The sequence below is a fragment of the Hemiscyllium ocellatum genome, chromosome 11, assembly GCF_020745735.1.
Source record: "Hemiscyllium ocellatum isolate sHemOce1 chromosome 11, sHemOce1.pat.X.cur, whole genome shotgun sequence".
Lineage (NCBI taxonomy): Eukaryota > Metazoa > Chordata > Chondrichthyes > Orectolobiformes > Hemiscylliidae > Hemiscyllium > Hemiscyllium ocellatum.
Window position 1 is genome coordinate 87,625,948 of NC_083411.1, and position 144,179 is coordinate 87,770,126.

Here is a 144,179-nt window from a genome sequence, read left to right on the forward strand (position 1 = left end):
AACTTGTGTCTTGTTTGCCGGCCTTTCATTGAACTTTTACAGATTTACCTTCCAGTCATTAATTACAAACCATTTGGGCCAGAACCCATTTCTCCTGAGTGAAATTAACTCTTCTCCATGTGAGTCTCTCTTTTTTCCACATTCAATTGTTCCCTGTGATTTCCTTACTCAAACTGGAAACTCAACTTTTGTCCACTATGTTTCTGTCATTCATTACATCCTTTATGTTCATGCCCGGACATACAGTGAAAAAAGTTTCATATGCAACGACAACTTGGGTTTTCATTACATCATGGAGAATGTACTATGACAACACAATACAAAGGAACCTCGATTATCCGAAGGAGATGTGTGAGCAATATTTCGTTCAGATAATTGATTATTCGGTCAATTGATTCAACGCCTCTCCACTGGGGCTCGGAATTTTCTGAAGTTTCCTTTTTCCTCGCTTTGCCTGCCTTGCTCCCTCTCTCTGTCTCAGGGTTTGTTTCTGAGCAGACACACACTTATGTGTAAGGCACCTGCAGCATTGCTGAAGTCACCTGCGTGCCTCCCTCCTGCACCCCCATCATTTCAATGGGATTGACACAGTAAGCATTTGCTAAGTCCACTCCCCATTCAGGAGACTAGGCAGCAGCACACCGCACGTGAGCCCCTGCCCCCCCCCGCCCATTTGCCTCCCGTCTGCCCCCACCTTGCCTCCGTCTGCCTCTCAAGCCAGTCCAACTCTGCCCCCATATGCCCCCACTCCTGCCTCGTCTGCTCCCAACCGTGCCACCTTCTGACTAACACAGTGAGCAAATATCCAGTACAGGACTGGTGGGACAGAAACTCTGGGAGGCAGTGCAAAAAGCTGAAGTGAAGCTATACCAGAATGATGGGGAGGCTTTGGAGAGGTTACAGAAAAGGGTTTACCAGGATGTTGCCTGGTTTGGAAGGTATTAGTCATGAAAAGAGATTGGACAATCTTGGTTTGTTTTCACTTAAACATCAAAGGTTGAGGGGTGACTTGATAGAAGTTTACAAAATTGTGAGAAGCATGGACAAAGTGGATAATTGGAGCCTTTTTCTCAGAGTAGAAATGTCAATTACAGTGGTACATAAATTTAAGATAAAAGAGGAAAAGTTTAAGGGAGATGTGCAAGAAGCACCTTGACAGATCATAGAATTCATGCAGTGTGGAAGCAGGCTATTTGATGCATCAAGTGCACACAACCCTCTGAAGAGCATCTATCCAGACCCACCCGATCCCTGTAACCCTGCTTTTCCCATAGCTAATCCAGCTAGCCTGCACATCCTTGGACACTATGGGCAATTTAGAATCTACCTAACCTACCCATCTTTCGACTGTGGGAGGAAACTTACGCAGAATTGGCAAGAATCTACAGACTCCACACAGATAGTTGTTTGAGGATGGAATCAAACGCAGGGCCAAGGCAATGTGAGATAGCAGTGCTGACCACTTGAGCCACTGTGTCACCTTAAACACAGTAGGTGGAGAATAGAGGGATATTGGACTCCATAGAGGCAAGGATTTTCTTTTAGAAAAGCATCATATGTTACCACATCCCTTGCTGGGCCAAAAGGCCTATTCCTGTGCTGTTCTATTCTTTGTTCTTATTGAATCTTTTGAATGCTTGAGCAGAACTTTCAGTGTGTCAATTTAGAGTCATAGATAGAGTCATAGAGATGCACAGCATGGAAACAGATCCTTTGGTTCAACCCATCCATGCCGACCAGATATCCCAACCCAATCTAGTCCCACCTGCCAGCACCCAGCCCATATCCCTCCAAACCCTTCCTATTCATATACCCATCCAAAGGCCTCTTAAATGTTGCAATTGTACCAACCTCCACCATAAACTCTGGCAGCTCATTCCATACACGTACCATCCTCTGCATGAAAAAGCTGCCCCTTATGTCTCTTTTATATATTTTCCCTCTCATCCTAAATCTATGCCCTCTAGTTTTGGACTCCCCGACCCCAGGGAACAGACTTTGTCTATTTATCCTATCCATGTCCCTCATAATTTTGTAAATCTCTATAAGGTCACCCCTCAGCCTCTGACGCACCAGGGAAACAGCCCCAGCCTGTTCAGCCTTTCCCTATAACTCAGATCTCCAACTCTGGCAACATCCTTGTAAATCTTTTCTGAATCTCACAGCGCCAGGGTCCCAGGTTCGATTACAGCATCGGATGACTGTCTGTGTGGAGTTTGCACATTCTCCCCGTGTCTGCGTGGGTTTCCTCCAGTTTCCTCCCACAGTCCCAAAGATGTGTAGGTCAGGTGAGTTGGCCATGCGTAATTGCCCATAGTGTTAGGTGCATTAGTCAGAGGAAAATGGGTCTGGGTGGGTTGCTGTTTGGAGGGTTGGTGTGGACTGGTTGGGCCGAAGGGTCTGTTTCCACACTGTAGGGAATCTAATGTAATCTAATTTGGTAGGTCATGTGTGATTCAGGAACAGCTAGCCAAAATTCCAAAGATGTGCATGTTAGGTGAATTGGCCGTGCTAAATTGCCTGTAGTGTTAGGTGAAAGGGTAAATGTAGGGGAATGGGTTTGGGTGGGTTGCGCTTCAGCAGGTCAGTGTGGACTTGTTGGGCCAAAGGGCCTGTTTCCACACTGTAAGTAATCTACATAGCATGACTCCATTAATAAGTAGCTGCCATCCCCCTAGCAATGCCAGGAAGAATGGGACAAGGTGCATTGGAAGTGCATTTTTTTCAAAAAGTAACCACTGCACATTAATCCATCAACTAGAACAGATTAGGGTATTTACTTAATGAATGAAATAGTTCAACACATTGTTAGGTCACATCTGACCAGATGAACTGAAGGAGCATCATCTGTCTATGCATTTGTATATTTATGATACTAAATTATGCTCTGTGCCCATAGATGGAAATGAATTCACATGTATGTTGGGATAAATGCACTTCATTTGGACAGGTAAACACAAAAGACTTGATATAAATTATGACAGAAGGTCAATCTTGCAAGCCAGATAGTTTTAATGGCTTATATACAACTTGAAATAGTCAAACAGTAGCTTTTGTTTGCTTCTGACTTAACTCAGTGGAATGTATCCATTACTATATCCATTCACCCATGATGTCCTGAGTTTATTAAGCTAATTAAAATTCAGATACCATAATCCTCCAAATAAAAAGACAGCAAATAATGTTTTGGTAAAGGAGTACAGGGCTTTACTGGAGCTTTCCAAAGGGGAGTGTAATATATCAAACTGATTGCCATGAGGTTGTACGTTTTATCAGTGAATTTTTACGACCAATATTCCCTGATTAAAAAGAATTTACTTTCTGTCAGTTCCTTAGCACTTCATTAAATATTACCAACTTGGAACAGTGCAATGTGCAGGAATGGTTTCGGTGGCAAAAATCAAAGAATTTTGAAATTATCAAAATGCAGAAAGCTGGGGAGCGAGTATTATTTACTTTTCCCAAATAAGCGGACTTTCCAATCAACATTTGAAGAACAGGGAGCAAACTTGAAGTCTTCTTTAGATGGCAACAGAGGAAGATGAAAAAGGTAGAGGAATATCAATGACAACAAGGGATTGTACAGCACTGTTGCTGCTGCAAGAACCTGATCTTCCTGTCACACATGTGGATCATGAGATATTGTTTAACTGACCTGTACTTCACTGTGGCTGCATGAGAGCAGCCTTCAGTGCAGCATCACTATATACCGATCCTGGTAAACGGTGATTCCACGAAGAAATCCCTGACACCCATCTGATCAACAGTGCTAATAGCTCTCATTCCAATGTAAAAATCAGCAATACAATTTTGCTTAAATTAATCAAAATAGATGAGTGTGACAAATAGATGTGGAAAGAAGTTTCAAAACGATATCATTTACCAATGAAGATAATCAGACTTTGTTTCTTAAGAATTACACAGGTCCTTAAAGAACACAGAAGACACATATATATGGAAACTTGCAGGATTATCTGGTAATATTGATATTTGTAACTCGTACTTTAATGATTAGTATTCCAGTTGCTGTCATTCTGGCTGGAGACAACAAGTAAATATGTAATAACCTTGTAGGTAGATGAGTAAGTGATCATTTTGATAATCTTGGATAAATGTGAGGTATTGCATTTTGGGAAAGCAAGCAAGGGCAGGACTTACACAATTAATGGTAGGGCCCTGGGTAGTATTGATGAACAGAGAGACCTAGGGGTTCAGATCCATAATTCTTTGAAAATCATGTAGACAGAGTGGTGAAGAAGGCACTTAGCATGCTTGCCTTCATTGCTCAGGTCATTGCTCAGCAGTTGGGATGTCATGTTGAGGTTGTATAGGGCATTGGTGAGACCACTTTTGGAGATCTGTGTCCAGAACTGGTCACCCTGTTATGGGAAGGATATTATTAAAGTAAAAAGGGTTCGGAAAGATTTACCAGGATGTTGCTGGGAATAGAGGGTTTGACTTATAAGGAGAGGCTGGAAAGGCTGGGACTTCTTTCACTGCAGTGTAGGAGGTTGAGGGGTGACCTTATAGAGGTTTATAAAATCATGAGGGACATAGATAAAGTGAATAGCAAAGATTGTTTTCCCTAAGGTGAGGGAGTTCAAAACTAAAGGGCTTATTTTTAAGGTGAGAGTGGTTCGTGTGTGCAATGAACTGCCAGAGGAAGTGGTGGATGCAGGTGTAGTTATAACATGCAGAAGACATTTGGATAAGTACATACATAGGAATGGTTTAGAGGGATATGGGCTAAATGCAGGCAGGTGGGTTTAGTTTAGTTAAAGGACATGGTCAGTGTGGACAGGTTGGACCGAAGGGTCTGTTTCCATGCTGTATGACTGTATGACTCTATCACAGACTCAAGGTAAAAGTGCTACATCTACATATATACATTGACGTGATACACTGGAAGAGAAGCAGAATGTAAAAGTCTGGCTATGTAATTACATTTTCTTTCAAAAATATTTAATATATTTAGTTTTATTCATTTTAATACATTATTTTGTCTTTAAAGTCTCTGTTCAGTCTCACATCCCAATACCTCAACACGTAGGGCAATATTTTGTTGCCAGGTTTTTGGAAAAATTCTCAAGTACTGAGCAAATATAGGAGGATCAAAGGTGTTCTGAACTTGGCCTTTACTGTCCACGTTCCCTTTGAATATCTGTGGGGAAAAAAAGTTCAAGGTAAGCACGAGCATTTGATTGAGGAACATGAACCTTGCAGGGGAACTGGGAAGAATAGTGTATTATATCCAGTTGTGGAAAAAAAACATGTATATACTGCATTCACAATATCAAGACATCCCAAAATACTTTACAGCCAACTAAGTATTTTCAAGTGTAGTCGGTTATGTAATGTGGAAATATGGCATCAAATTTACACACGATCTGCTCCCTAAAACAAGAATTTGAAAATAATGAGATTTTCTCTTTTTCTGATTAAGGTTGAAGGATACATTTAGTCAGGTCCTTGGAAATAATTCCCTTGCTCTTACTTTGTGGTATTTGAAGCAACAATCATCTTCCTTATTTAAAAGTATTTTCATTTTAGTATTATTTCGGTGCCTCAATGTCCCACCATTGTGTTCACAATATGAGAGACATGAATAAAGCAAAGAACTGTGAATGCTGAAGAACTGTAGAAGGGCCAGTGGACTCAAAGCATTAACTCTGTCTTTTCCCTTCACAAGGTATTGCTAGAGCTGCTGAGCTTTTCCAGCAATTTCAGTTTTTATTTGTTTTATAAGGGATATGAGTCATAGAGATATAAAGCATGGAAACGGACGCTTCGGTCCAACGGGTCCATGCCGATCAGATATCCCAACCCAATCTAGTCCTACTTCCCAGCATCCAACCGATATCCCTCCAAACTTTCTTATTGATATACCCATCCAAATGCCTCTTAAATGTTGCAATTGTAACAGCCTCCACCACTTCCTCTGGCAACTCATTCCATACACGTACCACCCTCTGCGTGAAAAAAGTTGCCCCTTAGGTCTCACCATAAACCTATGTACTCTAGTTTTGGACTTCCAGGGAAAAGACTGTCTATTTATCCTATCCATGCCCCTCACAATTTTGTAAACCTCTATAAGGTCACCCCTCAGCCTCCGACGCTCCAGGGGAAACAACTATAGCTTATTCAACGTTTCCCTTTAGCTCAAGTCCCCCAAACCCTGGTAACTTCCTTATAAATCTTTTCTGAACCCTTTCAAGTTTCACCTGATAGGAATGGGGATGGGAACACCTTGTTACTATCACAATAAGTTATAGTACATTCCTGAGGCTACACTTGGCAAACATTTTGGCATAATTTAATCAAAAGGACCTTGATTAATTAGGCAATGCTTTATGAAAGTTTAATGAGTATGAATCCAAGGCCTGGGTAATAACAAAGTCTCAGCAATAATCTTGTTTTTGCTAAGAATGGTTTATGAGGCAATATCATCCTAGGTTTGTTTTTAAAATGATGAGAATTGATAATGTGATTGAAAATACCTTTATTAGCTGAACGTAAAACCTGTTTTAATTAATTATTTCAGCACAATTTGAATTTGAAACCAGTGTTTTCCATCCAATCACTCGCAAAGAATGATTCCTCAGATTATTGTGGGGGTAATTGTGTTATTAAAAATTGTGTTATTGATGCATGAGTGTCTGGCTAGGAAAAGGATTAAAGATAGAACAAATGCAGAAGACATAAGAAAATTACTGTATGAAATATGGAAGTTCTGAAATGCTGTGACCTCCTTCAGAAAGGGGTAGGGTTCCTGATGAGCACTGAAGGCATGAGAATGGATACAGTGAATATGTTTTTGCTTCAATTACTTTTGGATGTGGGAAAACATTTCTTGTCAGCTGTTCATGATAGAATCGTCTGTCCATAATCTGCAAAAGAGTGCGCTTGGCAAGGAGTATAATATTGTCTTGTACAGTGATCAATTAAAAGTTATCTCCATTATATTTATCTGACATTTTCAGGAAAGTTGGAATATTTATCCAAACTATTCAATCTATCCAAATATCTATCTTCTAACCAAACAAATACAGACAAAGTGGAACAGTTTTCACTCCAGTCAAGACGTCTTTGAATGGGTTTTCTAAGTTAGTTTCAGTTTTGTTAATGTATGGAAAGCCTTGTATTCTGCCCAGAGGTATCAAGATTATAATACTTGGGAATAAAAAAAAACATTGTCTAAAAATGGACTCAGTATGGTGTGCAAACAGTTTACACCCATTGCTTACAGTCAAGTTGATAGGCAAACGTCATGCAGCCTCCTCATATAAATGTTTGCATTTTGCTGACTGCACACTGCTGACAGGCTGCACACCTGAGCAAAGGGCACAGTGTCAGTAGTGCCTAGCTTCAGGCTAGATTGTGCCAGTGAAAATTCAGCCTGCAGCTCCTAAAAGGGAAGTACATTCAAGCTGGAACATGTGCTAGGAGTCATTCCAAAAGTTAGTTTGATCTGGGAAGTATACAGGGTGGCAGCAAGTGAACTCCAATACATCACAGGTGCCTTGGTGCAAAAGATGGACAGGAAGGGAAATATCCTGTATCCATGGGACCAGAATGTCACTGTGCCTTTCTTCATTCAGAAATTCAGGAACTATATTTGGCCAAATATAGGTACAGGAGCATGAAGTGGAAAAGGAAGAAGTGATGGTACATTGTTAGGCCCAGCAACAAGTCTCTTCTGACTGTCAAGGAACCTGAAGAGTTCTAGCTCCTACTTTGCATGTGGTTTTGAATAAAGCTCGGAGGCATCTCTTCCAGTGTGGGAAGACATTGACAATGATGCATACTCTGGAAGTGAGTATCAATACTTCCATTGCAGCTCAAGTAGATTGTATGATGAGTGCTGCAGTGAATACTTAGACTAATATCAGGCAAATTCAGCTTGCTGGCCCACAACCTCAGTCTGCTGCGTGCAGGGCTGTGGATGTCAACATATGAAAGAGGTTTGCAGGGTGTGGCAGCAGTCTGACGAATGATCCAGGGGTAAGGCAATGGTCCAAGCAGCACATATCTGCTACTTCTTTCGAGAATACAACATTCATCCTTCCACCACTGCCACTCTGCTTTGCTGTTTCCTGTCTGCATCGACTTAGTAAATATATTTTTAGTATTATTAATTCTCAAGAAGGAACCAATTTAGTTTGAGATAGTCAGGCAATCATTATCTCTTCAGTCTGGGATGGTATTTGGCATAAAGAGAACTCCATATGACAACAAATAGGGTGCATTGGCAGTGATTCAGCGATAAACAATTTCAAGTTAAAAATAATTGAAGAATGATTTTGTCTGATTTAAAGGAACTAGTTTTGTAGGACAATATCATGTATAGCCCAGCTAATTTGTATTAATCAGGTCCCAAAATGTCTCAATTCCAGTATTATTATCACACAGCTCAATTAAACATATAGCTGGTACAGTACTACTGGTATATAGTTAATAGTAGAACCTATATTCACATTTTCAATTAAATTAACAATGATTAAGGTCCCCTGAATGTTCACCATTGCTCATTGCAGGGAGATTCAAGATGATGGCAACCCAGTAAATCTGAGTCTGCAGTTCTCTGCTTAAGACTGGGGCAAAGTGGGGCACCCACCTTCACCTCACCCTTTAGATCATTTAGGATAGCTTTTGTCCAGCGTACTCAGTCATTTTACATCAACTTGGATAGTTTGGTGTTTTTTTAAAAATGACTGACTAAGGGCAAACACTCCCGCAGTTTGCAACAGGCAGCGACCCCTCCCCCGCCCCCTTCCACAGCAGCAGAGAAGTCCGCGGCCGCTTCAGGGGATTACCTTCAGCGGTGAGCCTGCTCTGTGGGATCACCAAACTTCAGGAGAAGATCAACGCTTTCATCAAGAAGACGCGACCCTGGTGGGAGTCAATCTCGGTCATGCTGCAGAAGTATGACCGAGAGATCGAAAAACTTGAGCAGCACATCGGAGGGGCCAAACAACGGACCGCGGCCTCGGAGATGGCTGCCGAAGCATCCGTAGGTCAGGTCCGGGCTCTTGAGTAGCGAATCCGGATCCTGGAGAGCGCATCGACGACCTCGATAATTGGGGCCGTCGGAAAAATATCGGTTGTTGGGCCTTCCTGAACGGGAAGAGGAAGGCCACTTGGTGGACTTTTTGGAGCAATGGCTCCCACAATGATTGCAGTTGGAGTCGGGGCCGGGCCGCGTGTGGGTGGAGAGGGCCCACTGGGTTGCTGTACACAGTGCCCCTGCCCAGTTCTAATCCGACTCCGACAAAGATAAACAAATGCTCCTGGAAGCCCCAGAATCCTGGGGAAGGATCCCCAGGCCATGACGCAAAAGGGTTCCAGGATAATGTTATTTCAGGACTTCTCCCCAGCCGAGGTCCGCAAGAAGAGTGCATTTAATGAGGCGAAGAAGCGTCTAAGAGACCTAAACATTCAATATTCCATGCATTATCCAGCAATGCTGCACCTCACCCATGGACGATTGTTTATAACTTTGGGTCACCAAAGAAAGCAAAAGAATTCTTGGACTCTCTTAAATAGACTGTGGGACTCTAACCAAATGGATAATGCCCCCCCTCCACCTTTGTTTACCCTGTTTTTTCTTCTTCATCTCTCTTCCACTCATCTTTCCCTGGGGGTGGGGTGGTGGGCTTGTTCTTTACTCTTCCTTTGGTCTCCTTTTTATATAGTTCGTGCGGCTTACTCGATTTGTGGGGGAGAGGGGTTTGTTCTGTCTTGCTTTTTTTTTCTTTCTAGAGCGGGGCTTTCCTCTTTCTTCATCTTACTTAGTTGCCTAATACTTGCTGGGATTGCAATTTTGTAACTTTATTTATTTCTATTTTGTATTGTGTTTGTTAAAAACACCCAGGTGTGGGGGATGGGGGTTACTCACTTTTGACTCTGGTTTTATAAAACACTTGAATTTGTTTACTCCATTTTATAAGGCCTGGGCTGAGGGCAGGGCCCTAGCTCAGAGAAGTTATAGTGGGGTTAGTGATAGGTAGTTATGCCCCCTGGGAGCAAGGGGGAAAGTCTCCTTTCAATTATGTTTTTTTTATTTAGGAGTAGTTTTTAATTGTTTTGTTTTAAATGTTTTAAAGAATTTTTGTATTCGTGAATTTTCTATGGTCTTTATTCAAGGTCTTTTGGATGGGGTTCTTTCTCCTGGGGGGGGGTCTCGTGCCTGCCTGGACGATCATAGCTAGCCATTCATTTAGGTGGTGCACCTGGAATGTCAAGGGGAACAATTCACCAATCAAAAGGAAAAAGATATTATCAAGTCTTAGAAAAGAAAGGGTCGATGTAACTCTCTTAAAGGAGATGCATCTACTTGATAAAGAACACTTAAAAGTAGAACAGGGTGGATTTGATCAGGCTTTCTTTTCATCTTTCAGTTCAAAAAGTAGGGGAGTAGCCATTCTTAATTGGGAGAATCTTCCTTTCCAAATGTTAAGCCAGATAAAAGATGAATCTGGACGGTATATATTCATCAAAGCCCAAAAATAAGGAGAGGAATATGGAATTTTGAATCTTTGTTGACCCCCACTCCCGGCACGCCCTTTTAAATTTGTAACAGAAGCATTCTCAAAGTTGATGGCTTTTGGGGTCTGCCATACAATTATAGGAGGAAATTTTGACTGTATTATGGACCCAGAGATGGATAGGATACCTAGGAGCACTACAGGTTTATCTCTGAGATCTATACAACTGGCGGATCTGAATAAGGAGCTAAGGCTAATCGATGTGTGGCGGTGCCTTCACCCCCAGGGTAGAGACTTTACTTTCTACTCTAACTCACACAAGTGCCATATCAGAATTGATATGTTTTTTGCCCCCTCAATCCTTCTGAATTCAATACTTTCTTATAAAATAGTTAATATAGCTATTTTTGATCATGTCACAGTATATGTGGAAGTCAAGATTAGAGATGATGGGCTAGGCGTATGGATACCTTTCTTATTGAAGGATAGCAAATTTATAAAGTATTTTTCACAGGAATTCAAAACCTTCTGGGAAATTAATTCAGGCCCGGCCAGTAACACGTCGATGATGTGGGAGACCACTAAGGCATATGCGCGAGGCCTGGTGATCTCATATTCTGCGACTCGGAAAAGACAAAAGGGAGAACAACAGCGCCTGCTCGAGGCTTATTTGAAGACAGCTGAGACAGCGTACATTGACAGGCCTTCCAGTACTAAGCTACAAAGGATCACAGCCCTTAGGGCAACCTTGAATACTGCACTTACTCAAACAGCAAAGAGGGAAATATTATTTGCAAAGCAGAGATTGTTTGAATATGGCGACAAGCCTGGCAGATATCTAGTGTATCTTGCTAGAAAGCAAAAGGCTCCCCAAGCCATTATGTCCATTAGAGAAAGTGCTGGTACCTTGACTTGTGATTGTGAAAAGATCAATACAGCCTTTAGAAAGTTATGTTTTGAACTGTATAAATCACAGGACTGTGAGGATAGACCTGGGAAGATGGAATCCTTCTTTAAAAATTTGGCCCTTCCAGCTTAACCTTGGAAAAGGTGTCAGTCATGAGTGCCTCCCTGACAACCCAGGAAGGACTGGACGGGGTTAGGCAGCTTCAGAGTGGCAAAGCACCTGGGCCAGACGGATTCCAGGTTGAGTTCTATAAAGAATTTATAGGGGAACTGGCCGGGCCACTCATATATTTGTACAATTACTCACATAGTCAGGGCCGTCCCCCGCCTTCACTGAGAGAAGCAAATATCTCTCTCATTCTTAAAAAGCGAAAGGCTCCAGAAGATTGCTCATCATATCGACCCATATCCTTGCTAAAGGTGGATTTTAAAATTCTTTCCAAAATGTTAGCATTAAGACTGGAGAGGGTCTAACCATACATCATAAAAGAGGACCAGATAGGGTTCATAAAGGATCGCAGGTCAACTAATAATATTGGAACAGTTTTAAATATGATACTAGCCTGTCAACAAAGAACATACCGGGTTTAGTTGTCTCCTTGGACGCAGAGAAGGCATTTGATCGGGTAGAATGGCCATTTTTTTTATACACTGGCAAGGTTCGGTGTCGGAGAGGTATTTACTAAATGGGTTTCAGTATCATATAATCATCGCAAAGCAGCGGTGATCACCAATGGTTTAGGTTCAGATTGCTTTAGTATTGGCAGGGGCTGTTGTGAGGGATGTCCTCTCTCACCATTATTATTCACGCTAGTGATTGAACCACTCGCGGATGCTAGATGAGCTGAACCTAACATAATGGCTCCGAGGATTAGATCAGGCAAACATAAAATCACTCTATATGCGGATGATGTCCTCCTCTTCTTATGTGATCCTTTGATATCTGTGCCCTGCCGAATTCAAGTGATCAATCTATTTGGTATGATCTCAGGTTATAAAATCAGTTTTATGAAATTGGAGGTCATGCCATTGGGTGGTCTCGCCAGTATATCCAACTTACTGGACGGATCTTACTTTCCCTTTTGGTGGTCACTGAAAGATTTTCTATACTTTAGGTATTTTTATCACCTCAGTATTTGGTCAGCTGTATATAGCCAATTTGTGCACTTAGAGAAAATAAGGCAGGACCTTCAGTTTTGGGGAGATCTCCCAATACCTTGGTTAGGCAAAGTAGCTTTAGTTAAAATGAATATTCTACATTGTCTTCTATATCCTATGAGAATGCTCCCCCTGATGCTGCCGAGACAGGCGTTGCGTAAGTTCTACGGCTGGTTCGGCTCCTTTATTTGGAATCCTAGACGGCCCCTTATCAAATTAGACAAGCTGCAGCTTCCACAAGCAAGGGGAGGACTGGACTTTACAGATTTTAGGAGGTATCAATTGAGCTCCTTATTATCCTATGTAGCTGATTGGGTCTCTTGTGACCCCCAATCAATCTGGTTAGGTATTGAGAAATGTCCCCTCATCAAACTTTCACTTATGGACAAGATGAGAGCTATTATGAACTATTGTAAAAATCCTATTGTATTAAATACAATTAAAACCTGGAGGATAATGCGACAAGATGAGGGTAACCTGTAAAAAACCTCTCCTTATACCCCTATAGTGGGAGCACCGGGATTTCAGCTAGGGATGACAGATGCTCTATTTAAAACTTGGAAGTCCAGAGATATCTCCTGTTTGGGACACCTGGTAGATGGGGAGGTTATGATGTCCTTTGAGCAGTTGCATCAGAAGTTTGGACTACCTGACAGGGACCTCTTTCGGTATTTCCAAATATGAGACTTCTGCAAACAAAGACTGCACTGATAGTTAACCCGTACAACTCGGATAGGGAAAAAAAGAGTGCTATGGCCAATGGGGCCGCCCTCGGTCAATACTCTTTATCACTCATTATATAATAAAGTATCCAAGGACATGGAATGATAATTTAAAACCTGGAATCAAGAATTAGGGTTGGAAATCTCTTTAGAAATGTAGGAGAACCTCTGGGAAAATGCGAGAAAGATCTCTATTTGTAACAGAACACGGGCTATTCAATTAAAGATACTTCACAGGGCTCATATGGCATCTGAACAACTTGCAAAATTCAAGGCAGGAGCATCCCCAATGTGTCCTAAATGTAAAACAGAAGTTGGCACTCTCATGCACTGTCTACGGACTTGCCATAAGATCCGAAGATATTGGGATAGAGTAGTGAACGTCTTGACAGAGATCTTGGGTACGGAGATTAGATTGGATCCAGTATCCCTACTCCTGGGCTCTTCAGATTTTCCCTCCCTGAATGTGTACGGGAGGAAATTATTTGCCATTCTCTCCTTTTGTGCAAGGAAAAATATTTTAATGAATTAGGTAGCTGAAGGCCCAATTGGCACAGGATAGTCATGGAATATATCCCCCTTGACTTCGTCACAAATATGGTGCACCAAAAAACGGAATTATTTTATCAAACATAGCAGCCCTTTTTGAACTATATCAACACAAATATTTCAGCCATATTGTCCAGGGCTTTTGTCTAGCTGTGGTAGTGGTTCCGACTGGTTTGGGTACTCCTGGGAGGAGGAATCCCATGTAAATACGGGCTTTATTGTGTCTTGATGTAAATCTATTTTGAGCAAGTATCTAGTTATTTAATTATTTTGTTGTTTACTGCTAGGAATGTATGATATCCTATTTTATGTTTTGGTTGTTTGTAGGATAGATTAGTAGTTAGTTAGGATTTTTCTCTTTTTTGTTTTTTTTCTTATTTATTTAATTTTATGTTGGTGCTTATACTTGCTTGTATTACTTTTGTAATTTTGTAAAATATCTTAAAAATTTTCTTCTTTCAATAAAAATACCTATTAAAAAAATGTTGTGCACTGTGGTAATTTTCGGAAGGTGGGTTTGCTTCCTTGCATTGAAATCGCTCCCTTCTGCTGCATTCAGTGGGAGTGGTGGGAGGTGAAAATGACAATAAAGAGAGAAGATATTCTTTTGAATTTAAGAGTGTAATGAATATATGGCGAAAGCTTCAGACTTAGAATACTGTAGGAATTTATCAGAACTTTTTAATCATTAACGAAAAAACATGATCAACAATTAGATTCACCTTACAGAAATAGTTAATAGTTAGATTAGAATTCTTTTTTGTCAGAACCTACCTTTTCCTTTAAGGTTTGACTATCTTTGATTACTGTCCAGTTGTTACGATTATCACTGTAGTAGACAATAAACTCCTTCACAAACATAGCCCGCCCCAGGTGACTGGCACCCTGGGTTATGATTCCTGTAATTTTTTTCCTATGTTGGAAGTTGATCTGGAACCATTCATGTGGGTTGTTCCTCTGTGAATAGAAAACAGCTTATCATAATTGGACTTTGCAAAATTGTCCTTTTTCGATTGTAAGTAGCAGCATAAATAATATATTAGCAACATAAAATTGAATGAAAATTGTAGGACTCTATCATTATAAACCACTGGAATAATTTCATAAAATAGCAGCATCTAACTCACTCCTGAGAATCTAAATTCTTTATTTGTTACCTTTGGTACCCATGCATTTGTGAATCCTTCGTTGTTGAGGCGAGCCAATGATGGAGTCCAAGCACTAACGCTAACCCAGAATGAAGAAGCACTGAGTTGGTGGTCTGCAATGACTCTATTCTCCATCCCTAATGGCAAAGAACAACCTGGGAAACATAACAGAAGACAGTCTGAAACACAATTTTGTGGTGCTACTGAGAATGGCCCAGTGGAATCTTCAATTTTCTAGCCAATTCCTTTGGAATCTGCTACAATTGGGATTCCGCAGGGTCCCCATGTTTAACTACTATGTATATTGGAATAACAACTGAAAATTCAGGCCTAGGTTCTTAAGTCTGACCAAAACAAACTACATAGTAGTGTTAAGCATTTTGGTTAAGGTAGTCAAGAGTGTGGTGCTGGAAAAGCACAGCAGGTCAGGCAGCATCTGTGGAGCAGGCAAATCGACTTTTCGGGCATAAGTCCTTCATGAGTCATTCCTGATTAAGGGCTTATGCCAGAAACGTCGACTCCTGTTGCTTGGATGCTACCTGACCTGCTGTGCTTTTCCAGCACCACAATCTCGACTCTGATCCGCAGTCCTCATTTTCTCCATGTTGGTTCAGGTAGATTGAGCTGAAAATGTGTTGCTCAGCAGAGGCCTCACCTTCATTCCCTACGCTCTCAGGGAAAAAAAAAGCCTGAAGAAGGGCTCATGCCCGAAATGTTGATTCTCCTGCTCCTTGGATGCTGCCTGACCTGCTGCGCTTTTCCAGCAACACATTTTCAGCTCTGATCTCCAGCATCTGCAGTCCTCACTTTCTCCCTGGTTCAGGTAGATTGGCAAATTTGATTAAAATATATGACTATACATAAACATTGGCAAGCATTTAAAGTAAAAATATCAATAATTGTCAATATGCATGCCCTAAAAAGATAAAAACTTTGTGGTTAAAGTGGTCCAATGCTGGTTATTGCAAAGATGTTGATGTAATTTAAAGTAAGAGGCTCACAGTGTTGTCGAAAAAATGAGTACTGGGACTGATGATTGGGATGATTTTACAGCTCAGTAAAAGATTCCAATGAAATTGTTCAAAGGAGAAATAACGTTCATGATCCTTCCATTCACGCCTTTTCTGGGCTCATCTTTTCCTTCTTGTCCCACTTGCACAACATTTGGCTCTGCACCACCAATCCCTTTACAATTTGCCTCATTTGCCTCCCACCTTGTCTATTTCTGCTTTAGCTGTTTCAGCATTACAGACGAACATCTGCATTCTGCTACTGTTTATATGGTGGGCGGGAGGGGTATAGGTAGCTAAATCATTCATGAGGTGAAATGGTAAACCTAATAATGAAAACTTATTATGTCCTTGGATCACCACAGACTTTACTTTTGTTCTTGTCCTCCCCCACTATAGAAGGGTCTGTTACTGTGTAGTACATCTTTTTGACTCTATGAGTCTTAAGTTCTTGCAATTAATTTTTGTGTCACTTGTTGGTTTGTTCCCACTATATTTTATCCTTTGAACATTTCATTGTAATCTTTTACTTAAAACCCTAACTTCTCCCAGGTGCAAATGAAATATTAGCTCTCTCCAGAAATGCTGTTTGACATAGTGTGTATTTTCATTATTTTTTGCTTTTGATTCAGATTTTGCACATCTACAATATTTCACTTTATAAACCTGTTTTTCTTTACTCTTAATTCTGACCATTCAGGGATGAATTTTCAAAATTACTGGGAATATGTCCCTGAACTTACTCTGTAGATCACAACCCAGCAGCTCCATTCGAAGTGCTGATTGTCCTGTGCTTGGCCTTGGGTACACTCTGATATACTGAGCAATGATTGGTGGATTGAAATAGTTTTTCACCGTTCCTGTTGCATCAGTGTTTCCTGTAAAGATCTGGAATTAAAATGTGGAAATATGAAGTCCTGCCAATATAGTTATATACTTCGTAGCAATGATTAAAGAAAACTCTTTATTAAAACTAAGAATATTGTAAAATCAATCCACCAAGAATTTGCACTATATTTCAAATCACTTTGTTTCAAAATAATTTACAATTCATATATTGCTTACCCACTCAAAGAAAGTCCATTGTAAAATATCATAAGAATTAATTTCCTTTTCCCCTCGTTTCATTGTCTATCAGGCTGTAATATGACTGCAAGCATTTTAGTTATAGCTATGTTGGAACTGAGTCTTGTTTGTGTGATCACTGAACGTCACCAGACTTTTAAACTATTTACTGTACTCATTTCTAAAGGTATTGTAGGAAAGTTTAATTATTCACCCTTAGTCTAGTTACTCTTTTATCCTGAAGACAACTTGGGCTTCAGGGCCTTCTCATGGGGTTTAGATGGTTACAGGTAGCTCTGCCACTCTCAATGTCTCTGGAGACCTGGTGACACACTGGAAAATTCTATTTGGCCACCTTTATCAAGCCTTAACACTCCATTAATCAGCTGAATTGGTTATCTGCCATTTGTTGCTGGATAGCCCTGCTAACTGCACCCCAACCTGCCTCAGACAGACTTGAAAAGTGGGATATTAAGGTAATGAATGGATTTTACCTTCAGTGAGTCTACTTTCCAATAATAAGGTGATAGAAGAATTGTAATACTACAAATAATTGAGAAAGATGAAATTCTGATTCTACCTGAGGATACTACTTGTTTTATTTTCATTGTAAGCAAAGAATGTGACTTACTTTAATGTCCAAGGTTGAGTTGCCTTTGTAGTTTTTCCAGGCGTAAGCGTCCAGGCTATAAGCAATGTAGAAGTGGTCAACATAGAGATGTTTAAAATAGTGGCGGGCTCCTTGTGTAATTATTCCATGAATGAGCATTGACGACTTTAAATCAACCTGGAATTAATCATCAATTTAACATTTAAAATTCAATCAATAAATCAAAAAGCTATATTTTATTAAAATGTTTGAAAATATGAGGTACTAATTTATGTGTAATGTAGCAGTAAATGCTTATCTGCAATACAAATGGAAGGAAAGCAAAATTGGATACGGCAGAGAGGTGTTCATGCATACCTAAATATTGCCATTTTTTTAAAAATCCCACAAATGTAGGGGAATGGGTCTGGGTGGGTTGCGCTTCGGTGGTTTGGTGTGGACTTGTTGGGCCGAAGGGCCTGTTTCCACACTGTAAGTAATCTAATCTAATCTAACCTTCTTTTCAAAGAATCTATACTTAGGTCTCATGATAAGGCACAAACAGCAAATATTCTTCTATGGTTAGTGAGTGGAATATAATGTGGAAAATGTGAGGTTATGCACTTTGGCAGGAAGAATAAAGGAGCTGAATATTATTTAACTGGAGGAAAACTACAGAAAGCTGCAGTAAAGAGGGACTTGGGTGTCCTTGTACATGAATCACAAAAATCTAGAAGTTTAGTTTAACAGGTAATAGGAAAAGAAAATGGATTTTTGTTTCAAAGGGAATGGAGTGTAAAAATAGCAAGGTCTTGCTAAACCTGTACAAGGCAGTAGTTAGACACCCTAGAATACTTTGTACAGTGTTGATCCCTTACTTAAGGAAAGATATACTGGCATTAGAGACAGTCCACAAAAGGTTCACTCGGTTGATCCTGGGTATGGAGGCATTTTCTTTTGAAGAGAGTTTGAGTAGTTGGCCCTGTATTCATTGTAGTTTAGAAAAATGAGAGGAGACCTTATAGAAACATGTAAGGTTCTTGGGGGCATTACTGATAGATGCTGAGAACTTGTTTTCTAATATGGGAGAGTCTGTGAACAGAGGGCACAATCTGAGAATAAGGGGTCACCATTTATGATAGAAGTGAGGAATGTCTTCTCTCAGATCATAGTAATCTGTGGAATTCTTTGCTGCACAAGACCGTCTGGTTTGGGTCATTTAGTATGTTCAAGACTAAGTAGACATTTGTAATCAGTAAGGGAATCAACAGTTAAGGTCAAAAGGCAAGAAAGTGGAGTTGAGGGTTGAGAGTTGTCAGATCATTCATGATCTCATTGAATGGTTGAGGAGACTTGATGGGCTGAATGGCCTACTCTTGTTCCTACAACTTATGGTATTATCGTATTCCAGTGTGAGCTAGGCTTTCGTATCTAAACGTTCACTTGATACATCAGGAGTACTCACAAAGTTACTAACATTAGCAGCACAGAATTGAAGCTTGGACATCGTGCTTGTGTTTTTATCTAATAAGACTTGTTTCTTTTCACTTGATTTATTTGGATTAACAAATTATTGGACGTAATAAATTTTCTATTAAAACTTACTGTTTCTATAATTCAGAAGTTGCTGCAACTTGTATGAGCAATCTGGAATATTGAGGCCATCTGCCCTCAATAACGCAATACTGGATGCATGCTCATATTCTGTGTCTAAGTGCAGCTTTGCATGAAATAAATTCAATAACATTTCCTGATGGCAATTGTACCTGAATCCATGGTCGACTTCCTTTGCCCCGCCATGCATTGGTGAATCCAGAGTTTTGTAATCTTGCCAACTGGGGTCTCCATTTCCCTACAAAATCCAGTAAGAGTGAACCTCAGTAATCTGTGACTATCTTACTATCTTACCCAACTTGTGTTATTTGGCTAAAGATGATAAAATGGAGTTAGGTAACAAGCTTCCTCTTAAACCACGTACAATTCACACAAAGATTATGTTTGTAATTTTAAAGGTAAACAATAAGGAAATGGAGTTAAAGGAACAGGGACCTGATTTTGAGTTCACTCCAATTTTCTAAATGAGTATCCTCTAGTGATTGTTCAACAGTATTATAATTGTAATTGCATTTTTGGTAAAATCAAAGTATTTCTCAGCATTCTTGTTACAAGTTGAGTATACTTGACCCTCATATTTGTTTATTTCAGTCTGATATATTGACAAACCTATTCTCTTTGGCATACGTGCCACTGTTTAAGAAAGGTGGTTAGGACAAGCCAGGGAACTATAGACCAGTGAGCCTGACGTTGGTGGTGGGCAGGTTGTTGGAGGGAATCCTGAGGGACAGGATGTACATGTATTTGGAAAGGCAAGGACTGATTAGGGATAGTCAGCATGGCTTTGTGCATGGGAAATCATGTCTCACAAACTTGACTGAATTTTTTGAAGAAGTAACAAAGAGGATTGATGAGAGCAGAGTGGTAGAAGTGATCTATATGGACTTCAATAAAGCGTTAAACAAGGTTCCCCATGGAAGTCTGATTAGCAAGGTTAGATCTCATGGAATACAGGGAGAACTAGCCATTTGGATACAGAACTGGCTCAAAGGTAGAAGACAGAGGGTGGTGGATGGTTGTTTTTCAGACTGGAGGCCTTTGACCAGTGGAGTGCCACAAAGATCGGTGCTGGGCCCTCTACTTTTTGTCATTTACATAAATGATTTGGATGTGAGCATAAGAGGTACAATTAGTAAGTTTGCAGACAACACCAAAATTGGAGGTGTGGTGGACAGCGAAGAGGGTTATCTCAGATTACAACTGGATCTTGACCAGATGGGCCAATGGGCTGAGAAGTGACAGATGGAGTTTAATTCAGATAAATGCGAGGTGCTGCATTTTGGGAAAGCAAATCTTAGCAGGACTTATCCACTTCATGGTAAGGTCCTAGGGAATGTTGCTGAACAAAGAGACCTTGGAGTGCAGGTTCATAGCTCCTTGAAAGTGGAGTCGCAGGGTAGATAGGATAGTGAAGACGACGTTTGGTATACTTTCCTTTATTGGTCAGAGTATTGAGTACAGGAGTTGGGAGGTCATGTTGCGGCTGAACATGACATTGGTTCGGCCACTGTTGGAATATTGTGTGCAATTCTGATCTCCTTCCTATCGGAAAGATGTTGTGAAACCTGAAAGAGTTCTGAAAAGATTCACAAGGATGTTGCCAGGGTTAGAGGATTTAAGCTATAAGGAGAGGCTGAACAGGCTGGGGCTGTTTTCCCTGGAGCATCAGAGGCTGAGGGGTGACCTTATAGAGGTTTACAAAATTATGAGGGGCATGGATAGGATAAATAGTCAAAGTCTTTTCCCTGGGGTCGGAGAGTCGAGAACAAGCTGGTATAGATTTACGGTGAGAGGGGAAAGATATAAAACAGACCTAAGGGGCACAGAGGGTGGTACGTGTATGGAATGAGCTGCCAGAAGAAGTGGTGGAGGCTGGTACAATTGCAACATTTAAGAGGCAATTGGATGGGTATATGAATAGAAAGGGTTTTGAGGGATATGGGCCGGGTGCTGGTAGGTGGGACTTGATTGCGTTGGGATATCTGGTCAGCATGGATGGGTTGGACCAAAGGGTATGTTTCCATGCTGTACATCTCTGTGACTCTATGACATAGATACTTTGTCTAAAATTGGCTTCTCTTCACATTCAACTTCACAAGTGATGAATGCTAGTAGAATGTGAAACTTCTAAGAGTAGTAAGCAATAAGGAAGATAGTAATAGGTCTCACACAAATGAAAAGCATGGGAGATACACTTTGGTGGGAAGAATGAGGAGAGACAATAAATGTTAAATGATATAATTTGAAAAGGGATACATGAAGAGCATCCTGGAGATGCTTGTGGGTACATTTTTGAAAGTTACAATACAGATTAGCAAACTAGTTACTAAAGTTTATGGCATCCTGGATTTATAAAAAGAGGCATTGGAAATAAAAATAAGGAAATTATGCTAATCTATGGCACCAAATTGAAGTATTTTGGCTAATTCTGTGCATTGCACTTTAGGAAGGATGTCAGAAGTTTGGAGAGGAGTGGACAGAATAGATTTCACAAGAATGGTTCAAAGCTGATGGATTACATTTGTGTGATGTGGAGGAGCCAGTGTTGGACTGGAGTGGACAAAGTTAAAAATCACATAATACCAGATTATTGTCCAACAGGGTTTTTTGGAAGCACTACCCTTCAAAGCACTGCTCCTTCACCAGCTAGTGTTGTGTGATTTTTAACTTTATATTTGTGTGGTTAGACTGGTTGTTCCTGTTGGAGCAGTAAAACAAAAATGAAATTGGATAGCAGTGTTCAAGTCACGTAAGGTTTCAACGAAGTAAATGATTAGGGAAGATTTGAACTGGTGAGTTCAAATGGCTGTGTTTATTGCAAAAGAATGCTAACAGTGTGGATTCATTTCCTGTCCCAACTGAGGTAGTTCTCGGGGCCTGTTCTTTCTCATATTGCCTGTGGTTATGTTATGACATGAGTCATAATTATGAACCTGTGGACAGTGAGGGCAGTGCATGGAGAAAACAGAGGGAAACTGTTTACAATAGTCAATAGCCAAAGAGTTATAAGGAGAGGCTGGATAGCCTGGGATTTTTTTCCCTGGAGTTTAGGAGGTTGAGGAGTGACCTTAGAGGTTTATAAAATCATGAAGAGCATTCATAAAGTGAATCGCGAAGGTCTTTTCCCTAGGGTAGGAGAGTTCAAAACTAGATAGATTTTTTAAAGGTGGGAGGAGAAAGATTTAAAAGGGACCTAAAGGACAACGTTTTCACACAGAGGATGGTTTGTACATAGAATGGACTGCCAGAGGAAGTATTAGATACAAGTTCCAGTTACTACATTTAAAAGACATTTGGACATGTACATGAATAGGAAAGGTTTAGAGGGATATGAGTCAAATGCAGGCAAATGCAAATAGTTCAGTTTGGGAAACTGGGTTGGTATGGACAAGTTGGACTGAACGGTCTGTTCCTGTGCTGGTTGACTCAGTCAGGGCAGGCAGGAACAAAGCAAAGAACAAGGCAGGACTGATAAATTAAATTGCATTTATTTCAATGCAAGATGCCTAGAAGAGAAGGCAGATGAATTCAGAGCATGATTAGGAACATGGGACTGGGATATGATAGTAATTACAAAAACGTGGCTCAGGGATGGACAGGACTGGCAGCTTAATTTTCCAGGATACAGATGCGGTTGGCAGAATAGAAAAGGGGGCAAGAGAGGAGTGACAGTGCCATTTTTGATAAGATATAGCAATACTGCTGTACTTAGGGAGGATATTCCTGGGACGGCATCCAGGAAAGTTATTTGAATGGAACTGAGAAATAAGAAAGGGATGATCACCTTATTGGGTTTGCATTAGAGACCCCCTAATAGTCAGCAGGAAATTAAGAAACAAATTTGAAAGGAGATTTCAGTTATCTATAAGAATAATAGGGTGGTTAGGTTAGATTCCCTACAGTGTGGAAACAGGCCCTTCAGCCTAACAAGTCCACACCAGCCCTCTGAAGAGTAACCCACCCCGACACATTTTCCTCTGACTAATGTACCTAACACTATGGGCAATTTAGCATGGCCAATTCACCTGACCTGCACATCTTTAGACTGTGGGAGGAAACCAAAGCACGCAGAGGAAGCCCACATAGACACTGGGAGAATGCACAAACTCCACACAGACAGTTGCCCAAGGCCAGAATTGAACCTGGGACCCTGGTGCTGTGAGGCAGCAGTGCTAACCACTGAGCCAGAGCAGGTGACTGAGGTGTCAGTGGAGGAGCACTTTAGGGCCAGTGACCATAATTCTATTAGTTTTAAAATAGTGATGGAAAAGAATAGACCAGATCTAAATGTCGCTGTTTTCAATTGGAGGAAGGCTAATTTTGATGGTATTAAATAAGAACTTTCAAAAGCTGACTGGGTTTTGAAAGCCAGAGTGTGAGCATCTTGCTGATTGCGAATCAGTCTCTGGCTGGGAGAGGAGGCCACTGGCTGGAGGTTGATGGCCTCTCAGCAGCAGGTGGGGAGAGGAAGTGAAACTTTTTTTTAACATAAGAGGAAACATTGGACAGGGAAGGCGGCTTCAGTGCTTTCCTTGGAGGACTGTCCACCCCATCAGTGCTAGCTTTTTATAATTATCTTTAGCCTCTCTTCTGGAGGGTGCAAGGAGCACTCCTGTCCTCAGCAGTTGGTGGCACCTGAGCTACAAGCCAACCTTTGTGAGACGAGTATCCTCCTGTGTGAAGGGGAAGGGTGAAGTCTCGTCTTTGACCAATTGACACTAGCTGTGTTTGTCAGCAGCCCTGCAGCCATCAGGTAGGATGCATTTCCTGCCAACTTTTCCAGTTTGGGGGGGGGGGGGGGAGGTGTAACAGCAAACTAAGCCAACTGAAAACTGCTTCCCACTGAACGGTTGGGATGTGGGCCGCACTGCCTGATGGGCTGGTGCATTTAGATTCAATAGGTGTTTTAAAAAGGGTATTGGCCAAATACTTAAAGGATAAAAAAAATCGTAATGTTGTGGGAAAAGAAAGTACTGAGGCTAACTGGTTTGTTCTTTAAAAGCTCTTCACTGATGTTGTGGACTGAGTTGCCTTTCTGTGTGTTTGATTCTATGATTCAATTTTATGTTTTTAAGAGAAACCCTGAACAATGCTGTTTTTTAAGAGTGATACAATGAAGTACTGGCTGGTTTTGAGCTCCCTGGTAGAACCAGAATTAGGTTTATTGTCACATGTATCCAGGTTACAAAGAACAGGAGTACAGTAAAAAGTGTAGACTGCTGCAAACACACAGTGCTATCATAGGTACAATGTACCTAGGTACAAAGAAAGACAAAATAATGAAAAATGTTACATCACAATACAGATTTACATGGTGTATATATAAGATACTGCTACCAATTTAGGAATTGAATGTTTCTCGACCTTAATGTGGCTCAGTTCTATGACATATTTACTACACTTAAGAAAAGCATCCCAAGAAAATCTTGAGTGGGTGGCTTCTTACATTTGTTCAGCCAGTGTTGTGATTGAGTTTACAAATGCAGTTATCCAACAAACAGAAATCACGACACTCATGCAATATTATATTTATTTTTTTGCCTTCAAGGGACTACTAAAATAATAGCTCAAGATAAATGAGTTGTGTCAGTGCAAAGTTTGAGTGGGTTTTCTGCACAAAAATGTGGTTATTACTTTTTCTGTCTGGCTACAGCAGCAAGATGCCAAAGGGGTTTTAACTATTGGGCCTGATTATTGTGATGCTAGTGCATCTGGAATGAATTGCCTGCTATGGGCCAATGGAAACACAACGAGAATTTGATTGATTTCGTAAGATGCTGATGAGCATGTAGATATTTTCCCTGGCTGACCTGTTCAGAGATGTTGCTATACTCTAGTGGATTTGAACCCAGGCCTCCTGGTTCAGAGGTGGAGATGCTATCACTGTGCCACAAGGATCATTTTGCTAATTAGCATATTTATAAGGAAAATCTACAGGCTTCATGTGAGTGTCTTTTACACCTATCCAAAAAGGCAGGTTAAAAAGCCCAGATTCAAGTTCCACCTGCACCATAGGTGTGTCATAACATGTGTGGACTGGTTGATTATAAAAGAATAAGTTAAATCAGACAGGTGGCAACCAGTTGGTTGTCTAGTAGATAGGTAACCCAGGCCATTTTAATGGTCCACTGTAGGGCTGGGAAAGTAAGACCGAACTCTCTCCTCCACCAATTCCCACCTACGTACATCAGTGCTGAAGGTTCAAACTGGTCAAGTTAGAAGACTGCAATAAAGTTTTACTAACCTATATGTCCAGAAGCTGTGAGCTGTGAATCTGCTATTCTTCCAGTGGCCAGACCCAGGGGTACTCTGCAATCTGAAAGATGCAGAACACTATTACAGTCTAACCACCGATGCATTATGATATTTCAATCCAAGTCATGTTTTACTTGTCGATGAGAAACCCATATATATTCACAATATGATTAAAATTAATTTTTCTGGCATAATTCTGGAAACTGATTCCCACAATTAGGAAGCTTAATGGCAGCATCAACTCCAGTCAGGGAGTTAACAAATCTGTGCACAGTTACCCTGAAGGTGAATATGAACTTGTCATTCTTTTCGATGTCCTGAATCTGTTAACGCATGAAAACATTCCATTAAAACAATTGTCTTTGTTTAGAGTCTAGGTGACAGCAATTCAGAAAGTGTTCAAACCAGACTTTCAACAGTCCTGAATGCTAAAGGCAAAAACTGTCTTGTAATCTGCCTTGACATCTAGTGGAATACTCTCAATTGAGGTAACAACATATGGGTTGTAAACACACATCAGACTTTCTGGTTTTGTATGACGAACAAACTACTGGCTGAATATCAATGCTTACCACCAGGGAAGGTGTGCTTATATCGCAGCATGTCAGTCTGTTAATTAATCTGTACATTTTCCTAACTTTATCCTGTTCTCTCTGAAGAATCACTGTTGTCCTTTTATCCCAGTCCAATGAGAGTTTATGGTGTTAGCATTTACCAAAAATAAATAAATATTACTGCACAATTTCAATGTTTATTGTTGTCTTAAGTGCTTTAACATGTGTGCACTCTACCAATGGTGAATTGAATAAACTTGTTTCTAAACAATTAAGTGTTTGATTGAAAATTCTGAAGGTGAATGTTCTTGTTATTTCTATAATTCCTTTATTTAATTAACTGCAAGTACAGATATTTCAACAATGCTGATGTCTTCTGGAATCTTGGGCTCTTTCATGTATCACTGAGCCGGACAAGTAGCAGGAAGATGGTCAGCGTTCTGTGCCTTTAATTGATTTAAACTACTTGCACTCCATGATACTTCTGTGTCATTTGGAATTCTTATTGCTATCCCTACCCCTATTGTCCCTAATCTATTGGCCTAACAGCTGAGAAGGAGGCCGATTGGCTGTTTTGAATGAGGTAGGTCCTTGCTCTCAAACTCACCTCAATGCCCTAGCTCTTGGCATTTCATTGGATTCTCCTCTGTTTCAAACATCTATCTACCTTTCCTTAAAAGATACAAGTCTGTCTTTTCTCTGCACTCTTTGTGATGAATGATCATTCCTTAGTCAAAGCAAGTTGTATTTCCCTCTTTACTGTGGTAAAATAATCTATAACTTGCCAACAATTTAAATTTTCTTTTAGCCAGGAAAAAAATTCCATTGCTGGAATTCTGATGGTCTTTATAAAAACGGTGGGTGCGTCTTGGATGCAGTTGTCCCACAGTGGGTCTTGTATCCAGATTTCCTGCAGATCCCATTTTTGCTTGCAAGGGAAGAGACTGAAGTTTGAATCACAGGCAGGAAACCAAATCTCAGAAAGGTCATTTGAAACTGATAGTTAGTTCACACATTACTATATTACATACCTTTAATTAGAAACTTATGAAAATGTCAAAGATGTTGTGAAACTTGAACGGGTTCAAAAAAGACTTACGGGAATGTTGCCAGGGTTGAAGGATTTGAGCTACAGAGAGAGGCTGAACAGGCTGGGGCTGAGGGGTGACCTTATAGAGGTTTACAAAATTATGAGGGGCATGGATAGGGTAAATAGGCAAAGTCTTTTCACTGGGGTTGGGGAGTCCAGAACTAGAGAGCATAGGTTTAGGGTGAGAGGGGAAAGATATAAAAGCGACCTAAGGGGCAACTTTTCCATACAGAGGGTGGTACGTGTATGGAATGAGCTGCTAGAGGAAGTGGTGGAGGCTGGTACAATTGCAACATTTAAGAGGCATTTGGATGCATATATGAATAGGAAGGGTTCGGAAGGATATGGGCCAGGGGCTGGCAGGTGGGATTAGATTGGGTTGGGATAACTGGTTGATATGGACAGGTTGGACCGAAGGTCTGTTTCCATGCTGTACATCTCTCTGACTCTATGACTCTATGTGGACATTTGCTAGCAAGTCCAGCATTTATTGTAGATCCTTAATTATCTTTGAGAGGAAGTGAAACACTGCCTTTGTGAAGCTCTGTTGTCCAAACAATGTACTTTCCCTACAGTGCTGTTTGCAGGGGAGTTCCAGCAACAGTGAAGGAACAGCACTATAGTTCCAAGTCAGGATGGTAAGTGGCTTGGAGGGGAACTTACTGCTGGTAGTGTTTCTATGCATTTGCTGCCTTTGCCCTTCTGTGCATTAGAGGTCAGGGATTTGAAACATGGTACCTCAACCTTGGAGAGCTGTTGCAATGCATCTTGTGGTATACTGATGCCACTGTCATTTGATGATGGAGGGAGGGAATGATGAAGGTGTTAGATTGGATGCCAATCAAACGGCCTCTTTGACTTGGAGGATGTCGAACTTAATGAGTGTTCTTGAAGCTGCACTAATCCCAGCAAGTGGAGAGTATTCCGACATAACCTTGATTTGAACCTTGTGGATGGTGGCTATGCTTTGGGGAATTAGGAGGTGAGCTACTAATCACAGAACTCTGAGCCTCTGACTTGCTATTCCACAGACTAGTTGAGCAAACAGTCCAGCATAGTCATTATCATTGCATTGTATCTACAGTGTCCCAGATATGAATCATCATTCTTGCTATGACCTGACCCAACAGCAGGACAGACACACCAGACTTAGGAGTGGACTACAGTCAGAACAGTGATGTCATTAGTGATTTACCTTTCAAAGGAGACTTCTGTCCACACACATACATTTTTATTAAGGAATTGAATAGTGATCAGCTACAAGATCCTTGATTAAATTATCTCCTCCTTTAAAACTTAGTCTCTGGACAGTGGAAAGTCAATCATCTATCATCCTGGTTGTGATCAGAAAACTAAGCATGACTCAGGATCAACTGTATGATCTCTAGTCATTATTACTAAGGTAAAACTCTGAAGAATGATTGCTGATTCATTGTTCTTTGAATTAAAAATCACATAACACCAGGTTGTAGTCCAACGAGTTTATGTGGAAGCACTAGCTTTTGGAGCACTCCTCCTTCTTCAGGTGGTTGTGAAGGAAGAAAGGCGTAAGACACAGAATTTACAGCAAAAGGTTATAGTTTCACGCAAGTAAAATGATATACTTAACAAACCTAGATTATTATTAACTCTTTCATCATTTAGAATGGGTTACAGGTTTTGATTCATTAATATGTAAATTCCAGAACTTCTTTTAAGTCACATTCTCAAGATAAGTTAAGGTTTTATAAAACAAAGTGACATCTCAGCTCAGGTAATACATTAAAGGTGTGAGGTCAGAGTCTGTCTATATCCCAATCTTGACTCAGACTGGTTCTATTTACAAAATATTATATGGATTGACTGTCTGCATTGACTGTCTACTGGTTGTATTTTTTGAGCAAAGTACGATGTATCTGTAAATATAATTCTGCAAATACAAATTCTTGGTGTGTGTGTGTGTGTGTGTGTGTGTGTGTGTGTGTGTGTGTGTGTGTGTGTGTGTGTGTGTGTGTGTGTGTGTGTGTATATGGATCACCTGTAGTGTGACATGAATCCGAGATTCCAGTTGTGGCCATCCTCACAGCATCTGCTTGATCTCGCCAATGTACCCTGGCTTGTGGCAAGGTTACCCTGAGGCATGGTACCCTGAGACCAAGCAGACACTGTGAGGATGGCCTAAACTGGGACTTTGGATTCATGTCACACCACAGGTGAACCCACTACACTATGCATTCTCACAAGCACACATACACGCACATTCTTACATACTAACACACTCACATAGACCCTCTCTGATACACTTGCACTCTCTCTCATACACGCACATATACATCCCTCCACACAACCACCCACGCACCCTTTCTCAGGCATGTACCCCATCACACACACACTTAACCAAGCTCGCATTCACACAAACACACACTCTTTCACATGCACTCACACACATGTACACACTCTCTCTCCTGCCTGCGCACACACATATAAATCTATGGGGTGAATTTGTATTTGCAGAATTATATTTATAGATACATTCTATTTTGCTCAAAAAATACACAGCAGCAGGCAGTCACTGCAGACAGTCAATCCATATAATATTTTATAAATTCCACTTTGGAAATATAACCAGTCTGAGTGAAGATTGGGATACAGACAGACTCTAACCTCACACCTTTAATGCATTGCCTGAGCTAAGATATTACCTTTTTTTTAAAATAAAACCTGAACTTATCTTGGGAATGTGACTGAAAAGAAGTTCTGGGATTTACATATTAGATTACCTACAGTGTGGAAACAGGCCCTTCGGCCCAACAAGTCCACACCAACCCTGCGAAGAGTAACCCACCCAGACCCATTTCCCTCTGACGAATGCACCTCACAGTATGGGCAATTTAGCATGGCAAATTCACCTAATCTGCACATGTTTGGACTGTGGGAGGAAACCCATGCAGACACAGGGAGAATGTGAAATTCCACACAGGCAGTTGCCCAAGGTGGGAATTGAACCCAGGTCCCTGGCACTGTGCGGTAGCAGTGCTAACGACTGAGCCACCGTGCCGCCCAAATGAACCAAAACCTGTAACCCATTATAAAAGATGAAAGTCTTAACAACAATCGAGGTTTGTTAAATATGTCATTTTACTTGCATGACACTGTAATCTTTTGCTATAAATTCTGTGCCTTATGCTTTTCCTGCTTCACTAACAATCTGAAAAAGGAGTGACAATAGACAATAAATGCAGGAGTAGGCCATTCTGGCCTTCGAGCCTGCACCACCATTCAATATGATCATGGCTGATCATCCTTAATCAGTATCCTGTTCCTCCAAAAGTGGTACTCCGAAAGCTAGTGCTTCCAAGAAAACCTGTTAAACTATAACCCGATGTTGTGTGATTTTTAACTTTGCCCATCCCAGTCCAACACCGGCTCTCCCACATCATTGTTCTTTTAAGATTCACAAAGCAACTGCAATGTTTATTGTAACCATTTAAGAAACCTAGATGGAATGTGTAAATAATAAGCAGTGTTTCATCAAAATGTATTTACTGCTCTATCAAAGCACTGCATTTCTCTTCCAGTGAATCTTGCAGTGAACCCTGTGTTATGAAGAAGTTGGTCATGCTCCATTAAAAATGCTGTGATTTTCAGATTCCTACACCCACAATGGGCTGGCCAGGTCAGAGTGCAGGATGTGGGCTTGCTACTGCTCCTTTACCCTGCTTCAGTGAAAGTTGCTGGCACGGGGAATGGAGGTGGAACCTTTGGAATCAAATCCTTTCTACCATTTTTAAACAGCTGTAGAGTCATCCCAAATCCACAAAAATCCAACCTAAAACCTCCCTCAGCTTATTCTTGTCTGATAACTTCCAATCTTTTAAAACTGAATTTTAACATCACCACTAACTTAATGGTACTGCAAACTTTATTTTAACTGGCATGTTATGAACTGGCACTCTCAATAAACCAGCAAAAATGATATGCCTTAAATACCACTAAGTTTACTGTCCAATTATTATAGTTTTTTAAAATGTATTTGCTTTAAAGTAAATATACTTGTTCAATCGAATTGCCACAGAATATATTAACAGTTGATTCAATTTCGAGTCAATTTCTCCTTAGATACTGCGATCTACCATAATGATGAGTAGTCAATTGAGGGTATGAGTGAGATAGTTTTATTTAAGGCAAATTTGTGAGGGTATGAGAGAGTAAGTTATGTTTAAGGCAAATTTGAGTTATTATTTATGTGATTTATGATGTAAATAATGTACACCAATGATATATATACTCCCTGGTTGATGTTTCAATTAATAAATGTGTTTTTACATTGATTATGTTGACTTTTTGATTATCTGGAATATCTGATCAGCCAGCACACTCGTGATCCCATAGACACTGGTTAATAAAAAGACTGCTGTACTTGGAGTCTGGAACTTTCTTCTTGATTCCTCAGTCAAATTCCTGAATCTATTCAGATAATTATTTGTGTCTTTTGCAATCTGTTAAATGATGTAGTGCTATCTAATTATTCTTTATGTATCTCCCACATCCATGATTCACAAAGGACAATAATACTTACACGTATTGTATACCAGGAATATGGCTCGCATCCCTGCGCGTTGATGTTCAGCAGTCTCACAGTCCACAAGCCAATAGCCCACTTTAGTTGGAAGCATTTCAATTGTACCAAACGAACCTAAGACAATGAGCATATTAAAGAAAGTTAAAATAGAAGCAGAAAACTACAAAAAAAAAGCTATTGGCCAGTTACTTCAAGAAAATAAGTGTTGTTTTCCTACTCTGATTTCCTCCTCTGTCCTGTTCTTCTAAGCCCAGGGCATAGTTTTCCTCTCATTTTTGTCCAAATTGTCATTATTTTTGTGTGAGTGTCTGAGCATTATTCAATCAGAAGGTGTAATGTAACAATGATTGATCTTGTCCACCATTTATTTTAAATGTGGGCCTCTCTGACTTGGGCAGTATTTATTGTCCATCCCTAATTGTCTAGAGGACAATTAACAGTCAATTGCATTTATGTGGCACTGAAGTCACATGTAAGCCAGACCAGGTAAGGACAAAAGATTTCTTTCCCTAGCTTTTGGAATGCCCTAAATAACAAAATATTTAACACTGCCAATCTAGGGAAGCAAATGAAATGTGTAGAAGATCAGCAATGTGCTATTAAGTATCATCACTGCTTTACTAAAATGCTGTGTTGCATGATGCCATATCATTGTGATCTGATGTATTGGGACCATTTTCCTGCATATGTTAAGACAGGGATAAATAAACTACTTGTTATCTAGCACAGATGCTTGAGGAATAGATAACCTCATGTAAAAATTGACACTCAAATCTAGTTTAAATTCTTAATGAGAGACGAAAAAAAAACTGTAGGTGCTGGAATCCAAAGTAGATAAGCATGAAGCTGGAAGAACTCAGCAAGCCAGGTAGCATCAGGAGGTGGAGAAGTCAACGTTTTGGGTATAACTCTTCTTCAGGACTAGGGGTGGGGATGAGGGTAGCTGCAGATAAAGGATGGGTAGGGGAGGGGTTGGGTGGAGAGAGGGTGGCGTGAACCAAAAAGAGTGATGATGGGACCGGTCCTTGCATAAGGCAGAGAGTGGGTGGGAGGGGAAGATCTTCTTGGTGGCGAGGTCTAATTACAGTTGGCAGAAGTGTTGAAGGATGATTAATTGAATACAGTGTTTTCCCTGCCTCTGCCATCCAGGTAGCCCTCCACTGCACCTCCTCCATTCCCTGCTCCACTGCTCTAAACCACTCCCCCAAATGTAATAAAGATAGGACCACCTCTTGTTCTCACCTTACACCCCACTAGGCTCCCCATCCAACATATCCACCCGCAAGGACCACTCCCTTCACCACTCTTTGGTCCACGGCTCACTCCCCACCAACCCCCCCAAAACTGCTGGTACCCTCCCTTGCAACTGTTAAAGATGCAAAACCTGCCAGCACGCCATCCACCTCATCTCCATCCAGGTGAGGCAGAGGTTCATCTGCCTCTCCTCCAACCTAGTTTCCAGTGCTCCTGATGTAGTCTTCTCTACATCAATGAGATCAAACATCAGCTAAAGGCACACATTGCCAACCATCTCAGCCAGGCCCACAGGGGCTGACCTGACCTCCTAATCATCACCCATTTCAGTTTCCCTTCCCATTGTGACATGACCATCCTTGGCATCCTCAATTGCCACAGCGAATCAGACCATAAATTGGGGGACCAATACCTCATCTTCTGCCTGAGCAGCCTACAGCCCGAAGGACTCAAGATTGAGTTCTCCAATTTCAAATAACCTACCTTCCCATCTCATGATTCCCTTTCCAGTCCCTCCTACTCCCTTCCATTTCACTTACTGACCCCTCCTTCCAGCCACCAACCAAATTCATACCGCCCATCAACCAACCAGGCCATACCCTCTACTTGTGTTCACCTATCCCTACATCAACACTCTGGCCCTCTCCTCACCCAAAATCGTTGTCCACCCATCTTTTATCTGCAAATCCCCTCAACCCTACCCCCAGTCCTGAAGAAGGGTTACACCCGAAATGTCGACTTCTCCACTTCCTGATTGTGCCTGGCTTGCTGTGTTCTTCCAGTCTCCTACCCATCTACTTCTCTCACTTAAGCAATCAAAAAAGATAGCCTGGGACAGCATTTCCCCAGATGAAAGCAATTGATTTCATCTGCTTCAAGTTCTGCTTGTCTGTGTCATCCCCTTCCTTTTGATTAGTAATTTGGTTTTAAAACCTCAAAGTTTACACCAGAATTTGTGGTAATGCTACGTCGTTTAGCAAGCACAGAGAGGGGCAGACATTGCAGGTTACAGGAAATAACCATTTAGTGTATCACAAGTGGATGATGACAGAAATATATCTGTGGTTTAGACTCTTAGGAAATAGTAATTAATGTATAGTATATCCATCTGTACCAAGTGAGGAGCGTAGAATACATCAGGTTGTCTTATATTAATTAGTGTTGTGTGTATTGGAGATTGCTACATGAAGAGTTGAAATCTGGAAGTTATATTTTGAAGTACTTACCAGGGAATAGTGTGTAAACACCCATCCTGTGCTCCTTAGATCTTCGCACTATAAAAGGTTGGCCATGAAAATGCACTGTGTAAATATCAGCTGATCCACCCATGTTTATTAGATACCAGCGCACCAAGCGGTTCTGTGCCATTACCAGCCCAGGCAGACTTTCTGCCACATGCCCATTGATTGCTGCAAGAAAAATAAAAGACTAAGGAAATGTTGGTGGATCACTCTAAAATGCTTAATGGTTAAGCATCTTGGACATTCAACAACTTATACCATCTCTACTGTCTTTGATCCATAGAAAGCTGGCTAATCCCGGATGAATCGGATTATCCGACTGTCTTCTCTCCAGGGGGAAGGTATGCACCCAGTTGAAAATTAGTCTTTTGGGAAAAAAAACAGAAACATCTTCCAACATTCGTAAAAGATGGCTTGATTTGTATCCCATCAACAAAGGACTACAGGAAAATGTTTAGCAACACTTATCTGGCTTCTTCGTGAAAGGCTTAAATCCTTTGTAGTAATTGAAAAAAATCCTTGGCGAGTCCAGAACACAATCCTCAGATTGAGGTTTCAGGCCCTGCTGATGTCAAGAATGGAGGTGGTCAAGGCCTGAAGATTCCTGCTTCCAAACCTTGTTCCTACTGTCAGCCATTTTGGCCAAGGTGAGTTTGGGGAGTTGCTCTTTTGCATCATCCCCACCCAGTATGAGACAGAGAAGTAATTCTGATCATTAAGGCCCTTTCTAAAGTTAAATTTAGGAGGCCGACTGTGATATTTCAGTTGGATTCCCATTTCCTGTCTAGATTGTGGAGGGGTTGAGGAAGGGAATAAGGACTGCTGGTACATATTGATTGTTGAGGTGGGTACAGAGCATCATTCCAAGTCTTCCTGCTTGACTGGAGATGTAGCCAAATGTCACTGTCTAAGATGTGCTTCCCTGCTTGTTCTAATACCCCTCTTGGGAAATCATGTCAGAATTACTATGTGTATTTGATCCCAAAGATTTTCAACAATAATTTTAGCTTTGCATGCACTGATTTTGTTTCTTTAGGCAAATCTGAGAGTAACTCTTCATTATTGATTAGCTTTAAACCTTGAATTGCAATTGGTTGTGAAAGCTCTGTGAGTTAGAAGTATGCACAATACATATCAGAGACCTTCTTTAATTTCGTCCATTGCAAAAAAAGATGTATTAAGCATGGAAATCAAGAAAAATTTGTATTTAAATCAATGGAACCTTTGGAGAACTCCTGATTTGTGGTGAGTAGTTCAACATTGAGACCAAATCAAGGATAGGCATTTCTACAGTCTCAGTTTGTCAATGGTAAGAATATTAGAAAATATAGTCAATGTTTTGTTGCACTGTCTGAATCTGACAGTTTGGAGATTCTTTTCCCTACTAGCACGTAATGTAAGATGCAATCTCTGACTTTCAGAGCTGACTTGTACAATCTGTTCATTAAAGGAATGAGAAAAAAACAGGTTAGAATAGAAATGGATAGAATAAAATATGAGAACAAAATGATCTATTAGAGATTTTTTCTAGAGTCACAGAGATGTACACCACGGAAACAGACCTTCGATCCAACCTGTCCATGCTGACCAGATATCCCAACCCAAGCTAGTCCCACCTGCCAGCACCCGGCCCATATCCCTCTAAACCCTTCCTATTCAAATACCCATCCAGATGCCTTTTAAAATGTTGCAAGTGTACTAGCCTCTACCACTTCCTCTGGCAGCTCATTCCATACACATACGACCCTCTGCATACATGGTCTCTTTTATATTCTGAATTGTCTGTAGTACATCCAATTGCTTTTGGCAGGCATATTGACATTTATGGGATTTGCTCACGATACGCTTTGGTGGGTTAACCTCTCCACCTTTTTGGTGGGTTAGGAATAGAAGTGAAAAAGAAGTAAAAACATGCAACCCCTTAAACCTGTTTGGAGAGTCAATTACATTATGGTTGATATGTATCCTAACTCTGACTGCCTTATCCACCAATTCCCTTGGCCTCCAAAAAAATTATCAATCTGAGTTTTGAAATTATCAATTGAGGAAATAGTTACCGCCTTTTACGACAGCAAATCCATTTGGGAGTTTCCGAGCATGAATCACAAAATGCTAGTATCCAAGTTCTGCAGGTAAAAGTGTTGGCAAATGGAATGTTGACCTTTATATTATAAGCAAATGCAGTATAATAGTAGGAAGGTTTTGCTAAAACCATACATGGCACTAGTCAGACCACAGCTGGAATACACATACTGTGAACAGGTTTGAACGCTTACCTAAGGAAAAGATATACTGGCATTGGAGGCTGTCCTGAGAAGGTTCACTCAGCTGATACAAGATATGGAGTTTAGAGGAATGAGAGGCAAACCTATTGAAACTTAAGGGAACTTGACAGAGTAGTTTGTTTCCTCTTGTTGGAGAGTTTGGACATAATCTCAGAAAGGACATAATCTCAGAATAAGGGAGTTGTCCATTTAAAATAGTGATGAAGCGGAACTTATTTCTTAGATTACTTAGAGTGTGGAAACTCGCCCTTCAGCCCAACAAGTCCACACTGACCCAGACCCATTCCCCCTTCACCTAACACTACAAGCAATTTAGCATGGCCAATTCACCTAACCTGCAAATTTTTGGACTGTGGGAGGAAACCCACAGGGAGAATGTGCAAACTTCACACAGTCAGTCGCCTGAGGCAGGAATTGAACCTGGGTCTCTGGCACTGTGAGGTAGCAGTACTAACCACTGTGCCACCATGCCACCCGTTCTCTGAGACTGTAGTGAATCTATGGCATTCTTTGCCCCAGAGGGCGATCCAGGCAGGACTATTAAGTACATATAAGGCTGAGATAGACATGTTTTTAATCAGTGAGAGAATCATAGGTTATGGAGAATGGAGAGTAAAGCGGAGTTGAGGAATATCGGATAAGCCATGATCTCATTAAATGGTGAAGCAGACTCAATGGGCTGAATGGCCTACTTCTTATGGTCTTTGCATGAGGAAGTGTTTCCACCTTCTTTCTTGAATGCTGTGGCTCTGATTTTAAGGATACATCTTCTCATCCCAGATTCCCTCACCAGCAGAAGAAATATTTTCTCTTTCTGCAAGTATCAGTATCTTTCAACATCTGTAAAGGTCAATTAAATTATACCATAACTTTCTATATTCATGAGATTACAAGTGTATTCTGTGTGTTCTGTAAATTTCAGATCAATCTGTACTGCATGCCTTCCAAAAGACCATGCACAGACCTCAAATCCAATCAGTGTTGCAGCAAAACTCACCCATGCCTCATTTTCTAACCCTCAAGTTATAAACGATAACTTGAGCGAGCATGATGGCACAGTGGTTAGCATTGCTGCCTCACAGCACCAGAGACTCGGGTTCAATTCCCACCTCAGGTAACTGTGTGGAGTTTGCACGTTCTCCCTGTGTCTGCGTGGGTTTCCTCCCACAGTCCAAAGATGTGTGGGGTCAGGTGAATTGGCCATGCTAAATTGTCCGTAGTGTTAGGTAGGGGTATGGGTGAGTGGTGGGTCGGTGTGGACTTGTTGGGCCAAAGGGCCTGTTTCCACACTGTAAGTAATCAAATCTAATAACATTTCATTTGTTTCTTTGACCTTTTACTTTCCCTATTACATTTTAGTGATATGTATTCGTGCCCCTTAATCTTCCCAGATTTTCTGTGTTCCTACTTTTTTCTATTTAAATGAAATGCAGATTGAATTACTTTTGGTCTAAGTGTTTGACATCATACATACCATTGGTAAAATTAATAAGTCGTAGTTTTGCCCACTCACTTCTTATTTCAGTATCTCTCCAATTTTATACCATCATCGACTTACTTTCCTTCCAATCTCTATATCATCAGAAAACTTGAAATGTTTCCCTATGTCATTGTGAATCATTTATAAATGTAAAGAAAACCAAAATTTCTTTGCAACACTACAAAGCACTTCTTTCTGATTTGAGTGCACACCCAGTAACCAGGTTCATGGCCGTCCATAAGTTGCTTTCAATATGAGCCTTAATTTTAGTCAACAAGAGTTGCACTTTAATGAGGTGCAAACTCCTAAGTGAATAGCTGTTCCACTCTGAGCACTGAAATAGATGGGATGTTTTGGCCAAATTAAACAATGGCCAGATTGAAAAAAGGAGACGGTAGCATTTTATAATCAAAGCTAGTTGATAGCTTGAGCCTTGTCTTCAGTGTCTGTTGAGGGGAAGTACAGGCAAGATCCTGTGCTGGAATGCTCAATGGCAATCCCCTGCCCAAGCCAAACATTTTATATGCTGTCAAAAGCTGAAATCAGTTTATGGACTCTTACCGTGAAATTTATTGCTGTTTTGGAATACAGGGTCCTCAGCTCTGACACTACAAGGGTACTTGCAGAATGTTTTGATGTTGTCTTCCAAGTACCAGCTTTTGTTTTCATCAAAAGTCATGAAAAGCAAAGAGAATTCCTGAATCTTGAGCTTCCCACTAGAGATCTGGTGCAGCATCCCTCTTTTACAGATGATTAAAGGACCAATCAAACCTGTATGGATGTCTCGTTCCTGATTAGAAAAACAGCACAATGTAACTCTATCACAATGCAACCAGCTTCATATAACACTTTAGATTTACAGCATCATACCTCCTATATTCAGCAGTATGAGGCAAGAGGTTATTTAAATGTGGTGCTGAAAAGTAGTAGAGTCAAATTTGGCTTAAAAGAGTTAAGCAAAAAATTTTTTTTAAAAAATTTCCTAAAAATCTAAAGGTTGGAATAAGCCCAAAATTCAGTACATACCACAGAGAGCTCAACTCAACAAGAAATGTTTGCAAACTTGGATTTTGCCTTACCGGGTTGACATCAGAATAATAGGTCCAGGCTCTGCAATCAAAGTCCTTAGCGGTTGGTGCTGATCCCTTTGTTACATGCCAAATGTAAACCTTTGTTTTATTTGGGTAAACAATATCATCAGCCTTCCGAGGCCAGTCTATCACCTTCTCCTCTTCATATTTGTATTCAAATGGTAACTCACGGGGCACTCCATGAGTGTGAATGGAAAAAGGTCTGGAGGCCATATTCTTGAACTTCACCTGGATGTATGGAATAATTGTACATCAGGGAAAGGTGTAGCTTTCAAACTATATCTTCCTAATCTGGTAATTCTGTTGTCAGATTAAATCTTTTTAAGTTTGAATCTTGTTTCCCCTGAATAATCTGCAAGCATCTATTTTCCCGAATTAGCACATAAATCACAAAATCGTGTAAAGCAAAGCAATAATGGCAGCATGATTATCCTAAGTTGTGGTTTCCAAAAATAATTAGGCGTCACCAGACTGTAAAAATGGCAAGTGTTTGAATTGGGAAACAATGATTGATAACCAGAGAACACAGGCATAAGCTGATTGGTAAAGGAGCCAGAGATGACACAAGGAAATATTTTTCGACATGAACTTTTGAATGCATGGTTTGATAGTGTGTCGACAGATTAAATAGGAGTCTTGAAAGCAAATTTGGATAAATACTTTGAAGGAGAAAAATATTGCAGGGACATAGACAAAGAGCTGAGGAGCGGAATAACTGGATTTTTCTTTGAAAAACTCAGCAGAGATGAGATGCCTCCTTCTATGCAGCAGTATGTTATGATTCTTTTTGGTGGGCCATCTTGGTGCCTTTGCAAACAAACGTTGTTTTAACTGGCACCCAAGAACTGGTGCTCTCGATAAACTGGCAATATCTTAAATACTGAAAGTTTGTTGTAGTATCGCGATTTGCTGAGGGCGCGTGTAAGAAGGCTCTCTGCTACTAAGTTTTATTTAAGGCAAAGTCGCATTATTATTTCAGTGATTTATGCTATCAATGAAGTATAACTGTGGTGCATAGACTTCCTGCATTAAGTTTCTATTACGTTGTCTGTGTTTTTACATGATTATGTTGACCTCTTGATCAACCGGCACATTCTGAGCTCCATGGCACATACATAAGTATCTGGACTGGAACTAATTGGATTGGTGACTCCCTGACGTCCATTTAATGCGAAACTAAATTATGAGCCTAAATGTAGCCGTGCAATCAATTTACAAAACTTCGATTTAAATTCATATATTGTTTTATTGAAAAATTGGTGACTCACCACAATGATATCATTGACCTCAGCACTGATAACAGGCCCAAGAATACCCAAATGTTCCTCAGCTTCTCCACGGACTTTGCGATGTTTAAATGTATTGTCCTTGTATTGCAAAAATATTGCCTTCTTGAATTTGCTGCCAAGACCCTTCCCCTGTCTCTGCCTATGTGAAATTGACATTAGTTTAATATCATAATGAGCTGATGATATTTATCTCAGAAACTGCAAAATATCAGTTTCTTGCAAATAGTTCTGCACCCAGAAAGTAATACAAGTATTCAGTACATACTCAAAATGCCCGAAAAAACAGATAATTGCAGTGCTTAACTCCTTAACTCAACGGCTGCTGCAATACTTACTGTCTGACCAGACATGCATTAAATAACAGTAAAATAACACACCCCAAAACAAGCTCAGTAACTGAGGTGATGCCTCATAATCTCTTAAATAAAATGTTGATTTTTTTTGTTTTAACTTCATGAATTATTGTTTTTGCTGCTTTACACCTTTAATCCCTTTGCATTCTCCAGTCAATAATCTGAGCATGTTGCATCTGTATTTATATTTGTACATATTAGTATTTGTTCATTTGATCAAAATAGCCCTTGACAGCTACAATGAAATCATACTGCAACTCCTCTAGAATATCTGCTTCTTTCAGAGGGAAAATCAATTTAAGGAAACTCAGCAATACTTGGAAATGACTGGATTGGGTGTACTGGAGCCCCATTTTGTAGCATACATGTTGAATCATGCCAATATATGTCACACGCAATAAAAATCGAAAGAGTAATCAGAGAAAACTCCAGAAAGTGCTGGAAAAAGTTAACAGGTCTGGCAGCTTTTGTGAAGAGAAATCAGAGCTAATGTTTCAGGTCAACCCCAGGTTAGTTCTGAGGAAGGATCACTCAACCCAAAACGTTATCTCTGATTTCTCTCCACAGACCTGCTGAGCTTTTCTAGCAATTTCTGTTTTTGTATGTCATATTCAAGTTTTACAGGAATTTTCCATACGGCCTTGCAACAACCTTCAAAACCTTCATGGAATTTCAGTATTGCTGTCAAGGTCAATATTGATTGCCCATTCCAAATTGCCCCTCAAAAGGTAATTGTGAATCACCTATTTGAACTGATGCAGTTCTGGTTGTGTAAGTATATCAACAGCGCTACTACAGAGTGAATACCAGACTGTTGACCCAGCAACTGTGAAGGAACACTGTATGTTATTAGGTCAGGATGGTACCTTGGTAGAAGTAGATTTGGAAGGAGCTTTCAAAGGACCCTTTGGTGAGTAGCAGCTTATGTATGGTACACTTTGTGCTAAAGGTGAAGTGAGTGGATTGGGTGCTGATCAAGCAAGCTGCTTTGATTTGACCTGGATTGTGTCATGTCTTCTAAGTGTTTATGGAGCTTCTCTCCTCCCATGCAAGTGCAGAATATTCTCCTGATTTGTGCCTTGTAGATGATGAGCAAGCTTAGGAATGTCAGGAGTTGTGTTGCTTGCTGCAGAATTCCCATTCTTCGACTTGTTTTACGTAGAATTTTATGCTTGTCCAAAGTTAAAAATCACACAACACCAGGTTATAGTCCAACAGGTTTATGTGGAAGCTTGTCCTGTTACATTTCTAGTCCCTGGTGATTCCTAGGTTGCTGATGGTGATGGATTTAGTGATGGTAATGTAATTGAGCGCCAAAGGGAGATGGCCATTGCCTGGTTGAGGTAGAGCATGAATGGTATTTCTCACTTATGAGCCCAATCAGGTCTTGATGCATGCAAACTCAGACTAGTTCAGTATCTGAGGAGCTGTGAATGGTGTTGATCAGTGAACATCCCTCATTAATAAATTTATGATGGAGGGAAAGTCATTAATGAAGGAGCTGAAGATAATTGGGCCTAGACACTATACTGAGGAACTGCTGCAGTGAAGCATTAATACCAAGATGATTAGCATCCAACAACCACAACCACCTTCTTTTGTGCTAGCTATGATTCAAACTAATGGAGATTTTTTCCTTGAGTTCCATTGACTTCAGTTTTACTATGTCTCCTTGATGCCACACTCAGTCAAATACTCTCTTGATATCAAAGGCAATCACTCTCAGCTCAACATTGAAATTTAGCTCTTTTGTTCATAATTGTCAAGACTGTTATGGTGTCTGGAGCTGAATGGTCTTCACAAAACAGAAAACTGGGCATCAGTGATCGGGTTATAGAGTCATAGATATGTACAGCACAGAAATAGACCCTATGGTCCAACTCGTCCATCCCAACTAGATATCCCAACCCAATCTAGTCCGACCTGCCAGCACCTGGCCTATATCCTTCCACACCCTTCCTATTTATATACCCATCCAGATGCCTTTAAAATGGTGCAAATTTAGTAGCCTCCACCACTTCCTCTGGCAGCTCATTCCATGCATGTACCACCCTCTGCTTGAAAAAGTTCCCCGTTAGGTCTCTTTTATATCTTTCCCCTCTCACCCTAAACCTATGTTCTCTAGTTCTGGACTCACCCACCCCAGGGAAAAGACCTTGTCTATTTATCCTATCCATGCCCCTCATGATTTTATAAGCCTCTATAAGGTAATCTCTCAGCCTCCCACTCTCCAGGGAAAACAGCCATAGCCTATTCAACATCTTCCTATAGCTCAATCCTCCAACCCTGGCAACATTCCTGTAAATCTTTTCCGAATCCTTTCACGTTTCACAACATCCTTCCGATAGGAAGGAGACCAGAATTCTACGCAATATTTCAGCAGTGGCCTAACTAACATCCTGGGTATAGCCTCAACAGGATCTCCTAACCCCGTACTCAATACTCTGACCAATAAAGGAAAGCATACCAAACACTTTCTTCACTATCTTATCTACCTATGACTCTACTTTCAAGGAGCTATGAACCTGCACTCCAAGGTCTCTTTGTTCAGCAACATTCCCTTACCATTAGGTGTATAAATCTTGCTAAGATTTGCTTTCCCAAAATGCAGCACCTCGCATTTACCTAAATTAAACTCTGTCTGCCACCCCTCAGCCCATTGGCTCATCTGATCACAATCCCATCGTAATCTGAGGTAACCTCCTTCGCTGTCCACTACACCTCCAATTTTGGTGTCATCTGCAAACTTACTAACTGTACCTCATGCTCACATCCAAATCATTTATATGAGTGGCAAAAAGTAGTGGACTCAGCACCGATCTTTGTGGCACTCCACTGGTCACAAGCCTCCAATCTGAAAAGCAACTCTCCACCACCACCCTCTGTCTTCTACCTTTGAGTCAGTTCTGTATCCAGATGGCTAGTTCTCCCTGTATTCCATGAGATCTAAACTTGCTAACCAGTCTCCAATGGGGAACCTTGTCGAATGCCTTACTGAAATCCAAATAGATCACGTCTACCACTCTGCCCTCATGAATCCTCTTTGTTACTTCTTCAGAAAACTCAATCAAGTTTGTGAGACATGATTTCCCATGGACAAAGCCATGTTGACTATTCCTAATCAGTCCTTGCCTTTCCAAATACACATACATCCTGTCCCTCAGAATTCCCTCCAACAACTTGCCCACCACCGACACCAGGCTCACATGGTCTGTAGTTCCCTGGCTTGTCCTTACCACCTTTCTTAAATAATATTTCTCAGGAAGTGCTGCTTGATATCACTGTCACCCACAACCTTCCAACACTTTGATGATAGAACAGTAATTTTGTCCTACACTTTGTGAACATGATATGGGCAATTTGCTACATGTCTTTATTTAATATACATGTGCAACTGCTAACAATACTTTAGCCAATATTTTCAATGGTTGTTATATTAAATTTGGCTTATTGGATAAATACCAGAGTTGTGGATGTACTATCAAACCTTTCTAGGGATATGGATAATTCTTGAGCGTAATTCTTTAGTATTAAATCTGTGAAGATATTGAGATCTGGAATCTCTGCTGTGTCAGTGGGGTGAATTGCATTTGCTGAAGACTAGCAACTGCAATGTTAAGGAAGCCAAGATAAATGGCCCATTCCGTGTTTGCCATTCAGAATGTGCTTTTGACCCTTCAGCCATGTCTTTGGCTATGTTTTGGCCTATCTTGTCATTCGATGTGGTGATGTTCATTCGACCTGAACCTCTGGTTCATTGTTAGGTTTTGAAGAAGGGTCACTGGATCCAAAATGTTAACTCTGCTTTCTCTCCAAGGATGCTGCCAGACCTGCCTGAATTTTTCCAGTAATTTCTGTTTTTGTTTCTGTTTTCCAGCACCTCAGTTCTTTGGAGTCATTCTGTTCATTGTTTTGTTATCTGGGCCATTTACGATTGGATGTCACAGGGCAACAGAGCCTTATTTAACCTGTTCTCCGTAACTCTGTCTGTAGTGTATTGTGTTTGGTGTTTAACAAGTTTGTTGACTTGTGCTTTACCTGCAACAAGTTGGTGCCTTATTAATATAAATTTCAAAAGTAGTTGGCTTGAATAGAAATGGCTACATGTACAATCTGTAGTTAATTGCCTAGATATTGTTATCTTTTTTGTTATATTGACCTTCTGAAGCAAAATTGATATTCACTTACCTGTGCTTAAAAGCTTCATTTGTTTGCTTGGCCGCATAGTCCCATATCAGTTCCTCAGCTGCAATGTAATAGTATTTAGACTGCGAATTAGCTGTTCGAGGGGTCAGCCTTGCCTCTTCCTCTGGGCACCACTCTCTGTTAGAGAAGTCTTCAAAGTTAACATTATGCAGATCTTTGTAGCTGGACCCATCGTCATCCCCACTGTTAATGTCACCTGCATAGTCATCATAATCAATTGACTCTTCATTGGATTGTTGAGAATCAATTATAGCTGGCATGGTTGAAGTTCCATTAAATGATGTGTGATTAGATGTCATACTGTCAGATTCCCTAAAGGTTGCAGCTGTATCATTGTCCCAGAGTTTAGCCCCAGTTGTTCCGTTGCTAAATACCTGCTCCAATGTCAATGTTTTGTGAAGCTGACTTTTTGCATTAGTCCCATGGTCCAGTATTTGGCTTTGATTCAATTTCGATTTGTTGGTTGATCTTACCTCTTTTTTAAGAATTTGATTTGCATATAGGAAGTCTAGTTTTCTATCAGTTCCTGCAAAGGTTAGGTTATGTTCTGGATGATCATGCAATGGCATCTCTCCTCTTCTGCCTTTCCAAACAAGATTATCTGAACTGTGATCTGTTTTAATTAACTCATCGATTTCTCTTTTATTGTGTTTCTTAACTCTGCTGTTTTTAGTGATGGAAGAATTATCAGGTTCTTTTGTAATTTGCTTGTTGCTGGTTTCAGTTGTATGAGAGAAATCCTTCCTAATACTTTGATTCAGTTTCTTGGAGTCTTTAGATAAATGATTGATATGATTTGTATCATCATTTTCTTTTTTTTCCTCAGTGTATTGCTTACGTAATGTGTGATTTGGCCTTGGTCTACAATGTGACCAGATTTGATCTTTCTCAGTCATATTTTCCACTTCATTAGTGATATTCATTAATTCTTCCAGTTCAATTGCTTCATATAGTTTTGTTATGTTGTTGTTGTGCCTTTTGAAACTGCGGGGTGTGAAAATAAATTGCTCTGTTTCTTCTTGAAGTATATTGCCATATGCCTCGTCAGGATCAATTTCCTGAAGGAATTCTTCAACGGTTTCTGGGTCATTGTCACAGTAACGAACTCTGAACTTTGCCCTCATGCCCTGAACTTGATAATGGTAATTGAGGGGTTCAAGGAACCACAAACCTGAAGGATGAGAGATTGACGTGAAAATTAGTAACTAAATAAAATAATAAAGCCAGAAAGAATCAATCTTTACCTAAATTTAACTGTAATCATACATAATCAGTTTAATTTAGTAATTGAAGTGAAAACAAGCGTTGGAAAAACTCAGCAGGTCTGGCACCATCTGTGGAAATTGAGACAGAGTTAGCATTCTGAGTCCAGTGATTCTCCTTCAGATCTAGGAGTTCTCCCATTTTGAATGTGATTTAGCTGGGCTGTCAGTCGTAGACTATAAGGAAGAGCAATTCAGATAGTTTTTTTAATGCTTTCTGGATGTGGGCATTGCTGGCTAGTATTTATTGGCACATCCATAATAGCCCTTGAGAAACTGGTACAAAAATATTAGTTGCTGAAAAATCTCAGCAGGTCTGCCAGCATCTGTGGAGAAAAAAACAGCTAACATTTCAGAGATCCAAGTTAAAAATCACACAAAACCAGGTTATAGTCCAACAGGTACTTTCCAAGTGCTTCTCCTTCATCAGGTGGCACCATCTGATAAAGGAGCAGCACTCCGAAAGTTAGTCCTTCCAAATAAACCTGTTGGACTATAATCTGGTGTTTTGTGATTTTTAACTTTGTACACCCCAATCCAACGCTGCCATCTCCAAATCATTTCAGATCCAATAACCCTTCTTCAGAACACTAAATGTTTTCTCTGCACAGATACTGCTAGACCTGATTAGTTTTTCCAACAATTTATATTTTTTATAGATTACTTACAGTGTGGAAACAGGCCCTTCAGCCCAACAAGTCCAAAGCGCAACCCACCCCCTACATTTACCCCTTCACCTAACACTGTGGGCAATTTAGCATGGCCAATTCACCTAACCTTTACATTTTTTTGGGTTGTGGGAGGAAACCCACACGGACATGGGGAGAATGTACAAACTCCACACAGAGAATCACTTAAGGTTGGAATTGAACCCGGGTCTCTGGTGCTGTAAGGTAGCAGTGCTAACCACTGTGCCACCGCAGTTCTTTTGGTTTTTTTTCTTGAAAAGATGATGGGCTGCTTTCTTGATCTGCTGCATTCCATATTATTAGCAAAGGAACATGCAAGTGGTGGTGTTCCCATACATCTGCTGCACTTGTCCTAGGTGGTACAGGTCACCGATTTGGAAGGTGATGTTAAAGGAGTCTTGATGAGTTGTTGCAATGCATCTTGCAGATGAAACACAACTGCTGCCACTGTGCATCAACAGTGGAGGGAGTGGGTGTTGAAGAAATTGAATGTGAGCTGCTTTGTCCTGGGTGGTACCAAGTTTCTTGAGCGTTGTTGGATTTGCAATTATCCAAGCAAGTGGACAATATTACATGACACCCCAATGTATATTATAGATGGTGGATAGGTTTTAGGGAGCTAAGAGGTGAGCTACTTGTCATAGAATTCCCAAACTCTGACCTGCTTTTGTAGCCGTTATATTTATATGGCTGGTCTAGTTCAATTTTTGGTCGATGGTGTTCCTCAGGATCTTGTTAGTGGGGTATTCGACAATGATACAATCATTGAATGACCTGACAAGATGATTAGATTCTCTCTTGTTAGAGGTCATCATTGCCTAGCATTTGTCCAGCATGATTGTTACTTGCTACTCAATTGCACAAGCCCGATGCTGTCCAAGTTGCGCTGAATTTGAACATGGACTATATTAGTATCTGAGGAGTTGTGAATGGTGTTGATCAGTGAACATTTCCCACTTCTGGCCTTATACCGAGTGGAGGTCACTGATGAGTAAGCAGAAGATGGTTGGCCAAGGACATTAAACTGAGGAACTCTTGCAGTAATGTCTTGGAGCTGAGATTATTGCATTTGATTTGAACTAACATTTACTATATTTTTGTGACATACCTTGTAAAGGGCAAAACTGATAACTCTCATTATGAGCTAATATCTTTAAGGTTCATGGAGTGGAACCAAAAACAGACCAGAGCCTTTCTAATCTAGAAGCTCCGATTTACCAGGCTTAGTAAGTTCCAACATGTTGGCTTCGAGATAGTTCCAGTGGATAAAATGGTCTGGACTCTGCCCAAAGTTAGGGGGTAGGAATGTCTAGATTTACTTCCTTTGTTGCCTTTAAGAATTATAATTGGTTCATATTTTCTGACTGCATGAAACAGATGATGCTGGACTTTACAACTCTCAGTATCTGCTTGCAAATTAGACATCACCCCACTGACATCATACGCTCAGGGGGAATATGAGTGAACCGAATCGGAGGCCATGATCCCAGCATACCTGCTAGGATCATGGATAGAGGTTTTGTGGCGGTCCATATGTTTCATTTCCCTGCAAACTAAGTATAAGATTCTGTATTACTGACCAATGTTATCCATGTTCATGTGGATTGTTTCACTGGAAAGTGGGAAGAGAGTTAACACATCTTCATACACCCCGTCATGTTTAAATGTTTGTCCATGGAAATAAATTGAAAGAAAGTTGTCTTCAGCACCAACGATTATATGCCAAAAAATCACGTCATCCTCACAGAATTTCAACCCGGGGACATTTTCATAGACAAACCCATTAATACCTACAAAATAACAAGCAATCATACAGATCAGTACCTGAAATATAACGTTGGTATATGTTAATAATACAGACAAATGACAAATGTGAAAAAAAAACTGGGATAGGATTTCACTTCCTGGGTCGAGGCTTCAGCATCATATTCATTTCTGGGTTCCACACATTGCCTTTTAATTGATAGTCAACTTAATTGACCCAAAGTCACATTCATTGCTCGTAGTCCAATTAGCAACAGCAAGCACAGGAAGGAGGCAATTCAGAAGAAGCAGCAGGCTTGATTTAAAGGGCAAGCAACAGTTACTGCTGTGATTGCCATTTATCTCAATAGTTGAAAGATGCTTTGAACAGAGGGCAGTGAATAGGAGAATTCAGTAACTCCACGCCATTTCTCTAACTCCTCACTCGATATATGTTAATCGTGGTGACAGCATGGAGAAGCGTCAACATAATTGTGAGTGACATGAGAGGGCCTGCATGGCAGATACAAAATAAGGCTTGAAATGGCACAGGAGTCAAATGGCAGAGAAGAGTGGAAGAGGATTTGAGTCCAGTGCAGGAAACATTTCAATGACTTTTGCATTTCTGGATGAGTCAGTCCAAACATAGGCCCACTAGGCAAGCATCCTGGTGAGCAATCACCAAATGCAAAATATTTGGGGATCCTGAAGTTATGTTCAGTTCTGATCATAGGTGAGCAGAACTGAGAACCTGTAAGCAGTGCTAATGGACAGTAGGCAGAGGGGAAGTCAGAAATACCGTTCATGAATAAAAATCTGCAATTGGGTGAAGGAGAGAGCTATTGTTTTATGGAATTGTTCTTCAGCTTGTGGGCCAAACAGAGGTCAAACAACAATGCTAAGGTGAAAGAGAACACGTTCATGTGGTAGGACATACAAGTGCACACAACAGGTCCATTTTGAAGATGGCTGTTGATCTGGCCATAGTGTCTGGAGCATTGGCGATGGCAAAACAAGAACCCAGCATGGACAGGACTGAAAAAATCTGAACGCCGCTAGGTCCTCTCCGAACAGTGAACTGTCATTTCATTATCTTAAGCAGCTGAAACTTGCATTAATTGTGTTGAGATCTCATGACTACCTTTTCTTCTATGTTTCATTGGGCCAACTGCGGAGGAGGAGGAGTTGATACGAGTTGTCCCGTGGAGGAAGACACATTAGGATCTATCTCCACCATGACATCTTCCTTGTATACACATCGAACCTCTGAGTCCTCACACCTTTATAGAGATGTGAAATATATTTTCCCTTTTAACCCACCTTTCAAAAAACTGCAGCTGCATTTTTTTGAGGAATATTTTTACGTCTTTTGATGTGACTTTAAAGTCAGACAGGCTTCCTTATAAGTTTAAATCAGAAAGGCAAAAGTTTACTTTCAAGAATACTTGAAATATGCTCACAACACTCCAGATTCAGAGAAGACATGTATATACACACAAAAGAAGAACGAATGCTAAAATGTCACAATCACTTAGATTTCTTAAAGTGCAGAAAATCATTAATACTCTAATTCTTCAAGAAGTTGTCAGAAGATTTGCAAGCCCAAACACTCTCCCTTGGTTCACTGAAAGAAAAATTTACATTAACGCCTCGGGTATGAACTCATGGTTTAAGCAGCAGCAGGTTTTGGCTTTTTCAAAGTTGTGGTCATATCTGATCAGAGCATTTCTAACCCTGTGGCGAAAATAAATTAGCTCCACTTAATTGCCTCCATTTTTGTGGCACAGTTTTTCCCTTTTACTGGGTGAGATATTTTCACTTTGTATCTCAGACTGACTGCTGTGGGGTGTCTTTGTGAATTCTTAAGGTATTTCCTATCCTGAGCCTGTTTCAGTCATATGACTACAGTATCAAAGATTCCATTCTCAACCCAAATAAGTTGATGCTGAAGCAATGGAGGATGTTTGTTATCCCATCAATAGTCCAGTTATGAATAGTCTTTGAATGTCTATATTTATACTTCCTTCTTCATAGTCCACTAAGTCTATCAGATTTATTACATAGTCTCTTCAATTTAAATGGAGAAGGGTGTTTATCAACACCTGGGCAGATTATTTATATTTAACTTTTCTGATATATGCTGAGAAATGACTGCCCCATGTCTGTACAAAGCATACAAGAAGTCACCTGACCCCATGGACACCATTTTATGTCAAGGTAAAGTATTCTTTTAAAACATTAGCATGTTAGTCTTTTTAAACATCTCTGGCCATTTTGCACAGTGTGAAGTAGACATCAGATCAGAGCTGGAGGATAAAGCAAAGTTCAAGTTCTGGACAATGAGAACAGGCTTAGGCCAGCACAAAAGGCAGAAATGCAGATCTTTGGGGGTCAAGTGGCTCTGTTTGGAGAACCAACATGAGATGCGTGCCTATGATTAGGACTACCTGAGGACCTGCAGGGTCATGAGGTAAGAATGGAGGCATTAACTTACCTCATCTACTTCATTGTGTCTCACCTTAACTGGGTGAGGTCCTCCATCTAAAAAAGTGGTCAACCCCATGAAGAACCATATGCAGCACCACTCAAAGTGAATGTAGGAACAATACACTGACATTCACAAAATGTATGCTGCAATCAGTGACTTTGACCAGTCAAGCAAAGCATCAGGGTGGAGGGGCACCTGTTACCCACTCCCCAACCAGGGGTTCCTTCCAGCGTTCAAGTGTGTCATGAAAGAGCTGAGGAAATGGTAAATGGTGACGAGGGGACCACCTCATGAACTTCCATTAGAATCATCCGTATCATGGATTCTCTTATTGACAGACATATCTGTAGAGTCATGGCATCTTGTGTCCTTTAACTTTTGATAAATATCTAGATGTTAACAACAGTATTTGCATATGCTTCAAAGATTATGAAAGGTTGATTGTTTGTAATGATCACCAAAAGATGTTGGATGTGGTGCTGAAATATAACATTGATGCTACAGATGTGAGATTCATCCAGAGCCTATATCAAGACCAAGTAATGAGTATTGGGTTAGGTGATGGATGGTTAAAATGTGGGTAGAATATGACAAGGCTGTGTATTGTCAAAACTATTCAATCCATGCATGAAGCACCTTTTACCTCAATCATACAATGATGTCCTCCACTGGTGTGAGATGCCACCAGTGCCAGTTGCCAATTCTTGGATGGAGCTGGTTGAAGAGAAGTGCAAGTTCTTTGAATGTCGCAGTCATGGGAAGTCTTTGGCAAGGCCTTCTGTGGGTCTTTAGATGACCCTTATGAGGGCGCTTAGATGTTGTCTTCTGTGGCACTAATGCTGTAGCATGTTCCCCACCACTGCTCAGGGATCTGCCTGTATCGATCTGATCTTCTGGGTAGCATTTCACTATTTTTTACAATGTTCTTTCTTCCTTTTCATCTGGAACCTGGAGTCAACCTGAACTTCAGTGATGAATCTCTATGGTCCATATGTAGAAAGACATATCCACCATCAGGACCATTCCCTTATAGAACCTTATGAATTATGTTGCAAATAATTCTCTTAATACTTGATGGCCAACTGCCTTCTATGTGCTTTTCCCTTATCAGTGATGCCTGTGGCTACTGTTCCAACATACTGACTTATTTTTCATTGTTTCATTGCTTTGTCCTCCTAGTTATGGACCCTGAATGCATCTTGTGTTTCATAAAGAAATTGGCTTTGGCCATCCGACAGGTTTATGAAGAGCCTCAACTGGCCAATTATCCATTTCAGGCAAGCTGCCTCATCCCTCTCTTCTTGGAGTATTTTAAGCTTTGAACACATCATTACATGAAGAAATGAGCATGCCAGTCTGAAGAGTAAGTTTATGCAACTGCCCACCTCCCATGCCATTCTGACATTTAATCCAAAAGCTTATCCTTATTGTCCAGAAATGTGTACATCTTAATTAATTATGTGTATGTGATGAATGCGCAGACACACACTCAAAGATATAAAATTAAAGGTCTTCCCTTATCAAATGTAATAATAAAGATTATGGAGATTGTCTATTACCAAGTGGAATACTTTATTGCTCATTCTTTCTGTATCGTACCAAGGTGCAGTTTCCCTGATGTAAGTTACAAGCACTTGTCCCACCATTTCCATACTGAAATCTATAAAACTAGGTCTAGGACTGCCTTGAGGTTAATCAAAAGCAATCTAAGCCGGAAGCTAGAAAAAGTCAATTGTATTATCCTCCAAACATCCAGATGCTGCTAATATTAAACTCAGATGCAAACTTCAGTTACATATCCCTTGAAAGATATGTCAAAGATTATTTAGGGCTAAGTTGGATGTCTTGTGTTATTGAAACATCAACAATCACTTACTGTGCATGAGGTTGGAATCATAAAATTTGGGATCATTTGGGTTCACCTGTGATGGATCCTCACAATATTTTTCAATATTATCCTTTATGTACCAGCTTTTATTCTCATCAAAGATGGAGAACAAAAGGTATTTGGCTCTGTCAATTTTTACCTGTGAAGAAAATAGAAAAAAAATGTAATATTTGGCTCAATATTGTCACAGTGGAGATATGTCATTTGCCTTATCTTGTGAGTTCAAGATTTACAATTCTACTTGCAGCTCCTATGCACCCTGCAACCGAAATGTGGCTCTCTGAAGAGAATTTTGTGTCTACTCCAGTGATTGCCAAGTCATTGCAGTCATTCTAAATATGTAAAAACATTTTTGTTGCATTGTCATCTTACTCACACTTCAGTTTTCTAAAGGGTTTTGAAATCTTTTTGGAAATTATGAATGATGGGCTAAAAATATGACCGATTATTCCTTTACTTTTCTTAACTTTCTCTTCAAAGTTAAGTTGACTACAAAAGAAATTAATAGAGCACTTAGATTTTTTAAAAATGTTGTAGAAAATGGAAGGTGGGAAGATCTCAGGTGACTAAAATGATCCAAGGAAGGAGTGAATTTAGATTAGATTTCAGATTAGATTTTATTGTCACATGTACCTAAGTACAAGTGTACAGGCATATAGTGCAAAGCGCACAGAGTAGCCACTCTCTGACACCAGCTTAGAATAAATTGGTTAGAATTAAAAAACAAGAGCTGAAATTAAAGAAACAGAAACATAAGGGAAAGAAAATGTCCAGATCACCCTCGCTGCCATCACCACCATGAAGTTTGAGCCAGGCTCACCAATGCTGCCTACTCTGGACCTACCAACACCAATTTGAATAGGTTTGTTGCAATCAGTCTTAATTTCAGAGCTCTACAGTCAAAGAACAGTAATGTTACTCAATTTATTTGGATGTTAGAAAGCACAGAACAAAAGAAAAGGCTGCATTCTAAGTTGGATGTATTGAAAAATAAAATTAGCATCAGAGGCACAGTGGTTAGCATTAATGCCTCTCAGCGCCAGAGACCCAGGTTCAATTCCCGCCTCAGGCAACTGTGTGGAGTTTGCACATTCTCCCCGTGTCTGCGTGGGTTTCCTCCAGGTGCTCCGGTTTCCTCCTACTGTCCAAAAATGTGTGCAGGTTAGGTGAATTGGCCATGCTAAATTGCCCGTAGTGTTAGCTAAAGGGGTTAATGTAGGGGACTGGGTCTGGGTGGGTTGTGCTTCGGCGGGTTGGTGTGGACTTGTTGGGCCGAAGGGCCTGTTTTCACACTGTAAGAATCTAATGTAGAAGTAGCAGAAAAACAAGCATCATGGATTGCTTTCCCTTCAAAATATTAAAATGTCTCAATTTCAACAAGGAATTGTCTCAAGCTGAAATCGAACAAAATGATAAAATCACTGAGTCCAATCATCAAGTCTGTACCTTCTAGAGTGCAGTTTTAATGTATTTCATCTTTCTTTTATATATAACTAGTTTAACCTTTGGCAAATTCCTCCTGCTATGTTTCTTCCCCTTGCTCAAGATAACCAAAATAAAATTCCAGAAGGACATCAATCCAACCTAATATTCAATGTTAGCCATCTAATTTTTCTTGGCATGTATTTTATCACTCCATGAGGTAGCCTGTCAATTCATTGTTAGACCTGGCAGAAATCTATTAGTTTAAAAGAGAGGCATACTATTTTGCATTTCTCTATAGTTTTCAATTTGTTTTTTTTTCTGTAGGATGGAAATCTTTAATTATAACTGGTTCTTCATTCAACATTTTCATTTCTCCAAAATTAGGAAATGTTGCAGGCAGCTGGTAGATTTTTAAACTTTAAATAAAACATTCAGTTAGTTTCTCTATTTCCAACAAAGTGGAAGTGAGTAGCTGGTGAGTCTTTATTTTGAGTAGCAAAGTTTATTAATAGTAGCAATATTTATCATTTAATAGTTGGAGGAATGACAAGGCAGTTCTGACCCCCTCAATTGAACATTTGGTCATATGTGGCAATTCTAGGGAGCCTCTTGTGTTCTGGGTGACCATTTGCACAGGAAGCGTTGTCAGTTGCAGCAGCTCTAACATGGTGTTTCAGAGCTTTAGCAACAGTGGGCATCCAGGAGGTTGAGTGCTTTCTATCTAACATGTTTATAATGTAGTCACCCTGCAGCTACATACTGCAGAACTATCAGGAAACAATGAATTGCTGCCCACTGGGCAGTCAAGTATAAACTGATGAAAGTGATGGTTCATCTGGGGAGTGCAGCCAAAACTATGACTTGCTCAGCTGTACAGAGAGCACAGAGAAGGCCCAAAGGCAAATAGTTCTGGGAAATTGGATACTTGTGAGAACAGACAGGTGCTTGTAGATGCAGATTTGAATCCAGGGTAAAGTCCTTCCTGATTTGGGTGTCAAGGATGTCACTGAATGACTGCGGAATACGTTCAGGGGGATTGGTGAAAAGCCAGACATCATGTTCCAACATGTGAAGTTAGGTAGGAAATTAGCAAAGAGGATCTCAAAGGTAGTAACCTCTGGACTACTCCCAGTGTCACACACAATAAAACAGGAATAAAACAGATGAATGCATATCTGGAAAGAGGGAGGGATTTAAATTTGTGTGAAATTCAGGCTGGAAGTGGGTAGAGGGATATACACAGGCTGAGTTAGATTTCAACCGAAGCAGAGCTAGGACCGACTTCCTTGCAGTGTGATTTTTTTAGTGTTGTTGGGGAGGTTTAAACTAACTTGAAAACATATGGGAACTTGGAGATGATACTAGAGAGGAATATCAAGATACAAAGCATATTGGAAAACAGAGGTGGCACTGGAATCAGAAAATAGTAAAGTTTTCAGTGGCAAAAACAGAAATTGCTGGAAAAGCTCAGAAGGTCTGGCAGCATCTGTGAAGAGAAGTCAGAGTTAATGTTTCAGTCCAGTGACTCTTCGAGTCCTAGAGATGTACAGCACAGAAACAGACCCTTCGGTCCAACTCGACCAGATATCCCAACCTAATCTAGTCTCACATGCCAGCACACATCCCTCCAAATACTTCCTATTCATGTACCAACCCAGATGCCTTTGAAAAGTTGCAATTGTACCAGCCTCCACCACTTCCTCTGGCAGCTCATTCCATACATGCGCCATTCTGCATGAAAAAGTTGCCCCTTAGGTCTCTTTTATATCTTTACCCTCTCACCCTAAATCTATACCCTCTAGTTCTGGACTCCCCCACACCAGGGAAAATACTTTGTCTATTTACCCTATCCATGCCCTTCAAGATTTTATAAACCTCGATAAGGTCACCCCTCAGCCTCAGACGCTCCGGGGAAAATAGCCCCAGCCTATTCAGCATCTCCCTGTAGCTCAAACCCTCCAACCCTGGTAACATGCTTGGTAATCTTTTCTGAACGCTTTCAAATTTCACAATATTCTTCTGATAGGAAGGAGACCAGAACTGCACACAATATTCCAAAAGTGGCCTAACCAATGCACTGTACACCCTGCAACATGACCTCCCAACTCCTATACTCAATACTCTGACCAATAGAGGAAAGCATACCAAACGCCGCCTTCACTATCCTGTTCACCTGCGACTCTACTTTCAAGGAGCTTCTCAGATCAAAGTCTTCAATGGGTTCATCATAAAAGAGAGAGTAACAAAGTCTAAATTGGGAGTGAAGTATATTTATGTGAACGCATGGCATGCAGTAAATTATATTGATGAGATTCATATGCAGATAATTATGTTGAGAAATGATGTTGTGATAACAGTGAAAGGCAGCATTGACAACTAAATGTCCTGGATGCAAGGTGTTCAGGAAAGGAAGGAAGGGGAAGTGTGGTACTCCCTAATACTTATGGAGAATAATCTCAAATAATTAACACAGAGCTTCTCCTCACCATTCGTGCATTGATATCCAGCATGTCTTTTGCACAGATTAACAGAGGGCCAATAAGTCCTGAGGCGATATCACGATCCATATCCAGATTACTGAAGTAAAATCGAGTCAGGCAGCCCAGATCAGAGTCGGTTGGTCCGTCATTTTCAGTCACATTCCAAAAGTAAGTGACTGTACTATTGGGCTTAACAATATGGTTTCTTACATTGTGACCTGCAGACAGAATCCAACTAGAATTTATACAGCATGCAGAATCAGTTCCAGAAATTGAAGAATCTTAATAAAAACACTATTAATACCATTAATCTAACAGCCATAATGCTTACAAATTTGTTATTCAATAATCTGTTCAGAAGTACATTCAAGTGAGAACATTGTCCAGCGGAGCACATAAAGGAGACATTTTGATAAAGATGAAATATGGGTGCTGTGCAAGGTGGAACAGTTCTGGTTACCATTATATAATAATTCAGTTGAAATTTGTGTATTCTGCTTGGGAGTAACATCTTTGTTCTTAATGTTGTTCCAATCCAGATTATAACATGTTTTCAGACAGAAAGGTTTTAAAATGAATGAAGTGCCCTGGGATCTGAGTTTACTAATGCATGAATTAGAATATACGTACAGCAAGTAATTAGAAAAGCTAATGGAATGTTATCATTTATTGTGGGGGGATCTTGAAGATAAAAATCTGGACGTTATGCTTCTGTTTTACAGGGCACTGGTGAGACAATGTCTGGAATGCTGTGGAAAGTAGTCACTTTATTTAAAGAAGGATATGAATGTATTGGAATTGGATTAGAGATGGCTTAATGGAATAATATCTGCAATGAGTGGGCGGCACGGTGGCACAGAGGTTAGCACTGCTGCCACACAGCGCCTGAGACCCGGGTTCAATTCCCGACTCAGGCGACTGACTGTATGGAGTTTGCATGTTCTCCCCATGTCTGCGTGGGTTTCCTCCGGGTGCTCCGGTTTCCTCCCACAGTCCAAAGATGTGCGGGTCAGGTGAATTGGCCATGCTAATTTGCCTGTAGTGTTAGGTAAGAGGTACATGTAGGGGTATGGGTGGGTTGCGCTTTGGCGGGTCGGTGTGGACTTGTTGGGCCAAAGGGCCTGTTTCCACACTGTAAGTAATCTAATCTAATCTTATGAGGAAAGGTTGAACAGGCTAGGCTTGTATCTACTAGAGTTTTAAAAAGTTAGTGGTGATTCAATTGATACATGTAAGATGCTGAGAGGATAAATGTTGAGAGGATGTTGCCTCTTCTGGGAGAATCAAGAACGAGGAGTCATTGTTTAAAAATCTGAGGTTGACCATTTAAAACAGAGATGGGTCAAAAAGTGTGGTGCTGAAAAAGCACAATAGGTGAGGAAGCATCCAAAGAGCAGGAGAATCGATGTTTCGGGCATAAGCCCTTCATTAGAATGGTCGATTCTCCTGTTCCTCAGATGCTGCGTGACCTGTAGCGCTTTTCCAGCGCCACCCTTTTCGACTCTGATATCCAACACCTGCAGTCCTCACTTTCTCCTAAAATAGAGATGAGGCAACTTTTTTTTTTCTCTCAGGGTGTACTCAGCCTTTGGAATTCTTCTCCTGAAAAGGTGATGGAAGCAGGGTCCTAGAAGATTTGTGAGGCAGACATAAATAGGTTCTTGTTGAGCAAGGGGATGAAAGATTATTAAGGATAGCCAAGAATGTGGATTTGAGGTTTTTCCAAAAACAAAAACTCTTGCTCAGCTGAATATCTTTAACATTGCTCATATTTGGAAAGTCTTTGACCTTTGTAAGACAAAGCTCATGTGAAAAGATCATGTTATCACTCAGTGGACAGGTTTTGTCATGCCATTTACAAATATGTAAGCAATGTCTTTTTCATAGTTATAAATTGTCTCCATTAAAGTTAAAAGAGAAAAAGTACAACATAGCAAAGATAAGTGGGAAACGGAGGACTGGGAAGCTTTTAAAGAACAACAGAGGATTACTAAGAAGGAAATACGCAGAGAAAAAATGAGGTACAAAGGTAAACTGGCCAAAAATATAAAGGAGGATAGTAAAAGCTTTTTTAGGTATGTGAAAGGCAAAAAAAATGGTTAAGACTAAAATTGGGCCCTTGAAGACAGAAACAGGGGAATATATTACGGGGAATTAAGAAACGGCAGAAGAATTGAATTGGTACTTCAGATCTGTGTTCACTGGGGAAGACACAAGCAATCTCTCTGAGGTAACAGTGGCTGAAGGACCTGAACCTAGGGGAATTTATATTTCCCAGGAATTGGTGTTGGAGAGACTGTTAGGTCTGAAGGTTGATAAGTCCCCGGGGCTTGATGGTCTACATCCCAGGGTACTGAAGGAGGTGGCTCGAGAAATCGTGGATGCGTTGGTGATTATTTTCCAGAGTTCAATAGATTCAGGATCAGTTCCTGCAGATTGGAGGGTGGCTAATGTTGTACCACTTTTTAAGAAAGGTGAGAGAGAGAAAGCAGGAAATTATAGACTAGTTAGTCTGACCTCAGTAGTGAGAAAGATGCTGGAGTCTATTATAAAGGATGAAATTACGACACATCTGAATAGTAGTAACAGGATAGATCAGAGTCAGCATGGATTTATGAAGGGGAAATCATGCTTGACTAATCTTCTGGAATTTTTTGAGGCTATAACTCTGAAAATGGATGAGGGAGATCCAGTAGATGTAGTGTACCTGGATTTTCAGAAAGCTTTTGATAAAGTCCCACATAGGAGGTTAGTGAGCAAAATTAGTGTGCATGGTATTGGGGGCAAAGTACTAACTTGGATTGAGAGTTGGTTGGCTGACAGGAAACAAAGAGTAGTGATAAACCGCTCCATTTCGGAATGGCAGGCAGTGACCAGTGGGGTACCGCAAGGATCAGTGCTGGGACCGCAGCTTTTTACAATATATATTAATGATATAGAAGATAGTATAAGTAATAACATTAGCAAATTTGCTGATGATACAAAGCTGGGTGGCAGGGTGAAATGTGATGAGGATGTTAGGAGATTACAGGGTGACCTGGACAGGTTAGTTGAGTGGTCAGATGCAAGTTTAATGTGGATAAATGTATGGTTATCCACCTTGGTGGCAAGAACAGGAAGGCAGATTACTACTTCAGTGGAATCAATTTAGGTAAAGGGACAGTACAAAAGATCTGGGTGTTTTTGAACACCAGTCAATGAAGGTAAGCATGCAGGTACAGCAAGTAATGAAGAAGGCTAATAGCATGCTGGCCTTCATAACAAGAGGGATTGAGTATAGAAGCAAAGAGGTGCTTCTGCAGCTGTACAGGGCCTTGGTGAGACCACACCTGGAATATTGTGTGCAGTTCTGGTCTCCAAATCTGAGGAAAGACATTCTGGCTTTTGAGGGAGTGCAGAGTAGGTTCACAAGGTCAATTCCTGGAATGGCAGGACTACTTTACGCTGAAAGACTGGAGCGACTGGGCTTGTATACCCTTGAGTTTAGAAGACTGAGAGGGAATCTGATTGAGACATATAATATTATGAAAGGATTGGACACTCTGGCAGCAGGAAACATGTTTCCGCTGATGGGTGAGTCCGAACCAGAGGACCCAGCTTAAAAATACTGGGTAGACCATTTAGGACAGAGATGAGGAGAAACTTCTTCACTCAGAGAGTGGTGGCTGTGTGGAATGCTCTGCCCCAGAGGACAGTGGAGGCCCAGTCTCTGGATTCATTTAAGAAAGAGTTGGATAGAGCTCTCAAGGATTGTGGAATCAAGGGTTATGGAGATAAGGCAGGAACAGGATATTGATTAAGGATGATCAGCCATGATCATATTGAATGGTGGTGCAGGCTCGAAGGGTAGAATGGCCTACTCCTGCACCTATTGTCTATTGTCTATCCGTGTTGTGAGAGGGAAGAGAAGGGTGAGCGCAGAAGTGCGGGAGATGGGTCAGACATGGCTGAGGGCTCTGTCAACCATGACAGTGGGGATTCCTCAGTTGAGGAAGAAGGTAGACATTTCACTGTTCTCCTTGTCAAAGTTGGCATCCTCAGAACAGATGTGATACAGATGGAGAAACTCAGCAGTTGTGCAGCAGCTGTGGGGAGAAAGCAGAGTTGACATTTCGAGTCCAGCGCAGTCCTGATCATTACAAAGTACACTGATTTTTGATCACAGAGGAGTCTTGCAAGTTCTTATTGGGGACAATGGGAGCTCTTGTGGTGTAGTGGTAATGTCCCTCCCTCTGGCCAAGAAACACAGGTTCAAGTCCCACCTCCTCTATAAGTGTGTAATAACAATCCTGAACAGGTTAATTAGAAAATATCTAAAATTAGGGAAATGCTTCCCCATTGGGGCTGTGTCGACTTTGTCATTCTAACAGAATATCTTCCTACCTTCAGTGTTGTCCACCCTTATTTCTGTCAGTCCATGTGGATTAATATTGTATGGTCTGCTCGCAAGATTCTTAAAGATGATCTGTATCATGTGGAAAAGAACAACATTTATAGATGCAGAGTACAATTGCCGTCAATAATGTTTTCCATAAAGTGGTTTTCAGTGGGACCTCCCATTAAAAACGAAGACAATGGGAAATGTGTGATAGGACTCTGAGAATAATTGACCACAGCATGAAGTTAGAGATTGGAGGCTGATGACATTTAGGTAACATGACAGCACCGTGGATTTATATCTCAACTAGTTGAGGTTAGGGTGTGTTCATCTTTTCCTTGCCAATTTTCTGTGGCTGTGAAATGGATTCAATGCCACCTCCAGGTGGTGCAAAGAGTATGCATGTGCAAAGAGGAAGCAGGCGTCATTCAAAAGTGGTGACTGATACATAGAAGTTTATCAAATGAAATGGGAAACTGGCTGTTTCTATTGTCCCCAGAATTATCTTGCCAAGTTATTTGGCTACCAACTTGGAAATTAATTCCTGAAGTCATTAGGAAAATTAACAACCTCCAAGTTTAGCAGAAAATCATCAGAGCAGACAGTATTTAGTAAAGCTTTGCAGTGAGTTCGACAATTAATTTTTTAAAATTGACAAAATGGAGAAACCATCTTTAAAAGGGAACAAAACAGATGGCCTGAGGTAGCAACTGGCACGACTGCCTGTCCCATGCATCACCCTTGAATGAATCAGCATGTGGGAGGAAGTGCATAAGGAAATGTCCAAGTCAGCAAGAGGAACTGATTGTCACTCTTTAAAAATTAATTAATGCAAAATAAATGTGGCGCAGTCTGTGTATGCATCAGCACTGACATCACTGCACACAGATGATCTCAGCAGCAGTGTGTGCACTGATGCATTCTGATGTTTCTCACATGACAGCTAATGACACTGGCCCCACCTGCACATTCGCCATCTTATTCACCAGTTTGGAGTAATTGCTTTGACTTTCAGGTTGTGGGAAGTAATGCAGATATCAGGAAGTACAGACATTTCCAGTACTGATGGACTCAGCGGGTTGGAGTTGACATGACTAGGATATCTTGTTAGCCTACGGCTCTCTGCCTCTATTCCTGATGAAGGGCTTTTGCCCGGAATGTCAGTTGTACTGCTCTTTGGATGCTGCCTGAACTGCTGTGCTTTTCCAGCAACACTAATCCAGACCCCACGGCAAACACAAGTTGCATCGGAAAGTGATTGAGCAAAGCAGGCAATACATCAGCGAATGTGACAGGCATGGACATAAAGATATTCCACAGCTTTGTGGTGAAGATTATGTGGGGTGTGATCATTGTTGGTGTGTGTTACAGAGTGGTACTTTATATTTGCTTTTTGGGCAATCTATAGACAGACATTTGTTTAACTAATACTAACTGTGCTCCTTATAGACAGCTTGCCAATGGGAGGGTGGAAAATTTGACTTGCTACTTAGATTCAGCCTGCAGCACACAAGGCACATAATTCAAGAAAGAATTAGAGGGGCCTGGTGTTATTGGCACAGTGTAACAGTATTCACAGCCCTCACATTCTCTGGAGCACATATTGAGATGTTTGTGCTGTGTGAGATAGCAGTGGCCCATTAAATCTACCATCGCAAGTGGAAAGGAGTAGCTGGTAAGATCAATACCAGCTAAATTGCTCCAAGAACCAGTGCAAGAAGGAATAGATTGGCATAACCAGGATTGTCAAAGTAGGATTTCCCATCATAGCTACCTTATTTGAATTGTTTGACTAATGGTGGCCATGCCTTCAGCTGTCTGACCCTAAACTCTGGAATTCCCTTTTTAAATCTCTGTCTCATAAACTCTCTTTTCTCCCTTAAGCCACTTCTTAAAATCTCTGACCAAGATTTTGGCCACCCAACCTGGTATCACCTTTTAAGGACGAATGTTAAATTGTATTTGGTAACATTTCTGTATCGTGACTTTTGACTTTTTAATCACATTAAATGCATTAAATCAATGCAAGTTGTTGTTAAGTGTTGTAGTTGTCCTGCAATGAAAATGAAGTAGTTTGCCCTCTCTCAGGATGACAGTACAGCTGCACCTTCAACAACCACAAGCAGTGCCCATCACATTGTGCTAGAAGGCCAGTTGGCCCGAACATCATTGAGTAATTGCAGACTGCAGAAGCCTTAGACTACCATTGTGCTACAACAATGATAAAGTATGGGCTATCAATTTTTGAATTACATCATCTGTTTTTAATACCTGGAACTTTCTAATACTGAAATGGTTTCAAAAATGAAAAAAAAAACTGATGTAAAAGTAGCTGTAATTATCTGACTTCAGGTTAGTCCAATAATACGTAAGAGCCATCCTGGACCAATACTAACATTTTTATCAAAAGGGACTGAAACTAACCAGATGTGAAGAAACCTGCAACTCTTACCTTGACTTAGATCGGTATGATATATTTCACATATTAGAGATGAAAGATATTGCATGCAGTTATACAGTTTGAAAATAAAAAAAAACTCAAACATTGGAATGCACAAACCAATTGTATTTCAGGGAGCTGCTTTTGATAGGAGAGATGGATTTGTGACTAGAACTGAAGAAGAGTCTCTGTCAATCTCTCTCTCTCTCTCTCTCTCTGTCTTTCATCCAGGAAGGACAAATCCCATAGCCAAACTAAATTGGAAAAGCATTGAAACGCTGGGAATTCAAAGCTATTCACAATAACCACAGCTGCTGTTAATCCAGAACACCTCTCAGCAACCATGGTCACAGGTTAAACTTTAACACCTCAAGGACATAGTGTAAACGTTAAACTACATGATGTTTTATCATTTTTGGACTAGACACTATCCTCTTGTCAGATTTGTATTTGTGTATTTGCAGTTGTGCTTTATTGTTTTCCTACGTATTAGCAATGATTAAAATTGATTTTCCTGTTATTCAATAAAACCTTGGAAATGGCACCTTATTATTTCTGCTGAACCAGTTTATTGCATATTAATAGGAGTGAGATATAACTGAGGTATGACTAATTAGAACATATATTTGTGGCATCCAATGGAGGAAGTTGACAAGAAAGATACCAATTCATTCCTCCTCAACTGGACTGAACAATTGCCAAAACAAACTTGGACCTAAAAGAAAATTCCAGCAGAAAAACTGACTCAAGCCGAAGATTTTCCATTGAAAAGAATGGCCTTGGATGTTCACCTAGTATGGACTCGTTTGATTCAGTAGCTTATTTCTGTGTTTCAAGGTTACTTTAAGATTTCCTTAAAAACTGTTTCTATCAATACAAAATATAAACTAAACATGAACGTAGATTTTTAAAAAGCGCTGTTATCATAATTTCAGTTGACATGTGCAGAATGCTCAACGTCATAACATTTCACTTCTATCACAAACTACTCAAGTATAATGGAATACTTTACCTTAAAGCGATCTCCAACCTCTCCACGTAAAACTGGACCCAGAATCCCCTTTGACGACTCTGGATTTGGCTTGTGTTTTACAACCGTGAAAGTGCTGTCAGTATACTCCACGAAAACAGCCTTTTTATATTCCTTTCCAATTCGGTCTGGACCCCTTTCCAGAAACTTGCGTCTTAACTCACTGAAGGGAGAAATGAGCATGAAAAGGACATATTTGGAAGTAGATTTCATCAATAAATTGCTTCTTTCAGCACAATCCTTGCTGTTAGCTGTTTCGTATTTTAATTTAGTTTTTAGTGTTATTCTGTTGTAATGCTTATTCCAGGGCTGAGACCAGACACGAAAGGACAGTTCCTAAAGTCTGCCCAGAACTGTTTAATGCCAAACTGTTGGGACATAGACAAAGGGGAACTGGAAAGATGAGAATCTGCTGAATAGGTTTAATTTACCTTCACTCAGGACCCTGGTCTCTGCTTTCTCACCAGCCCTTGCATGACATGGATAGTGGCAAGTAGGTTGGGAAAATCAGAAAAACAAACTTCTGGTGTTATGATAAAAGTTTGATTTTCCAACGCAATGTTTTAGTGTCCAGACAAGAATCCCATTAGTGAGCGGTGAGGCCTATTTACATGTATTAACATCTCATTATTACCTATTCTCATTTCATTTATAGGCAGTTTGCTATTGTCCCAAACAGTAGGGAGAAACCAGAGTTGAAAATTCCCAAAGTCAGAGCAGATACCTAGCGGTCGCCGATCACCACTTGCACCTTTGTGCCTCCATCCTGTTCAGCAGGATACATTCCACATACAGTGATTCCTGCAAAGCCCATCCATCAGACACATAGCGGCCTCAACACATCATCATGGCACATCTCTAACTCATTTAGAATACTTCACTCCACTTTGACACTTTTCATTCTAATGCTGCAGCTAGGCTTCTATCCATGCAAGGACAGGCACCCATCTCATGCAACAGAGCAATATACATTTCACAACTATTCACTTGTTATCTTAGTGACCACTGTTACGACATGGGGTAAACTCTCCTGCTTAATTTAAACCAGCAACACAGAAACGATTTATCCCGTGCAGTAATCTGTGAAAATTCGAGAGGCCAAGCACTATCTCAAAGGTCACTATTTAAAGTAAAAAATCAACAACTTCATTTTTTAAAGTATAGCAGAGAATAATTAACTAATTTACAACTCCTTTCTCTAGCCTTACCTTCCTCTTCTACAATACTAGTCCGATAAAACCCCCAATTAAGATTTACCAAAAGTTCAAATTTCATAATCAGCAGCTATTGAATCTTCTTTGTACCTTCCTCTGTCTTCTTTCCTCATTCTTAAGGATTATCTTTCACAGGTTACTGATTGATAAAGATACCTTTTAAGAGAGCTATTCTGCAGGTAGTCTGCATGTGTTGGTGGCTTGGTAGTTCTCCCCCAACTGTTCAACTTTTTCCAGTCTTATACCTCCAAAGCATCAGATTGTGTCATTGGCTTTTAATATTGTCAATATGCTAAATTCAAACTTGATTGGAGTTTGGTATTTTTTGCGGTATAATTTAAACTGATTGGCCTAATTCAAATTTTTGTTTTGTCACCAGGCAACCATACTAGATCAAAGGGTTACCATTGTGTCTTGTTCAGAACACTTGGCGCTGTCAGATGGTTCGTCTAGCTTTTACCCACATCTTCATAACAGTCAGTCACTTTACTCCTACTTGGATGCTCATTGCATCTTTGCTTCTCCGTTTTGCACTTTGCTGTTTCTGTCAGAACTTACAGGCTCATAGTCTTTCAGCCTTGCCTAGTTTCTAGAGCAGACACAAAACCAGGCAGCTTGTCAGCAGTGTATAGTCAAGGAGGTGGGCATGTTGTTGTACTGCACCATGCTACCTCAACATCACACCTATAGCATGTGTCTGCAGCTCATACAACAAACACACTGCATATACTTCAACCAAATGGCCATATTTCAAAGTCTGAGGGGAGTAGTCCTCAGCCAAATCAAGGGATTCTATTCCCAGTCAGGGGATTCTGTCAGGGTCAGCTCAGGAGCATGGACATGGTCAGTCAGATGCTTGAGCAATTGGGGACAGAGGTTCTGCATCCTTACAGTTAACATTTTCATCTTTTTGAATGTTTTCCAATATGTTATGCTCTCACATTGAATAATGGCAAGATTTTATATTATGTTATGCATTAGGGACACAGTACTCTGTTAGAAAGAGTTCTAACCCTGGTACAGTTTTAAGGATTGGTAACCTATGTAACTTCATTAGATATCTGCAGTAATAGTGATAGTCAATCTGATAGGTGATGATATAAAGTAGCAATATATTTATGAATGTGAGATTTATTTTCCAATGAAGTATTACCCACGACACCTCAGTATCTCAGAAGCTTTATCACTTCCCTCCCACTGCGTACTGTTTACGGCTATTGGTGGCTGGCAGGGATTGACCTAGGGCACAAATAGACCTCAAAAATGGTACAAATTCTGGAAGGTCTCAGCAGTGGACAATACTTACAATCCTGGTTACTTTAGGATGATGCAAGAGTGGAACCATAGAGGCATCGTCTACGCATAATAAACTGAGCAACAAAGAATCATGTAAGATAACTCACGAGTGTGCAAGGACGGGAGCTCATTATGAAACACTTTGAGATGTGGCCATTTCTCAACTACCTTCTGAAATGGCCACATAAACATTCAGTTCAATGGACAATTATGGGTGACCAATAAATACTGCCCCACTCATTGACACCCACTTATTATGAATGAATTTTTAAAAACTCCTTGAAATTGAAACTCAACCAATTTTTAGTAAAATTCATAAAACCTGTTGGTCTTCATTTCCTCATGGGAGGTGATGGTCTCACGATATTATTGCTGGACTTTTAATCCAGAGATCAAATAATGTTCTGAGGGCGCAGGCTTAAATCCTGCCATGGATTTTGGAGTTTGAATTCAGTAATAATCTGGAATTAGTAATCTAATGATGACTATGAAACTATTGTCTGCTTATTTAGTTGTTTGCTTTGCCATCCCCAATGAGCACTGATATCCCAGACCCTGAAGTTGGGCATTCTGTACAAGTGTCTCCAACTGAACACTGACCTACTCTTGAAGACTCCTTGCTGAAGACCTCTTTCAGAAGGAACCATTATTAGGGACATTGCTGGAGATATGTTGATTAAACTCAGCTCTACTGGTGATATTCTTGCAGGTAATGACAGTTTTGAAAGCACCCAAAGGATCACCAATGGTAATAAAAGGACTGTACCTGTTCATGTTGTCTGGGAGAGTTGGAGCATAATCCCATTCACACTCCACAGCAGCAATATAATAAATCCATTCCATTGACCTGCTTTTGGTTACAGTTGTTCGTGGCAAATAGTTAATTTGTATATGATTAATCTCCTCATCTTCAAATTCAAAATAATCATAACTATAATTCTCGTCTTCCACTTCCTTAGTTTTCAAAATTGAAGCGTTATCTTCTTCACAAATTCCTTTGATGTTAACGTAGGCCTTCATTCCAGCTGTTGTACAAACAACAGCAAAGGAAGACGTGAGAATTTGTTATGTACTTCCAATATAGCAAGCAAACCATTCTCTTGAACAAAATATCCCTATTAAGTAATCCACAATCATTGCATTTACATTGATCAATAACATCAGCTAGCTTGTATTTGGTCATTTGAAGAACTGAATTAGCCCACTGTAGTCCTCACAAACTGCATGCAAACTTTTGTGAAATAATTCCATTCATCTTAAAGTTCGTGGATTTTTCTTAATAGATTTTCAAGTCTTTCAAATGCAAAATGATCTCAAATAAATGGTCTAAATCTCATATTTTCCTAAATACTGAAAACACAAGTCTTCATAAGTATTTGGACACTTGTCATCCTTCAAAGTGACTCTATGGGCAATAGAGTCATTGAAAGTGCAGTGGAGTGGGAAACTGACCCTCTGCTAAACCCTAACAATAAATTTATTTTACGTACTTGTGCTGAGCAGCCTGGTGTTGCCCAATCTGAAAAAGTATTCAAAAATCTGTAAAGCAGAGTGCTTATCCTGGGACATGTTCCTAATGTCTCACCAAGATGTGCAGGTGGAAAATTTAAACACCCTCCTCCCTTAGCTTGCATAGAACAGAAATCATGGCAAAATGAAATCCCAATCCACATATTTGTTCCCCTCATTTGCCCTCCTTAAGCCCATAGCCTCTTTGCGTTCAGAAATGATTCATCTTCTTGGTTTTGAGTGTAAATTCAATTTCCTCATATTGACCGTTTATTGTACTCACCCAGGTAAGAGATGGGAATGTTGGGGATTTGAATACATTCAAGCCTGTTAAATGGCAGCAGAGAAGGTAAACACCGGCTGTACAATATCCATTAAAATCTGCACTGTCCTATTAAGCACCTTTTGGTCGTGTGTTGGAGGCAGAGTGAAGGACTTTAGACTCTATCTCATTTGCTATAATCTGAGCAACAGATGAGCATCAATACGACATTTGCATTTCCTGTATACTCTACCTTTCTGATGTCTAAGCAGAAGTGCCAGTATTTGTTGCATTATGAGCAGTTATAGGTTTCTTTGTTGGATTGCCTCAAACTGATTTCATGTAGATTCTGACTTTTGAGTATAGGCATTTGTTTTATTCTTCTAGGTAGTATTCAGACTCCTATACTAAAGCTGAAAGGATGTTGCAAAATCAATTACTGTTTTTACTAAAGATGAAAACTTTTTAAACTTTACAGTTCCTTTACAAGCTTGCCATTACTATGTGACTCCTTTTGTTTAAGGAACTGGCAGTTTATTTGCTGGTTTCATATACTGGCATAGTTATCATGGCATAAAAGTGCTATAGTCCTTACCTTGTTGATGGTTTGGGTTTTGGCTGCTCAGTAGCCATTTGCTTTCATAACTTGGGATCATTTCTGCTGTCACAAATGCAGCTGGAGCCAATTCAACTGAGACAACTCTGTGATCACGCAGGAGAAGCCCATATCCACCAAAATAAATGGAGTACAACTCCGAGTTTGAGCCCATGGCTATTAGGTGCCAGCTGACGACTTTATTTTTGCAAATATTCAGATCTGACAAGCAGAAATACCAAAATAATAAATGTCTTTTGAAGGCAGATAATAAAAATATCAAATCTTAATGCATTATATTTGTTAATGTTTGAGGTTAGAGTCAAATCCGTATATCAAATAAATCAAAATGTATTAAACTTGAGACCGAACTTCAAGCTTTCCCAACACCTATTTCCAGCAATGAGACCAAACAAAATTCCTAGAAAAAAAAAATCTTAAGTGGAATCTTCCCAATCCTGAACAACATGATGGGAACTTGGAAATGAGGTCTGATGTGGCCAGCAAGGAGCATCCCAACATCAAGATGAAAAAGGTCCATTTTCAATAAAATGTTGTACAGCAAGTTGAGATTCATCCTCGTGAGTGGTGAGAGACCTATTTTTATTAAGACCTCGCCATGTTGTCATCTCACCTAATTGATATGCAGTTTTCTCCTATGAGCTGGATTGTGTCAAACATCTTGGGTGTCGTTGATTTGTGGACTGTCTAGATATATACAACATGAGTCACATTTAAACAGGACAGTTCCAATAATTTTCAAACATTATTCAGACACGAACAGGTTTTGATATTCTTATTTAGTATGACATTAAAGTGCTCAGAACAAATTTTTACAAAGCTGCAATATAGAAAACTCATGTGGAGTAAATCAGTGAATAAGAATATTTAACTCCAATAGAACATAGAGACTGACAGCAAATTTATTGTTTGCTCTATAATTCAGAGAGATTAGGGCCGTTCAGCAGCTCAGCACCATGTGTCCATCTTTGATCCATTTCCCTGGATGCCTTTCAATCTAACTAATACAAATTCCAGTCATCCCAGCACCTACAGTTTTTCAGAGCAACAATTTCAGATTACGACAAGCTTTTCTGTGGAAAGTGGTTGATTTCTCCCCCGAATTGTCAAGTTCTAATTTTAAGATTTTTGTGCAACTCTTGTTCTGAATTCCCACACCAGAAACGTTTCCATTGTATTATATACTTGATACCAGATCACTCCTCATTTTTCAAACCTGAAGGAATACAAGCCAGGCTTATTCAACCTGTTCTCTTAATTTAACCCTTGACACCCCAGTATCATTCTGGGAAATATGACTTTCCAGAGATGTGGAGACAAAAACTGAACTCAGGTCCAGATGGGGTCTGACCAAAACACTGTCCAATTCACATTTTTTTTTCACTTCTCTATTCCCATACTCTTGTAATAAATTTCAATATTTAATTAGGCTTTTTTGTTTAATTATTATGTTTAATTATACATTAACAACATTCTGCCTTCATGAATAACTAAGCATTCAGCTTTAAGGAATGTGTTTATACTCACCTGGTAAGGAAACATTGGTATAACCATTTATTGAATACATCCTCCCTTTGGCATTCCTAGGGCCAGGAAGTCTGTATCTGATCCTGTCTGTTTCAAGATACAAGCTTTTACTTTCATCAATGACTGAGAACAAAAGCACTAACTCCTGCCGATTCATTTGCTTTCCAAATTCGTCTAAAGATCCTGAAGTGACAAAATTTACAATTCAAATAACATCGTGTTTGCAGAACAAGTTAAAGAAAAAATGTTCGATAAGTTACATATATCAACTTAGAAAATAGGTTGCAGTAACTAACTATCCCTGTGTATATGCAGTTTAGGTTAACTCATTTGGCTGAATGGCCAATTTGTAAAACAGAGTGATATGAACAGCATGGGTTCAATCCCTGCACTGGCTGAGGTTACCATGAAGGATTCTCCCTCTCAATCTCTCACCCCCCCACCCCCCCCCCCCCCCCCCCCCCCCCACCCCCAACCTTGTCTCAGGTGTGGTGACCCTCAGGTAAAACCACCACCAGTTGTCTGTCTCTAACAGGAGAGCACTTACGGTGCAGTAAGACTATGGTGACTTTATCTGTATGCAACAAATCGAAGGCAACAGACTATACAGTCAAAAGTAGCTTTAGTAATATTACTCGGTAAAGCAGTAAAATTAAAGAAGATTTATTAAGTTTAACAATAGTAGAGTTAGAGAATGGGAGAGTCAAACTCTGCTAAATCAATTTCATCAAATAATATGAGCAAATGTGTCTTTGCTGCAAAATATCACTTGGAATAGACATACAAAGTTTGACAGAGGCAGTTGAATATTGGCTGGAATTTTACATCCATTCCTGGAGCTAACAGGCAGGCAGGCAGGGAGTAGGCTGGGTTGTTCAATTGGGTGCCACAACATGGGGTTGCTGTGCCTGCAATCCTCTGTTGCAATTTAACAACTGGCTTGTTTGGTGGTAGGTGGCCTGCCTGCCCTTGGCCCAATGGAAGTCCTTCAATGCCAAATTAATGGCCACTCTATGTTTTCCTCCTTGCTCTGCTGGGAGTCCCACAGTATGTGGCTGCTGGGTAGACCACGGTGACCTGGCTGGGGCATGAGATGTTTGGGTGGTTGGGGGAATGGGGCGCATGTGTTGCTGTATCTGAATGGCTAGCAGCTCTGAGATGAGTACAACTCCAAAATTACAGCAGCAAACAGTTTACATTCTGATAGCTGTAAAATCTGGTCAGAGCTTCTTAGACAGGCAGAGGCTGGTTCAATTCTTTATCTGGACAGAGTGAGCGGTGGTGGTAATGGTGGTGGTGGGGAATGGGTGTGGTTGGGAGAGCAGCACCACCCCTTAATGCAAATTTCTGTCTTATTCCTGCATCTTATTCACACTCACCTTGTCTACATACAAGCATGGCTCCAATTAAACCCGAGTTGAAATCTCTCACAGGATCCACGTATGAAGAGTAAGCATAGGTAAGACAATTGGAATCACCATTCATTGGGCCAAGGTCCTTAGTAATATCCCAGACGTATACGTATTCACCTTTGGGTGGCACTATGTCATCTTTCTTTTCGGGCATGGATGTGTGGTCATTGTATGAAGCTCCTTAGTACAGATTATCCTTAATTAGTTATAACTCACAAAAAGATATACAGAAAGTCTGGAGCAAAGGAACTGTAATAGTCAGTTTGTTAGTGTGTAGCAAAATGTCCTTAACTATTAAAATATCAGGTTACATTGAAAATATTTATTTAATTACCATGTATAATGGTTTATGACATCCTTTTTATGCTTATATTAAGGACTGCGACAACTTAAACGCCTGTTTATTGTGATCTGGATTAGCCTGATTGAGTGAACCTTAACCCAATCTTGTTTCAATATCGCCAAGAACCCAACAGTGCTATACTTAGCATCACTGTGCTAATGAATAGACTTGTTCGTTTATATTGAATTTCATTATCATTTAGTTAAATGGTGGTGTGGAAAAAATGAAAGTATAGCATCAAGATTTTTGTAAGTGTTATTTGGGATGAGGTAATTATTCCATTTGCTGGTGGTCTTGTAGGGTGGGCGCATTTACATTCCATAGCTGTTTATCTGCATTATTTCATACTGCAGTGAACAGAGCCATGATTCTTTCTATGACGGAAAACCTACTCCTATAATTGGTATTAGGATATAAGGCTTAATATGTAAAGATAGATAATTTCTTTGTGTTTGTTGATTCTCATATATTTGCCAAACTGGAAAACTGGTGAAAGATGACAAATGTTCCTCAATCTAAGACTCTGACACACACTGTTATTGAAAGTAGCATTAGTAGTAGGGTATAAGTTTACAATAGTTTATATTCTTCAAGTCCATCCAACGTTCTGTACTTTTGGTCGTGGATAATTATGGGGCAATTTCAGACCATTTCCTTGGTTACTTTTGAAGAAATTGTGTGCTCTTGTAAATACGTATATTCTTTCATGTTAAACATTTTCAAACTATTTTTGATATTATGAATGCAATTGTCACAAAGTCACATTAGCATTTGTTGTTGTGTCAGCTTGGCTTGGTAAGAGACTATGGATTCAAGCAAGACGTCAAAGACGTTTCAACACAAGATGTCAAAGGCATGAATGTTTTTTGGAGCACTGCCTCATAATAGTGATGTGAATCTAATTTATTGTCACAGTTTTGAAAGCTCAGATATATCTCTTATTCATTATCTATTATTACAACAGTAACTTTGCTTTGTTAGGCCAGTTATATTGATGCTGAAGAAGATGAAAATGAGTTTTGTAGCAATGATTTCCTTTCTTGGTTTTCAATATGCAAAAGTTTAAATATATAAGTGAACTGAAACTTATAACTATTCATATCATAGATAAACTACCATTTTCAACTTTGTGGCTAATTGGCAACATTATAGGGATAATTATCTGAAAGCCTATCAGAAATTATGTTGGACTCACCTTCCGACATCTTCCAGTAGGAGATCCCAAATGGGTGAATGCTGAGAGGCCGCGAAGCCAAGTTCTTAAAATGGACTATAACTTTGTCATTGACTTCAGCTCGAATTGTGGGACCCAGAATCCCTAGGAAATACAGATACCTATGTTTTAATTGGTGTAGTTGACTCCTATATTGCTTTATTTTATATGTTGTTTTGGACAATGTCAAATGAGTGAGAAGGTAGGATTTGGGATGTCCTTTGTCACCACCAAGTGCCTTTGTCTTAATAAAACCTTTAATATCTCAAACATTTTCCCATCGGCTGGAAATAAATAAATTAAACCAAATAGAATGTATTGTTGATATTGTGCAGGACTTGTAAGGAAGGTGCTGCAAAGGATCTGCTTCATGGCAAATCAGATTAATAAACAACAAACAATCTGACAGAGTGTGAAACAGAGCAGTTAATTGGGATGAGTGAGCTTGTTTTACTGCTCCTTTCTCACTGAGCAGTCAAATTTTCCAATGTCCTCGTAGGTTTCTCTCAGTCTCATCTTTGCTGAACTTTTCTGAAAATAACCAGCGGACATGCAAATTATTGCGTGTTGGAAGAGAACAGATATGTTTTCCTAACTTGGGGCACAAATACAGATCATGGGACTCAGTATCCGAATCCAAGTCAAAGAGGAAATACTTTCCAAATTCCAGAGGAAAAATGTCTGTCATATTATGGCACAGATTCAATACCATGTGCCGTTAAAACAGTTACTTTATATCACAACATACGAGGTTCCAGCATGGATGCATCTGCCTCACCTTCATCATTCACCTTGTTATAGAGTCAGTGTAGTCAGTTGGTTGCATGTGTAACATAAAGCAATATCAGTAAGCACAGAACTCAGATTAGATGTGTAAATCCATAACTTTACAAGTAGTTAATTTTGGATATAAACTTCCAATATCTAAATGAAGAAGACCCGAACTATCTGTGGAATATGTTGTGTAGTAGTATATGGGTCTTAGAAGACAGTGGCAATCAGTGTGCAGTAAAATAAAGTCGTTACAGCCTATTCACAGCAGTAAGTAAAAGCTGAAAAAGTAACAGTGCAGCAAATAGTTGTGAATTATGTTTTCCTAACAATCATCCATCAATCTGTCCAGGTACAGAGCTACAGTTACAACTATAGCCATAACTAAAGGCTACAAACCTGTGCTGGAGTGCAGAATTTTAACAGAAGCAAGACGCATCTGTGAGTACTCTCTCTTTCTTAAAGGAATCAAAAATGTGACTCATACCTGACTCTATTTAAAAAAATAGTTTTTAAAAAGGACCTGAAAGGACAGCACAGAAGTGCTTCTAGAAGAAAAGACAGCTTGTAAACACTGATAAAGCAGTTTTTACATTAAAAAGGCTTGCTTGTATATAGCCATCTGGTGATTCCACCATTTTTCCTTTTCAAATCAAAGTGAAAATAGAAGAAAACACATCTGATCCAGTATGTAGCTTTGGAGGACCTTCAGCCAGTGCCTACATCCAATAGATATGACATCCATGCTCCTGTGGATAATGGTGCAGATTGCAGTGAAGATGAGCAAACTGACTAAAACATTATGGTACAGAGTACCATTCAAGTGGGAGGGCAAAAGAGAAATGTAATAAGAATGGGCAATGGGAATAGGAATAGTATGGGAATAGACACTGTTCTCTGCAGCAAAGACAGAAAATCCCAAAGGCTCTGTATTGCCCACCTGGTGCCAAGGTACAGAATCTCTTCAGGGTTGTGGAGAAACTTGGAGTGGAGGGAAAGGATCTAGTCAATGTGTTCCACATAGTTACCACATAATATAGAAAGGATGAGGAAACAGCTTCTACTGAGGGATCTCATAATGTGTAATGAGGCAGGATTAATAAGAAATTAGATTATATCTAATTACATTAGATTGCCTCATTACACATTATGAGATCCCTCAGTAGAAGTTGTTTCCTCATTAGATTACCCTACAGTATGGAAACAGGCCCTTCAGCCCAACAAGTCCACACCGACCCTTTGAAGAGTTACCCACCCAGACCCATTCCCCTACCCTATATTTACCCATGACTAATGTAGGCCAGTTAGCCTAACATCTGTCACTGGGGAAATGCTAGAGTCCATTATTAAGGAGGAAATAACAGGATGTTTAGAAAGAATTAAAATAATCAAACAGAATAAACATGACTTTGTGAAAGGGAAATTGTGTTTGATAAATTTGTTAAAGTTCTTGAAGGATTTAACAAGCAACATTGATAAAGGGAAACCATAGATGTAGTTTATTTTGATTTTTAAATGGCATTCTATGAGTTGACATTTAAAGGATATTCACAAGATAGGAACTCACAGTTTTGTTTTGGCGGCCAATGTATTCGCATGGATTGAAGATTGCTTAACTTACAAAAGATAGAGTCAGAATTATTGTGTCTTTTTGAGGATAGAAAGACAATAAATTGTGTGGTGTCTCAAGATCAGTCCTCGGACCTCAGTTATTTATTATTAAAATTAATGACTTGGAGAAGAGGCAGAATGTAATGTATCCAATATTGCTGATGATACAAATATAGTTGGAAAAGCATGTGATGAGGATTGGAATTAAAGTAAAGAATTTGTAAGGGAATATGGATGACTGAATGAGTGGCCAAACATTTGGTAGGTGGAATTTAATGTAGGAAGGTTTAAGGTCATTCACTTTGGTAGGAAGAATCATAAGGGCACACTGTTATTTAAACGGCGAGAGACTCCAAAAAAAGTGCAGCACGGAGGAATCTGGAGGCTCTTGTGTGAAACACAAAACATTTGCATACAAGTGCAGCAAGTAAATAAGAAGGCAAATGGAATTTTGCTATGATGTTGAAGTTTCAAACAGGGAAGTTTTGTTACAACTATACACTGTTATTGAAGCTGCACCTGCAGTACTGTATATAGTTTGGTCCCTTGATATAGGAAAGGATATACTGCCACTGAAGGTGGTTCAAAGCAGATTCTCTAGTCTGATTCCTGTGATGAAGGCATTGATAATGGTTAACAGGTTAGATAGGTTAGACCTTTATTCATTAGAGTTCAGAAGAATGAGGACTGACTTTGTTGAATGAATAAGATCCTGACAGTAGATATTGACAACATAGATGTTGAAGATGTTCCCACCAGTGGGGGAGTCTTTAAGTAGGCGATATAGTTACAGAATAAGGGGACACTCATTTAGAACTGAAGAGTGAAGGAATTTCTTTTCTCAGAAGATAGAATGTTTGGAATTATCGACAACAGAGAAGGAGGCTAGATCATTGAACATATTTCAAGGGGACGGAGATAAATGTTTGAAATACCACAGAATTGAGGGCTATCAGAAACTGAGATAAAAGAGGAATTGAGACATGGGACAGGTCAGTCATGATCTTTAGAATGGTAGTGCAGGCTTGAGGGACTGAATGGTCTGGTCCTGTTTTTCATTTTCTTATATTCTTGTGATATAATCATTCTGCTTTTATCGTGAATGCCATCTTTAGGCAGAAAATTGCTACTACATGATTGCAATTTTTAAAGAGACACTAACATAAATTTTAAAAAGAGCAGAAAAGCTGACAAAAACTTAGAAACATGCTACTACATAACACCAATTCTCACACTGGCACTTTAAGGTGCAAAGAGATGGAAAGCAAATATGAATTGGTACACATTTGAGCTTCTATCAGAACTTCAATTGCTCAAAGAAAGAACCAAGCTTTATAGATCAGCAGATAACTGATAAAGAATAACAATCAGTCAAATTTTGTTGTGCTTTGGACACTAATAGGTTATGGAGAATTAATTCCTCTGGTGGCTCTGATGAAGAACACAAAGACCCTACCAATTGTTTTTCAAATTTTACGTAATCAATTTAAAGTCCAGGCAAGTTTCAGGATGAACAGACTTGAGATGATGTCCTACCATCTTTAAACAGGTGAAACAATCCACTGGTTTGTAGGCAGCCGTTGGTCGAATTTGACTTCATGGAAGCTACCTTAGCTGAAAGGCTATTGGGACTTGTCATTTTTCCTGCATCTATCCAGTCTTTTCTGTCATGCACTTTAGGACAAACTTAAGGAGCATATCAAGACACACTACTACACAAAAAACAAGGTTCAAAACAATAGCAAGTGCCTGACTCTGGAACAACTACCACAGCCATCAACATGTTCACTGGAACTTGCAATCCTGCGTGAAGTATAGCTTGTTTCACACATCAAGACAGTATCTGGAAATATTACGATCTATGCAACTTATTGGGCTGAAATGTGTAAAAGGTCTAATCACCAAAGAAACTCACAGAGCGTCAAAACACTTCACAGGAGAAAGTGAGGAAGAATCCAAAGCATGTTAATGAAGTAAAAGAGGTAACAATGTTCCAGCTTGCAGACACCAATTGGCATGTGATCAACCTGACATAACACATGGCCATCATCAGAAAGGTGGAAGCATTTCCCTCCAGCCCAAATGATATATTCCAGAAGGAATGGAAATGTGCACTAAGTGCCGGTACTGACACTGGTATAAATCCAAACATCAACCCTTGACATAACACTCAGGAAACTGGCAAAAAATGGTATAATCCACACAGCAGAAACTAACTGCTAACAACTGGTCCAACATCCCAAATGTGAGAGAGCATCTTTTGTCCTTTTTTTGTGACTTTAAAGTGACGTAAGAGTTAAAAAGCTATAAGAAAAACCAGAAGAGATTTTTCAACTTAAAAATTCAAGTGTTACGTTTTGTTGAACTGTGCAACGCAATGTTGAAGCAGTGAAAGGGAAAATTTGAAATGGCGTGAGACGGAGAATCTTACAAGGTGAGGCAATTTTGCCTGAAACAGCTCTCTAGCTGAGTTACAGTCTGTTAAAAAGCTCTAAGTGCTAGGAGGAGGAATACTTCCACAACCTGTGGACAGAAAGCATCCATCTCTTTTTTGGAAAAGACCGAAAAAGCTTCAAATCTAAAATAAGAAGAAAGCCTGGGTCCATGTGATCAACCATTGAATGAAAGAATGACACTCATTCTGTAGACAATAGCATGCCATCATTGCAAACATCAAAAGGACTGTGAGAAGTTAACTGTCCATCTTTCGTTGTGGACTTTGGATCTCTGAAATTTTCTTCAGATTGTGTTTGTTTCAACCTATAGTGCATGTGTTAAACAGTTTGTCTTTTGTCTGTCTTAATTGTGATTGAACGTGTGTATTTGGGATTTTGAGAGGGTATTGCTGAAGTTGCATAAATTAGCAACCTTTCATTTCACTGTCATTGTGAAAGTTAAATATATTACAATAAATAGAGGTATTTTTCACTGTTACTGAGGTATTCCAATGTGAATTGCTTTGGCCTGAGTAGCAGTCGGTCAGGCAGATAGATCATTTTGGTAGTTTCATTGGGATTTATACAGTTATATATTTTGCGATGGCAATATGATATGATTTTTGTCACAATTTTCCCAGTTATGTTGACACATGCATTGCCGTTATCCATTTTAAATCCCAATGTGGATCCGTGGGTTGGATACCCGAACATTTTACCCTGATGAAACCAATTCACCAGCTATTATTGATCTAATGCTATGCGTGGATCTATAAATTATTATGAGCCATGAGGTGACAAGTCTGTCAGTTGCAACAACAAAGATTCTGCACTGAAACATTAATCTCATACATTTTGTCACAACCAAACAGAGCAGATTCAGCCAGCTACATCAGATATTGAATAGCTGCAATACCTCAAAAAGACAATTGTCAGTAGATGACCTGAAAGTATCCAAAAGGTACCCAAGTCAATACATTCTCTATGCCAATCAAAGATGAATTAGGACTCTCTAAGAATATAATCTTCAAGCCCAAATGAGTCATAATTGCACAGACATGCTAGACCATGCACATATAGATTACATGGGTACAGCAAAAAAAAACAAGAGACTGTCACATGAAACTTAAGACCATAAGACATAGGAGTGGAAGTAAGGCCATTCGGCCCATCGAGTCCACTTGATATCTTGGGACTTGATGGGCCAAATGGCCTGTCTCTGCATTGTCGGGACTCTATGATTCATTCTATGGGTCACAATGAGATAGTTACAATAAGAGCAAAGTCCCAGTGATCAGAATGTTTTAGGACAAAACTAGTTGATCAAGTCACATTCCTGAAAGCTCCTTATCTCTCAGACTGAGGTTCATTGTGCTGTTTCTTTTTCATATTGAATTCTTTGGCATTTTTTGTAAAAAAAAAGGGTTGAATAAGCATTTAGATGAGTTGGCTGATTACAGCCAACAGTATCAGCTAGGACGTTGCAATAGACCTATAGGCTGAAGAGACAAAAATGAGCTCAGGTTTCCTTTCCTAGTCAATATGCAGTGATCCTGTTAGAAATGCATGGTTGTTGTGCATTCTAATTACCATTGTGTAGTTGATCAACAATGCACAGTTCAGATATGTGATCAATGGCTTTACAGGGGTTGACCATTGCTCATTACTTCTACAAATACCAATGATGCTGTTGAAAAGTCACAGATCTGGGCAGGTTTAGGTTTATCCGTAATCTCATATTTGATTAGATAAACAACAATAGTATTTAGGGTTAAACATTGACCACTTATGAAGGATATTCGAGGGCACATAGTGTAAATTGAACCACATCCTAGTTAATGTCTATACTTTCAGGCCAGGCAAGGACAAAATTTGAGGGGAACGGAAAGGGTCTGACAACAACTGTCGGATACTGTATAAAAAGAAATTCAATTCACATGGAAAAAACATGTCATAATATGACCTTCCCAACATCTTCCAGCAAAAATGTAACTATGCATTTGAGTTATTATGGTTATTGTTTCGAGCTACTTTGAAAGGAAATGCTGTAATTTGATGGATCTACCTGATAGCTGACTATGAATAGCAGGAGACCCGAGCTATTGTATTTGGCAATGGCCTTCATGAAGAGTTGAGTGACATGGAATAGATTGTGAGACAAGGGATAAGGTTGTGCTGTGAAGATTTCTGAGTGCATGTGATAGATTCGTGTTGTATAATCTTCTCTGTATCATTCCAATTTTAGTATATTGTGATGCAGAAATGAGCACCATGTACTTTCATACTGAAAGTGGTTTCACACAAACGTACATATGTTCACATCAGGACACAGCAAATTCTGGAAGTGTATTGAAATCATTGTTGGAGAAACTTTCTCACTTAGAAATGAGAACACAGTCAAGAACAGAAATATCCAGGCAGTGCCATGACTTGAACACATTGGGGAGACAATGCTGCCTCATGGATTAGGAAGTCTGACTTCTGTTGCTCAGTTACTTATCTCAGTTGTATCACCGAATACAGTAAGCTCAACGGGGTTGTTTTACCCTGGTAGAGAGAGGGTAAAGAATAGTAGAGTTCTCTGCCTGCTGCCCATTCCTCCTAATAAATAATGAAGAGATTTCTTTGTAATGCTTGAGAGCAGGTCTCACAACTTCAGTTTGTGTGCAGCTTGAAGTGAATAAAGGAAAATAAGACTTAGAACTTTCTTTGAATCGACAAAGGATGTAAAAAAAAATAAAAATATCCTGAAGTGGACTCTAACTTTCCTTTATGCCATACAGAGCTTTTATGTGGAACCATGTAAAAGTTATGGCTCAGGAAGAGGCCATCATCTCTCGCCAGCTGAATAAACTAATCCCACTCCCAGTACCTAATCTTTAGCCTTACAGCTTACAGTGTTCCAGATGCAAATCCAGGTTTCTTTTAAATGAGATGAGGGTTTTCACCTCAACCATGAAAATTGGGCAGCGAATTCCAGAAACCAACCTGAGTGAAAAGGATTTTCCTCATCTTCCCTCTAATTCTTCTACCAATTACCTTAAATCATTAACCCTTGGTAAATTACCTATCCACTCTACCCAGATTGCTCATTAGTTTTAATATATAAATTAAATCACCCCTTGACTTTCCAATCTTTTCTCATAGTTGCAACTTTTAAGCCCTGGCAATATGATGAACTTTGATTGTTGAAGGTTTCTTTTCAAAATTAGATAGAATGAGAAAGGAAATTTTCTTAGTAATTACTTCTTCTTTCTAACCAGTCCTTGTCACTCAATGCCATCTATTCTTCCTCACCTAACTTAATTGACAAAACCCTCCATTCCCTTCTCCTTGGTATGTTTATCTCTAACGTCCCCTTAAATGTACCTATCTTATTTGCCTCAGCTGTTTCCTGTTTATTAATTTGTTGCAGCACTCCTCGGTTTTGACAATCTCAATTTGGAATCACCTGATCATTCATAAATTTTGTTTTTGATTCCAAAATCTAAATTGGAAATATGAATTGTGAACAACAGTGGCCTCAACACAGGATCTTATGAGCTACCTTTGGCCTTGCTGAATAGCTACTTTTTGTCTAGATATGAGTTTATGATTAGGAGCCTTGAGCCTGCTGTGCCATTCAATAAGATCATTGCTGACCATTTGACGCTTCAGCCCAACACTTCCACCTTCCCTCAATAACCTTTACATCCTTTATTAGACAAGAATCCGCCTGCCTCTGCCTTCAATATATTCAATGACTGTGCCTCCACTGCTCTCTAAGAAATTCATGACCCTCAGAAAAATTAAAGTTCCCTGCAAACTCCATCTTAATTGGAAATCCCCTAAAATTAAATGTCCCCTGGTCCTAGCTTCTCCTACAAACTTTCAGCAACCATCCCAGCATGTCCCCTCAGAATCTTATATGTTTCAATGAGATCACCTTACATTCTTCTGAAGTCCAGTGGATACAGGAGCAGACTGTCCAATATTTCCTTAAAAGAGAACTGCTTTTGACATATTTATATCTTTTAAACAGGTAGACCAAACTGGTACTCCAGATATGATCTCACTACCACAATGTACAACTGTAGAAAAATATCACTGCTTTCACAGTCCATTTACGATGCAATAAATAATTGCCAATTCTAATCCTAATCATTTGCTGTACTTTTTACTTCATTCGTGGAACATGGGTGTCCCAGGCAGGCCAGCATTTATTGCCTATCCCTACTTGTTCACTAACGTTTATGATTCACGGACCAAGACTTGAACTGACAGGTGGCAATTGATGTTCATTTCACGCAAGATACAGGCAGCAGCCATCTCCAACAAAGGAGTTGTCATCAGCCAGTAATATTCAATGGCATTATCAGTCAATGATACAATCAACATCTTAGTGATTACCATTGACCAGAAACTGAACTGGGCTAGCCATATAAATGCTATGGCTTCATAACCCACATACCATGAATGAATAAAAAAAATCCAAATCCCTCGGTACCTCGGATTTCCCTTATCTCAATTCTTTGTTCTCTGTTCTGCAGTTTTAATTATCCGTTCTGCTACTTGCTCCTGACTCTGCAGCTCTGATTTTATTCATTTGCCTTTTACGTGATAATTTATTTGGAAATCTTGATATGTTATGTTGATATTAGTTTACCCTTATCTATTCTATCAGTCATCACATAAAACAATGGTGTTGGTTAAGCACAACTTCCCTTTTTGAAATCCATTTTGAGTATTAATTCTAAATTTTGAGTTTTTAACTGTTACATAATGGAGTGTTTAATGTTCAGAATGTCAATGTCATAGGTGTTACTTTGGTTGTTAAGTGATGTCTGTATCATATTTCTGGTGTCAGGCATGCTGGGTGTTATTGTGAGTCAGATCTTAGTTTGCGTACAGGAAGCCTGCCCTACACAGAGTGAGCTGTCCACAAGAATGTTATACTTCTTTCCACTGCAATTTTGCAGATAACGCTCCAGCCAATGCCCTCTTTCAACCTTGCCCACTTGAACAAGAGTGTCTGGAAGGAACCTCACCCACCAGCTCATAAGAAAAATATTAATATGAATTATCAATTATCAATTCAGTTTAGTTATATGATAAAACAAAAACTTTGGATGATGGAGATCTGAAACAAAAACAAAAATTGCTGGAGCAACTGAGCAGTTCTGGCAGCAACTGTGGGAAGTCAACAGAATTAACATTTCAAGTCCAGTTACTCTTCATCAGAACACTGATTTACTTTCAGATTAGTCCCAGATTGTTATCTTTTGGCTCTTGCTGCATATGTACAAGTATTTGATACTTTGTACTTGTTAAAAAAAATCTGTTGAAGTCTCCAGGGAACAGGGTACAGCACATGCCAAAGAAATTTGTTCTGACCACAAGACTTCTGAACAATTATGAGTGCAATAGTTTGGCCTACAGCATGTTAGGGAGAACAAATAGAAGCAACCCAGGGTAGGACAGCCTGTGGGTAGAAAGGGAAAAGGGAGAAGACCTGTAAGCTGGAGAATGTACCTGTCAAAGGTCTTCAGGGGTGGATTCTCTTACCTCAAACCTCAGCAAGGAACAGTGTGTCAGTAACTCTATTTTACTGATGAAATATGCCACTTGTTTTCACACATCAGAGCAAGGTGAGTGCAACACTGCCAGTGGATGTGAGAATGATTGCAGTGATGAATCATTGTGTGTCTGGCTCCAATAAGGCTGGAGCAGGCAAATTTGCAACATCTGCTGGTTTGCCATCTATCGCTGTATTGACGAAAATAAATTGAAGCTCTGTGTGCAATGAGAGTTAAATGTACGTCAATTTCTCTTAACATGGACAAGCAGACAAAGTAAATTATTAGCTTTATTGTGATGCCCTCTGTGGCTTAAAGGAACAAGAGGAATACTTAGTAGTCAAATCCAAAGTTCAATGAAAACAAAAAAAGTTGCTCTTTTCTCATTCTGGCTGAATATATTTTACAAAATTGGAGCAACTATTCAAGATTGTCAGAAAGAGCATTTCCAGAACTTTCTCAATCAGCAGCCTACAATATCGCACAAACCAACGAAGCAATCCTACAATAACCTGAGAGATTAAATTTGAGTATATTCCCCCACTTGCTGAGATACAAAAAAACTATCCAACAACGGGTTCCGGATAATATTCCTGCAGCAATCAATAAAGCTGGTGGTCAAAAACACTTGCTCAAAGTTTGCAGATATTTCCAAATATCTGAGAAGAAGAGATAATTATGAATGACTTCCACACTGCCATCATTGCTTTACTTTTCAAAGAAGATGCTAAATCAATTTGTGGAAATTATAGAACCATATCCCTTTATTCATGGTGGGCATCCTGAACAGCCTCCTTTTAGTCAAATATTCCATATTTCCAGAGATCCTGTATAGTTTCCAGCCATCGAGAAAAAGCACTGACATGATCTTTGTAACTTGATAAATCCATGAAAATGTCTGCAGCAGCACGAAGAGCTCTATGCCGCCTGATGCTAATCATTAAGCTACTCCCACTGCCTTTCCATTTTTGTATTATCTTTCCTGTAGATCCTATAACTTTGTATATTTAGTTCCCAGACCTGCCTATCTTCCAACCAAGTATCATGCCATAATCTCAAGTTGCATTTGTGCTTGCATTTCACTCATTTTGTTTATTATACTCTATGTATTTGGACAAAGAAGCTTATTTGAGCAGCCCTTCAACTTTAACACATTTTTTGCATATTTCTTATTTCTTTCACTGGGTTTAATTGCTTTACATTCTTTAAAAAATTCCTTTACTTGTAATACATACAGCACAATTTTTGATTGTTATTCTATCCTCTTCTCTTTTGTTTGTTCTTGAATTATCATATACCTTTTCCCTTTCCAGTATTCTTTCAAGCCAGTTTATGCTTGTACCTGGCAGGCAAGGTGCCCCATGTGACTTTCAATCCTTCTTCAAGTGATTGTTCCCCTAATTGTCGAGTCCTTCATATCTACCAAATTATATTTCTCATCCTTTTCTTTGCTTTGGACAAGCTCCTGCTCTGAGATACTAAGAACTACATTCTGGCTTTTCTCCAGACAGTCATGACGTTTACTTTCACAGGTAGCAGCTATTTTGTATGTATTGAATATGATGTGGTTCTGCATGTCCTCATTGTCTGTCTTACTTAGGTTTCCTTCATACTGCTTACTGTAGGTTACACCAACCAGGTTCTGAACCTATATCTTTCTACAAGATGTGACCAAGGTCTGAAATTGCTCAATTACTATCTCCATCCCTTATGTGTCAGAGTCTGTCCAGCTCAATGACACTGAGGCAGACAATTTACTTTTGGAATATATACTGGAGATGTGTTCAATATGGACAGTCTCTATCTCCACAATTTCATGAATCACACCATCCAGGCACAAAACATGGCATGCCATAACTCAGCTTAGATTATTCATATCTACCTTTTAAGTTATTGTAGGTTGTTTTATACACTAATTTGTAAATAAGCACAGAATTCCCATTTCTGACCAATTTGCCTATGATTGATTGCAGTACTGGCCACTAATCATATACTTAGCTTTCATACTGTACTCTTTCTCACAATGTCAAAACTCCAACAAAACTAACATTTTAAACTTAATTTATAAATCAAAAAGAAAATTCCAACAAACCATCCTTGTACATGTGTTCAGTATCTTCATTCCATGCATCTTTGCTTGTCTTTGTGCTCCAATGCAGTGTTACCTGGTGGCTGCAGCATGGCAGGTGGACACCTGCTGACTTGCAGTGGAGCGGACTGCAGGACAATATTGGGAAGCTGAGGCCTGAGAGAACCTGGACAGTTTGCACCACAATGGCGTGGGTGGCAGTGATCTCGGCCGGCTGCCTTGCTGATGGGCATTGATGGAGCAGGAGCCATGGGAACTGCCAACCTGATAGAGGACAGCACATTAGTGCTGCCTCCTAACATTGCCACTCCATTGGGATGGCATAGCAATATGTAAAAGGACAGGTAGCTGCACTGCTGTAGCATGTTGCTAACCCCTTTTCACCTTTACATCGACAGCTATGATGACAGCAAACTGAGGCTGTTTGAGAACAATCTGGGCTACTGCGCAGCAAGTTAGTCACATGTTTAGTACTGAGCTCTGTATTATCATCATTAAAATGAGCAAGCAACTTGAAATGTGGAATGTTTTGTGCTAATTTTGAGAGGATTTCAATTTTAACCCTCACCACACCTGCATCCCAAACTTGACTCCTAGATCTTTCTTTTTCTTTATTGTGTTAAATGGCTTTTTGTATTACCACGGTGAGCTGACTGTTAAGTAATTCCCTGGATGTGTTCTACACACCTTCTTAAATGCAGATACTTATCTACAATACACCTTTTTCTGAAAGAAATCTATTAATTGTATGCAACATTGCCTCTTCTACCTCTTCCCTAGGTTATTTTAAAACACATGGATGTGATCTGTCTGGATCAGAGAGGAATCTGGGATCCCTGACACCAAGCAATCAGTATGGTCTGTCCACTGCAGTACTGGTTAAACAGCAATTCCTCTCCATCAGGGAGCCCACTGCTGCAGCTACATTCAAAAGACCCAGGAAAATCTGGAGCAGAAGTTAAAAAAAAGAGCACCGAAAACTTAATAATGACTTGTTGAAATTGAAATGAAGACATTTCTTACCCATCCATTTGGGCTTTGGTTCTGGTGTGAGGAATGAAGAATCTTTGAATTCCACAAAAACTGCCTTCCTGTACTGAGGGATCGTTTTGGAGGAATAAAATGACCTGTGCAGAAGTCAACATTTCAGCATTTATTTATTTAATCAAATGATTGGATTTCTTTACCATCTCTGATTATCTTGTGACTGCAAATATTGCTGTAAACCAGGCTGCAAGAATGTTAGCTCCAGACAGTCTTTCCCGTTTCTTTATTCTGTGTCTTACTAAGATACCATGACTGAGATTAGAGTTCAGGTTACTACCACAACACTATTGAGTGCTCTACACGAACAATATTTATTATAAGTTAAACATAGTTGCAAAATGTCTAATCAAATTCTTAACTATAATGAAAAACACAAAAAACCATGGATGCTAGAAATCTGAAACAAAAACAGAAATTGATGGAAGAACTCAATAGATCTGGCAGCATTTGTGGAGAGAGAACCAAAGTTAACATTTCGGGTCCAGAGACTCTTGTTCACAGACGCTGCCAGATCTGCTCGGTTGATACAGTAATTTCTGTTCTCTATATTATTTTTGTCTGTCGGACGATTTTGGAGTGGTGTAAGGGTATACTTCAGTATACATGGCTTGTAGCTCAAGCAAACCTTGGACAGGTAAAAAATAAATTAGAGTTTTTAATTCAGTCTGTTAGACTGCAAATCAGTGTGGAAATTTGTACTTTTCTCCAAGGGAAGAATTCAGAAGTATGAATTCAACACCCGCCACTGAGTATCAATAGTTCGAGGGAGCATTGCAATGGGATGATAATAGTTTACAAAAAATTGAAAATTCTCACCTCACATTTCCAGCTCCTAACCCTAGTAAAAGATCACTGCTTCTGTAATCCCAGTTAAACTCCACTGCTGCAATGTAATGCTTCCTCACAGTTGCTGAAGAATCTTTGATAAGGAGAAGGGCCAAAAACACACAAAAAGCCAGTGTTCTCATTCTGTGTTTGACAGTTAATGCTTGGAAAATGGTCCCGTCTATGGCACAGTTTCCTATTTGTCTGCTAAGTATGAGAGTCACACCACAATCAATTAAGAATAGATTACGGAAAATAACACTGATTCCTTGAAGAAAGCAAAACATCCCCAGGAAAGAAACCTAATGGCAGGAACTCTCAAGGAACATTGGGTCAGCATTTTGGCCTCAGCTCAAAAAATATTACACTTTGCAATTAGCAAGAAATATTGAGAAATTGACTAAAGCTACCAGAAACTGTCTAAAACATTATTGCACACACTATTGATCAAAGAAAAGAGCAAAGAAAATTTACAGCACGGGAACAGGCCCTTCGGCCCTCCAAGCCTGCGCCGATCCAGATCCTCTATCTAAACCTGCAGCAAAGACCCCTGCAACACTCTTGCTATGGTGCAAAAAAGACAATTAATACATTTCTAGCTAAAATTAGGAATGTAAGCAAGATCTGTTTAGTCAACACTTCTCAAAACGTTAGGGGTTTAGGTAGCTCAGTTGTTTGGTCAGCTGGCTTGCAATGCAGAATGATTAGATTAGATTACTTACAGTATGGAAACAGGCCCTTCGGCCCAACAAGTCCACACCGACCCGCCGCAGCGCACTCACTCAGACCCATTCCCCTACATTTTCCTCTGCACCTAGCACCATGGGCAATTTAGCATGGCCAATTCACCTAACCTGCACATTTTTGGACTGTGGGAGGAAACCAGAGCACCTGGCGGAAACCCACGCAGATATGGGGAGAATGTGCAAACTCCACGCAGTCAGTCGCCTGAGGCGGGAACTGAACCCGGGTCTCTGGCGCTGTGAGACAGCAGTGCTAACCACTGTGCCACCGTGCCGCCCATCAATGATGCTAATAACTTGAGTTCAATTCTTGCATCAGCTGAGATTGCCATGAAAGACTCTCCTTGTCATACTCTCCCCTCACCTGAAGTGTAGTGATCCTCAGGTTAAACCACCATCACTCATTTTATTCTAATGAGAGAGCAGTGGTATGGTTTGGTAAAATTATGGCAACTTCACCTTTCCAAATTAACAAGCAAAGAACTATCCTGAGGATTTTTCTTTTTCTTGAGTTTACTATCTGTCTTAATATAAACTGGACAGGGGCAGCTGTGGTATTATTCCTGGACTGTTAATCCAAAGATCCAGGTAATATTCTGGGCACCCAGGTTTGAATCCCCCATGTGATAAAAATCTGGAATTAAGTGTAAAATGGTGACCATGAATTCAGTGTCGATTATTGGAAAACTCCATCTGGTTCACTGCTGTCCTTTAGGGAAGGAAATCTGCTGACCTTATTGGTCTGGCCTACACATGACTCCAGACTCACAGCAATGTGGTTGACTCTTAAGTGCTCTCTGGATAATTAGGGATGAGCAATAAATGCTGGCCCAGCCAAAGACACCCACATCCTATGAATGATTTCTTTTTTGAAAAACTGCTGAATTTTAATGCTGTGGAAGCAAAATTGATAAAAGTGAATACAGATACATTTGATTTGTTCAGTATCCAACCAGAGCTGACTCTGTTCTTCATTGGTTAGCCTCATCAGAAATATTACGAGTGAATAGCACCATTCAGATCACTGTTCTGAACCTGTGGAAACGCATAGCTTCATGAAGTTGTTGAGATATACAGCACAGAAACAGACCCTTTGGTCCAACTTCTGGATTAGTGGTGCTGGAAGAGCACAGCAGTTCAGGCAGCATCTGAGGAGCAGTAAAATCAACGCTTCAGGCAAAAGCCCTTCATCAGGCTTTTGCCCGAAACGTCGATTTTACTGCTCCTCGGATGCTGCCTGAACTGCTGTGCTCTTCCAGCACCACGAATCCAGAATCTGGTTTCCAGCATCTGCAGTCATTGTTTTTACCTTTGGTCCAACTTGTCCATACCGACCAGATATCCTAAATTAATCTAGTCGCATTTGCCAGCACTTGGTATATCTCTCTCAACCCTTCCTAGTCAAACACCCATCCAGATGCTTTTTAAATGCACTAATTGTACCAGCCTCCACCATTTTCTCTGGCAGCTCATTCCATACACACCACACCCTCAGCATTAAGAAATTGTCCCTTGGATCCCTTTTAAATCTTTTCCTTCTCACCTTAAACCTATGCCCTCTAATTTTGAATTCCCCTACCCTGGGGAAAAGACCTTGACTATTTACCCTATCCATGCCCCTCATGATTTTATAAACCTCTATAAGGTCACTCTTCAGCCTCCGACGCTCGAGAGAAAACAGCCCCAGCCGATTCAGCCTCCACACTATAGCTCAAACCCTCCAACCCTGGCAACATCCCTCCTAAATCTTTTCTGAACACTTTCAAATTTTGCATCATTCTTACAGTGGGAAGACAGTCTTCCACAACTTCAATCAAAATGCTCACATCAAACCTTTGACCCCAACAAAGTGCTTTGAAAAGGGTATGCACTGCTTGCTGCCATAGACATACTGACACTTTGGAGTATGTCTCACTTTACTTCAATTTGTTAAGTTTTCTCCTCCTTCACCATACTTTGCGTCTTCAAGTCACTGTATTCAAGAAGCCTCCAATGGGTTCTTTCATTGTGATTTTTCAGCCTTGCCTTGTGATCATTTATCTGCCCCTCCAGCTCTTCAGGTTCCTTTGAACAAAAGACAATTGTGTCTCCATTGCTATGACCATACTCAAGCATTGATTCACTGAATCTTCATATAAGATCAGAAATTAGCTAGCTGAAAGAAGACAGAGGTGGTCATTGATAAGAAACGTCATCCTGGAATTCAGTTACTAGTGGTGTATCGCAAGGATCTGTTTTGGGGCCACTGCTGTTTGTCATTCATAGAAATGACCTAGATGAGAGCGTAGAAGAATGGGTGAGTAAATTTGCGGATAACATTAAGGTCGGTGGAGTTGTGGGTAGTGCTGAAGGATGTTGCAGGTTAAAGAAGGACAGAGATAAGCTGTAGAGCTGGGCTGAGAGGTGACAAATGGAATTTAATGCAGAAAAGTGTGAGGTGATTCACTTTGGAAGGAGCAACTTTAGAAGGAATAAAGAGTATTGGACTAATGGTAAGATTCTTGGTAGTGTGGACGAGCAGAGAGATCTTGGTGTCCATGTACATAGATCACTGAAAGTTGCCACCCAGGTTGCTAAAACTCTGGTGCGGTCGCACTTGGAGTGTTGCGTACAGTTCTGGTTACTGTGTTATAGGAAAGATGTGGAAGCTTTGGAGACAGTGCAGAGGAGGTTTACCAGGATGTTGCCTAGTATGGAGGGAAGGTCTCATGAGGAAATGCTGAAGGACTTGAGGCAGTTTTCATTACAGAGAAGAAGGTTGAGAGGTGACTTAATTGAGACATATAAGATAATCAGAGGGTTAGATAGGGTGGACAGTGAGAACCTTTTTTCTCAAGATGGTGATGGCAAACATGAGGGGACATAGCTTTAAATTGAGGGATGATAGATATAGGACAGGTGTCAGAGGTAGTTTCTTTACTCAGAGGGTAGTAGGGGTGTGGAATGCACTGCCTGCAACAGTAATAGACTCGCCAACTTTAAGGGCTTTTAAATGGTCATTGGGATAATCATATGGTTGAAAATGGAATAGGGTAGGATAGATAGGTTTCAGATTGGTTCCACAGGTCAGTACAACATCGAGGGCCTGTATTGTGCTGTAATGTTTATTGTTCTAAGATCTGGCCAAAATTTTGAGTTACTTCTAAGCTACAGTTCTTAATGGATTATAAATGATGATAAGGCTACAGAGCAGCACACTCTGTGTTGTCTTGAGAAGTGGATACAGGGAGACCAGGTCTGGGAGTTGAATATCCAAGGGTACTCAGTGTTTTGGAGAATAGATAAAAAAGAGAACAAGTTGGTGTAACTTTGTTAGCGAAGGATCAAATTAGTGCTATAGTGAGAAATGATTTTGGTAATTAGAATCAGTCTGGGCATAAATAAGAAATAGCAAGTGAAAGATATCACTTCAGGGAAGTAATCAATAAGTCCCTTAACAGTTCCACAGAAGGACATGATATAAATGAGGGAATACTGGGCTTTTATAAGCAAAATATGAAAACAATCATGGGTGATTTTGATACACATAGACCAGATCAATCAAATTAGCAAGGGGAGCCTCAAGGGAGAGTTCATAGAGTAATAGTGACCATTTCTTGGAGTAATAAGTTGGGAACCTTCCAGGCTATTGCAGATTTAGTACTGTGTAATGAATTGGGATTAATTAATAGTAAAGGATTGTCTAGGGAAGCAAGATCAAAGTATGTTGTAATTTCAAATTCAATTTGAGGATGAGAAACTTGGATCCCACACTAGTTTCCCGTGTTAAGCAAAGGTAATTACGTAGGTGTGAGGACAGATTTGACCTGAGTGTACTGGCAGAAAGACCATAAGGTAGAGCAGATGATGGACAATAGCAAACTTTTAAGGAGATGTTTACTTCTTCCCAATTAAAATATATTCCAGAGAGGAACAAAGATTGCAAGAAGGGGAAAAAGCAAAGATGATATAAAGGCAAAACCTAAGGCATACCATGTTGCAAAGGATAGTGTCAGGCTGAACGATTGAGAAAATTCTAAATGCCAATAAAGAGTTACTAAAAAAATTTAAAAGCGGGAACTATTTCTGAATGAAAGATAGCATAAAATATATTTTAAAAAATAGCAAAGGCTTCTATACAAATATAAAAATAAAGAATGTAGCTAAAGTGAATGTTGACCCATTTGAGGATGAGGCTGGAGAGTTCATAGGAAACAAGAAGTCACAGAACATTTTGCCTCAATCCCAGTGGACGCAGGTGACGCAGAGGTTATAGAAAAGGACGAGCTTAAGACAATCGGTGTCACTAGGGAAAATTTACAGAGCAAAACTTTGGGATTGGGGAGAGACAAGTCGCTCGGGCCTGATGGTCTACATCCTGGATTCTTAAAGGAAGTGTCAGCAGAGATGGATTGGCTATAGTATGGTAAAATTGCCTGGATTCTGGAACGATTCCAATGGATTGGAAAAATGCTAAAAGTGCTTATTAAAAATGAGAGCAGGCTGAAAGTAGGAAACTATAGACCAATGTCTGATACTGGGGAATTCTTGGTATCCATTATTAAGGAAGTATTAAAGGGACATTTGGAAAGTTAAAATGAAATTGATCAGAGTCCACATGGTATAATGAAGGATAAATCATGTTTGACTAATTTGCTAGAGTCATTTGAAGGTGTAACAAGCATCTTGGGGATCATGTAGATATAGTATATCTGGAATTCCAGAAGGCACTTGTTAAGAATTAGAACTCCTCAGTGTGGAAACAGGCCCTTCGACCCAACAAGTCCAAACTGACCCTCTGAAGAGTAACCCACCAAGACTGATACACTACCCTATATTTACACATCCCTGAATACTATGGGCAATTTAGCATGGCCAATTCACCTAACCTGCACATCTTTGGACTGTGGGAGGAAATCCACACAGACACGGGCAGAATGTGCAGACTCCACGCAGACAGTCGCCCGAGGCTGGAAGTGAACCTGGGTCCCTGGCACTGTGAGGCAGCAGTGCTCACCACTGAGCCACCGTGCTGCCCCAAGGTTAAGGTGCGGCACAAAAGATTAGGAAACGATGTAAGATCACATGGGATTAGGGATACCTTGTTAGCTTGGGTAGAAGGTTAGCTTTCAACTGAAAACAGTGTTGGGATAAATGAGTCTTCTTTTGGTTGGCAAGCTGTAACTAGTGGGGTGCCACAGGTTCTGTCCTGGCCTGCAACTATTTATAATCTATATTAATTAATGACTTGGTGCAGGGTATAGTGATTGTAACGAGGTCTACCAGGTGGATCTCATAGAATATGAATTCTCTGACTGTGGCTGTTAATCTGGTCCAATCAGGGAGCCCTGGCTGACAGATAAGAACGGGAGTGTCAAACAAAAAATATGAAAATGTCCATATTACAGAGGAGGAAGTGCTGGGTGTCTTGAAACTCATAAAAGTGGATAAATCCCCAGGACTCGAACTCTGTGGGAAGCCAGGGAAGTGATTGCTGGGCCTCTTTGCTGAGATATTTGTATCATTGATAGTCAAAGGTGAGGTGCCAGAAGATTGGAGGTTGGCTAACATAGTGCCACTGTTTAAGAAAAGTGGTAAGGACAAGCCAGGGAACTATAGACCAGTGAGCCTGACATTGGTGGTGGGTAGGTTGATGGAGGGAATCCTGAGGGACAGGATGTACATGTATTTGGAAAGGCAAGGACTGATTAGGGATAGTCAACATGGCTTTATGCATGGGAAATCATGTCTCACAAACTTGATTGAGTTTTTTGAAGAAGTAACAAAGAGGATTGATGAGGGCAGAGCAGTAGATGTGATCTATATGGACTTCAGTAAGGTGTTCGACAAGGTTCCCCATGGTTAGATCTCATGGAGTGGTAGATGGAGTTTAGTTTAGATAAATGCGAGGTGCTGCATTTTGGGAAAGCAAATCTTAGCAGAGCTTATACACTTAATGGGAAGGTCCTAGGGAGTGTTGCTGAACAAAGAGACGTTGGAGTGCCGGTGCATAGCTCCTTAAAAGTGGAGTTGCGGGAGACAGGATAGTGAAGAAGGTGTTTGGTATGCTTTCCTTTATTGGTCAGAGTATTGAGTACACAAGTTGGGAGGTTATGTTGAGGCTGTATAGGACATTGGTTAGGCCACAGTTGGAATATTGTGTGCAATTCTGGTCTCCTTCCAATGAGAAAGATGTTGTGAAACTTGAAAAGGTTCAGAAAAGATTTATAAGGATGTTGCCAGGGTTGGTGGATTGAGTTATAGGGAGAGGCTGAATAGACTAGAGCTGTTTTCCCAGGAGCATCAAGGGCTGAGGGGTGACCTTATAGAGGTTTATAAAATCATGGATAGGATAGGATAAATATACAAGGTGTTTTCCCTAGGGTAGGGGAGTCCAGAACTAGAGGGCATAGGTTTAGGGTGAGAGTGTAAAGATATAAAAGAGACCTAAGGGGCAACTTTTTCACTCAGAGGGCGGTACATGTATGGAAAGAGCTGCTAAAGGAAGTGGTAGAGGCTGGTACAATTGCAACATTTAAGAGGTATCTGGATGGGTATATGAATAGGAAGGGTTTGGAGGGATATGGGCCAAATGCTGGCAGATGGGACTAGATTGGACTGGGATATCTGGTCAGCATGGACAAGTTGGTCTGAAGGGTCTGTTTCCATGTTGTACATCTCTATGACTCTATAACAGGAGTGTCAGATGTTCTATTCACTCTGAGAGCTGACTCAGAGGAAGCCAGACCAGTGTCAAGTATTATGCATGGGTAAATAAAGAGTGACCTGGTGATGGGATACCGACCTCTGTGGAGTTATTTCACAGGAATTGAATGTACAATAGCCAAATTTGCAAATGTCACTAAAATAGGTAGGAAAGTACATTGCAGTGAAGAAATAAGAAATTTACAAATGGGTATGGATAGGTTAGGTGACTGTGTAAGCATTCCGCAGAAATGGACAGTGTGGATAAGTCTGAGGTTATCAATTGTGGTCAGAAGAATAAAAAGGCAACTTAATATCTAGATGGAGAGAAACTACAAAATGCTTTACTGCAGAGATCTGGGTGTTCTTGTGCATGAATCACAGGAAGTTAGTCTACAGGAACAGCAGGTAACAAGGAAGGCACACTTATTTCACAGCTTACCATGGAGGCACATTCTTATATCCATTAAAACCCTATCTCTCCACCTGTCATATGAAGTCCTATAGACTCTTACAACTTAAAACAACTGTAGAAAGTGCCAAATACTTGCAAATCATAGCAAGCGTGAGAAGAAATTGACGAAAGCTGATGTAAGTAAACATGTTGGTGGATAAGTGGGGAGGAGCCTTCATGCTGTTGAACATATGTTTAGCTTTGCAAAATTAACAGCAGGCATTAACAGGCACATTGAACTCTGAAATGATACTGCTGGCGTCAAATCAGTACTGCATATTGATCGACGTCATGGTCTGTTGGCTCTGCACAATAACAATGACATTCACTGGTATTGATGGGTGCATAAATAGTGTGTTCAGTTTAGTTCACTCCATAAGGATACTTGTGCATAGAAATGGACACAAATTTTCAGCTTTAAAGCAATGGGAGCCCTCAAAAAAAATCAATCATTCATTCAATTTCTCATCATAGAACTCGGAATTTTAGATTGTAATTACTGACTCTAACTTACCTGTAACTGTTTACCATATACATTATCTGTTTTGTTCTATACTGCATTTTATTTCATTCTTGTTCAAGTGACTTCATCATGACAAAGTCAGCACTTCTGGACACTGGAAATTTGTAGTTACAAACAGAAAATGGTGGAAATATTCAGCAGGCCAGGAAAAGTATGTGGAGAGAGTAACAGAGCTAATGTATTGTGAAATGATGTTTTTAATAAGTTAATTGTAAAATACTTACCATACATATGGTCTCTAAATATTTCATTATATGCAACATCTTCCTTTACACTTTTTATGGTAGGGTAGTAGTTATGATATTGGTTGAGTGTTCCAAAGATATTGGCTCTGATTTAATGGTTATTGGTGAAAGAACAGCGCTCATTATGATTATTTTTAATTTTTCAGAGGATTTGGAAGTTGCTGACAAGACAGATTTATTGTCCATCTGTTTTGTTTTTGAAAGATTGGTGGTGAGCTGATTTCTTAAATTATTTCTTGAACTCTTATATTAAGAGCTTGCTGGAAATCAAAGCCCACTCTTCCCTGAGTCATCACAAAACTTAAAAACTTTACCAATGTATGCAAAGTCCCTAATTTGCCTGTCGGATAGACCCAGATTCACAGAGAACACGTTTCTGTGCTTAACAGGAACTACTATATATTACAACTAAATAGATTCTCAGCAGAAGTAAACAGTTATGTACAATCAACATGTGGTTCTACTGGATAAACACTGACCCTCTTCTAAAGCCCTTACACAAAAGTGCAGACAAACAAAAAAAAAATTGGTTTTATGGTGAAAGGAAGAGAAGACTGGGAACTACAGTTGGATAACACCAATCCACAGGGTTCACTGGGATAATCGTTTTGCCTCCCAAGATTTCCTTTTCTTTCTCGAGGATATTTTCACTTATTTGCAGGAGGCACAGGTGATTTGTACCGTAATTGCAAAGTCTCTTAGTTACTGGTTAAAAGCCACAGTTTAGAACAACTACTCAGGGAAAAAAAAATGACTTTTTCAGACTTCAGATATTTTTGCTGCAGAGAATCACACTACCTCTCCTTCCAGAGATCCAGAGGCCACGGTATTGCTAACACCAACAAGCTGTTTATCAGATTAGGAACCAATCAGAGAGTTGTTGTCAGGCTGGTGATCTCTGGCATCTGCAACTGGTCACAATTCCACCAACCACAAACCTGCTTCCATTTGAATCTTCCTTTGTATACACACCCTGGTGCCATGCCATCACCATTTACATTTCTCCCCCCTCTGCTTGCAAAGCAATGGTATAAATGCAACTTAAAATGAGTTTCAGTAACCTGGCTTTTAAAAGCATAGCAATTCCTTCCTCAGCCCTTTGTTGGAAAACAGAAATTTCCCAATTCAGTCCACAGTCAGAAATAAAACAAAATAAAGCAATGTGATCTTTACACATTGGAGTCCATCTTGTGTGAGTACTCCCACAGTGCTGTTAGGAATGGAGTTTTATTTATTCAATCAGAGGATGTGAATGTCACTGTCTAGGCCAACATTTGTTGCTGCCATCCTTAGTTGCCCTTGGTGTTGGTCGTCTGTCTTCATGACCCATTGCAGTCCATGTGCTCTACTTACACACACGGTGCTGAGATGAAAGGAGTTCAAGAATTTTGATCCAGTGACAGTGAAAGAACAGCAATAAGTTCCACGTCAAGATAGAGTGTGGCTTTGGGGTATCTTGTAAATGGCAGTGTTCCCATATATCTATTGCCCTTCTTTTCAGTGGTAGAGGTCATTAGTTTGGAAGGTTCTTGGTGAGTTCCAGCACTTTGATCAGCAACCGTAAAGCAATGACAAATAATTCCAAATCAGGATGCTATGTGGCTTGGAGGGGAACTTGCAGGCTGTGGTATTCCCATGTGTCTGCTGTCCTTAGTTCTTTCAGATGGTAGTGATAGTGGTCGATGGTTTGGAAGTTACAATCAAACTAGCCTTGGTGAGTTGCTGCAATATATCATGGGTATGTAGGAACAGGAGTAGGCCATTCAGCCCATCAAGGCTGCCTCATCATTCTGGATCTCGGCACTCATCGCAAGTTTTCTGTACCATCTCCATTGCCATTTGATTTCATTAGTCTCCAGAAACCTATTGATTATTTCTTAAATCTGCTTAATATTGAACTTTCACAGCCCTCTGGAGAGCAAAATTCCAAAGATACAACTGTCTCTGAGTGAAGAAATATCTCCTCATCTCCATCTTAAATGATCTACTCTTAATTCTGACATTATGTCTCTTGGATCTGGAGTCACCAGGCAGGGGAAGCACTCTATATTACCCTGTAAGAAATTTGAAAATTTCAATGAGAACACCTCTCAGACTCATTCCAGAGAATACAGACCCAGTTTCCTTACTCTTTTCATTTTATACACACTCACAGTGAATTAATCTGGTGAACGTCTGTAGTACTTTCCTGAGAGCAAGTATATCCTTCCTTAGGTCAGGTGACCAAAATTGTACCTTATACTCCAGTTGTAGGACACCCTGCTGCTATAGTGCATTAGTGGTAGAGGGAATGAATGCTCAAGATGGTGGATGGGGTGTTGATCAAACAGATTACTGTATTCCAGAAAGATCGAGAACTTGTTGAGTGTTTGAAGCACTCATCCAGGCAAGTACAGAATATTTCATTACACTCCTGACTTGTGCTTTGTAGGTGACAGACAGATGTGGAGGGGTTAGAAAGTGAGTTAATTATCTCCGTATTCCTGACCTCTTTTAGCCACAGGATGCTGATAGTGTGGTATTCAACAGTGGAAATGTCATTGAATGTTATGGATGGTGGTTAGATTTTCTGTTATTTGAAAAGACCATTGCCTGACCTTTATGTGGTGCACTTGTTACTAGCCATATAATAGCCCAAGCCTGAATATTGTACAGGTTTTGCTTCAAATGTCATAGGACTGAACATTGTCTAATCATCAGTGAATATCCCCACTTCTGACTTTATAAGACCATAAGACATAGGAGTGGAAGTAAGGCCATTCGGCCCATCGAGTCCGCTCTGCCATTCAATCATGGCTGATGAGCATTTCAACTCCACTTACCAGCGTTCTCCCCGTAGCCCTTAATTCCTTGTGACATCATGAATCTATCAATCTCGGCCTTGAAGACATTTAGTGTCCCGGCCTCCACTGCACTCTGTGGCAATGAATTCCACAGGCCCACCACCCTCTGGTTGAAGAAATGTCTCCACATTTCTGTTCTGAATTTACCCCCTCTGTGTCCACGGGTCCTAGTCTCCTCACCTAACGGAAACAATTTCCTAGCGTCCACCCTTTCCAAGACATGTATTATCTTGTACGTCTCTATTAAGTCTCCCCTCAATCTTCTAAACTCCAACGAATACAATCCCAGGATCCTCAGCCGTTCCTCATATGTTAGACCTGCCATTCCAGGGATCATCCGCGTGAATCTCCGCTGGACACGTTCCAGTGCCAGTATGTCCTTCCTGAGGTGTGGGGACCAAAACTGGACACAGTACTCCAAATGGGGCCTAACCAGAGCTTTATAAAGTCTCAATAGCACATCTCTGTTTTTATATTCCAACCCTCTTGAGATAAGAGACAACATTGCATTTGCTTTCTTAATCACAGACTCAACCTGCATGTTTACCTTTAGAGAATCCTCGACTAGCACTCCCAGATCCCTTTGTACTTTGGCTTTACTAATTTTCTCACCATTTAGAAAGTAGTCTATGCTTTTATTCTTTTTGCCTAAGTGCAAGACCTCGCACTTGCTCACGTTAAAATCCATCAGCCATTTCCTGGACCACTCTCCCAACCTGTCTAGATCCTTCTGTAGCCTCCCCACTTCCTCAGTACTACCTGCCTGTCCACCTAACTTCGTATCATCGGCAAACTTCGCTAGAATGCCCCCAGTCCCCTCATCCAGATCAATAATATATAATGCGAATAGCTGTGGCCCCAACACTGAACCCTGTGGGACACCGCTCGTCACCGGCTGCCATTCTGAAAAAGAACCTTTTATTCCAACTCTCTGCCTTCTGTTAAACAGCAATCCTCAATCCATCCCAGCAGCTCACCTCGAACACCATGGGCCCTCACCTTGCTCAGCAGCCTCCCGTGTGGCACCTTATCAAAGGCCTTTTGAAAGTCTAGATAGACCACATCCACTGGGTTTCCCTGGTCTAACCTACTTGTTACCTCTTCAAAAAATTCCAACAGGTTTGTCAGGCATGACCTCCCCTTACTAAAACCATGTTGACATGTTCTAATCAGACTCTGCTCTTCCAAGAATTTAGAAAACTCATCCTTAATGATGGATTCTAGAATTTTACCAACAACCGAGGTTAAGCTGATTGGCCTATAATTTTCCATCTTTTGTCTTGATCCTTTCTTGAACAAGGGGGTTACAACAGCCATTATGATGGAGGCAGGTCATTGATGTAGTAACAGGATCTCGGACACTCTCCTGAGGAACTCCTGCAGAGATGTCCTGGAGCTGAGATGACTGATCTCCAACAATTACACCTTTGTGCTAGGTATGAATCCAACAAATGATGGGATTTACACATTCCTGTTGATTCCATTTAATAGGGCTCCTTGTTTGATGAAATGCTGCTTTAATGTTGAGAGTTGTCATCTGGCATCTGAGTTCAGCTTTTTAGTACACGTTTGGACCAAGGCTGAATTGAGGTCATAAGTCATTTGGCTCAGGTGGAGCCCAAATGAGTGAGCAGGCTATTCATGCTAAAAAAAAAGTTCTGCAGGCATTTGACAGGAATTTAGGATTTTAAAATATTGTTTTCAGCATAGCATTCTCTAAGGGAGATCCGTGGCATGTGTGAACAGGATAAATAACAGTGTGGTGTTTGAATCAATCATTTGAAGAATCCTCATGGAAACCAAACCAGGATAGAATTCAGAAAGTTTAAATTCACTGTAAAACAATGTACAGAAAGTGAACTAGAAAGAGGAGTTAGGAGTTAAGGGAAATAAGAAACAGGATGAAAATGTTAAGAGAAAAATTAAAATCTCAAACCTAATTAAATTCTGTGTGAATGAAATTCAGAAATTCTAAAATTACACTTATTAATTCCAAAATTAAATCCATATCTTTCACTGTGCCTCTTAGAACCAAGACGCATAATTCTGTACATGTTCAGCGTGTAAATTATTCTGAAACAGAATATATATTGCTAAACCTCTCATTATCCAGCAGAGGGTGTGCTTTTAACCTCAATGTTTCTATATATATGAAATATCACTATTTTGCTTAAACAATTGCAAGACAGCAGCATTGTTGGGAATGCTATAGATCACTATTGACCAAAAGAGCTTGTCAATACACATGTCAAGGCTCTCCCTTTCTACCACTGTCAATATATTCAAACCTAATTCTGAACTGGAGTCCCACTACATAGCCTTGCTGTTTGCTTCCTAAGTGTAGGCCTTGCCTTCAGTTCCCAGAGGGTCAGCTTTATCATGGACTGCAAAAGTGTGACAATGTGAATAACTAGTTAGGTTTTATCAAGTTCCTTTATTTTGTGTTATGTCTTTTACTATCTGTTCAAGCATGAGAGTGTTGCTAGCAACGTCAACATTTCGTGCCCATCCCCAATTCCCTTGATAAGCTTGTGGTTAGATGTATTTTTCAGTTGCTGAAATGCACGTGATTAAAGTACTTCCACAGTGTTGTTTGGTAAGGAGTTTAATTTGGTATTTTTTATCAGTGATAATAAAGGAATGGCAATGTATTACCAAATCAGAATAGTGAGTGTTATATATTGCATTGTCTTTGAAGAAATAGGAGCTAATTAACCAGGAGCCAATTGTATGTGTAAGTGTTCCAGTAGCAACACTCATGCCAACACTGAAGTTTCAGCTGTTGTGTAAAATAATATTGTTGTTTTGACAGAATAGCATTTCTACTAAACACAAAGAGCTCTAACCTCTCAGCGTTTAAAACATCAGTCACCAGGGGACTAGATGGTAGCCAGAAGATTTAACAGTGGCATATTCTCAAATGAAGATCACATGTAAACATTATTACGAATTGTTACAAACTGTTCTCAAGAAGCATCTTCAGAATATTATTAAAAATTACACAACACCAGGTTATGGTCCAACAGGTTTATTTGGAAGCAGTAGCTTTCAGAGTGCCGCTCCTTCATCAGGTGTTAGTGCTGCATAAGATCGTAGGACACAGAATTTATAGCAAAAGTTTACAGTGTGATGTAATTGAAATTATATATTGAAAAAGATCTGGATTGTTTGTTAAGTCTCTCATTTTTGAGAATGGGCATGTTGGTTTCAGTTCTTTCATATGTAAATTCCATAACTTAAAGTTATGTTCTCAAGTGAACTTTAACAAGAGGTGCCATGTTGACCCAGAAGGTGTGAGGTGCCTGGTGTGAGGCTGTTTGTGCCCCAACAGTCAGACTGATTCTAATCTAAAAAAGGGATTTACAGAATCTTACATGGATTCATGCAGTTCTTGAGCAAAATAAAATGTAATTCTGCAAGTACAAATTCACTCCACAAACTTGTCCGTGTATGCGTGTGTGCGCGCACGCATTGAGGGGTATGAGTGTCTGTGAGAGAGTCTGTGTATGTGAATGTGTGTGATTGTAAAGTGGTATAAGTCTGTGAGAGACTCATGTGCGTGGGAGTGTATGTGTGACCGTATGAGAGAGAGCTTGTATATGAAAGAGCTGAAAATGTGTCGTTGGTTAAAGTACAGCAGGTTAGGCAGCATCCAAGGAACAGGAATTTCGACATTTCGGGCCAGAGCCCTTCATCAGGAATGAGGAGAGTGTGCCAGGCAGTCTAAGATAAAAGGTAGGGAAGAGGGACTTGGGGGAGGGGCGATGGAGATGTGATAGGTGGAAGGAGGTCAAGGTGAGGGTGATAGGCCGGAGTGGGGGCGGAGAGGTCAGGGAGAAGATTGCAGGTTAGGAGGGCGGTGCTGAGTTCGAGGGAATCAACTGAGACAAGGTGGGGGGAGGGAAAATGAGGAAACTGGAGAAATCTGAGTTCATCCCTTGTGGTTGGAGGGTTCCCAGGCGGAAGATGAGGCGCTCTTCCTCCAACCGTCGTGTTGTTATGTTCTGGCGATGGAGGAGTCCAAGGACCTGCATGTTCTCGGTGGAGTGGGAGGGAGAGTTAAAGTGTTGAGCCACAGGGTGGTTGGGTTGGTTGGTCCAGGCGTCCCAGAGGTGTTCCCTGAAGCGTTCCGCAAGTAGGCGGAAAGAGTGTGTGTGTGTGTGTGTGTGTGTGTGTATGTGTGTCTGTGTGGTGCAGTGCGGTCACCTGTCGTGTGACATGAACCCAAGGTCCTGGTTGAGGCCATCCCCATGGGTACCGATCTTGGCCATCAGCCTCTCTTCGGCCACTTTGCATTGTTGCCGCTCTGCCGCTCCCGAAGTCCGCTCTGGAGGATGGTCACCCGAAGGTCCAAGGTGAAATGCCCCTGACCGCTGAAGTGTTCTCCGAATGGGAGGGAACACTCCTACGTGGTGATTGTTGTGCGGTGTCCATTCATCCATTGCTGTAGCCTCTGCTCGGTCTCATCAATGTACCATGCCTCAGGGCATCCTTACCTGCAATATGTGAGATAGACAATGTTGGCTGAGTCGCATGAGTGCTTGCCACCGACATGGTGAGAGGTGTTCCAAAGTGTAATGGTGGTATCCATGTTGACACTCTGACATGTCTTGCAGCGTCTACTGTGACAAGGTTGTATGGTGTTGTCCTGAAAGCCAGGCAGTTTGCTGAAAATGATCTGTTTGAGAATATGAAACATTAACTCTGTGTTCTTTCCACAGATACTGCCAAACATGCTGAGTATCTCCAGCAATTTCTGTTCTTGTTTGTTTAGATCTCCAGGATCTGTAGCTCTTTGTTTTAATTATATCAGGTTCTGGGAGGCTCCCTATCTGCTGGATACAGTTTGGGGGCTGGAGGGACATACGTCTCTCCACTTTTGGGAGGAAAAAACAACAGTTCTCACCAAAAAGGCATGGTACTTGGCAAAGTGAGCAGATAATTTTGTCACCAGTCTTGGATCAACATAAAGGTGGTTTAGTGATTTAATCCCAATAGGAAAAGTGAAAATATTTGATCTGTATCTTGTGGTGTACAAACATCCTCTTACTCTGTCTTATCAAGGGTACTCCATCATATTCCTCACTTTCATTTAAGTTTCTGCAGAACTCATCCTTCACTTTTGATTCACTTCTTCATCTACCAATTAATCCACCCACCATGCCACTCACTGCACTCCTGATGTAATGTAGTGTATCTAACTCATAGGCATCCCCATTAAATACATTGCATTTCTCAGGTAGTACCTGACATCCAATACTCACCCGGCTGTTTTCTCACTCCTTGTGCGCAGAGAAGAGGCACAGACTGAAAGCGGGGGCTGAAAATGTGTTGAAAATGTGTTGCTGGTTAAAGCACAGCAGGTCAGGCAGCATCCTAGGAACAGGAAATTCGACATTTCGGGCCAGAGCCCTTCATCCAACATCTGCAGACCTCACTTTTTACTCACAGACTGAAAGTGGGCTACTACAAATTGTCCACTACACAGATGCAGAGGAAAATTCTTTGAAGATAACTGGTACATCTGTGGCTCTCTCAATCAGAAACATAGAGAAAACACATACAAATAGCTGGTTACAGGTCTTTCATACACATTCTGAGTTGATTTCATCAATGATTTATCTATAGGAATCATGAATGTGGTAACTGTCTTATTTGTTCATTTGCCACAATTAATTCATATCTCTTGTTTTTTTTTTCCTTTCAAGGTCTTGTTGGTATTGTTGGAAAGGCATGAGGTTGATTTATCCTAGTCCTTCTCGCTGTTACAGGACACATGCACCTGTGCAAGTCCTTACACATCAGAAGAGTCATGTTAAACGGTGTGGCGGGTGCAGCACTGGAGAGTTAAGGTTGGGATAGGAAGGAGGGTTTTATGTATGTGGACTTCAAGATCCTGGAGTAACCACATGATAATATCACAGGGCTTCACATCATGAAGTATAAATAGCACTGTGTGGATGGAGTTAGATCATTTGACACTGGACCAAACAAATCAGATGACATACTCTCTAAAAGACTCACATGAGCACATGGGCATGCACACACAAGGAAAGTAAGGCATGTATAGCAGTGCTAAGCATTAAAGTACAATGTATTGTGCTGTGTTGAAGTCTAAGAATGAAGACAGTTGTTGACTTTGCATTGTCCTTGACCAGTAACATTGAACCACCTTGTGAGGTATTTCCAAATGTGGTATCCATGCTATGTATAGTGGTAGAAAGGATGGAGCAATCCCACTTAATCATGTGTGGAGTCTATATTGATTTGGGGGTTTATAAGATTGTTATTTTTTGGAAAGCAGTTTTAATTTAGATAAAATGATTTTAAGTGATCTTTGCTGAAATTTTCTAGGTGGCAGGTTGGGTGATGTAGCTGCTAAACATTAAATGAAGACGTAAAGAATTGTTTTGATGGAAAGAATGTGTAAGGTGTTCACACTTAAAGTCAATGGCAAGAACATTCACATTTGCAGTGGTCAGACTGTTTACCTCCAAGGCCCCAGGAAGGACTGGATAATGTTTGGATGCGCATAAACTTTAAACTGTCCAGTTACTTACTTAATAAAAGAGAATTGGTGTCTCAAAGACACCAATTTCTACATTTTATAATAACTATGTGATAGCAAGGTTTTTGTGTATGTTAAAAACAATTCTGTACTTTAATGTCTAAGTTGCCTCCCCAAATAGCTTGTTGTCAGTAGTACTTTGAGTTTGCTTATTTCCATAAAAATCTTAAAATGTGAAATCATGTTGTGTTATCTATTCAATTATTAACATTAAGTTGAATTTCTTTTTATTACTTGTTAGACTCTACGTAGATCAAGCTGCAAACTGTTTAGTCAGTGTTTAAAGAAATAAGACTTTGCAATAACTTTTCCTGTAAATATTGAGAACATTAAATGAAACAGTGACATAACTGCATAATTTCCATGAAAGCATGTGACCCAGACAACTGCCAAACAGGATACATGTAGTGTTACTGGATGGAATGTTTATACTGCTGAGTTTACAACAAGTCATTGGTTTAGCTTTTGATTTTATTTCAGAAGTATCAAGAGCTCAGATTCAAAGAAAGAGCAATTTTCCTCTGAGCAGAAAAATGAAATTCTCAATTTTGGGGCATCACTGACCTGGTGGAAGTGGCTTCAGTCGGTCTGAGGCTCTGTTCCAGCTATCCAAACTTAAAATAGGTTTAAGTCTTCAGTTTTGAAAAACATTCATGGTAATAGACTTGGAAAGAAGTTATATAACTATCTCAGCAGTCTGAGGAAAAGAGTCAGTTAAAGAAATGATAGAGCTGAGAAAGAAATGTTATTTCTCTGCTATTGAGTATCTGTAAAAAGTTATTGTTGGAAACAAATGGAAAATTTGATTTGTTGAACATGTTAAGATCTTTCTAATCTGTCTTATAGGTATAACTTTGATTTTTCGCTTTTGTATAATAGACTTGTGTTCTGTTGTAGAACATCTGCGGATAAGTAAATCTGTTTCTGTCTCTAACCACCACATTTAACTGCTGAAAAAATTAAACATATGATCTTTGAAGCCAGGTTTCATTCTGGGATCTCACTTGCTCTGTACTACCATCATCTGGGATCAAAACAGATTGCTTATAGAAATAGCTCAAATAGACAATCCACTTTGGATACTGTTGAAGAGGACAGTCTCTCAGAGAAAACTAGAAGTGGCAGTCAGAGCTTGGACAGGAAGAATGAATCTTAAGTTAAGCAGGGTTAGTCAAGATTTAAAAGAGTAATTGTCACAGGAGACTCTCCTGATAGAGGCACAAACAGGAGATTTTGCGGCCATGACTGTTATCCAGGATAGTATATTGCCTTCCTAGTGCCAGGGTTAAGGATGTCTCAAAACTGTTGACACTCATTGTCAAGTGGGACAGTAAGAAGTCAGAAGTTGTTGCACACATTGGGAAGAACGATATGGTTAGAGAAGGAGGGTAGGTAGAAGGTTAAAAAGTAGAACCTCAAAGATAGTAATCTCTGATTTACTCCCAGTGCCATGTTCTAGTGAAAATGGGAATAAAAAGATACGACAGATAAATCAATGGCTGAAGATATGGGGCAATGTGTAAGGACTCAGATTTGTGGATCTTTGGCATTTCCTCAAGGGCAAAAAGACAGGTTCAAAAGGGATGGGTTTTGCCAGAGCTGGAAATGGACCAGCGTCCTGGCAGGGAGATTTGTTAGTTCTATTTCAAACACCTTTAGTTAGGTTGGTGGGGGAGGGGTGGGGGGGAAGTGCTGGCTGTAAAAATGGAAAGACAGATGAAGATATTCTGATTTTAAAAAGAGTAAGTTAATTCAAAAAGAAAGAAAAGATTAAGTCAAAGAATGAGGTAACTATGAAGACTTAAATTTGACGTTCTCTTGGGAAATAAGGCAGGGTAGGTGACTGAAGTGTTAGTGGGGCAACTCTTTGGGACTAGTGATGATAATTCTAATTGTTTTAAAATAGGTATGGAAAAGGATAGGCCTAGTCCATAAGTTAAAGTTCCAAGGTAAAGGGATGTCTGACAAGTGGGAGGCTACTGAGAGTTCAGAGGCATTATGTCAGAGTTAAAAGGTAAGGCTGGTAAGAGTAGGGAACAATGGATGAATAAAGATAATGAAGTTTTGGTCAAGTAAAAGAAAGAGTCATGTATTAGATCTATTGACTTATTGCGCCAGAAGCCCATGAGTGAAGGTATACCATTAGGGAGGGAATTCCAGGGTTTTGACCCAATGACAGTGATGGAACGGTGTTATATTTCCAAGTCAGGATGGTGAGTGGCTTGGAGGGGAACTTGAAGGTGGTGGTGTTCCCAAACATCTGCTGCCTTGGTCCTTCTAGGTGGAAGTGGACATGGGTTTGGAAGGTGCTGTCTGAGGATCTTTGGTGAATTTCTGCAGCACAACTTGCAAATAAACATACTGCTGCTATTAAGCGTCGGTGATGGAGGGAGTGGATGCTTGTGGATGTGGTGCCAATCAAGTAGGCTGTTTTGTCCTGGATGGTCAAGCTTGTTGAGTGTTTTTGGACCTGCACTCATCCAGGCAAGTGGGGACTATTCCATCACACTATTACTTGTGCCCTGTACATGGTTCAAGGTTTGTGCGAAGATTTGTAGCTCGGATGCTCGTTGTTGCGGTTCTGTTCGCCGAGCTGGAGGTTTTTGTAGCAAACGTTTCATCCCCTGGCTAGGCGACATCATCAGTGCTCTGGAGCCTCCTGCGAAGCGCTTCTTTGATGTTTCTTCCGGTATTTATAGTGGTCTGTCCTTGCCGCTTCCGGGTGTCAGTTTCAGCTGTCCGCTGTAGTGGTTGGTATATTGGGTCCAGGTCGATGTGTTTGTTGATGGAGTTTGTGGATGAATGCCATGCCTCTAGGAATTCCCTGGCTGTTCTCTGCCTGGCTTGCCCTATGATAGTAGTGTTTTCCCAGTCGAATTCATGTTGCTTGTTGTCTGAGTGTGTGGCTACTAGGGATAGCTGGTCGTGTCGTTTCGTGGCTGGTTGATGTTCATGTATGCGGATTGTTAGCTGTCTTCCTGTTTGTCCTATATAGTGTTTTGTGCAGTCCTTGCATGGTATTTTGTAAACTACATTAGTTTTGCTCATGTTGAGTATCGGGTCCTTTGTTCTAGTAAGTTGTTGTCTGAGCATGGCTGTTGGTTTGTGTGCCGTTATGAGTCCTAAGGGTCGCAGTAGTCTGGCTGTCAGTTCTGAAATGCTCCTGATGTATGGTAGTGTGGCTAGTCCTTTTGGTTGTGGCATGTCTTCGTTCCGTGGTCTATCTCTTAGGCATCTGTTGATAAAGTTGCGCGGGTATCCGTTTTTGGTGAATACCTTGTATAGGTGTTCCTCTTCCTCTTTTCGCAGTTCTGGTGTACTGCAGTGTGTTGTGGCCCTTTTGAATAATGTCCTGATGCAGCTTCGTTTGTGTGTGTTGGGGTGGTTACTTTCATAGTTTAGGACTTGGTCTGTGTGTGTTGTTTTCCTGTGTACCCTTGTGGTGAATTCTCCGTTCGGTGTTCTCTGTACTATCACGTCTAGGAATGGGAGTTCGCTATCCTTTTCTTCTTCTCTCGTGAATCGGATTCCTGTGAGTGTGGTGTTGATGATCCGGTGTGTTTTTTCTATTTCCGTGTTTTTGATGATTACAAACGTATCATCGACATATCTGACCCAGAGTTTGGGTTGAATTTGTGGTAGGGCTGTTTGTTCTAACCTTTGCATAACTGCCTCTGCTATGAGTCCCGAGATTGGTGATCCCATGGGTGTTCCGTTGATTTGTTCGTATATCTGATTGTTGAATGTAAAGTGTGTAGTGAGGCACAAGTCCAGTAGTTTAAGTATGCCGTCTTTGTTGATAGGTTCCGCCTCCTGTTTTCTGTTCTGTATGTCCAGTAGGTTGGCTATTGTTTCTCTGGCTAGGGTTTTGTCAATCGAAGTGAACAGTGCCATCATGTCGAATGAGATCATGGTTTCTTCTTTGTCTATGTGTGTATTCCTGATGACGTCCAAGAATTCCTGTGTCGATTGTATGGAGTGTTTGGATCCACTGACCAGGTGTTTCAGTTTCTGTTGTAGTTCTTTGGCCAGTTTGTATGCTGGTGTCCCTGGTAGTGATACTATGGGTCTGAGTGGGATGTCTGGTTTGTGTACTTTGGGTAGTCCATAGAATCTGGGGGTGTTGTTGAAACCAGAAAGCAACAACACCCCCAGATTCTATGGACTACCCAAAGTACACAAACCAGACATCCCACTCAGACCCATAGTATCACTACCAGGGACACCAGCATACAAACTGGCCAAAGAACTACAACAGAAACTGAAACACCTGGTCAGCGGATCCAAACACTCTATACAATCGACACAGGAATTCTTGGACGTCATCAGGAATACACACATAGACAAAGAAGAAACCATGATCTCATTCGACATGACGGCACTGTTCACTTCGATTGACAAAACCCTAGCCAGAGAAACAATAGCCAACCTACTGGACATACATAACAGAAACCAGGAGGCGGGACCTATCAACAAAGACGGCATACTTAAACTACTGGACTTGTGCCTCACTACACACTTTACATTCAACAATCAGATATACGAACAAATCAACGGAACACCCATGGGATCACCAATCTCGGGACTCATAGCAGAGGCAGTTATGCAAAGGTTAGAACAAACAGCCCTACCACAAATTCAACCCAAACTCTGGGTCAGATATGTCGATGATACGTTTGTAATCATCAAAAACACGGAAATAGAAAAAACACACCGGATCATCAACACCACACTCACAGGAATCCGATTCACGAGAGAAGAAGAAAAGGATAGCGAACTCCCATTCCTAGACGTGATAGTACAGAGAACACCGAACGGAGAATTCACCACAAGGGTACACAGGAAAACAACACACACAGACCAAGTCCTAAACTATGAAAGTAACCACCCCAACACACACAAACGAAGCTGCATCAGGACACTATTCAAAAGAGCCACAACACACTGCAGTACACCAGAACTGCGAAAAGAGGAAGAGGAACACCTATACAAGGTATTCGCCAAAAACGGATACCCGCGCAACTTTATCAACAGATGCCTAAGAGATAGACCACGGAACGAAGACATGCCACAACCAAAAGGACTAGCCACACTACCATACATCAGGAGCATTTCAGAACTGACAGCCAGACTACTGCGACCCTTAGGACTCATAACGGCACACAAACCAACAGCCACGCTCAGACAACAACTTACTAGAACAAAGGACCCGATACTCAACATGAGCAAAACTAATGTAGTTTACAAAATACCATGCAAGGACTGCACAAAACACTATATAGGACAAACAGGAAGACAGCTAACAATCCGCATACATGAACATCAACCAGCCACAAAACGACACGACCAGCTATCCCTAGTAGCCACACACTCAGACAACAAGCAACATGAATTCGACTGGGAAAACACTACTATCATAGGGCAAGCCAGGCAGAGAACAGCCAGGGAATTTCTAGAGGCATGGCATTCATCCGCAAACTCCATCAACAAACACATCGACCTGGACCCAATATACCAACCACTACAGCGGACAGCTGAAACTGACACCCGGAAGCGGCAAGGACAGACCACTATAAATACCGGAAGAAACATCAAAGAAGCGCTTCGCAGGAGGCTCTAGAGCACTGATGATGTCGCCTAGCCAGGGGACGAAACGTTTGCTACAAAAACTTCCAGCTTGGCGAACAGAACCACAACCTGTACATGGTGGATTGGCTTTGGGGAGTCAGGAGGTGAGTTACGCTGCAGTATTCCTAGCCTCTGATCTCCTTTTGTAGCAACTGTATTAATGTGGTGAGCCCAGTTGAGTTTCTGATCAATGATAACTCCCAGGATATTGATAGTAGGGGACTCAGTGATGGTAGCACCATTGAATCTGATCGGGTGTGGTGGTTAGATTGTCCTTTGTTAGTGATGGTCATACCTGGCATTTGTGTGGAATGAATGTTACTTGCCAATTGTCAACCCAAGCCTGGATATTGTTGCATTTGGACACAGACTCTTCAGTGTCTGAGGAGTTGTGAATGGTGCTGAACATTGTGCAATCATCGGTGAACATCCTCACTTCTGCTCAAAACGTCGATTTTCCTGCTCCTCGGATGCTGCCTGACCTGCTGTGCTTTTCCAGCTCCACTCTACTCTAAACTCTGGTTTCCAGCATCTGCAATCTTCACTTTTGCCTATCCCCACTTCTGACCTGACGATGGTGAGAAGATCATTGATGAAGCAGCTCAAGATGGTTGGGCCTAGGACACTGTTCTGAGAAACTCCTGCTGAGATATCCTGGAGCTGAGATGCCTTGTGACTTTGTGTCTGTGCTAAGTGGCAGGGCAATCCACAGTATAATGAGGCTGCTTTCTCTGGCAGAGGAGCAAAGTGCAAAAAGGCAAGGAAAGGCCAGGCAGCGATGCTGTGAGCATCCAGATAGGCTGAGATTGAATGAGCTTGAAGAGAGAAAGCAAACAACCTGGAGCTGCAGCCTGGCTGAGTCCATGTGCTGGGTGCATATCCCTGAGTACACAGTATTCTTGCTGCAGCATTACAATGAGAGTTGACTGTGCGAGGTGCAGCACTGAAGTACAGAAGCCGACTCTAAGTGGATCAGATATGTGCCAAAAGGACTCAGATAATGCCAAGGCCCATCAATTGGGGTGCATGTGACCAATGCCCATGGGATATGCCCTGAGATGTCAGTGCCTTGTGTCCAAAATGACAGGCTTTTGGAGCAAGCAGCAAGCTGGAATCACCAGACCGGATTTGACTTGCATGTTGAGAATTTTCAATGTCTGGTTTGTGTGTGGCAGATGTTAGGATATAAAACTGCAAATTAATGAGGTGAGATTCACAGTTAGTCATTAGCAAACAATCATCCCTCTTAATAAGCAACTCACTGCTGCCCAGCAAGAATCTTGTCTTGACATCCAGAAATTAGTCAAAAAATGCAACAGGTTCGTCTCAGTATTGAGAAAGGCTTCACTAGAGTTCTCACATGACTCTACCAGAATTCTTACCATAGCTCACATCCTTCAGGCCCCTATATATTTCTGCCTACAGAGTCAAAGGAAGTATCAGGATACACAAAAGAAGATTAACTGGAAGAAACAGAGGTGGGGAATATTTAATTACACTCAAACCTTGTGCCTTATAGATGATGGTCAGATTCTGGGGAGTCAAGAGGTTATGTTACTCACCACAGTAATCATAGCCTCTGATCTGCTGTTGTAGCCATTGTATTTGTTTAGTGAGTCCAGTTGAGTTTCTGGTCAATGGCAATCCCCATGATGGTGATAGTGGGGAATTCAGTGATGATGACACCTTTGAATGTCAAGAGGTGTTAAGATTATCTCTTATTGGAGATGGCCATTGTGTGGCATTTGTGTGGCACGAATGTTACTTGCCATTTGTTAGCCCAAGCCTGGATATTGTCCAGATCTTAAAAAGCTTAGCAGTTTTGGCAGCATCTGTGAAGAGAAATCAAAGTTAATCTTTCGGGTCCAGTGACTCTTCCTCAGAACTGGACCCGAAACACTGGTACTGGTATGTTGAGCTCTTGCATCATTGAAGATGGGAATATTTGTGGAGCCCCTCCTCCAGTTAGGCATTTAACCGTCCACCATCACACATGACTGGATGTGGCAGAACTGCAGAGCTTAGATCTGATTCATTGGTTATAGGGGCCACTTAGTTCTGTCTATCACTTGCTGCTTATACTGTGTGGCATGCACGTAGTCTTGTTTGATACCTTCATCAAATCGATACTCATTTTTAGGTGTGCTTGATGTTGTTTCTGGCATGTCCTCCTGCACTCTTCATTGAACCAAGATTAATCCCCTGGCTTGTTGGTAATGGTTGATTGGGTGATATGCAGGGCCATGGGGTTGCAGATCGCGTTCAACACAATTCTGCTGCTATTGATGGCTCTCAGCACCTCATGGATGCCCAGGTCTTGAATCACTATACTTGTTAGAACCTGTCTCATGTATCATGGTGATAGTGCCACACAACATGATGGAGCGTATTCTGTATGTGAAGGCAGGACTTTGTCTCCGCAAGGACAATGTGAAGATCACTCTTGCTGATATGTCATGGACTGGGGGGATGGTTGAGGTGGGAAGCCTCACAACTTTAAAACTTAATTCGATGAGCACTTGAAATGTCATAATATTCAAGGCTATGGACTAAATGCTGGAAAGTGGGGCGAATGTAGATGTAGAGTAGCAGTTTGTCCATGCAGACTTGAGGGGCCAAAGGGCCTCCTCTCTACTGTATGATTTGATGATTCTATAATAGATTATTTGGAGACCACTGCTAACAAATGATAGGGAGAGAGTGTGGGAAAGTTGCATTGAGATAGAATCAGCCATGATCCAATTGAATCATGGAAAGATGGGCTGAATGGCCTGCATGTCTTCCAATGAGCAAGCATGACTTGGTGTCAATTAGATCATGGGCAGCAGTAATGTATTTACTCGGACTTACGTAGGCCAGCCAGGAGTGCTTGGAGTAGATATGAATTTTGTAAAATATTCTGCCATGGCTTGTACCTTCCAGTAGAGATCATTGGATAGTGGTCAGGAATAGAAACTTCAATTGACCATTTACCTCTATACTTGTTCGAATCTGTCTCATATATCGTGGTGATAATGTAAATGTAAAGGACTTTGAGCTTCATTGTAATAGATCATTATATTGAGCATTTCTGAAATGAGCCAAACTGAATTTAAAATATTCTGGGTGGAGATGAAGTCTGAAAGTCCCCAAATACTGTAATTCTTTGGTTTCCTTTTCAAGTCTTGCTCAAAGAAGACATTTCTCAATGTGGCTGAACAGACGGCTTGGGACAAAATGTTTCTTGAACTTAAGTCATGCGGGAGTGACAACATCACAGTCCCTTGCAATTTCATTTTCAGTCACTTCTTGTTGGAAACAGGTGAATTTGATGGTCAAGGGTAGCTTTCTGTCGTCTGATTAAAACACAGTCATTTCCTCCCAATTTAGAGAGGAATACAGGGGGCTAAAATGGGATATCAGATCCTTTAACCTTCAATCTTTTTAGTCTGTCTCCTTGCTCCCAACCAGAATCTAAAAGGTTACAGATACTGTGGGAGGAGCAGAGGTCTATGTTTACAGTTATTTCCTGTGTGGCTGTGACACAATGTTTCCTCATCCACTTCTAACTGCAAAATGATTCACCCAGAAAGAAACTCAATGCAAATTAGGTGTGTGTTTCATTTTAAAGAATGAGTAACTTTGACATTCTAAATCACTTTGATTTTTCCTACAAGTGAGGTAATTGATTCTAAAAATATCAACACACCTATGGCTGAACATGTGTCTAAGAAACCCCCCTTCCCTCCCCATGTGTGACTCACCTGGCTTTGCAGATTGTGAAATTCCACTTAAACACTATTTACAAAGATGTTAATCACATTGGTAACCTCAGGTGAAATAAAGCCATTTTGAATCTGTTCTTTCATCCTTTGCACATACACTGGACATGTGGTTCAGGTATCTCAGTCTCTATATTCTTGCCATTGGTTTCAGGTTCCTAATAAGCAGCTTGAGCGTGACTTTGTGGTTACATTGTGACAGCCACTACTCATTACTGTGCTTCTTGCTGCCGCCTAACCTCTTCCTGTAGCTGTGAGTAAGATTGATGATAGTTCAGTGTTAAATTGCTGGGAAAGTCCTGCCAGGATTATAGAACATAGAACATTACAGTGCACCTCTAGTAATCTCTCCAACCTTATGCTCTTATCCGCAAACTTACAAACAGCGAGTCACCTAACTTCAGAAATGTTTTTCATAGTTTACTTGTGTCTGCAGGTTAGATTCCTGGCATATCTATTTAGCAAATTAATTCTCTACAGAGTGGATGGGCCTCTCATGCAAATCATCACATGTTCAGAAATAGTAGGATGCTATCAACAACAATTTGCATTTATAATAGCACATTTAATGTCCTTAGCAAGAGCATTTTTAAAGCAAAATCTGAACTACACCACATAAGGAGGTATTAAGGCTAATGGTCAAACGCTTAGTCAGAAATACGTTTTAAAGAATACATTAAAGGAGAAAAGAGAGAGAGAGTTGGTGAGGTTGATGCAGGAAACTTCAGAGTTTAAATTTGAGACTGTTCAAGAGGCCAGATTGAGAGAAGCACAAATATCTTGAAGTTTTCTCCAGTTAGCAAAGATATAGTGATTGGAAGGGAGTGAATCTGTTGATGGATTTGGAAACGGGATAAGAATTTCAAAATCAAGTATTTAACCAGGTGGCAATGTAGGTCAGCAAGGAACAGGGCAATTGATGAACTGAATTTGGTGCAGACTTGGATAGCAGAATTATAGAACCTTGAATTTATAGAGGCTAGAATAAGGGAGGTGGTCCAGGAGTATACTGAAATCATCAAGTCTGGTCATATCAATGTGAATGAAGGCTTCATTATTATTTACACTAATACAGAGGTAGAGTTTGATAATGATACAGGCAAAGAATTGATGAGTTTAGTGGTGAAACAGCTATTTGGTTGGAAGTTCATCTCAGCATCAATATGATACTGAGCTTGGCCCATTAAGCTATGGGAAAGGAAATGACCGAGGCTGTTGTTCGATGGTCTCAAACCAGAAAGTAAAGAAATCTATGAGGTTCCTGCATTTGTTAAAAGTGAGAATGAAGGAAGTAGGGGAGAGGGTTTAATAACATGGCTTGTGGTAGGGAAGAGAAGTCAAGATTTTCTTTGCATATAAACATATGAAAATACAAACAAGAAACAAGAGTAGACCACTTAGCCTTTCAAGCCTGCTGCTCCATTCAATAAGGTCAGGGTTGATCCAATTGTAACCTCAACTCTACATTTCTACATACCGTGGACAATCTTTCATCCCTTTGGTAATCACAAATCTATCGACCTCGGCCTAAAAATATTTATAAATTCTGCATCCACTGCCATTTGAGGAAGCGAATTCCAAAGGCTCACAACCCATGGAGAGACTTTATTTTCATCATCCCTGTTTTAAATGAGTGCCTTCGCCCCCTTTATTTTTAAACTATGGTCCCTAGTTCTAGATTCTCCCACAAGAGGAAACATGCCTTCAACATCCACCAGGCTTAGTCTCTCTGATCTTATATGTTTCAAATAAATCACCTCTGTCTTTTCTAAACTTCTAAGGATACAGGGCTAGCCTGTTTAGGCTTTCCTTCTAGGCATCTCATTCCAAGTGTTAGTCAAGTAAACCTTCGCCGAACTGCTTTCACTGCATTAACATCCTTCCACAAGTATGCACTGAATTCAAGAGGCAGTCTCAGTCTTTGGATTTCCTTGTCACAGACAGCTTTTGGGCAGACTCCTCATCATATTTAAGGCTGAAATAAATATATTCTTGAATAGTTGGGGAATCAATTGTTATAGGGAAAGGGCAGGAAGGTGGGCATGAAGAGTGTCAGAGCAGTTGTGATCCTATTGAACGTTGGATCAAGCTCAAGGGGCCAAATGGTCTAATCTTGTGCTGATTTCTTATGGTTTCATATCTGCCTTTCTCACCATGGCTGTTCCCCCAGTAGGCATTCAAGAGAGCTTCTAAAATAAGGAGCAGCTTTGGCAAACAAGAATGTGTTCCAGCTAGATGTGTTGTGAAGGGTTAAACCAGTGTTTCAACCTATCCTTCCAACCCTGTATCATTTGGATTTAGGTAAGAAGAGATGACAGTTGTATCAGGGGAACAGAGGTGGGTGAGAGAGACAGTAATGGATTTCTTGGGGATTAGGGCATAAAAGGTGGAGGTAGGGATGTACTTGAGCAAATCAGTAGCTGAAGAAATGTCATGGTCAAAGGGTCAAATTTTGGAATGTTGAAAGCGTAGTTGCAAGTAAACTGGGGATGAGTTCTTTTCCCCAAATGCTGAATACAGAAGGATATAAGGTTTGGTTGGAGAGGGGAGATGTTGTTGTTAATTGATATGAGGAAGGGATCAGAAGTGACCTCATCTGTGATTGTTGTTATAGGTATAATGAATGATGACAAAGTGTAACTCTGAATATGAGTATTGAAGTTAACAGGGAAGGAAAAACTTGGGCAGAATAAGGTGACAGTGAACTCAGAGACAGCATGATGAGTTGAAAGTTGAGAAAGATGTACTGGCACTGGAGACGTTGCAGAGGAGGTTCACTAGGTTGATTCCAGAATTCAGGGGGTTGCCGTAAGAGGAGAGTTTGAGTAGAATTTGAGTAGAAACATATAAATTATAAAGGGAATAGGTAAAACAGAAGTAGGGAGGTTATTTCCGCTGGCAGGTGAAACTAGAATTAGGGGGCATAGTTTCAAAATAGGGGGACAGGTTTAGGGCTGAGTTGATGAGGAACTTCTTCACTCAAAGGATTGTAAATTCCTTGCCTAGTGAAGCAGTTGAAGCTACTTCATTAAATGTTTTTAAGGCAAAGGTAGATTTTTGAACAGTAAAGGAATTAAGGGTTATGGTGAGTAGGTGGGTGAGTGGAGCTGAGTCCACAAAAAGATCAGCAATGATCTTATTGAATGGCAGAGCAAGCTTGATGGGCCAGGTGGCCTACTCCTGCTCCTATTTCTTATGTTCTTATGAGTTCAAAGGGAATTTGAAATAACTGGCACTGAGTGTTTGCCCATTGCAGAGATTAACAGTGAAGCTAAATCAGTGAGCAATTTTTTTACAGTTCTTTGATGGGGAAAGAATACACAAACAGAATTTAAAATGAAGGTGACAGGAGTGCAACCAAGTGAGATGTTCAAAGGAAGAGTAAGTACCAGGGAAACAGAATTAAAGGCACTCCAGAAAAACCTGTTGGACTATAATCTGGTGTTGCGTGATTTTTAAATATGAAAAGAGGCATGGTGACAGGAGGGAGAGAGATCCAGAGGAGGTAAATAAAAAAGAAGTAATAAAGGGAGAAAATGTGAACATAAACGTGAGACACTCTGATCAAAGCAATGCCAAAATGCAATGCAAATGGGTATTAGAAAAGTTCAAGTTACACCAGCCGAGTTACATTGACATATAAAACTATCGTACATAAAGAATGGATAAGAGACAACAGTGGTGAGTCCAGAGGGCCCTTTGTTGGATAAACTGGAGGTACGCAAGGTAGATTCAGCATGGGGCATTGATAAGGTGTATCCAAATCTGCAGACAGGTGTGGCAGCTGATCAAAGACCAGCTAGTATTTGAGGATAGACCATTAGTGGATGCACTGATAAAGGTACTTCTCTGGAAGTGAAGATATGGAACAGGTACAAATGGTGAAGTTGGTCGTCATCCTTGAATTGATGGAGAAATGTGCTGCAGCCCTGATGAGTGAATTGCTGGCTAACACCACATCATAAGTGTAACTGAAAAACCTGTTGAACCAATCAGCAAGGGAGTAAAAGCACTCAGGAAGGATACATTTTAGCATCATTTAAAACCATATTAATTTGAAACAACCCATATATATATATATATAAAATTTTCATTCTGTTTGCATTTTGGCCTACACTTCTGCTTATCAAATTGAGAATATAGGTGCTCAAAAATCAGATATAGGATGAATTAGAGGCAGATTAAAATCCCCCTTCAAACTCTCCCCTCTAGTCAGGAGTAGCAAGCTGGATATGAAATAAAGTTCCTGCTTCTGCCCCTTAACAATTCTCACCTTTACCCAAAGATTAGAAAATCTTCTATTTTCTTCTCCTATCTTTTGGCCTCACTGAGTCATTTAAATTTTGCTACCACTCTAGTTCTTTCCTAATCCTGAAACTGATCCTCATAACTTGTGTAATTTTTTTAACTGTCCATCCAATCACTATTCTTGTTCTCTTTATTCCTCATTTCCTTCCCTGACTGAGTCCCTCATTTTCATCATTAACGTATATTGTGAATAGCTGAGGTCCATGCATTGATGTATATTGTACCCACTAGTCACGAAGTGCCAATTCAATGATGATTCAGTGTCCTCGTGTTATAGATAGATTTCAAAACATCATAGAATTTCTTCCAGTCTTTACTGTTGAAATATGACTGAAATCCATCCACTTTCTAATTCTGCACATTTCTTGCTTCCCCTGAGCTTTCATTCAACAGTCCTGCAAATATTTCAGTCACCATCGTACTTAGATAATGATGACTTGTCATTAAGGTAAGCCCTCTAAATCTACCACCTCTTCTCCCCCGAGTAGTTTCTGAGTCAGCTCATTGCTTTTGTTGAATAAATGTGATGCTTCCAAGAATTAGAGCCAAGGACCTTTAATAACAGTGGGTTACACTGTAACCTTACCATTGACCTGTCATCCCCCTGTGCAGTGTGGTTCCAATTTACTGGACCCCATAAGTGACACATAGTTTCTCTGCCTGATGATCTGTCCCAACTCATAAACAGATTCAAAGGAATTAGGAAAGGGGAACTCTTTCCTTGCTGAGGGCCAATTGAAGTAATCAAGAAAGTTCAGGTTGTCAGACTTTGGCACAGCAGAAATCATAGAACATAGACTTTCACAGAATTTATCCTTCACATCATCAAGGTTGATTACAGTGAGGGTGAATGCATTGATGAGCGTAGATCGCCTGGAGAGAGATTAAAGACTTTCAAGTTATTATTAGTACTCTTGGGAAGGTAAATCCATTTATTGAGGAGATGGTTCATGAAACAAAAGCCAATGCCATTTCATGTCACCTTCCTTTCCAAGACCCATTTAAAAGAATGTGCAACCTGATCTGACTCTCTTGAGCTGACCCTCCTCAGGTAATGGGTTTGGACATTGTACCAAGCCAGTTCTGTAATGACAAGAGCAGTTCTTTTCTCAGGTCTGTCATTGTAGTATTGTCTGTGTGCATGCACCAATGGTGACTGGCGCTTTGTCTAATTGAAACATAGCTAAAAGAACTCGACTCTATTTCATGTAGAAAACTACCTGATTAGTAGTCTCTGAGAATTTTGTGTAAATGTCTGACTGTGCACTATTTGCACTGTGTATTTAACTCCCATCTAAATGCATGAGCACTCTTTTAAATCAGATAACACAAAACAAGTACATCAGCAAAAACTTGTAATTGCATAATGCTCCCCATGTTGGAAATGCACTTCAACAGGGAATCATTGAAATGCATCTCACCCCCTGCTGCAAGCTTAAGAATATTGATGCATATCCTCCATACCTGGAGTGATAAGGAATTGCAAACATACATTCTGTGCTGCTCGCTCATGCCGAAACAGCCTCCCCATTGTTGAGTAAGTTCTTATAAATAAACAGGCAGTCATTAAACAGAAGTAGTCAATCAATTCTGTTTTAATTCCTGTACATAGCACAATGATTAGCTGGAGGTCAATGGGCAATCAGCGCTGAGGAAGAATGCATCTGAGGACTCCCTTTGGATTTTCTGATGAATTCAAGGCTTATTAAGTGAGGAGACTTACATAGGCCCTGCTCTATGGTCAACAAAGCTAACAAGAATTCAATTCTTGGCTCAGAATAGATGCCAATGAATATAAATCCAAGCAAAGCCCCAATGCCCGATATTTAAATTGAACTATTCTATGAGTCCTTCATGAAGGCATCCAGTTCTCATTTGCCAGAAAATCTCATTCCTGACAAACTAAGTAGTAAAATTAATCAGTGAAAAAGAGAAAAAATATAGAGAAGGTATAAAAAAGAGAAAGCTGGAAAAATGGAATAAAAATCTGATGACAACAATTTCTGGTTACTGTAATTTTAAAAGGATTTATTTTTAGGCTATGAATGCCTTTGCCACTGATAGTATTTAATGACCATGCTAAGTTGCCCTTGAGATGCAATTTCAACTGCAGTGGTCCATATGCTGAAGGCAATTTCACACCACTGTTAATTGGGTGCTTCAAGAATTTGACTGGTGACAATGGAGATACAGTGATATATTTCCAAAGGATAGTGTATTACTTGGAAGGGAAGTTGGAAGCTCCCATGTGATTGTTGTCCTTAAGCTTGTAGGTGATGGGGATCATGAGTATAGTGGCTGCTGTCAGAAATGTTGAACCAAAAACAGAAATTATGGAAAAACTCAGCAGGGCTGGCAACATCTGTGAAAAGAAAGCGGAGTTCACATTTCGGGTCTAGTGACCCTTCTTCAGAACTGATTGTAACTAGGAAAAGATTTGGTATATATCCTGAAGATGGAATGGGATGGAGGGGAAAGAGTTATTGATGGGTGGAGATAGAGGCCAGAGAGAGAGAGAAAGAGAGAGAGAGAAAGAATAGCCATTGGGCAGACAAAGGACTGGAAGGTGAGCCAGGGAGAAAGAAAAACTGCTAATGGGGACCATTAGTGGGTCAAGTGGGTTGGCTGTGGTGAAAGCAGTCCACTTGATGACAAGGATTCTGGTTGCCTGCTCCTTCAATACACAACCATCTTCCCTGGCCAGCATCTCTGTCTTCGGCTTGTTGCAGTGCTCTATCAAAGCTCAGTGTAAGATATAAAAATAGCATTTCATCTTCCACTCGGGAACTCTGCAGCCTTCAGGACTCAATATTGAATGCAATAATTTTATGGCCTGAGCACTTTCTTCCATGTCCTTCCCCCACCCCCACACATCAGACCTTGTTATCAAATGGAATGCTTTCATCTTAGCCAATCTTGAATGTGTGGTTGGGGAACTAGTGCAGGAAGCAAGGAGTTAAGTTCTTGGATCACTGGGGTATATTTTGTGGTAAGCATAAATTCTACAAGAGAGATGGTTTGCACCTTAATAGGTTAGGGAGCAGCATTCTGGCAGGCAGGTTTTCCACTGCAACACAGCTACATTTAAACTAAGTAGCGGGGGGAGGGGACAAACTGGATGTTTAAAAAGGAAATTGAAGGGAAAGTTAGAACAAGAGAAATCAAGAAAGACAACTGTATCAATGAGGCAGAAAACTCGGAAAGGGATCATGCTGTTAGGTTGAGTGAAATAGGAGTTGATGGGAAGGGTGAGAGCAGTAACAAATTAAAAATACTATATATGAATGCACGAAGCATTAGACATAAGATGGATGAGCTTGAGGCTCTTTTGGAAATTGGCAGATACGATATTGTGGGGATAACTGAGACATGGCTTCAAGTGGACAGGGCCTGGGAAATGAATATTCAAGGCTACACGTGCTATCGTAAGGACAGACTGACGGGCAGAGGGGGTGGGGTGGCCTTGTTGGTAAGGGAGGATATTCAGTCCCTTGCGTGGGGGGGCTTAGAGTCAAGGGATGTTGATTCAATGTTGATAGAGCTGCGAAATACTAAGGGTAAAAAGACCCTCTTGGGAGTCATCTACAGGCCCCCAAACAGTAGTCTGGATGTCGGATATAAGATGAATCAGGAGCTGAAATTGGTCTGTAGCAAAGATGTTACTACAGTTGTTATGGGGGATTTTAACATGCAGGTAGACTGGGAGAATCAGGATGGTATTGGACCTCAAGAAAGAGACTTTGTGGAGTGCCTCAGAGATGGATTCTTAGAACAGCTGGTGCTGGAGCCGACCAGGGAGAAGGCAATTCTGGATCTGGTATTGTGTAATGAACCAGAATTGGTCAGAGACCTTGAAGTGAAGGAGCCATTGGGAAGTAGTGATCATAATACATTAAACTTCATTCTGCAATTTGAGAGGGAGAGGGTACATCGGAAGTGACAGTACTTCTGTTGAATAAAGGGAACTATGGAGCTATGAGGGAGGAGCTGGCCAAAGTTTAATGGTGCAATACCATAGCAGGGATGACCGTGAAGGAACAATGGCAGATATTTCTGTGTATAATGCAGAAGTTGCAGGATCAGTTCATTCCTAAAAGGAAGAAAGATCCCAGGAGGAGGCATGGGCGGCCGTGGCTAACGAGGGAAGTTAAGAAACATGTAAAGTTAAAAGAGAAAAAGTATAACATAGCAAAGATAAGTGGGAAAACAGAGGACTGGGAAGCTTTTAAAGAACAACAGAGGATTACTAAGAAGGAAATACGCAGAGGAAAAATGAGGTACGAAGGTAAACTGGCCAATAATATAAAGGAGGATAGTAAAAGCTTTTTTAAGTATGTGCAAGGCAAAAAAATGGTTAGGACTAAAATTGGGCCCTTGAAGACAGAAACAGGGGAATATATTACGGGGAACAAAGAAATGGCAGTAGAATTAAATGGGTACTTCAGATCTGTGTTCACTGGGGAAGACACAAGCAATCTCCCTGAGGTAACAGTGGCTGAAGGACCTGAACTTAAGTGAATCTTTATTTGCCAGGATTTGGTGTTGGAGAGACTGTTAGGTCTGAAGGTTGATAAGTCTCCGGGGCCTGATGGTCTACATCCCAGGGTACTGAAGGAGGTGGCTCGGGAAATCGTGGATGCGTTGGTGATTATTTTCCAGAGTTCAATAGATTCGGGGTCAGTTCCTGAGGATTGGAGGGTGGCTAATGTTATACCACTTTTTAAGAAAGGTGGGAGAGAGAAAGCAGGAAATTATAGACCAGTTAGTCTGACCTCAGTGGTGGGAAAGATGCTGGAGTCTATTATAAAGGATGAAATTATGGCACATCTGGATAGTAGTAACAGGATAGGACAGAGTCAGCATGGATTTATGAAGGGGAAATCATGCTAGACTAATCTTCTAGAATTTTTTGAGGATGTAACTCTGAAGATGGACGAGGGAGATCCAGTAGATGTAGTGTACCTGGACTTTCAGAAAGCTTTTGATAAAGTCCCACACAGGAGATTAGTGAGTAAAATTAGGGTGCATGATATTGGGGGCAAAGTACTAGATTGGATTGAAAATTGGTTGGCTGACAGGAAACAAGGGGTAGTGATAAATGGCTCAATTTCAGAATGGCAGGCAGTGACCAGTGGAGTACCGCAGGGATCCGTGCTGGGACCGTAGCTTTTTACAATATATGTTAATGATATAGAAGATGGTATCAGCAATAACATTAGCAAATTTGCTGATGATACAAAGCTGGGTGGCAGGGTGAAATGTGATGAGGATGTTAGGAGATTACAGGGTGACCTGGACAAGTTAGGTGAGTGGCAGATGCAGTTTAATGTGGATAAATGTATGGTTATCCACTTTGGTGGCAAGAACAGGAAGGCAGATTACTACCTCAATGGAATCAATTTAGGTAAAGGGGCAGTACAGAGAGATCTGGGTGTTCTTGTACACCAGTCAATGAAGGCAAGCATGCAGGTACAGCAGTTAGTGAAGAAGGCTAATAGCATGCTGGCCTTCATAACAAGAGGAATTTAATATAGAAGCAAAGAGGTGCTTCTGCAGTTGTACAGGGCCCTGGTGAGACCACACCTGGAGTACTGAGTGCAGTTCTGGTCTCCAAATTTGAGGAAAGACATTCTGGCTATTGAGGCAGTGCAGCGTAGGTTCACGTGGTCAATTCCTGGAATGGCGGGATTACCTTACACTGAAAGACTGAAGCGACTGGGCTTGTATACCCTTGAGTTTAGAAGACTGAGAGGGGATCTGATTGAGACATATAAGATTATGAAAGGATTGGACACTCTGGCAGCAGAAAACATGTTTCCGCTGATGAGTGAGTGCCGAACCAGAGGACACAGCTTAAAAATACTGGTCGACCATTTAGGACAGAGATGAGGAGAAACGTCTTCACCCAGAGAGTGGTGGCTGTGTGGAATGCTCTGCCCCAGAGGGCAGTGGAGGCCCAGTCTCTGGATTCATTTAAGAAAGAGTTGGATAGAGCTCTCAAAGATAGTGGAATCAAGGGTTATAGAGATAAGGCAGGAAGAGGATACTAATTAGGAATGATCAGCCATGATCACATTGAATGGTGGTGCAGGCTCGAAGGGCTGAATGGCCTACTCCTGCACCTATTGTCTATTGTCTATTAATCCATTTTCACCCACTAATGGTCCCCATTAGTAGCTTTCCTTTCTCTTTTCTCTATCTCTCTGAGCTCCACCTCCACCTATCATTTTCTCCCTCCTCCTCCCAGCCCCCACCCCTTTTTCAACAAATATGCCATCTTTTCCAAACTGTAATCACCGGACCCAAATTGTGAACTCTGCTTTCTGCCTACAGATGCAACCAGACCTGCTGAGTTTCTCCAGCCATTTCTGTTTTTGTTTCAGGCTTCCAGTATCTGCAGTACCGTGCTTCTTGCCTTGGTAAGTTGTTGTGGTATTCTTATTAATAATGCACACAGTTGCTGCAGTGAAGGTGGAAAGAATGAATGTTTAAAATGGTGGATGAAGTGAGCTGCTTTGCTCTGAATGAATTTGTATATTATTGTGATCTCACTCATCCATCTCACTCCTGCCTTGAGACTTGTGGTGGGCTGGTTTTAGTTAGAACAGAGTAAATTTGAATTTGCATTGTCAATGGTTCGTTGGTTGAATATATACAATAATCGTTGGCAAACTGTGTAAAGTACCTTGACAGCTGACAATCTGAAAATAACAACGTTAAACAACTAGGGCCAGACCAGGAGGGAATTTCTCTTTTAATAAACAATCTACATTAACGACTTGGATACAGGGATAGAAGGCTCTACTGTCAAATTTGTGGTTGACACAAAAATACGCAGGATGGTAAATTGCAATGAGGTAATAAGAACCTTACAAATGGATATAGATAGGTTAGGAGAGTGGGCTAAAATGTGGCAGATGGAATTTAAGTGTGGATAAGTGTGAAGTCATGCATTTTGGTCAGAAAAAGGAGAAGGCAACTTACTATTTAAATGGGGAGAAACTTGGGCTGCCATGGTACAGAGGGATCTGGGTGTCCTCGTTCATGAGTCACAGAAAACTAGTATGCAGGTATAGCAGATGATAAAGGAAGTGAATGGAATGTTGGCTCTTATAGCTAAAGGAATAGAATATAAAGGCAAAGAAATATCTTTGCAACTATACAAGGTATTGGTGATCAAGGTTTGTGTAAAGATTTGTAGCACGGGTACCGGTTGTTGTGATTGTGGGTATGTTCGCTGAGCTGGCAAATTGAGTTGTAGATGTTTTGTCCCTTGTCTCAGTGATATCTTCAGTGCTTTGGAGCCTCTTCTGAAGTGCTACTGTATTGTGTCTTCTGGAAGTTATTTTGTTGAGTTCCTGCTGTTTCCAGTTGCCTGTTCCGGTTGTTTGTTGTAGTGGCCAGTACATTGGGTCTAGATCTATGTTCTTGTTGATGGAGTCTGTGGCTGGGTGCCATGCTTCTAGAAATTCTCTGGCTATCCTATGTTTAGCTTGTCCTATGATCGTTTTGTTGTCCCAGTCGAATTTGTGGTTCTTGTCATCTGTGCTTATGGCTGCTAGGCATGACTGGTCTTGGCATTTAGTGGCTTGTTGGTGTCCATGAATGTGGATTGCTAGTTGTCTGCCTGTTTGCCCTATATGGTGTTTTGTGCAGTCTTTGCTTGGAATCCTGTTAATTACATTAGTCTTGCGCATGATGGATGTAGGGTCTTTTGTTCTGGTGGGCTGTTGTCTGAGTGTGGCTGTTGGTTTATGGGATATCATGAATCCCTGTGGTTGGAGAAGTCTGAGGTGTTTTGATGTCATGTAGCGTGGCTAGTGAGTTAGATCGTGACATGTCCTTGTCGCATTTTTTTTGTCTGTTAGGCATCTGCAGATGAAATTGCAGGAATATCTGTTCTTGGTGAAGACTTTGTAGAGGTGTTCTTCTTCTTCGCTTCACAGGACGGGAGTGCTGCAGCATGTTGTAGTCCTTTTGAACAGGGTCCTAATGCAGCTTCTCTTGTGTGTGTTTGGGTGGTTGCTGTTGTAATTCAGGACTTGGTCGGTGTGTGTGGCTTTCCTGTACACTTTTGTGGTGCATTTGCCGTTTGGGATCCAACCTAATCTCTGGATCAGATATGTGGATGACACTTGTTATCATTAAGAGAACAGAGATCGAGAACACACACTGGATTATCAACACCATGCTCACAGGGATCAGGTTTATGAGAGAAGAGGAAGCCAACAATCAACTCCAATTCCTGGATGTGATGGTACAAAGAACACAGAATGACCTAACTCATGCTACCTTACATAAAAAACATCTTGGAACTGACAGCAGACTCCTCCGCCCACTTGGATTCATGACAGCCCATAAACCAACAGCCACACTCAGACAAAAACCCACCAGAACAAAAGACCCTACATCCATCATGCACAAGACTAATGTAATTTACAGGATTCCAAGCAAAGACTGCACAAAACACCATATAGGGCAAACAGGCAGACAGCTAGCAATCCGCATCCATGAACACCAACAAGCCACTAAATGCCAAGACCAGTCATGCCTAGTAGCCATAAGCACAGATGACAAGAACCACAAATTTGACTGGGACAACAAAACGATCATAGGACAAGCTAAACATAGGACAGCCAGAGAATTTCCAGAAGCATGGCACCCAGCCACAGACTTCATCAACAAGAACATAGATCTAGACCCAATGTACTGGCCACTAGTACAAACAACCGGAACAGGCAACTGGAAACAGCAGGAATGGAATCAAATAAATTTCAGAAGACATAGTCTAGCATCACCTCTAGCTGCAAACCACCAAGGATGCCACCTAGACAGGGGACAAAATGTCTGCAAATTAACTTACCAGTTCAGCGAACATACCTACAACCACAACAAGGTATTGGTGAGACCATACCTGGAGTATCATGCACAATTTTAGTCACCATATTTGAGGAAAGATGTAGTGGCATTGGAGGCAGTTCAGTGGAGGTTCACTAGATTGATCCGAGAGATGAGCTGGCTGGAAGGAGACAGAGGGTAGTAGTTGATGGATTATGTTCATCTTGGAGCGCAGTTACTAGCGGTGTACCACAAGGATCTGTTTTGGGACCATTGCTTTTTGTTATCTTTATAAATGATCTAGAGGAAGGACTTGAAAGCTGGGTAAGCAAGTTTGCGGATGACACAAAAGTCGGTGGAGTTGTGGATAGTGAGGAAGGAAGTGGTAGGTTACAGCGGGATATAGATAAGTTGCAGAGCTGGGCGGAAATGTGGCAAATGGAATTCAATGTAGCTAAGTGCGAAGTCGTTCACTTTGGTAGGAATAACAAGATGATGGATTACTGAGCTAATGGTAGGCTACTTGGTAGTGTAGATGAGCAGAGGGATCTTGGTGTCTATGTACACAGATCTCTGAAAGTTGCCACCCAGGTAAATAGTGCTGTGAGGAAGGCATATGGTGTACTGGGCTTTATTGGCAGAGGAATTGAGTTCCGGAGTCCTGAGGTCATGTTGCAGTTGTATAAGACTCTGGTGAGGCCTCATCTGGAGTATTGTGTGCAGTTTTGGTCGCCATACTATAGGAAGGATGTGGAAGCTTTAGAACGAGTGCAGAGGAGGTTTACCAGGATGTTGCCTGGAATGGTAGGAAGATCGTATGAGGAAAGGCTGAGGCACTTGGGGCTGTTCTCATTGGAGAAGAGAAGGTTTAGGGGAGATCTGATAGAAGTGTATAAGATGATTAGGGGTTTAGATAGGGTAGATACTAAGAACCTTTTACCGCTAATGGAGTCAGGTGTTACTAGGGGACATAGCTTTAAATTAAGGGGTGGTAGGTATAGGACAGATGTTAGGGGTAGATTCTTCACACAGCGGGTTGTGAGTTCATGGAATGCCCTGCCCGTATCAGTGGTGAACTCTCCTTCTTTATGTTCATTTAAGCGGGCATTGGATAGGCATTTGGAAGTTATTGGGCTAGTATAGGTTAGGTAGGACTCGGTCGGCGCAACATCGAGGGCCGAAGGGCCTGTACTGCGCTGTATCCTTCTATGTTCTATGTTCTATGAGGGATTTGTCGTATGAAGAGAAATTGAACATTTATACTCCCTGAAATTTAAAAGAATGAGGGGAGATAAAATTGAGGTATTCAAGATGATAAAGGGTGTGGAAAAAAATAGATGTGGAGCAGGTGCTTTCTCTTGTGGAGCATTCTAGGATGAGAGGTCATAGTCTTAGAGTAAGGTATAGTAAATTTAAAACAGAGTTGAGGAGAAACTATTTCTGTATCCATGGAATCCCCTGCCCCAAGTGCGGTGGATTCTGGGATAGTGAGTAAATTTAAGGAGGAGTTAGACAGATTTTTAATTGTAATGGGTTAATTGGTTGGGGGAGAAGGCAGGAAAATGGGGGTGAGGAGCGTATCAGCCATGATCGAATGACACAGCAGACTCAATGGGCCGAATGGCCTAATTCTTCTCCTACATCTTATTAACTTATGAACATAGGACAATCCTTGTTTCCACTCTGGTAATAACCTACATTAAATGCAGGTTTGAAACATTTAATTTCACTGATGGGACATTAAATAACAGAGAAAAAGAATCCCTTGCAACATGCAAAGGAACAGGAAAATGCTGGATCAGCATTTTGAGTAATGCATCTCTTCTGTACTTTATTGAGGAGCGTTCAGCTTCTATTTGCACTTTGAAATGTGCTTTGAAGACCTAGATTTTAGATGCATGGAATTAGTGAGCAGCACATTGTGGCAGGGTCTTGTTTGAAATACACTGTCTCGGGGGTTTCTGCATTAAATTTGTACCATTTTTCAACTTTCCCAGTCATAATCTCACACAAATGCTGATTGTGAGTGATTATTTTGCAACCACAACTGGAGTAACAGATTTTGACTCATTGACCTAAAGTATGGAATTGAACTGTCAGCTCGATGCTGAGGCTTTTACTGGTCTAAGCATCTTGAAAGGATGACATCATTAACCGATTTTTCAAAGAAAATATTCTGAACAGGCTTTTCTGCAAAAAAGTTACCACAAAAAAAACTTTCCTCAGGTGATGAGACGGGTGTCATGCAAATGAGAAGCAGAATCAGCTGATGAGATGAGACCTGGAACTTTATCTGACGTGAATAATTGGCCAGAAAATCACACATCAGCCCCTACATTTCCTCTAAATTCTCTCTCCGCCCACTTGATTCTAAGGATTACATTTTGGGTAAAAATAATTGCATATAAATAGGGGTTCAAGATGAATCGAAAAAGTGGTGGCAGACGCTTGTCTGTACTGGTGCTGTACGTCGTGTTTATAACATAAAATATGTTCAAAGAAATTAGGAAAGGGGAACTTTTCCTTGCTGAGGGATAATTGAAGGACTATCATGTGAAGCATATACAGAATTTGTAAAACATAGAAGCAGAAGTAAGCTATTTAACCCTTCAATTCTGCCCTGCCATTCATTGAAATAGGGCTGATCTGATAATCCTCAACTCCACTTTCCTCATGACTCTTGATTTCTTTATTGTTGAAAAATCTGTCCAGCCTAGAATCTGCTTAATGACCCAGCCTTTACAGTCCTCTACAGTCAACCTGGTGTTTGCTGTTAGGAATAATTTGGTCCATGGTTTAGGTCAGGGGTTACTGCCAGTTATCAATTAGAGTAGTGAGAGAGGGTGGTCTGTTAATGCAGGAGACAAATGTACTGCACTAGCTATGTAATAGAGTATTTCACAGAGGCACTCTCCCACCACAGAGCAGCTGCCTGGTAAATGAGAATGTTAGTACTAATAGAGGGCCTGTGACCAAAGGGATATCTACCTGATCCACCCATCTGCTCTGTCTTAGTGAAGGCCGCTGCCCTGAACCTTTGTGCCCTCTAGATGCTTGCTTATGTTACCACAGAGATAAGCTGCTTTTCTGTGTATTATTGAGGCTCTGATCCATCAAGCAAAAACTTTCATTCATTTTCACAGTGCCGTCGGCAAAAAAAAATGAATTTGTGCCAGTTTGGCTATTTGCCAAAGGACAGTGACTTTTTCACAGCAGGATAAATGGGTACGGGTGAGTAAATTGATTAGGTAATTGGTAGTGGATCAGTTGGTAAGTTGGAAGCTAGTGGCTAATCTGCCTATTTTATACCCCATTTGATTTTCCTTTCCACTGAAGCCAAGAACAATGTTTCGACCAGTAGTCTTGCAATTATTTATTAACAATCTTATATCATAAATCGCATTTGACTGAGCATGGCATCAAAGACCCTTGCAAAACTAAAGTCAATGGGAATCAAAGGAAAACTCTCCACTGGTTGGACTTATATTTAATATAAAAGGAAGATCATTTTCATTGCTGGTGGTCAGTCATCTCAGCTCCAGGATCTCTCTGCAGGAGTTCCTCGGGGTAGTGTCCTACTCCAACCTTTATCAGCTGGTTCATCAATGACCTTCCATCCATCTTAAAGGTCAGAAGTGGGACTATTTGACAATGATTACACAATGTTCATTATCATTCATTGTGACTCCTCACATACTGAAGCAGTTTCTGCCCAACTGGACAATATTCAGGTTTGGACTGGGAAGTAACATTCATGACACACAAGTGACAAGCAATGGATATTTCAAGCAAGAGAGAATCTAACCATCACCCCTTAATTTTTCATGGTATTACCATCACTGAATCTCCAACTATCAATATCCTAGGAGTTATCATTGACCAGAAACTGAACTGAACGAGTTGTATAAATGCTGTGGCATACCATTGCAAATCAGAGACTAGGAATCCTAACTCCTCAAACCCTGACCACCATTAGCAAGGCACAAGTCAGAACTTGATGGAATACTCCCCACTTGCCTGAATGGGTGCATCTCCTGCAACGTTCAAGAAGCATATGGTGTACTGGGCTTTATTGGTAGAGGAATTGAGTTCCGGAGTCCTGAGGTCATGTTGCATTTGTATAAGACTCTGGTGCGGCCTCATCTGGAGTATTGTGTGCAGTTTTGGTCGCCATACTATAGGAAGGATGTGGAGGCATTGGAACGAGTGCAGAGGAGGTTTACCAGGATGTTGCCGCGCATGGTAGGAAGATCGTATGGGGAAAGGCTGAGACACTTGGGGCTGTTCTCATTGGAGAAAAGAAGGTTTAGGGGAGATTTGATAGAGGTGTACAAGGTGATTAGGGTTTTAGATAGGGTTGACAGTGAGAACCTTTTTCCGCTAATGGAGTCAGCTGTTACTAGGGGACACAGCTTTAAATTAAGGGGTGGTAGGTATAGTACAGATGTTAGGGGTAGATTCTTTACTCAGTGGGTTGTGAGTTCATGGAATGCCCTGCCAGTAGCAGTGGTGGACTCTCCCTCTTTATGGTCATTTAAGCGGGCATTGGATAAGCATATGGAGGTTATTGGGCTAGTGTAGGTTAGGTAGGCTTTGGTCGGCGCAACATCGAGGGCCGAAGGGCCTGTACTGCGCTGTATTTTTCTATGTTCTATGTTCTAAGCTTGACATCATCCATAACAAAGCAACCCAGTTGACTGGAACCACATGCACAAACATCCACCCCATCCAGTACTGACATTCAGTAACAGCACTGCAGCAGTTACCCAAAGCTCCTTAGACAACACCTTCCAAACCCATGGCCACTTCTGTCTCGAAGGACAAAGACAGCAGATACATGGGAACATGACCACCTGCATACCTCACTCCAATTCACTCACCATCCTGATTTGGAAATAGATCATTGTTCTTTCATACCTCTGCATCAAATCCTCCCTAACATGCACACATACCTACACTACAGCTGTTCAAAAAGGCAGCTCACTATCACCTTCACAAGGGCACTAAAGAATGGGCAATAAATGCTGAATCAGACAACAAAGCCCATTTCCCCTGAATTTTCTTTTAGAAATGCACATCTTAGATTGGCTATTATTTCATCAATGTGTAAGTGTTATCTTCCCACAAACATAAAATAATGCATATCAGTTGAGGAATATGTCTGATGCTTGCATTCCCATCTCCTCCTCATCCCACCAGCTTATGATCTTCTTGCATCTCTTCTGAGTCTGAGCTGCTGATGGAGTAAGCCTGTACCTCTTGCTTTCCCCTGCTTCCCTCACAACAACACTATCATTTTCATATTTTTAATATATTCAGAAACTGACACCTATTGAGGCTGTGTTGCAACAATGAAAAGTGGATGAACAAAAAATAGTGGTGTTAAAGACATATTCTCACTCACAGAAGCTGCATGGAAGATAGCTTAGACACAACTGGCCAACAACCAGGTCAACAGACAAGGGCGGCGTAGTTGCCAGGTGACTAACCTTTTCTGATGCAAATGAGTCAGTTGATGACTTCTATGGAGTGGTCTATAGAAGAAGTCTGTGGGTATATATAATTAGATGTTTGTGACATTGCCAAGTGCATCAGAAATCCTGAAGTCAATGTCATGGAACATAATGGATTTAAGCAGCAACTCAGCACAGGCTTTGTGCCTTTCTACTGGAATGGACCCTTTCTTCTGTGCTCCTGGCTACCTAGCTTTCTCTGTGGATCATAAAAGTTCTACTTGATATATACCCCAGCAATTATCTCCCTGAGTAACTCTAAACCCTTTTAAGCCACATGATTCCTTGGAAAGGTTGTTTTGAACTCCCAATTCAAAAAAATTAATTTCTTACCATTACAGAAAGTAACTTTCTTAGAACTGAGAAACAAAAACAAAAAATTTCCTCTATTTTCGAACAAAGTTCCCAAACAATAAAGTGAAACAAAGAACAGTGGATGCTGGAGATCTAAAACAAACAAAAACAGAAATTGCTGGAGGAACTAACTGGAGATCTGGCAGCGTTTATGGAGATAGAACATTTCCAAGACAGTTTGAAGAAGGGTCAGAAGACTCGAAACGTTAACTCTGTTTTCCTTCCACAGATGCTACCCAATTTGGTGGGTTTTTTTTCCAATGATTTCTGTTTTTGTTTGTTCACAAACAATAGCATATTCTATAACTTTGCATCACAATTCAACATCCTGACTATTGCTGTGGTCACAGATCACTCTGTATGAAGATTCCACCTTCCCAAACGTGGCTTTGTAGTTGTATCCAACTTGTAGTAAAGTTTAAGGGGGGGTTGGGTGGTGTTCCTACCTCAGAACCAGAAGGCCCAGGTTCAAGTCACACTCACTGTAGAAGTCTGTAATAATATCACTGCGCAGGGTGATCAAAAAATATCTACAAGTTTTGAGAGGGTGCCTCAAGATAGACTGATTTACAGCAGGGCATGCAGACAAAGCATTGTTTCAGAGTGGCAATGATCTTGGTTTGATCATGTTTTGTGAGGTAGAATGGCTCTCATTAAAAGCATGCTGTATCTGTGGATGGTGTAGCAGCATCATGCACCGTGTGGTCAATGAATAACACCTGTTCCCGATTTCTCTCTAGCCAGAGAGAATGAAATGTGTTCAACTCTCAATGAACCCCCTCCTCAATTGTGTATGTCAAACTTGTGACATATTGCAAACACATCACTTGTCCTAGCCTGTAAGGAGACAGAAACATAAAGATTCACAGCAACTGGTAATGCCAGCCTTGCCCTGCTGTGAGCACTTAGTAGGTGGCAGATTTCACTGAGAATCTCATTAGTGAAATGGGGATTTCTACAACACTGCTCCACACTGACATTCAGGTAGGAAAATTGTTCTCTGAAGACCCTGGTTGTCAGAGTCCAGCTGACATATCTGCTTCTTCTAATGATTTTTCCCTTCTTCAGTCACTTTTTCTACATTTTACTGTCTCCACTACTTTTGCTTACATACAGTAAACCAAGGGAGATGCATAGTACTGCAACCATGTCTGGAAACAAATGGTTTTCCCAGACTTCTTAAAGTCAGGAAGATAAAGTCAGCATATGCCATACCACTTTCTGAAGGTTTCAGCAAATTTAAGCTGCTATGTTGCTTTTTACAATTGCAGCAAGAGTCAGCAGAAATAATTCAATAATAACCAAAAATTAGTTAATGATCATTTTCAATAATTCTGGTAATGGGAAAATGGGAATCCTTTCTGCTGCTGAAGTAAAAATTGGGCATTAGTTTAAGAGTAGATCTCTAAAATGTTTCAGCTCTCTACAAATCAGCATTACACACTAAATGACCATAGAATCCCTCCAGTGTGGAAACAGGCCACGTGGCCCAACGAGTCCACATCAACCCTCTGAAAAGTATCCCACCCAGACCTATTTCCCAACCCTTATTACTCTACATTTCCCCTGACTAATGCAATTAGCCTACCCATCCCTGAACACTATGGGCAATTTAGCATGGCCAATTCACCTAACCTGCATATCTTTGAACTGTGGGGGGAAACCAGAGGACCTGGAGGAGAATGAAACACAGAGAGAAGGTGCAAACAGACAGTAGTCGAACCCAGGTCCCTGGCACTGAGAGGCAGCAATGCTAACCACTGAGCTGCTGTACCACCAAATTACCTTAAAGTTCTGCATATGCCTCTTGGATGCTCCTGTGTGCACTCTAATACCCTCACCAAAACAGCATCCAGCACAACCACTGCAGGAACCATACATATGTGCCATTGTGTGGGCAATGTGGCACATGTAATATTGAAAAACTGCATCCTGTGGAAACTACTTTTGTGATCTCTAAATGAATCATTAAGGTACATTTTGAAACTTAGAATTTGAATACAATAAAAACAACTGTGGGATAAGGCGTGACTCTAATTTCCTTGTCTAGTAACAAAATAAAATTGCTCATATGCAGCTCCTCTCATACAGCTGTTGCTTTGGTCATGGAACATATAAGTTGTGGGTCCTTGGATATAAGTAATGGGCTAGAACTTTTTGGAAAAATAACAGCAGATTAGCAATGCACATTGTAATTAATATTCAAATTGATTAATAGTGGAATTAAGAGTCATGAGCCTTCAAGATTTGCTGATCGATTTATGCCACTCTCTTGTCTGTCTTACACCAACAGCATCTCACCCTTCTTTTTAAGAACTTGAATTTGCATATTAATTGTCAATTAAATTCACAACAGAAAATTGGGGCTGAAACTCATATTTAAAATTTCACCTGGGGATGTGAATGTCACTGGACAGGCCAACATTTATTGCTTATCCGCATTTGCCCTCAAGAAAGTGGTAATCAGTTATCTTCTTGACCAGCTTCACTCCAATGTGGTGAATATGCTCCCACAATATCATTAAGTAGTAATTTCCAAGGTGTTGATTCAGCAACATTGAAAGAATGACCAAACTATATCTAAGTCAGGATAGTTTCTGATTTTCAGGGAAAGCTGGAGGGTGATGGTTTTCATGTAGCTACTGCCTTGTCTTTCCAGGTGGGGGAGACTTGTATTTTGGAAGGTGCTCATGAAGAAGCTTTGCCAAGTTGTTGTCGTGGAATGCACATCAGTCACAAGGGTAGTATTGGATAGAATGTATGCCAGCAAATGGAGAACTATTATACTAGTGCTGTCACAGCTGCATCCATCCAGGCCAGTGATGAATATTTCGTCACATCCTCAATTTGTGCTTTATGGTGGAAGCAAACCTTTGGGAGACAGTTTGTGATGATGCATCGAGGAAGGGAAAGTTCAGGTAATCTATATAATCCATGCAGTAGGTTGGAATGAGAGAATACTCACTCTCATTTCCTCCTTATATTTCCCTTCCATTTTTTTAGTATCCACTCTGGAATAAAAGAAAGTTATCTTTAAAAAGACTGGAAAAATCCATTATTAGTTGTGCCCACATTGTAACATGCAGGAGAACTCATCATGACAGTAACTATCCAAAAATTACTCTTCTGTAATCTGTGAGTGGTGAATGTTGAATGGTACTTTGCAACAACTATAGCGTCCACCCAGCAATTTACTACATGCAGGAAGGGGTAGAAAAGTTTACATTGCTCTCTTTCCGGCCTGGAGAGGTACGTTACAATAACAGTTATCAAATTGTTAAAAACATGCTCGAGGGCAAATGCGGATAAGCAATAAATGTTGGCCTTTCCAGTGACAATCACATCCCCAGGTGAAATTTTAAAAGTTTCCTACAGGATAGGTTGATCAGACCCTCGCAATCAGAGGGAGCAGTAGATATGATGAACCCAACGGAGTCACTAGAATTGTAACTGAACGAATTATGGAAGATTAACTCCTGTACCTCTGTACTTGAGTACACCCGATAATAAAACCTAATTCTAGATTGGCTTCTTCCTCAGTGTTGGATAAGGAAATGTTTAATTTTGTGGGGCTAGTCTCTTGGATGCTGATGCAGTGCAGATACCATTTGTACCTGCCAGAGGCAAAAAAGAGAGTATGTAGTGAATAAGAGATAGGAGCTTGGGATGTTAAGAATACAATTCACAGTGGCTATAATGGGAGAGCAGTACAGTAATAGACAATAATTACTACTTTCTTGCAGTGATGTGGATTTTTCAGCATCCCCACAGGACTTGTTCCAGTCCTTATCAACCAGAGCCAGGATCACTTTATACGGGATGAGAAGTTGAATTTCAGGCCTGCCACCTTCTGTTTTGTCTCTCTTCAGCCTGTATTTTGGATCCTTTTCGTCTGAAGGAGACAAAGGGAAGGAATAAGTGTGAAATGAAAGAGGCTGCCACAGCTGATGGTGTTGGTGATGGTGGGAGAAAGGTGACGCAGTATCCAGTCTGAGTGAGTAGGCAGGGTTAGCAGTGTAGGGATGTGTGGGTGAAGGACAATGTTGCATGTTACTGTGAGAATGGTAGAGCATGAAGCTTGGTCCGAGGTGTATACAGCAACAAAGATCGAATGTGAAGTAGCAGAGAGGATATAATGGCACTTACTGTCACAGAGTGGAAAGATGATTGACCTTTTTCCTGCATTTCTGGGCACTTCTGCAGCCCATGGAGACTGTAGAACCCAGGTGGCAACCATAGACCAGACTGGAAGGAATCCTGTGGCTCAGTGATAAAGTCCCGACTTTTCAGCTGGGAGACCCAGTTTCAAGTCCTGCCTGTTCCAGAGGAGTGTCATAAAAATATCTAGGTCAGACTGGCAGGGTCTGGTTCCATGGCTTCCTTGTCCTGGAGGAAGTGAATGGGTCTCCTCTGCATCGCCCACTATGGTCAGACCCCAATCCCAAAGCAGGGTGCGAAGTTCCTCTTGTTTCTCATGTCTGGGATCAATGACACAAACTGTACAGGCAGCTCTAGACTGCCAGTGTCTGACCTGACTCACAGCTGAATTTTGAATGCTGACACCAGCATGTCTGGGATGTCTTGGCGGTGGCCAGTCCTTCTACCTAAGGCATGTGGGAGAACATGATGAGTGGATTGCATTAGGGTATGGTGCACAGGTAATGAGGCAAGTTTGAGTCAATATATGAAACAATTAATGGCAAAAAAGAAGCCATTAAACTTGACAAAGTTGACACATAGCCAATTTATGGTAAAATGTAAAACATAGTTACAGTAGATAAAGACTAATCTAACTTCTTCATACATTCATGTCCATATACTCATGTCAGTCTTCCAGTCCAGATTGTTCTGACTCTCCACCTATATTTATTATTGATAAATATATTAGGCAGTAACATAATTTTTAACACAGTGTGAAATTTCTACATTCATAGAATCATAGAGATATACAACACAGAAACATACCCTTCAGTCTAACTCATCCATGCTGACCAGATATCCCAACCCAATCTAGTCCCACCTGCCAGCACCCGATCCATATCCCTCCAGACCCATCCTATTCATATACCCATCCAGATGCCACTTAAATGTTGCAATTGTACCAGCCTCCACCACTTCCTCTGGCAGCTCATTCCATACACATACCACCCTCTGCATGAAAAAGTTGCCCCTTAGGTCCCTTTTATATCTTTCCCTTCTCACATTAAACCTATGCACTCTAGTTCCGGACTCCACCACTCCAGGGAAAAGATTTTGTCTATTTCCCCTATCATTGCCTCTCATGATTTTATAAAGCTCTATAAAGTCACCCATCAGCCTCTGACGCTCAATGGAAAACAGCCCCAGCCTGTTCAACCTCTCCCTATAGCTCAAATCCTCCAACCCTGGCAACATCCTTGTAAATCTTTTCTAAACCTTTTCAGGTTTCACAGCATCTTTCCGATAGGAAGGAGACCAGAATTGCAGCAATATTCCAATGGTGACCTAACCAATGTCCTGTACAGCCGCAACATGACCTCCCAAATCATGTACTCAATACTCTGATCAATAAACAAAAGCATACCAACACCTTCTTCACTATCCTATCTCCCTGTGACTCTACTTTCAAGGAGCTATGAACCTGAACTCCAAGATCTCTATTCAGCAACACTCCCCAGGACCTTACCATTAAGTGTATAAGTCCTGCTAAGATTTGCTTTCCCAAAATGCAGCACCTCACATTTATCTAAAGTAAACTCCATCTGCCACTCCTCAGCCCATTGGCCCATCTGATCAAGATCCTGCTGTAATCTGAGGTAACTTTCTTCGCTGCCTACTACACCTCCAATTTTGGTGTCATCTGCAAACTTACTAACTATACCTCTTATGCTCACATCCAAATCATTTATATGAATGATGAAAAGTAGTGGGCTCAGCACTGATCCTTGTGGCATTCCACTAGTTACAGGCCTCCAGTCTGAAAAACAACCCTCCACCACCACCCTCTGTTTTCTGTCTTTGAGCCAGTTCTGTATTCAAATTGCCCTCACTGACCTTCACTCGTATATAGTAACTAATACTTGTTACTGTTTCCTGACCTAAGTGAGATATGATTGTACTACACATGTGTAACTAAAATTTATTTTTTTTCTTTTCTTTATTATTACAACAAAATACAAGATGAGTGGCTTCAGTATCCAGAGGCAGGCTACAAAAGCTAGAGGTAGGCTGCTCCACTGCTCTTGGCTGTTGTCCTTTTGGTTTGTGACAGTCCGACTAAAGACTGTCTAACCTTTACCTGCACAAAGTCAGACCTGGCCATCAGGTTAGTTTGTAGGCCAGACCAGGTAATCCAAGGTTGGTAGATTGCTCCCTGTAAAAAGAGCATGAATGAACCAAATAAGCTTTTATGACAATTAACAATGATTTGATGCTCACCATTATTCCAGGTTCTTTTTAACAGTTGAATTTAAATTCAAGTGAATCACCTCTGAGCAATGTTTTTCCGTTGTTCATGGCATCTCATTGGAGACATTTGTGGGAATTGTTGGGGAACATAAACTCCTTGCAGTTTCTTACAGACTGCTGCATAATGTCCTGGGACATATTTACCAATATTTGTGGAGACTTTATTCATTGACCCTACATTTGTCTTGTTGCTAGATGAGGGCTGGCGCTTTGAAAATACCCTGATTCTGACCTTTGTAAGGTTCCTTTAAATATAGCAAATTTGGGTAAACTGGAAATCAGATGCAAACATAAGGTAAGGTAGGGCATTTGGCACCACAAGCCTGCACTGCCAGTCAATAGGTCATTGTCGATCTGGATGTGGTGTCAGCATACTTTCTTATCTAGTGCCCATAGCCCTCAATGTCCTTGCAAATTAGAAATGTATGTAACTCTGCCTGTAATTACTTATATGTTTCAACCTCTAATACCAGAAAAAAATTCTTATAATCCCCAGAAGTCTTAAAAGGGAGATCTCTTATTCTTATCCCCTAGTTCTAGTTACCCCCAGAAAAGGAAAAATCCTCCAGGTACCTATCTTAATAAATACACTCAAAATGTTCTACATAAAAACATTTCGGATCATGTTACCCTTCCACATAACTTGTCACTAAACCCGAAATATTACCTCTGATTTCTCTCCACAGATGCTGCCAGACTTGCGGAGCTTTTCCAGCAATTTCTGATTTCATTTCTGGATACTTTTGTCAGATAAAGACTGGAAACCATACCAGTGAAAAGCCATGAACATATAATAACATTTTACACTATTTGCAGGGACATGCTTCAACAGGACTCGTAGAGTCACAGTTAAAATAAAGTATTAAATATGGAAAGAGGCCTTTCAGCCCATCAAGTCTGTGCTAGTCATGAAGCACCTATCTATTCTAACCTTTTTCCTGCACTTAGCATTTCAAGTGTTCATCTAAATGCTTCTAAAATGTTGTTATGGTTCCCAACCCTTCACTGTATCAGGCAGTAATTTCCACATAACTACCACCCTCTAGGTGAAACAAATTCACCCTAAATCCCCTCTAACTTCCTGATTTAAACTTTAAGTCTATGCTTCTTGTTAATTGAGCTCACTACTAAAGGAAAAAAAATGTTAGGTCTTATTTACTATATCAATCATAACTTTTTAGACCTCAATCAGATTTCGTTAGAACTCAGTACAACCTTCTTCCCTCAGATTCTACATCTATGTGACCTGACATCATCCAGCATTACTAATGATGTGCTCCAGCTATGAGTATAATACCCAATAATCCTTTAAGCTACACTTCCCTACAAGTCATTCTACTCCCCTTAACACTTTCATTCAACTCCCACTTTCCTCCTCAAAGTCTCCTTTGGCCAAACGTGTCAGTCTCCTCAGCTCATTTTGAAAAAGAGAGGGACATATACATTTCATTATTTTTTTCTGTGGAATAGCTGACTGGGTTGCCAGCCATCTCACAACAGCTGGTACCTGGGTTCTGCCACTGATGGTAACTTGAAGTCAAAAGCAATGAAGTCTGATCAAAGAAGAACTGCTTCAAAAGACAAATCTTTAGGTCTTGAACCATCAAAAGCCATCAGGAGAACAACAAACTGAATTCTCTTTCCAACTTCTTCTGTTTTTCCTTCTCCTTTACACACTGGGGAAAGTTACGAACACTGGCTGGAGAAAATGAAGCACTCTCAACTTGCATGAAAATCTTCACAGCCCCAACTACTCCAATAGTAAGCATTTATTTTCCAGTAGGCAGTGGTAGTATTACCACATTCTCTTCACACTGCTCCTCTGCAGACAAGAACTTCTCTGGAAATTCAACAGAAAGCAGAATTTCTTCTATAATTATCAACAGTAGAATAAATTGAAAATTTGAGGAATTTAGATCCACTTTGACAAGAATTGGCATCAGAATTGGGATGAAAATGTGTTGCTGGTTAAAGCACAGCAGGTTAGGCAGCATCCAAGGAACAGGAAATTTGACGTTTCGGGCCAGAGCCCTTCATCAGGAATCAGAATTGGGATCTTTGGGCAGCTCCTCTGATACGTTCTTACTCCATGTAACCTTATTATTAGCATCAGATATTTCCTCCACATCAACTAAACTGGTGAGAGCAAGAACATATAGCTTTGGTACTTTAGATACTTGGTCTGTGACCAACATATTCTATTGGTGCCCTCTTAATCTCACTACAGGCAAAATGACATTTACATGCTCCTACACTGCATCTTGCTTCTTCCGTGCACCACTTCTAACATTTGATAGCTGCTCAATAGTGCTATGTGACTGCCAACTTCTGTGGAGGCAGGCTCCTCTTGTATATGTTCCAGCTAATCTTGCTGTGAAACATTGCTGATTTTCTGTAGAAAACCTTCTGCTTTCTCTTCAATCACTTGCTGCAGAAACAGTTGCTCAGTGACTGCCTGAAAATCTATCCAGTTTAGTTGAGAATATGTGACGCAGAATGTCTTTGATTTGGCCAGCTGGGTTATGAAGCAGTGCCATGTCACACAGTGGTAGGGACAAGTTATTCTGAGCACTCTCCATCTTCTGCTGAATCTCTTCTATTTCTAGTTGCAGTGAGTGTCTGGAACTCATAAAGGAACAGTGGTACTTTGTAATTCAGATTCTGCTATTGTCAAATCATCACATGTGAAATGATAGTATCATGAAGGCTTCATATTTAATTCCTTTTGAGAGCTTGAGTTGTGAAGGATAGTGGAAAAATGAATTCATTTAAAGTTCTGAGGATTCCTCTCTATTTTTCAAAGTTCACTTTAGACATG

At 40.6% G+C, this 144,179-nt stretch overlaps 1 protein-coding gene across 1 annotated transcript; it reads right to left on the reverse strand.

The window, feature by feature from the left end:
* Positions 1 to 2,994: 2,994 nt before the first annotated feature.
* f8 (coagulation factor VIII, procoagulant component) lies at positions 2,995 to 88,628 on the reverse strand. Its single transcript, XM_060832685.1, has 25 exons — positions 88,444 to 88,628; positions 87,604 to 87,707; positions 74,102 to 74,224; positions 72,531 to 72,743; positions 71,152 to 71,334; positions 69,604 to 69,825; positions 68,004 to 68,262; positions 64,710 to 64,890; positions 61,263 to 61,344; positions 56,886 to 57,097; positions 52,963 to 53,113; positions 48,436 to 48,645; positions 44,887 to 46,075; positions 40,325 to 40,484; positions 39,045 to 39,284; positions 38,527 to 38,755; positions 34,186 to 34,368; positions 31,703 to 31,819; positions 25,490 to 25,561; positions 19,398 to 19,483; positions 17,674 to 17,829; positions 16,721 to 16,865; positions 14,977 to 15,122; positions 14,594 to 14,776; positions 2,995 to 5,161 (listed from the first exon to the last, which is right to left on the reverse strand). Exons 1-25 carry the CDS (start codon positions 88,593 to 88,595, stop codon positions 5,006 to 5,008), a joined length of 5,154 nt encoding a protein of 1,717 aa, XP_060688668.1. The 5' UTR covers positions 88,596 to 88,628; the 3' UTR covers positions 2,995 to 5,005.
* Between the last annotated feature and the right edge of the window lie 55,551 nt (positions 88,629 to 144,179).

Excerpts from the sequence above, each read along its gene's own strand:
- f8 (XM_060832685.1), bottom strand. The coding sequence starts at position 88,595 with ATGAGAACACTGGCTTTTTGTGTGTTTTTGGCCCTTCTCCTTATCAAA. Across the intron at positions 64,891-68,003 it reads CTCCCAGACAACATGAACAG|TGAGTTAAGACGCAAGTTTC; the intron begins GTACAGTCCTTT and ends TTCTCCCTTCAG. Across the intron at positions 46,076-48,435 it reads CATGAACATGGATAACATTG|GTTTGTGGTTCCTTGAACCC; the intron begins GTCAGTAATACA and ends CTCATCCTTCAG.